The sequence below is a fragment of the Bombina bombina genome, chromosome 5 (genome assembly GCF_027579735.1).
Source record: "Bombina bombina isolate aBomBom1 chromosome 5, aBomBom1.pri, whole genome shotgun sequence".
Taxonomy (NCBI): Eukaryota; Metazoa; Chordata; class Amphibia; order Anura; family Bombinatoridae; genus Bombina; species Bombina bombina.
This window is the reverse complement of record NC_069503.1, coordinates 608,164,033-608,308,211: the sequence shown is the minus strand read 5'-3', so window position 1 is coordinate 608,308,211 and position 144,179 is coordinate 608,164,033. Positions and strand designations below refer to the sequence as shown.

The 144,179-nt window shown below is 37.7% G+C and overlaps 1 protein-coding gene across 1 annotated transcript; it reads right to left on the bottom strand.

Moving 5' to 3' along the window:
* Positions 1-43,458: 43,458 nt before the first annotated feature.
* On the bottom strand, positions 43,459-112,446 carry LOC128661576 (KH domain-containing, RNA-binding, signal transduction-associated protein 1-like). The gene is made up of 2 exons (XM_053715818.1): positions 111,898-112,446; positions 43,459-43,644 (listed from the first exon to the last, which is right to left on the bottom strand). Exons 1-2 carry the CDS (start codon positions 112,393-112,395, stop codon positions 43,459-43,461), a joined length of 684 nt encoding a protein of 227 aa, XP_053571793.1. The 5' UTR covers positions 112,396-112,446.
* Positions 112,447-144,179: the final 31,733 nt, after the last annotated feature.

Here is a 144,179-nt window from a genome sequence, read left to right as displayed (position 1 = left end):
AGATGAGTCGGTCTTTTTCTCTTTGCCCCTGGATTTTCTTCCTCCTCTGCACCCTCTAATTCCCCGTTTCCCCGTTTTTGTTGTCCCCTCGTTCTCCATTGGAGAATCTCCACTGTTGGTGGAGGGAGTGTATTTTTCTTCTTTTCCGATTTTCTTGGGTTGTTCTCTAAAAAATGAACTGATCTATTGCCCATAGCACTCCCTATTTCCTGGGGTTCTTGGCAGACATTTTCTCTCCAAGGCCCCGTTTGCCTTTCCAAATTTTGTCTGTAGCCATTAATTCTTTCCCTTTGGAAATTGGAATCATAATTGTTATATGGACCCCCAGTGTATCCTCTATTTGGCCTATCATTATACCAATAATTATGGTTCTGATAGGAATTTTGTCTCCAGAATTGCTTCGGAGGTTCCATATCATATCTATTACTAGAATTATAATTATAATATCCATTTCTATTGCCTAGCCTAGAATCAAAATGTCTTTCCGAATAATAGGAGTTATTACGGTGAAAGGGGTTGTTTTGCCTTCTTGAATTATAGTGTTTATTCCCCATTACTTTATTTTTCTCCGAATTCCTAGAAAAATACTGGCCCTGACAGCTATTGTTTTGTTCTCCCTTGTTTATCCCTTTTTGTGTTTTATTGTATGTAGCACTTCCCATAGTCCTCGCACCCTGAGCATTGTCCACTCCTATCTGTTTGCCACTTGAAAGCTTACCAAGATTCAAACTCTCATTGAGTTCTCTATATTGAATATTGGTAGAGAAATTCGGGGACTCTATTTCCAGCTAATTAAAATCTTCCTCCTCTCCCATGGGGGTTTCTGGTGGTTGATCTCCCCAGATTTCATCATCAGTAGTTTCTTCTCTTTCTTTCTTATTTATGTTATAGTCCCTATAGAATTTATTTAGTTTTCTAGCCTCAACAGATTTATCAAATTTATCTATTTTGTTTTTATTTTCCTTGTCTAGCTCACGGTAGTAAGTATCCCCTTTAAAGATATTTAGTTTTTCTCTAAGATCTTTAATTTCCAGTGAGAATGCCTCCACTTTTTTATTTCTAAATCTTATTAATATGTCTATCATTTTATTAGAGCATTCTTCAAGTGCAGTATCCCATTCGGTTAGAAGTTCCACCTCGGAACTGTCTATTATTGATTGTTTCTCTAATTTTAAGCCCTTTGGAATGATATTATATTTTTTGTATCTGGCCAGGTTATTCCCATCATGCCAATTAAGGATCTGTTTTTTACTTAGTTTTTCCAAATCACCTAAGAGTGCCTTAGGATCTATGTGTTGAAGGATCTCCGTTTCAGCTAGTGTGTCTTCAGTAATAGATAGATTTCTCGATCTTAGGCTAGGGTTAAAATAATCACCATATTCTAAATCCATAATGTCTAGTGTTTAGTTCGGCTATAGGGCTTAGAAGAACTTAACGTATATTATACAGTATTATAGCCAATTATATATAGATATGTAAAAATGAATAAAATATTGAAATATTTATAATACCTCTGTTAACAGGTATTGCTAGTATGATAATTTAGGCAGCTGTAAGCCCTTTTGGAAATTAAAAAGCATACAATGTATGATATTCAATTCATAAATAGAGGCATATTCTTAATAAGAAAGTTCGGGTAATTCTGAGTCCCTTTTGGTAATTAAAAAAGCATACAATAGATGGATAATATTAAAAATCAATGGAATAAAATTTATATTTGTATAAAACAAATAGACAAACACCTGCAATGCCGCCACTCACTGGGGAGGGAAAGTATAGAGCAAAGAATGGGTTTGTGATATCAGCGCAAATTAGGTGTAAATCTCAGAAAATTCCTATTACGGAATACTAATAAAACACTATGCAGCCCCAAATTACCTATTAGGATCGTGGGATCCCCAAACCCCACAATCCTAATATAGAGAAAAAAAATTGAGCCAAGACGAAGTAAAATATGGGGGGCGCTCAGTGAGAAGAAAAGTGTATGTTAACAGAAACTGGGTGGTATGAACTCAGCCGAAAATATTATCAATAGTCGCAATATGAACAAATGAAAGTGGGAACAATGTGTCAAGTGGTATAGAAAATGTTCCCACAATTGGTAATAACCAAATGATTGAAGGTCAGAGGGGTCTAATTGTAGTCGCTATAAATTGTTACAATATACAATATTAGACTACGATTCAAATATAGAGCACACAATAATAAACCATAAACAATAAACACTCATAGATAATAAATTGTGCAAAAGACCCCAAGTGACAAAAATACAAATCAAATGCGCTAAGTACAAGTGTTAAACACACAAATAGTGATAAAATGACAGTCCTTAGATGATACTAAGTAGAAGTGGTGAGAGTCCCAAAGCTGTGTGGCACACTTTCCCCTCAGGGGATTCTACTTACTCTCCTTGACCTCAATCAATATGAGGTAAGTGTCGCACAGGGTAAGTAGAATAAGCTCCTTCGTGGTATCAGGTGTCCACCGGCTTGGAAATGTCTCCCGGCACCTCCGCTCACATATATAAATGAGAAGAGAGAGAACAGTAATAGTGCAACCCTGTTGAATAAAAAGTACTGTGCACAATCAAATTTTAAGAATCTTACTCACACAGTACAACCTCAGATGTGTATGAGGTATTTTATTAGCATCAATAAATAGCAATCACTATTACAAACTGTGTTAAAAGCGAGTTCTTTTCAAAGTATCCCCAGTCCAAACTACCGTTATCTGGCATTGGCTGTGAGGTGAAACAAGAAGTCCTAACGCGTTTCGAAGGTCTGGGACATATACGACCTTCTTCTTCAGAGGAATTTACCGACTGTGTAGTTATCCGTCGGATTTATTGTGGAGCTGCGACACGCCCCAGTCTGTTTCAATTGGTTCTCAAAGAATCACATGTCATCCGGTTGCAGGTACAGTATGAAGCTTGTCCTCCATAGTTGTTACTGGCTAAGATGGATAATCTTATTTGTAAGTCCAAAGATTATTGAGGCTTTTTTGGAGAATGCACAATATCTATTAAAAAACGGCCAGATGGTGCTTATCCGTGCTCATAACTGATTCTAAATGAGAATGAATGGAAATACCTCCAAAACGATACTCCGGTGGTGGCATTATTCTACCATTTGCCAAAGGTCCACAAGAGTATACAACAACCACCTGGTAGACCAATTGTATCGGGTATAGGCTCCCTGACAGCTAAACTCTCCGAGTACATAGATTTCTTCCTACAGCCCCTAGTACCCAAATTGAAATCTTTTCTAAGGGATACCCCAGATACCCTGGAAAAACTTAGCAGCCTCGAATGGAAAGATGGTTATTTATGGGCCACTATGGACGTTAGTGCGCTCTACACTAACATCCCACATGACAAGGGGATTCAATCTATTGGTTTTTGGCTAGAAAAAGATAATAGCCTACATATACACCAACAGGCCTTCTTGCTAGAAGCCATCAGATTCACTTTGGAAAAGAATTTCTTCCTCTTTGAAGGGGAGTATTATCTACAAGTCACCGGAACAGCAATGGGGACAAAATTTGCCCCAAGCTACGCTAATCTCTATATGGGCCTCTGGGAAGAGGAAGTCATCTGGCAAAATAATGCCTATTTACCCAATATCGTAGCTTGGGGCAGATATATAGATGATATCATCCTAATTTGGGATGGTAGTTCTACTCTCCTGGAAGAGTTTGTGAACAAACTGAATATAAATAATTTCAACTTATCGTTTACAAGTAAGACAAGTCCACACGAGATTGACTTCCTGGATGTGATTTTATTTCAGGAGAATAATGAGATCCATTCTAAACTTTTCAAAAAAGACACAGACAGCAATGGATATCTCCATGCAAAAAGTGGTCATGAAAGGAAATGGATCCAGAACATCCCAATGGGACAATTTCAGAGGCTGAAAAGGAACTGCTCAAAAACACAGGATTATGACGAGGAGGCAAAGAATCTCAGTAGAAGATTCAAAGCGAGGGGATACAACTCGTACAATCTTTCAGAAACAATAAATAAAGTCAAGACCATGGACCGAAAACAACTACTCAATACAGGACAACATAACAACCAAAAACAAAGGAAAGGGAGTGTGAATTCTGGACAGGTAAATTTTGTGACCACATATAATGAAGGCGCATTGGAAATAAAAAATATAATTAAAAAACATTGGCATGTCCTGAAAAAAGACAACCTTCTCAATCCAATTACCTCGAAAGAACCAAGGATAATATATAGAAGGAATCAAAATCTGAAAAGTATCTTGGCCCCAAGCCAACTAAAATCTAGAGACAATACTAAAACCAATTGGCTAAATAAAGAGACAATTGGCTTTTTTAAATGCAACAGGAAAAACTGCATAGCCTGCTCTCACCATTTTTCATTAAATAAACCAACCAAGGAGTTCATATCTACAGTGACTAATAAACATTACAAAATTGAGAGCCTGTGTAACTGTCGAACAGAATACGTCGTGTATCTATTGCAATGTGGGTGTGGCCTACAGTATGTAGGGAGGACCACAAGACCTTTTAAGAAGAGGTTATTAGAACACATTAATAACATTGAATCTGGAGAGAAGAAACACAACCTATCAGCCCACTATAGAGAAAAACATGACCAAATCCCTACCTGCTTAAAAGGGACAATAATCGAGTGTGTACAAAATGACAAAAGAGGGGGGGATAGGGAATTAAAACTTAGAAAAAGGGAGACATACTGGATCTATACTCTAGGTTCATTGAACCCGAAAGGTCTCAATAAAGACATAGACCTGGCAGCTTTCCTTACATGATAAAGGGATGGACACATGTATATACACACAATGAGTGTACTAAATGTAAGTAAATATGTATTCATACAGCAAAAGTCCCCAAAAAAAGAGAAAATCAACAGTGGATATACACAATCACCTTTTGTACTCTCCAAATTATCAAATCCCCTAAGATTGTACAATGCCAAAATATGAGACCACAACTATGGCATCCTGGTATTTGGAAACATTCTCCCCTCCTTTCATGCTTGCCATTGAAGGTATAGTTTCACTCTCATTTATTTTAATATTTTAAAATTTAAAACTTAATTTTTAGAGATAATTCTAGTCAGGGTATCCTCCATTATAAAATCATGTATTCCTAAAGTATATATATTTAAAAAAAAAATTTCAAGTCTTAATTAGGGGTTTTAATAAATTATTTTATAGGGTATATTGGTTTTTAAAATCTAAAGAGCTAGCTCCTAATAGAAAGGGACTCTCTACCAGTGGAAACACTACAATACTTATATTCATGCCTGCAGATATAGGTTAGTTTTTATTACAACTAATGTGATCTGGGCAGGAAGATAAATAGCGGTATATCGCGTTCATATCCCTGGAATAATACCACTCTGAACATAAGTTTTGAGCAAATAGCATAACTGTTCTCTATTTTAAACAAATCTCCTTAAATAAATTTCTTTAACTTTTGTTAATAGGATCTCCACTTTTAAGATGCAATTCTAAGATGCAGTTTTAAAATGTAATTCTATATGATGTGTGTTCTATATGTTGCGTGTTTTGTGTTTTGTATTTATTTATTTATTAACAAATAGAGTTCTTTTTAACTATGTAACGTAAATCAGTTATGAGCACGGATAAGCACCATCTGGCCGCTTTTTAATAGATATTGTGCATTCTCCAAAAAAGCCTCAATAATCTTTGGACTTACAAATAAGATTATCCATCTTAGCCAGTAACAACTATGGAGGACAAGCTTCATACTGTACCTGCAACCGGATGACATGTGATTCTTTGAGAACCAATTGAAACAGACTGGGGCGTGTCGCAGCTCCACAATAAATCCGACGGATAACTACACAGTCGGTAAATTCCTCTGAAGAAGAAGGTCGTATATGTCCCAGACCTTCGAAACGCGTTAGGACTTCTTGTTTCACCTCACAGCCAATGCCAGATAACGGTAGTTTGGACTGGGGATACTTTGAAAAGAACTCGCTTTTAACACAGTTTGTAATAGTGATTGCTATTTATTGATGCTAATAAAATACCTCATACACATCTGAGGTTGTACTGTGTGAGTAAGATTCTTAAAATTTGATTGTGCACAGTACTTTTTATTCAACAGGGTTGCACTATTACTGTTCTCTCTCTTCTCATTTATATATGTGAGCGGAGGTGCCGGGAGACATTTCCAAGCCGGTGGACACCTGATACCACGAAGGAGCTTATTCTACTTACCCTGTGCGACACTTACCTCATATTGATTGAGGTCAAGGAGAGTAAGTAGAATCCCCTGAGGGGAAAGTGTGCCACACAGCTTTGGGACTCTCACCACTTCTACTTAGTATCATCTAAGGACTGTCATTTTATCACTATTTGTGTGTTTAACACTTGTACTTAGCGCATTTGATTTGTATTTTTGTCACTTGGGGTCTTTTGCACAATTTATTATCTATGAGTGTTTATTGTTTATGGTTTATTATTGTGTGCTCTATATTTGAATCGTAGTCTAATATTGTATATTGTAACAATTTATAGCGACTACAATTAGACCCCTCTGACCTTCAATCATTTGGTTATTACCAATTGTGGGAACATTTTCTATACCACTTGACACATTGTTCCCACTTTCATTTGTTCATATTGCGACTATTGATAATATTTTCGGCTGAGTTCATACCACCCAGTTTCTGTTAACATACACTTTTCTTCTCACTGAGCGCCCCCCATATTTTACTTCGTCTTGGCTCAATATATATATATATATATATATATATATATATATATATATATATATATATATATATATATTTGCTAATATATACTGTATGTCCCTGGGTTAGAGTCCTTTACATTTTTGCCCTTGCTGTTTTGTGCTCGTTGGCTTTTTATGGCACGCTTAGTTTGGGTTTTCACGCAACACGGTTTCACATGTTGGGTTAACACTTGTTGGGTTAACACTTGTCGGGTTCCTTTTAGTCTTACTATAGTTCTTTTGTGCTTCAGCTGGTTTAAACACGTCAGGTTAGCACACATTCCTCATCAGCTATACGCATGTCAGGTTTTGATGCTCTGAATTCCTTATAACTGTTCTTTTTTTCTCGCTCGTTAATTCATTCTGATGAGTGTTATTTGCCCTTTGGCTGTAATGTTAACCTATTCTGCTTTGTTTTGCAGTTTGGCTTAGCTCATTGTATTTGTAAGTTTATTTAAAACAACTACTTAGGAGGGGGTAAGTGATTTACATTCCACAAGGAATTATAGATTTACATTCCACAAGGGGGTTATAGTGTTTATTGCATTGCATTGTCATATGCTATAACGGAACAGCCTGATTCTGTCTCTAAATCTACCCAAGTCCACCTTCCTTTAATTATTAGGTGTACTTATTGTAAAAAATCTGAGGTGCCTTCTCCAGCCAATAAATTTGACTGATGATTAGCATTATTAACGCAATCAGACCAACCTAGTGCTGTTTCTTTTGGTATTAATGCACCTTCTGTTTCTTCATTACAGGAGAATATTTATAATATTTCACCTACTGTGAATTTTTTTTTATCAAGGCTGCAGTTTCAGAGGCGCTGGCTGTTCTCCCCCCTTAAACAAGCGTAAAATGTCAGTGCAGATTTTACCTTCTACAAGTTATATGTGCTCTGAAACCAGGTATACTGTTATGTCTTCAGATGGAGAAGTTTGCTCTGGTGATGAGGAACCTTCAACTGATGTTGAACCTGATATTTCTTCTTTTTTGTTTAAAGTTGAACATATTCATTCTCCATTAAAGGGGGTCTTAATCACTTTAGGGGTCAAAGATTCTAAGGTTTCTGATGATAAGCCTTGTAGTTAGTTAAATTAATTTTTAAGACTGTTGTTCATCTCCCTGTTGTTCATTTACCCTATTCCTGATGCTATCTCTGAAATGATTTCTAGGGAATGGTATAAGCCAGGTAATTCCTTTACTCCTTCTGCAAAGTTTAAAAAGTTATATCCTTTACCTGCTGCTAATATTAATTTGTGGGAAACAGTTCCTACGGTGGATGGGGCCATTTCTACTTTGGCTAAATATACCACTATGCATTTGGAAGGCAGTTCTTCTTTTAAAGAGCCTTTAGATAGAAAATTAAAGTATTTTCATAGAAGGGCCTTTTTACAAGCAGGATATTTGCTCATGCCAGCTATTTCTATTGCTGATGTGGCTGCTGCTTCAACTTACTGGTTGTCTTGTTTTTCATAACAGTATTCTGATGACTCTTTTATTTGTGATGCTGTATTTGATATTATGAAGATTATTATCAAAAGCATGTATTTAGCAGTCTTTGGCAGGAGAGGCTGATGTCTTAAATCCTGGCTTTCTAATATGGTGTCTAAATCTAGATTATTGTCTCTTCCCATTAGGGGAAAATAAGTTGTTGGGTTCTAATTTAGATTCTATATCTACTGTTACTGGAGGTAAAGGGACTTTTCTTCCAAAGGAAAAAAAGTCTAGAGGGAAATCTAAAGCTTCTAATCTCAAGAAAAAGGAACAAAAAATTGACTCCTCTGGCTGAGTCTGGAGACCTAGTGCCAACTGGAACACGTCAAAACAGGGTAAGAAATCTATAGTATAAAGTAAAAGGTCGTAACATCTTGGATTCTATGGGGTTTATTTATTAATGTGCGAGCGGACATGATACGATGTAGCATATAATGTACGCTGCACATCGATAAATGCCGACAATATACTCTGTCGGCATTTATCATTATACCAGCAGTTCTTGTGAACTGCTGGTGCAATGCCGCCCCTGCAGATTTGCGGCCAATCAGCAACTATCAGGGGGTGTCAATCAGCCTGATCATATTCGAATGGGTTGATTTCTGTCCGCGGCCTGAAGGCTCTCCGGAAACAAGGGGCATCAAGCCCCTATATGTCAGTAAAGGAATAAAAGATTGATGAATTTCACCTAGGAGTGCCAACTATGGACTATATTTCTGCTGGTCTGTGCACCCCTGAATACTACTGATATAGCAAGCACCTTTATATTCATTGTTTATTATTGGTCTTAAGCTTTGATTTCATCTAACACTGTGGAGCCATTGTGATATTGCTACAATACAAGCCTATTGTGACGCTGTAGCATGTTCAGATTGCTCCTTTTTGGTCTAATTACCGCATCACATGAATTACACACTTTTGTGTATGTATAATTTGGCTTCTTAAGCATTGACAGGTTATATACCTAACAGGGACTGTTGTCTAAACAGCATTATTCACAAGTATGAGCCAGTTTAATTCTGCTTTGAGCACGTATTTCTGGGACTTATTCATCTTTTGTAAGAAATCTATCAGTACTATCAAATCTGCATAAGGGTGCGGCCCCCGATACAGAAGTTCTGGTAGGGTGCAGATTTAGGCCTAGATTTGGAGTTCGGCGGTAAAAGGGCTGCTAACGCTCCGCGGGCTTTTTTCTGGCCGCACCATAAATTTAACTCTGGTATCGAGAGTTTAATCAAATGCTGCGTTAGGCTCCAAAAAAGGAGCGTAGAGCATTTTTACCGCAAATGCAACTCTCGATACCAGAGTTGCTTACGGACGCGGCCGGCCTCAAAAACGTGCTCGTGCACGATTCCCCCATAGGAAACAATAGGGCTGTTTGAGCTGAAAAAAAACCTAACACCTGCAAAAAAGCAGCGTTCAGCTCCTAACGCAGCCCCATTGTTTCCTATGGGGAAACACTTCCTACGTCTGCACCTAACACTCTAACATGTACCCCGAGTCTAAACACCCCTAACCTTACACTTATTAACCCCTAATCTGCCGCCCCCGCTATCGCTGACCCCTGCATATTTTTTTAAACCCCTAATCTGCCGCTCCGTAAACCGCCGCAACCTACGTTATCCCTATGTACCCCTAATCTGCTGCCCTAACATCGCCGACCCCTATATTATATTTATTAACCCCTAATCTGCCCCCCTCAACGTCGCCGACACCTGCCTACACTTATTAACCCCTAATCTGCCGAGCGGACCTGAGCGCTACTAAAATAAAGTTATTAACCCCTAATCCGCCTCACTAACCCTATCATAAATAGTATTAACCCCTAATCTGCCCTCCCTAACATCGCCGACACCTAACTTCAATTATTAACCCCTAATCTGCCGACCGGAGCTCACCACTATTCTAATAAATGTATTAACCCCTAAAGCTAAGTCTAACCCTAACACTAACACCCCCCTAAGTTAAATATAATTTTTATCTAACGAAATAAATTAACTCTTATTAAATAAATGATTCCTATTTAAAGCTAAATACTTACCTGTAAAATACATCCTAAATAGCTACAATATAAATTATAATTATATTATAGCTATTTTAGGATTAATATTTATTTTACAGGTAACTTTGTAATTATTTTAACCAGGTACAATAGCTATTAAATAGTTAAGAACTATTTAATAGTTACCTAGTTAAAATAATAACAAAATTACCTGTAAAATAAGTCCTAACCTAAGATATAATTAAACCTAACACTACCCTATCAATAAAATAATTAAATAAACTACCTACAATTACCTACAATTAACCTAACACTACACTATCAATAAATTAATTAAATACAATTCCTACAAATAAATACAATTAAATAAACTAGCTAAAGTACAAAAAATAAAAAAGATCTAAGTTACAGAAAATAAAAAAATATTTACAAACATAATAAAAATATTACAACAATTTTAAACTAATTACACCTACTCTAAGCCCCCTAATAAAATAACAAAGCCCCCCAAAATAAAAAATTCCCTACCCTATTCTAAATTAAAAAAGTTACAAGCTCTTTTACCTTACCAGCCCTGAACAGGGCCCTTTGTGGGGCATGCCCCAAGAATTTCAGCTCTTTTGCCTGTAAAAGAATAAATACAATACCCCCCCCCAACATTACAACCCACCACCCACATACCCCTAATCTAACCCAAACCCCCCTTAAATAAACCTAACACTAAGCCCCTGAAGATCTTCCTACCTTGTCTTCACCATACCAGGTTCACCGATCCGTCCTGAAGAGCTCCTCCGATGTCCTGATCCAAGCCCAAGCAGGGGCTGAAGAGGTCCATGATCCGGTCAAAGTCTTCATCCAAGCGGGGCAGAAGAGGATCTTCCATCCGATTGAAGTCATCATCCAGGCGGCATCTTCTATGGTCTTCCATCCGGAGCGAAGCGGCAGGATCCTGAAGACCTCCAGCGCGGAACATCCATCCGGACCGACGACTGAACGACGAATGACTGTTCCTTTAAGGGACGTCATCCAAGATGGCGTCCCTCGAATTCCGATTGGCTGATAGGATTCTATCAGCCAATCGGTATTAAGGTATGAATTTTCTGAATCAGCCAATCAGAATCAAGTTCAATCCGATTGGCTGATCCAATCAGCCAATCAGATTGAGCTCGCATTCTATTGGCTGTTCCGATCAGCCAATAGAATGCGAGCTCAATCTGATTGGCTGATTGGATCAGCCAATCGGATTGAACTTGATTCTGATTGGCTGATTCCATCAGCCAATCAGAAAATTCATACCTTAATTCCGATTGGCTGATAGAATCCTATCAGCCAATCGGAATTCGAGGGACGCCATCTTGGATGACGTCCCTTAAAGGAACAGTCATTCGTCGTTCAGTCGTCGGTCCAGATGGATGTTCCGCGCTGGAGGTCTTCAGGATCCTGCCGCTTCGCTCCGGATGGAAGACCATAGAAGATGCCGCCTGGATGATGACTTCAATCGGATGGAAGTTCCTCTTCTGCCCCGCTTGGATGAAGACTTTGACCGGATCATGGACCTCTTCAGCCCCCGCTTGGGCTTGGATCAGGACATCGGAGGAGCTCTTCAGGACGGATCGGTGAACCTGGTATGGTGAAGACAAGGTAGGAAGATCTTCAGGGGCTTAGTGTTAGGTTTATTTAAGGGGGGTTTGGGTTAGATTAGGGGTATGTGGGTGGTGGGTTGTAATGTTGGGGGGGGGTATTGTATTTATTCTTTTACAGGCAAAAGAGCTGAAATTCTTGGGGCATGCCCCGCAAAGGGCCCTGTTCAGGGCTGGTAAGGTAAAAGAGCTTGTAACTTTTTTAATTTAGAATAGGGTAGGGAATTTTTTATTTTGGGGGGCTTTGTTATTTTATTAGGGGGCTTAGAGTAGGTGTAATTAGTTTAAAATTGTTGTAATATTTTTATTATGTTTGTAAATATTTTTTTATTTTCTGTAACTTAGATCTTTTTTATTTTTTGTACTTTAGCTAGTTTATTTAATTGTATTTATTTGTAGGAATTGTATTTAATTAATTTATTGATAGTGTAGTGTTAGGTTAATTGTAGGTAATTGTAGGTAGTTTATTTAATTATTTTATTGATAGGGTAGTGTTAGGTTTAATTATATCTTAGGTTAGGACTTATTTTACAGGTAATTTTGTTATTATTTTAACTAGGTAACTATTAAATAGTTCTTAACTATTTAATAGCTATTGTACCTGGTTAAAATAATTACAAAGTTACCTGTAAAATAAATATTAATCCTAAAATAGCTATAATATAATTATAATTTATATTGTAGCTATTTAGGATGTATTTTACAGGTAAGTATTTAGCTTTAAATAGGAATCATTTATTTAATAAGAGTTAATTTATTTCGTTAGATAAAAATTATATTTAACTTAGGGGGGTGTTAGTGTTAGGGTTAGACTTAGCTTTAGGGGTTAATACATTTATTAGAATAGCGGTGAGCTCCGGTCGGCAGATTAGGGGTTAATAATTGAAGTTAGGTGTCGGCGATGTTAGGGAGGGCAGATTAGGGGTTAATACTATTTATGATAGGGTTAGTGAGGCGGATTAGGGGTTAATAACTTTATTATAGTAGCGCTCAGGTCCGCTCGGCAGATTAGGGGTTAATAAGTGTAGGCAGGTGTCGGCGACGTTGAGGGGGGCAGATTAGGGGTTAATAAATATAATATAGGGGTCGGCGATGTTAGGGGTAGCAGATTAGGGGTACATAGGGATAACGTAGGTGGCGGCGATTTGCGGTCGGAAGATTAGGGGTTAATTATTTTAAGTAGCTTGCGGCGACGTTGTGGGGGGCAAGTTAGGGGTTAAGAAATATAATATAGGGGTCGGCGGGGTTAGGGGCAGCAGATTAGGGGTACATAAGTATAACGTAGGTGGCGGTCGGCAGATTAGGGGTTAAAAATTTAAATAGAGTGGCGGCGATGTGGGGGGACCTCGGTTTAGGGGTACATAGGTAGTTTATGGGTGTTAGTGTACTTTAGGGTACAGTAGTTAAGAGCTTTATAAACCGGCGTTAGCCAGAAAGCTCTTAACTCCTGCTATTTTCAGGCGGCTGGAATTTTGTCGTTAGAGCTCTAACGCTCACTTCAGAAACGACTCTAAATACCAGCGTTAGAAAGATCCCATTGAAAAGATAGGCTACGCAAATGGCGTAGGGGGATCTGCGGTATGGAAAAGTCGCGGCTGAAAAGTGAGCGTTAGACCCTTTAATCACTGACTCCAAATACCAGCGGGCGGCCAAAACCAGCGTTAGGAGCCTCTAACGCTGGTTTTGACGGCTACCGCCGAACTCCAAATCTAGGCCTAAGTTTTTTTCAGGAGGCTTGGTTTCAGTCTGTTCCAGATCCCTGGGTTCTGAATATAGTTTCTCAGGGATATCAAATAGGATGCAGAACAAGGCATCGCAGAGGAAGATTTTTTGCTGTCCAATGTTCATAGGAATCCTGTAAAAGTCTGTCTCAGATCTGGAAGCTATGGGAGTGATTGCTACAGTTGCTTTGCAGGGGATGGGATTTTATTAAAATCTCTTCATTGTTCCAGAGAAGGAAGATACTTTCAAAAGTTCTGGGTCTGAAAGCTCTGAACAAGTTTGTAAGGATTCCATCTTTCAAAATGAAAACTATTGAGACTATTCTGCCTTTTATTCAGCAAGGTTAATTTTATGTCCACAATAGATTTAAAGGATGCTTTCCTTCAGGTTCCAATTCACAGAAAACATTTCCAGTTTTTGAGGTTTGCCTTTCTGAACAAGCATTTTCAATTTGTTGCTCTATACATACTATATTCATTACACAAAGGTAACCTTTTTGGTGATTTCAAAAAGATTTAGTCTCCATGAGTCTTTCTCTAACAGAGAAGAGAAGGTTAAAATTAGTGTCAGTTTGTCTGAACCTTCAGTCTCTCCCTTTCCCCTCAGTTGCTCTTTGTATGGAAATTCTAAGTCTGATGATTGCAGCTACAGATGCAATTCCATTTGCTCATTTTCACATGAGACCTCTAAAACTTTGTATGCTTTGTCAGTGGTACATAGATTATATTGTTACAAAAGATATTTTTGGATCCAAGTACAAGCTAATCTCAAACTTGGTGGCCGGTTCATCAGTTTATTATTCAGGGCCTACTTTTGTCCTACCTAGACTGTGATCACTGCAGATACATGGTTCTCAGGTTGGGGAGTTGTTTGGGGGGTCCTTGAGAGCACAGGGAGTTTGGGATAATTGGGAGGCGAGGTTATCTATAAATATTCTAGGGCTTTTCCAGCTTGGCCTCTGTTGAAAAGAGAAGCTTATCTCCATTTTCAGGCAGACAATGTCACAGCAGTGTCTTTTGTCAACCATCAGGGGAGACTCACAGTTCCATAGCCATGAAGGAGATGTCTCAAATTCTCTCATGGGCAGAAATCGATTCTTGTCTAGTTTCTGCGATTCATATTCCAGGGGTGAAGTGGGAAGCAGACTTTCTCAGTCCTCAACCTCTACATCCAGGGTAGTGGTCTCTTCACCAGGATGTAGTCAATCAGATTGTGAATCTTTGGGGTCTTCCAGAGATAGAGCTAATGGCCTATCATTTGAACAACAAGCTTCCCAGGTACTTTGCGAGGTCCAGGGATCCTCAAGCAGAGTTAGTGGATGCCCTAGTAATTCATTATATATCTGTATATAGGTATATAAATATACACCAAAATACCATCAGACATATGTAGAAAATACCATCAGATATATGTACAAATATTTATTTATGAATAAATAGAACATATTCTTCTATGTAAAGTACATAGAAGTACATTGAAAAATATGAAATATTCATATTTTCATGTCGGGTTAACGCACTTGAAAGTATGTGATCGAGTTTGCGCCTGAGTAGGGTCTTTTTTCCACTTGCTTTGCTCCATTGATACCTATGGGGGAATAAGCTATCGCTTGTCGGTAGCTCTTGTGCGTAAATAGTTTACTTTTAACTTTTAATACAAGCTCTGCACATGTAAAATGCTTACTTCTAGTGGAGTTAGCGCTTGAACGGAGGTGTTAAATAACGTTCCACTTAATAGGCTTTTAAGATACAATCACATACTATATCATGTGAGCACATAGCATTGTTTCAAGAGCATGATAGTAGTTTGTTTTAATTTAATTTGAAAACTCACTTGTCATGACTTGCATTATTTATGCACTGATTAAAATATCAATGTAGTATATATACTTATATATTTAATTAAAAGGTTTTTTTAATTATCCATCTATGTCCATGCATTACACCATGCACAGAAAGCCATTGTATGTGCATTCATGATGGACGTCATCCCCACTACAGGTTAGATTACAAGTGGTGTGTTAAAGTTAGCATGAACGCAATATAAGAATATCATGGGCACATCAATTTGTGCACGTATTGCAAGTTAAAAGTAAACACGTTTGCTTGAGCGCAATTGAATTTAACGTGCGTCAGGTTAGCACGACTGAAGGTCTTGCGTAAAGGGTTAGAGGTAAAATAAAAGTTGCAACAAACATTACATAAAAACATTAAAATAAACTGTTACACTCCTATAAACACTGTCTGATAAATTGTATTCATATAAATATTAATACAAAATTATTATAAGGGTCCAAAGGCATATGGTATATGACCAGGTATCTGACTGCAAAGGGCTATAATATATGTATCTAAAAATGTGTTTTACTGTGTATTTACGGTGAATATTTCACATTCCAATGTTTTTCACAAAGAGGGAAATTTTATTTTGATTTTAAATAAATGTTTATATATATATATATATATATACATACAGTATATATAAATATATATATACATACTGTATATCTATCTGTCTATATATATATATATATATATATATATATATATATATATATATATATGTGTACAAATGTATTTATAGACATAAATGCATATATATATATATATATATATATATATTGTACATACTGTGTATAAATATATATATATATATATATATATATATATATATATATATATATATATATATATATATATATATATATATATATATATATATATATATATTACTGTGCAAAAGTCTTTGGCTGCCATTAGAATTTTTGTTTTAGCAATGGTATAATGACCATATATAATTGTTTTTTAGTCTCTTTATTAGAATACAACCAGAAAATACAGGAAATTTGTATGCATTATTAAAAACAGAAAAAAACAGATAAAACAGCTTCTATAGGCTAAAGTGTCAAGTTTTTAGTGAAACCTCCCCTTACACTTGAGCAATAGCAGGAACCTGGCTCTTGTAAACCTAAATGGAATGGAACTCAAATTAATGTCATTGCAAACACCTGTATTTGTCCTACTATTTCATGTCAAAATGACTGCTGTGAAAAAGGTCTATTACACCAGGTTTGTGCAAGACATGCTTGAGCATTACATATACATGTGGTATGAGTTTAATTCATTGGAAACTTGCTAATAAGAACAACTTTCAATCACATCATTCCTTTCAAAATGCCAAAGATCACAGAATTTGAATGACATAAAATCATCATATGTTTGCATTAGCAAGGCCACTCTCAGAGGGAAATCATCAAACAAACTGGACACTCAAGATGTGGTATTCAAGCTGTTATAAAGAACTTTGAAGAATCAGGAGAGGCCAAGGACAAAAAGGACTGGAAGGCCAAGAAAACTTTCAAAATCTGATGAGAAGTTTCTCAGAGTTTCTTCTTTGAGAGACCGGAAGAAGTCCAGCAAGGACCTGGCTCAGGATCTGACAGTGTCATAGGGATGCCAAGTTGACCCTTCTATATTCCGAAGAAACTTAATCAGGAATGTTCTTTATGGAACAGTAGCAGCCAAGAAACCACTTTTTCGGAAGGGGGACAGGGAGAAAAGTCTAAGATATGCTAAATTTCACAAATAGTGATGTCGCGAATAGTTCGCCAGCGAATAGTTCCCGGCGAACATAGCATGTTCGCGTTCGCCGCGGACGGCGAACGTATGCGATGTTCGGCCCGCCCCCTATTTCTCATCATTGAGTAAACTTTGACCCTGTACCTCACAGTCAGAAGACACATTCCAGCCAATCAGCAGCAGACCCTTCCTCCCAGACCCTCCCACCTCCTGGACAGCATCCATTTTAGATTCATTCGGAAGCTGCATTCTTAGTGAGAGGAGGGACAGTGTAGCTGCTGCTGATTTAATAGGGAAATCGATAGCTAGGCTAGTGTATTCAGTGTCCACTACAGTCCTGAAGGAATCATCTGATCTCTGCTGTAAGGACAGCACCCCAAAAAGCCCTTTTTAGGGCTAGAACATCAGTTTGCTTTTTTTTTCCTGTGTAATCTAATTGCAGTTGCCTGCCTGCCAGCGTGTGTCAGGCTTACAGCGTATACTGTGCTCACTTGCCCAGTGCCACCACTCATATCTGGTGTAACAGTAGTGTACATTTAAAAAAACAACAACACTTTTTTGACTGTGAAATAATAGCAGACAGCTGCCAGTACCCAAGATGGCCGCCAATAAGGCAGATGGGGAGGGTTAGAGAGCTGTTTGGGGGGGGGATCAGGGAGGTTGGGGGCTAAGGGGGGATGCTACACCACAGAATATGTAAATATGCTTAAAAAAATTAAAAAAAAATTAAAAACCTTTTATTTTAGTACTGGCAGACTTTCTGCCAGTACTTAAGATGGCAGGGACAATTGTGGTGTGGGGGAGGGAAGGGAGCTGTTTGGGAGGGATCAGGGGGTCTGATGTGTCAGGTGGGAGGCTGATCTCTACACTAAAGCTAAAATTAACCCTGCAAGCTCCCTACAAACTACCTAATTAACCCCTTCACTGCTAGCCATAATACATGTGTGATGCGCAGCAGCATTTAGCGGACTTCTAATAACCAGAAAGCAACGCCAAAGTCATATATGTCTGCTATTTCTGAACAAAGGGGATCCCAGGCATTTACAATCATTTGTGCCATAATTGCACAAGCTGTTTGTAAATAATTTCTGTGAGAAACCTAAAATTGCGAAAAAAAAAAAAAAATTAAAATTTGATTGCATTTGGCGGTGAAATGGTGGCATGAAATATACCAAAATGGGCCTAGATCAATATTTTGGGTTGTCTACTACACTACACTTAAGCTAAAATTAACTCTACAAGCTCCCTACATGCTCCCTAATTAACCCCTTCACTGCTGGGCATAAAATACGTGTGGTGCGCAGTGGCATTTAGCAGTTTTCTAATTACCAAAAAGCAACGCCAAAGCCATATAAGTCTGCTATTTCTGAACAAAGGGGATCCCAGAGAAGCTTTTACAACCATTTATGCCATAATTGCATAAGTTGTTTTTAAATAATTTCTGTGAGAAACCTAAAGTTTGTGAAAAAGTGAACAATTTATTTTATTTGATCGCATTTGGCGGTGAAATGGTGGCATTAAATATACCAAAATGGGCCTAGATCAATACTTTGGGTTGTCTACTACACTACAATTAAGCTAAAATTAACTCTACAAGCTGCCTACATGCTCCCTCATTAACCCCTTCACTGCTGGGCATAAAACACGTGTGGTGCGCAGTGGCATTTAGCAGCCTTCTAATTACCAAAAAGCAACGCCAAAGCCATATAAGTCTGCTATTTTTGAACAAAGGGGATCCCAGAGAAGCATTTACAACCATTTATGCCATAATTGCATAAGTTGTTTGTAAATAATTTCTGTGAGAAACCTAAAGTTTGTGAAAAAGTGAACCATTTTTTTTTATTTGATCGCATTTGTCGGTGAAACGGTGGCATAAAATATACCAAAATGGGCCTAGATCAATACTTTGGGTTGTCTACTACACTACACTTAAGCTAAAATTAACTCTACAAGCTGCCTACATGCTCCCTAATTAACCCCTTCACTGCAGGGCATAAAACACGTGTGGTGCACAGTGGTATTTAGCAGCCTTCTAATTACCAAAAAGCAACGCCAAAGCCATATAAGTCTGCTATTTCTGAACAAAGGGGATCCCAGAGAAGCATTTACAACCATTTATGCCATAATTGCATAAGTTGCATAAGTTGTTTGTAAATAATTTCTGTAAGAAACCTAAAGTTTGTGAAAAAGTGAACAATATTTTTTTTTATTTGATAACATTTGGCGGTGAAATGGTGGCATTAAATATACCAAAATGGGCCTAGATCAATACTTTGGGTTGTCTACTACACTACACTTAAGCTAAAATTAACTCTACAAGCTCCCTACATGCTCCCTAATTAACCCCTTCACTGCTGGGCATAAAACACGTGTGGTGCGCAGTGGCATTTAGCAGCCTTCTAATTACCAAAAAGCAACGCCAAAGCCATATAAGTCTGCTATAATGGCATGTCTGGCACACAGTGTAGGGGCAAGGGTCCATCTGACCACTGATACCTGGTCTGCAAAGCATGGTCAGGGCAGGTATATCACCTACACTGCACACTGTGAAGCGGGCGTAACCCTGATCGATACAACATCATACCTGATGTTTTAAAGCACGTTATTCCAAACAATTTAGAAATGTTAGGTGATTTATGCCCTTTATGGATTAAAACCAGACTCTGCATCAACTATGTAATTTTCCATGGGAGTTTTGCCATGGATCCCCCTCCGGCATGCCACAGTCCAGGTGTTAGTCCCCTTGAAACAACTTTTCCATCACTATTGTGGCCACAAAGAGTCCCTGTGGGTTTTAAAATTCGCCTGCCTATTGAAGTCTATGGCGGTTCACCCGGTTCGCAGGTTCGCAAACATTTACGGAAGTTCGAACCCAAATTTTTATGTTCGCGACATCACTACTCACATACGGCTAGATTTAGAGTTTTGTCGGTAAGGACCCGCGTAGCTAACGCCGGCTTTTTTCTGGCCGCACCATAAAAATAACTCTGGTATTGAGAGTCCACATAAAGGCTGCGTTAGGCTCCAAAAAAGGAGCGTAGAGCATTTTTAACGCAGCTTCAACTCTCGATACCAGAGTTGCTTACGCAAGCGGCCAGCCTCAAAAACGTGCTCGTGCACGATTCCCCCATAGAAAACAATGGGGCTGTTTGAGCTGAAAAAAAACCTAACACCTGCAAAAAAGCTGCGTTCAGCTCTTAACGCAGCCCCATTGTTTGCTATGCGGAAACACCTCCTAAGTCTGCACCTAACACCCTAACATGTACCCCGAGTCTAAACACCCCTAACCTTACACTTATTAACCCCTAATCTGCCGCCCCCGCTATCGCTGACACCTGCATTTTATTTTTAACCCCTAATCTGCCACTCCGTAAACCGCCGCTACTTACATTATCCCTATGTACCCCTAATCTGCTGCCCCTAACACCGCCGACCCCTATATTATATTTATTAACCCCTAATCTGCCGCCCACAATGTCGCCCCCACCTGCCTACACTTATTAACCCCTAATCTGCCGAGCGGACCGCACCGCTACTATAATAAAGTTATTAACCACTAATCCGCCTCACTAACCCTATAATAAATAGTATTAACCCCTAATCTGCCCTCCCTAACATCGCCGACACCTAACTTCAATTATTAACCCCTAATCTGATGACCGGAGCTCACCGCTATTCTAATAAATGTATTAACCCCTAAAGCTAAGTCTAACCCTAACACTAACACCCCCCTAAGTTAAATATAATTTTAATCTAACGAAATTAATTAAAATTATATTGTAGCTATTTTAGGATTTATATTTTTTTTTTTTTTTTTTTTAATAAGTTTTTATTGAGGAATAAAAGATGTGAACATATCATATAAAGAAAACATTACAGTAGTCATTTGATGTACAGAAATAATGATAATCCTCATTTTCATTTTTCAGCCCCTAAAAATACCAGTACAGGCCGCTCTTGGGCCTTATCTATTATCTTAATGAGAGACCTAGGGGTTATATTGAAAATTAAATAAAAAGTAAAAGAGAAAAAAAAAAGAGAAAGGATGGCAAAAAGATAAAACAGACACACAAAGAGTTAAACATTAAGGAAAAAAGGCATGGACTGAACCTCCAGATATCAATCTAGAAAAGGATAAGGGGAGCACAGTCAATAATTTGTATTTTACAGAGTGATAACATGGCACTAAGAAAGTCAAGCAAATATTGCCCCCCATAATCCAGCTCCAGCAGTCAAGAATGTTGATAGCACATAATTACTTAGTTACAACAACCAAGATTACATTGTATTTAAGACACATTTGTTCCACAAGAGAGATTTATGAGAATTGCTATCAATATGGTTATCCATATTATCCATATTGTCCAATGTGATTAGTACCAAAACCCACTTCACTTTATAAAGAGTAACATATGTCCTCCTTTGCCCGTAACCTCGGCCGCAGGCCACAGAGCAATTGTATGCTATGATTTATTGTGGGTGCATGCAGTGTTGTCCCGAAGAGTGCTCTTATTGCCTAATCTGGTCCCCCAGGGGCCCCCCACATACCCCCAGCAAACACAGACAAACTTGTGAAGTACCATCAGGACAATAGATTACTGTCAATAACACTGTGTCAAATAGCTAAATGAATGCATATCTTGATACGTTCTTGTGGAATCCTATAAAGTTTCACAGTAGTTGGTTACCTTATGCAGAAAACATAGCCCTATTAAAAAGCAAACATCTGAACTCTAAATAACAATACAACTGGCTTAAATGTTGATATATTTCAAGCTGGAGTTCTGGAACATAGGGAGCCCCAGGTTTTTATTTACCCATTTGGGATTACCCCAAGAGGATCGCATAAGTCTCTGAGCAGATCATTAGCAGAGTGGCTCCGTAAGTAAGAGAAAGTGCTGTACATAGTCTCAGGCTCAATCACTAATCGAAGAATGTCCTGCTTAATGTAGGATGCCTCTGGGAATAGATAGTGTAGATCACGAATGTCAAGTGTAGCCGCCATTATAAACTGCAGGTGCTGATCTGCCGCGGCTTTCTGGGGGCCCCCCCAGTAACCCCCTCCATCTGCCGCTAATAGATTATGACCCTTCATCCACTCTAACTTGATATTTCTTCCAGCCATATCAATAGTCTCAAATTTTAATGTATTCTTCTGCTCCGGTGGTGTTGCGTGTGAGCCATTTACTGTCTTCCCTATCGGCATGACCTGTCGCGATTTTCGTAATGGGGTGCACTCTGAGGGCTCCTCTTGTTTGTCGGCTATGCCTAAGGAGAATGCTTCAGAGTTACCCTCAGCTGCTGAAGTGAAGCGCTCCATTAAAGTATCAAACGGAGCGTTATCCATTAGCTGCTGGCACAGTTGTTCAAATTTGCGCCAATGTGCCTGAAAGTTATCTTGTGCTTCTATCTCTCCCGTGGTGGCCATCTTGCCCACGCGGTGATAAATCCCGTTTGTTGATCAGCTGTAGGTTCTGGAGAGGATGCTGTGCAGATCCAGAGAAAAGTAGTTTCAGATAACTCAGTGTGCTTTTGCAAAGAGAAAAAGAAAATCAGTAAGGCAGACACCTGCTGCCAGCACTGTGTACCCGGAGGAGCCGGGGGAGGTCGTTACCTATGAAAAGGCCGCCGCCTTAGGTTTTAAACGTCCGAACTACAGCTCCAGTATCATGAAAACAGCAAACAAGTTATATAATATAGCCCCTGTAGCTTCAGTGACCTTTATATGTTGAAGTATATAAGTGGTTTTGCTGTTAAATACTCCAAATTGGGCGGATTATAGAGAATTCCTTTAGAGCTAATAGTAGAAGCGTCCTATTAGGCACGCTGCTCGGACACGCCCCCGGATTTATATTTATTTTACAGGCAACTTTGTAATTATTTTAACCAGGTACAATAGCTATTAAATAGTTAAGAACTATTTAATAGCTACCTAGTTAAAATAATTACAAAATTACCTGTAAAATAAATCCTAACCTAAGTTACAATTAAACCTAACACTATACTATCATTAAATTAATTAAATAAAATATCTACAATTACCTACAATTAAACCTAACACTAAACTATCAATAAATTAATTAAATACAAATAACTACAATGAAATAAACTAACTAAAGTACAAAAAATAAAAAAGAACTAAGTTACAAAAAATAAAAAAATATTTACAAACATAAGAAAAATATTACAACAATTTTAAACTAATTACACTTACTCTAAGCCCCCTAATAAAATAACAAAGACCCCCAAAATAAAAAATGCCCTACCCTATTCTAAATTACTAAAGTTCAAAGCTCTTCTACCTTACCAGCCCTGAACAGGGCCCTTTGCGGGGCATGCCCCAAGAAGTTCAGCTCTTTTGCCTGTAAAAAAAACATACAATACCCCCCCCCAACATTACAACCCACCACCCACATACCCCTACTCTAACCCAAACCCCCCTTAAATAAACCTAACACTAAGCCCCTGAAGATCATCCTACCTTGTCTTCACCTCACCAGGTATCACCGATCCGTCCTGGCTCCAAAATCTTCATCCAACCCAAGCGGGGGCTGGCGATCCATCATCCGGTGGCTGAAGAGGTCCAGAAGAGGCTCCAAAGTCTTCATCCTATCCGGGAAGAAGAGTAGATCCGGACCGGCAACCATCATCTTCCAAGCGGCATCTTCTATCTTCATCCGATGAGGACCGGCTCCATCCTGAAGACCTCAGACGCGGACCCATTTCATCCGGCGACTTCCAACTGAAGAATGAAGGTTCCTTTAAGGGACGTCATCCAAGATGGCGTCCCTCGAATTCCGATTGGCTGATAGGATTCTATCAGCCAATCGGAATTAAGGTAGGAATATTCTATTCCATCAGCCAATCAGAATCAAGTTCAATCCGATTGGCTGATCCAATCAGCCAATCAGATTGAGCTCGCATTCTATTGACTGATCGGAACAGCTAATAGAATGCAAGCTCAATCTGATTGGCTGATTGGATCAGCCAATCGGATTGAACTTGATTCTGATTGACTGATTCCATCAGCCAATCAGAATATTCCTACCTTAATTCCGATTGGCTGATAGAATCCTATCAGCCAATCGGAATTTGAGGGACGCCATCTTGGATGACGTCCCTTAAAGGAACCTTCATTCTTCAGTTGGACGTCGCCGGATGAAGATGGGTCCGCGTCGGAGGTCTTCAGGATGGAGCCGGTCCTCATCGGATGAAGATAGAAGATGCCGCTTGGAAGATGATGGTTGCCGGTCCGGATTTACTCTTCTTCCCGGATAGGATGAAGACTTTGGAGCCTCTTCTGGACCTCTTCAGCCACCGGTTGACGGATCGCCAGCCCCCGCTTGGGTTGGATGAAGATTTTGGAGCCAGGACGGATCAGTGATACCTGGTGAGGTGAAGACAAGGTAGGATGATCTTCAGGGGCTTAGTGTTAGGTTTATTTAAGGGGGGTTTGGGTTAGATTAGGGGTATGTGGGTGGTGGGTTGTAATGTTGGGGGGGGTATTGTATGTTTTTTTTACAGGCAAAAGAGCTGAACTTCTTGGGGCATGCCCCGCAAAGGGCCCTGTTCAGGGCTGGTAAGGTAAAAGAGCTTTGAACTTTAGTAATTTAGAATAGGGTAAGGCATTTTGTTATTTTGGGGGTCTTTGTTATTTTATTAGGGGGCTTAGAGTAAGTGTAATTAGTTTAAAATTGTTGTAATATTTTTCTTATGTTTGTAAATATTTTTTTTATTTTTTGTAACTTAGTTCTTCTTTATTTTTTGTACTTTAGTTAGTTTATTTCATTGTAGTTATTTGTACATATTGTATTTAATTAATTTATTGATAGTGTAGTGTAAGGTTTAATTGTAGGTAATTGTAGGTATTTTATTTAATTAATTTAATGATAGTATAGTGTTAGGTTTAATTGTAACTTAGGTTAGGATTTATTTTACAGGTAATTTTGTAATTATTTTAACTAGGTAACTATTAAATAGTTCTTAACTATTTAATAGCTATTGTACCTGGTTAAAATAATTACAAAGTTGCCTGTAAAATAAATATTAATCCTAAAATAGCTACAATGTAATTATAATTTATATTGTAGCTATATTAGGATTTATTTTACAGGTAAGTATTTAGCTTTAAATAGGAATAATTTATTTAATAAGAGTTAATTAATTTCGTTAGATTAAAATTATATTTAACTTGGGGGGTGTTAGTGTTAGGGTTAGACTTAGCTTTAGGGGTTAATCCATTTATTAGAATAGCGGTGAGCTCTGGTCGGCAGATTAGGGGTTAATAATTGAAGTTAGGTGTCGGCGATGTTAGGGAGGGCAGATTAGGGGTTAATACTATTTATTATAGGGTTAGTGAGGCGGATTAGGGGTTAATAACTTTATTATAGTAGCGGTGCGGTCCACTCGGCAGATTAGGGGTTAATAAGTGTAGGCAGGTGGAGGCGACGTTGTGGGGGGCAGATTAGGGGTTAATACATATAATATAGGGGTCGGCGGTGTTAGGGGCAGCAGATTAGGGGTACATAGCTATAATGTAGGTGGCGGCGCTTTGCGGTCGGCAGATTAGGGGTTAATTATTGTAGGTAGCTGGCGGTGACGTTGTGGGGGGCAGGTTAGGGGTTAATAAATATAATACAGGGGTCGGCGGTGTTAGGGGCAGCAGATTAGGGGTACATAGGGATAACTTAGCTGGCGGCGCTTTGCGGTCGGCAGATTAGGGGTTAAAAAAAAAATCAAGTGGCGGCGATGTGGGGGGACCTCGGTTTAGGGGTACATAGGTAGTTTATGGGTGTTAGTGTACTTTAGAGTACAGTAGTTAAGAGCTTTATGAACCGGCGTTAGCCCAGAAAGCTCTTAACTACTGACTTTTTTCTGCGGCTGGAGTTTTGTCGTTAGATTTCTAACGCTCACTTCAGACACGACTCTAAATACCGGAGTTAGAAAGATCCCATTGAAAAGATAGGATACACAATTGACGTAAGGGGATCTGTGGTATGGAAAAGTCGCGGCTGAAAAGTGAGCGTTAGACCCTTTTTTGAGTGACTCCAAATACCGGAGTTAGCCTAAAACCAGCGTTAGGAGCCTCTAACGCTGGTTTTCACGGCTACCGCCAAACTCCAAATCTAGGCCAAAGATTGGAATGAAGATCAGTGGAAAATAGTATTATGGAGTAACAAATCCAAGTTTGACATTTTTGGGTCCAATCGACGACAATATCGAGCGAGATGGAAGAATGAGTGTTTGCGGCGTTCAGTGAAACATGGTGGAGAGTGTGCCCTGGTTTGGGGCTGAAAAGTACAGACAGGTTTTAATTCATCATGCCATTACTTCTGGAAAGCGCCTGATTGGGAATGGTTTTATTTTTCAGCAAGAACATTGCTAATGCAGTGAAATCATATTTGGAGAGAAAAACAGAGTCCAGACCTGAATATTGTAGAGGAAGTATGGGATCACCTGGATAGAGAAATAAATAAAAGACAACCTAAATCTAAATAAGTACTCTGGGAAGTGCTGAAAGAAGCCTGGTAGATTACTTCAAAATAGAATCCCCAAAATAGTTCAAGATGTGCTTAGTGCCAAGGGAGGTCACACTAAATACTGAATTTTGCCTGAAGAAGCCATTTTGTTCTGAAAATTGTGTTTTTTTTATATTTTGTGTACATATTTCCAGTATTTTCTGTTGTATCTTAATAAAGAAACCAAAAAATTAAAATGGATGGTCATTAAAACTTTGCTAAAACAAGGAATCTAATAGTGGCCTAAGACTTTTACACAGTACTGTGTGTGTATATATATATATATATATATATATATATATATATATATATATATACAGTATATAGATAGATAGATAGATAGATAGATAGATATAGATATAAATATAGATAGATATAGATATAAATATAGATAGATATAGATATAAATATATATATATATATATATATATATATATAGATAGATAGATAGATAGATAGATAGATAGATAGATATTTATTTATATATAAAATAAAAATGACAACTTTTTCTATGTGAAGAACATTGGAATGTAAAATATGCATAACACGCTTTGGGTTTCGCTCTTTAGGTTTCGCACTTTAGCTCTAATGCAGTGTTGGGTTAGCGCACAGGAAGAATTAGTTATCTTATGGTGCATTATTGAAATATTAAATACTGTAAAAAATAATAATAATTTTTAATTAATGCAAATATATATATATATATATATATATATATTTAATGTATATTTTTAGGATTGTTTAGTAAATCTATAACATTATTAATATTTTTCAATATTTTATTATTGTATTTATTAAATATAAAATATTGAAAATTTTTAATAACTAAAGTAAATAATTATTATAGATGTACTAAACAACTCTACATAATCCATATAATATATATATATATACAGTATATACAGTAAATTTCAATTCTGCCAGGGTGCTATAGAAAGTTCAAATATCCAAGTTATAACACAAGCACTCACTGGATTTGATACAAGTGAAATAAAAAGTGTTTTATTCCATATAAACTTGTATATATGGAATAAAACACTTTTTATTTCACATGTATCAAGTCCAGTGAGAGCTTGTGTTATAACTTGGATATATATATATATATATATATATATATATATATATATATATATATATATATATATATATATATATATATATATATATATATATATATATATATATATATATATTAAAAAAAAAAAAACAGGTATTGGTGCACATCCAAACACATATATTTTTTCACATATTTTTCACATATTTTTAAATGCTTCAAAAAATTGCCTGCTTAATATTTTTTTAATTTTTTTAAATAAAGTTGGGATCTTAGTCACACAATATGGCCATATTCTGCTCAGCCAGTCACCACTTACAAGGTGTCCCAAAATAGACTGGTCCCAACACTATAAAGTTTAGCCTTACTGGGCTGAATCATTTGATTCTAATATACCAAAATATAATTCCAACACTGCAGTACTATGCTTTAAATCAAGACTGCACAGAATGAGACTCCCTGGCTTTATATATATAACTCAATTACATCATCTGGAACACACCTGAGCAGGGTGGTGTGCTCAATTGGTGAGGGAAGTTTGTCTCAATAGGGAAGGATGTCCCATGGAAAGAGAGTAAGAAATCTCATAGTGTGATACTGTTTGTCTCAAAACTTATTTTATTGTAAAATTACAGAAATAAACTCACACATTTAGACCTCAATCAAATATGAGGTAAGTGACAGGCAGTGTAAAATCCAAACAAAACTTGCAGCAATATATTCCAATGCAAAAGTATGTTGAGGAATTTATTTAAAAAGCTCTAAAACAATTTTAAGTTAAAAAATATTAAAATATGAAAATAAAAATGCATGGCAACTTCAAAGTGCAATCAGCGGTATAATAAGATCATAATAGCCCACTTGTTATATTCCTTATATATATATAATTTTACAGTATTCATAATTTGTATTAATATTTTTTACAGTATTTCATATTTAAATAACGTGCCTTAATATAACTTATTCTTTATGTGCGCTAACCCGACCCCACGTTAAGACCTACATTGCGAAGCCCGAAGTGCGTTGCGTTTTACATTCAAATGTTCTTCACATAAAAATATTTTAATTTTTGTTATTAAATATATATATATTTCTATATATATCTGATAATGTTAATTTAAAATATATTTTACCTTTATCTCTATAAAAATAGAGATACAGGTATAGATATATACAAATATCTATAAAATTATGTATTTAAAATAAAAATAACATGTTCCTGTATGTGAAAAAAATAGGATGTGAAATATTAATAACTTCTGTCGGGTTAGCCTGTGAGCGATAAGTGTTAGACTTTTTTTTTCTACACTCTCCTTTGAAGTATAAATAATACACATATACTTAGGAGCGCTCAAAAGCTAAAGGTTTATAGTGGTAATTGTAAAAAAGCTGCTTTAAATTAATATTCTTAGACAGACAAGTAACATAAAATTGATGATAAGTTCATTAAGAATAAAAAGCCAAGTATAGAGCTGCTTCAAATTAATATTCTAAGACAGATAAGTGACATCAAATATATTTAATCTGGTATATTAGCAATAAAAATCAGGCATAGGCAACACAGTACAAATTAAAAATGAATCAGATACTAGTTACTATGTAACTCATATACAGCAATAGCAACAATTTATATACTAAAATATCGGACGTCTCCAATTGTGTGGAAAAGAAGTGTGAGGAGAAAGTGTGGATTAGAAAATTATAAATTGCCACCACTTAAAATCAAAAAAATATATATGTTTGCAAACAAATAAAGGAATGTCGCCTGGGCGATTAAATATAGGCAGTTCAAGCGTTCCAAGTTAGAACAAACGTCTGAGGCAAAGCTGTATATTCCAAATCACAATATCGTGAGTATTATATACAATCCTGATGCAGATCATATACCCCAATACCTGACTCAGAAAGGTAACAGTCCGGGAGCCGCAGCTAAGTTTGTTAGCTGTTAGACATCCGTGTGTCGTGCGCCTTGTTTAACGTTGAATCAACGTCACAGGTCTCATTGGCTGCTCCGGTCCGATTGGACAATCTCACATTCAAACACTTTGGGCAATTTAGCCTGTCAGGTGTCGGAGGTGGTATCCTGCTCTTAGTGCAACAGCACGCTGGATATTCACAATGTTAACGATGAAACGACGCAGATGAAACTTAACTTTATCTTTGGCACTAAACAGTGCAGTTGTTTTGAAAATGTAACAGACCTTTGTATATATTACACCTGGAAGTTTAGGTGGTGTTGAAGCCTAGATAAATCTAGGGTAAAAGTCCCAATTTGAACTCTGCTGTCCACAGAGAGATTTTGCAGAATTGCAAAGATTTAAAATAGTAAAAGTTATTCTGACTGCATAAATAAAAACATCAACGCATTTCTCCCTACATGAGGGCTTTTTCAAGACTCTCCTCTCCTTTGAAGACTATGTGGAGAAATACTGCTCTCGGGATATTCGAGGTCTTTAAGTTAGTACGTGTCAGGTTTCGCTTCTTCATAAAACTTTACGTTCAACTTGTAATAGGCGCGCTAACCCGCGTATGCAAAAAGATTACTTCTGGCGGTTAATGCTCAAGCGAAAGCACTTAATGTCTTTAGTGCAAATGATGACCCTATATTGTCATCTGCAAGGGGGGTGCTATCTGACACCATTGTGGACCCTATATACGTTTTAATAGCAAGGTGATTGCCGTGGTTATAGTAATCACCTGGCATGAATAAATGTTCATTTATTTAAGTAGATGGGAGCCCCTATGTGCTATATGTGTGTATATATATATATATATATACATATATATATATATACAGTATATATATATATATATATATATATATATATATATATATATATATATACACACATATATATAGATCCAAAAAACTATTGCACTCCCAGGACTTGCTCAAAAACCATTTAATTTAATGGAACTTTTTGGAGAGATCCTCTCCTTCATCAGCATGTCAAACATATACAAAAAACACTCTTATATATTGAAATCAAACATGTTCAGTGTAACATTCAGTTGCGTTCCACTAAGATGTAAAAACGGAAGCTGTCATTACATCACTTCCGGTGCAGAAAATAAGGTCAACATTACCTATTACATTAAGTGAATCTAAACAATTTTAGTAAATATAATACATATAAACACATCCACAAAATTGCCCTGACGTCTCTATACCATTGTGTAGATATGAGTAAACTATAAACTATAAACATGTGATCCCCACAGCTGCTTAGTGCATTCATTATTATTTATGTACAGCATAGTCTTGATATGCAGCAATCATGTGTGCACTTACATTATCTTTACTAGCCTGTGTTTCCTACTCTAAGTGCTGTGCCTAATAGATCGTAATTTAATACACAGCGAGCATCAATCTCTGCCACGTAGATGCTTGAATCCAATAAGCTATACGCATACCTAGCGTCATGACAGAGGCGGAGACATACGTGCCAGCCTAGTGTATAGGCCGTTGTCATAGATACGGGGCTGTCTTAAACTATACTACCCCATAGTGTGCGCTGTACCCCAGAGTCTAATGTGTAATACCTATGACCTATGTTAGTTATATATAACCTTAGTGTGGTTCATGTAAATCCACTTGTAGCTCTCATGTTGGGTTAGATTTGCGGATATTCCCACTAATTATATTATATTATATACAGGCAGTCCCCAGGTTACAAACGAGATAAGTTCTGTAGGTTTGTTCTTAATTTGAATTTGTATGTAAATTGGAGCAGGCACTTTTTTTAGGTGAAACTCTAGCCAAACATTTTTTTTAGTTTTGGATAGCATAGGTAAAAGTTTGTTTTGCTATCTGTGACCCCTGTTCAGAAAATTTCACATCACTTTCTGTCCTTGGGACAATTGGATTTTGAGAATTTTGGGTTGTTATCCTGGAAAGAAGGATTGGCGATAAAGCTCTATTTTCTCTGTTTGTAAGTACGAGTTGTATTTAAGTCAGATGTCTTTAACCCAGTGACTGCCTGTATATATAAATATATATATAAATATATGTACAGGGAGTGCAGAATTATTAGGCAAGTTGTATTTTTGAGGATTAATTTTATTATTGAACAACAACCATGTTCTCAATGAACCCAAAAAACTCATTAATATCAAAGCTGAATAGTTTTGGAAGTAGTTTTTAGTTTGTTTTTAGTTATAGCTATTTTAGGGGGATATCTGTGTGTGCAGCTGACTATTACTGTGCATAATTATTAGGCAACTTAACAAAAAACAAATATATACCCATTTCAATTATTTATTTTTACCAGTGAAACCAATATAACATCTCAACATTCACAAATATACATTTCTGACATTGAAAAACAAAACAAAAACAAATCAGTGACCAATATAGCCACCTTTCTTTGCAAGGACACTCAAAAGCCTGCCATCCATGTATTCTGTCAGTGTTTTGATCTGTTCACCATCAACATTGCGTGCAGCAACAACCACAGCCTCCCAGACACTGTTCAGAGAGGTGTACTGTTTTCCCTCCTTGTAAATCTCACATTTGATGATGGACCACAGGTTCTCAATGGGGTTCAGATCAGGTGAACAAGGAGGCCATGTCATTAGATTTTCTTCTTTTATACCCTTTCTTGCCAGCCACGCTGTGGAGTACTTGGATGCGTGTGATGGAGCATTGTCCTGCATGAAAATCATGTTTTTCTTGAAGGATGCAGACTTCTTCCTGTACCACTGCTTGAAGAAGGTGTCTTCTAGAAACTGGCAGTAGGACTGGGAGTTGACCTTGACTCCATCCTCAACCCGAAAAGGCCCCACAAGCTCATCTTTAATGATACCAGCCCAAACCAGTACTCCACCTCCACCTTGCTGGCGTCTGAGTTGGACTGGAGCTCTCTGCCCTTTACCAATCCAGCCACGGGCCCATCCATCTGGCCCATCAAGACTCACTCTCATTTCATCAGTCCATTAAACCTTAGAAAAATCAGTCTTGAGATATTTCTTGGCCCAGTCTTGACGTTTCAGCTTGTGTGTCTTGTTCAGTGGTGGTCGTCTTTCAGCCTTTCTTACCTTGGCCATGTCTCTGAGTATTGCACACCTTGTGCTTTTGGGCACTCCAGTGATGTTGCAGCTCTGAAATATGGCCAAACTGGTGGCAAGTGGCATCTTGGCAGCTGCACGCTTGACTTTTCTCAGTTCATGGGCAGTTATTTTGCGCCTTGGTTTTTCCACACGCTTCTTGCGACCCTGTTGACTATTTTGAATGAAATGCTTGATTGTTCGATGATCACGCTTCAGAAGCTTTGCAATTTTAAGAGTGATGCATCCCTCTGCAAGATATCTCACTATTTTTGACTTTTCTGAGCCTGTCAAGTCCTTCTTTTGATCCATTTTGCCAAAGGAAAGGAAGTGGCCTAATAATTATGCACACCTGATATAGGGTGTTGATGTCATTAGACCACACCCCTTCTCATTACAGAGATGCACATCACCTAATATGCTTAATTGGTAGTAGGCTTTCGAGCCTATACAGCTTGGAGTAAGACAACATGCATAAAGAGGATGATGTGGTCAAAATACTAATTTGCCTAATAATTCTGCACTCAGTGTATATATATATATATATATATATATATATATATTTTGCGCCTTGGTTTTTCCACACGCTTCTTGCGACCCTGTTGACTATTTTGAATGAAATGCTTGATTGTTCGATGATCACGCTGCAGAAGCTTTGCAATTTTAAGAGTGATGCATATATATATAAACTATAGCTAAATGTACTCATTTATTTGAATATAACCCCACATACAAACACATTTTTGTACAACCTTGTTTCTTAAAATTTTAATGAAAATATAATTTGTTTTAAAAACAATTTGATATAGAGTTCTTATGTGTCATGAGATATACATAAATTAATGGTATATTTTGAATCTGTTGGGCCTCACCAGCTCCTACTGAGCATGTGCAAGAATTCACAGAATATACATATATGCATTTGTGATTGGCTGATGGGTGTCACATGATACATGAGAAGTGGAAAAAGATATAACTTTGAAATTTGTCTGAAAGAAATTTACTACTCACTTGAAGTTCAGACTAAGGGGTAGATTTACCATTGTGCGGACGGACATGATCCACTGTAGCGATCATGTCTGCCACACATCGATAAATGCCGACAGCATACGCTGTCTGCATTTATCATTGCACAAGCAGTCATGGTGAACTGCTTCTTAACTCCTGTTGTCAGCGAGCATGAAGGCTCGCACGGAAACAGCTGCATTAAGCAGACTACGGGGCTTAATAAATTGTCCCCCAAGGGCTATAGCATTTTATTTTTATCATGCATTTGTTGCTTATGCAAATCTACTGTATTTACTGGTCCTTTAAATGTGAGCAATATCTAAAAACTCCAAAACAGCTCAGCTCAAGGGTGGAAATAGCTCAGCGGTTAAGGGGTTAATCATATGTAATAGCAATTTGTTTTGCCTATCAATATAACAATCATATTCTACAAAACACATGGAGCCATGCATGAAGATTAATGTATTTTTTACATTTCAACACATATAAATAATCTACAAACCCTTTGTTAGGAGTGAAAAGATATTATTTTTTTTATTTTTTTGTCTTCTGGGGGCAGGGGACTTTCCTTTATTTTGTTTTCCTTTTTGACCTAAAATTAATTCCACAGGTCTGGCATTAAATAATCCTGATTTATGCAATGTCAGGATTCATTTGGGAGTGAACATATTAGTGTTTTTTTCCCCACAAGTCACTAATAGATTTTTGCCTTGAGACCAGTGTTTGAGGTGCTTGAAATGTTGTTTGATATTTGAATGTCTTTATATTGATGTTTCAGTGTTAGCTGGGGTCAATGTCTCTCAGACAAGTCAATTGTGAAGGTAGATCATTGAGCCTATGGTCTATCACATTTGTCCTTAGGTGATAACATACTGCAAAACAAGAGAGAGTGAAAGAGAGAAGATCTGAGATAGGGGAAGTTAGAGGTGAGAGAGAGCAAAAGATGGAACAAAAGAGGGGGACAAATGTGAATAAGTTATTACAGAAGAGGACTCACTCTTACACAGATCTGAATCAACAGTGAAATGCAAGTAACAGTCACTGCCATGAAGACAATGGCCAAAGGCACAAAAACAATATCAATGTTTTGAACAAGTTTTAAAGGTTATTGGAACATTTATTATTATTATTATTATTATACTTTATTTATGAAGCGCCATCATATTCCGCAGCGCTGTCCATGGATACAGTTCATTAAAATAAAACAATAATATAAAACTTCTAAGACACAGGACAAAATTTACAAACACATACAGGAGGAATTGAGGGCCCTATTCCCGTGGGAACTTACAATCTAGAAATTTTATTTAATACATTATTTCTAGAATTAAATCATGTAAAAAAAACTATTGCAATGAGGCCCTAGGATTGAGTAAATAATATATTAACAACTCTAGATATGAATGAGATATTTCAAATCTAAATTTTCAGATTTTAATTTACAGGAAAGAAGTTGAGGTACTTAATGTAAGTATATTCAAAGTTTTTTTGTTTTTTTAGTATATGTTATTAAACATTTTATCTGGCACTTTCGTTGAGATGTATGTGTACCTTAAAGGGATATTTTAAGCAACTTTCTAATTTACTTCTATTACCAATTTTTCCTTGTTCTCTTGGTATCTTTATTTGAAAAAGCAGGAATCTAAGCTTAGGAGTCTGCCCATTTTTGGTTCAGCATTTGGGTAGAAAAACAGGAAATTACCTACTGTACCTCAACTCTTAGCATATTTGCATCTCTCTGCATTCCAACAACCTTTGGCCCTTGATCAACTGCTGCTAGGAATGTATTTCCTAAACATAAATTAACTGATCTTTTTTGTGTGTGCAAACAATAGGTTATAATATCTATTTCTAAATCAGAGTAGTTCATGGTTGTTCAATTTTAGTACAGATGAGCTAATAGCTTTCCATAATGCTTTCCATGTTTTACTTGTTCCTATTATTTGTAAAGTACTTCCTGAGCAACCTGGATTTGACTTTAATAGATATCATACAATGCCTTTCCTATTTTGTAGCCAGAAATGTACTTTTATGCAAGCAAAATTTCAGCTCAGGATTATATATATATATACACACACACACACATACATTTACATATTGTGAATGTTTATTGTATATATATATATATATATATATATATATATATATATATATATATATATATATATATATATATATACTGTAGATATATATTATATATGTATATTTTATGCATTTGTATGTTTGTATGTATATTGTAATATGTGTATATACTCAAATTGCATAGTTATGGAATAAATACAATTGTAGCATGAGAACGATGGATAGATTGATGAAAGACAGATGGATGGCTAGATAGATAATAGATTGACGGAGCAAGAGATGATAGATAGATAGATAGAGCAAGATATAATAAGTAGATAGATAGATTGACGCAGCGATAGATAGATAGATAGATAGATAGATATAGATAGATAGATAGATAGATAGATGATAGATAGATAGATAGATAGATAGAAAGATAGATCAAGAGATGAAAAGTAGATAGTTAATAGATAGATGATACACAGACAAACAAAAATATTTTTGCAAACATGCTTGTAGTGACAATTTTCAAGCTAAAATACAGTAGAAAATCTAATTGCCAATAAATATTTGTTCATTTATATACAGTATATGACTTGGAAACATTTAAGAAGGTAAATGGGCGCAATAATTTTTTTTTTTTTATCAACTACTATTATCCATTCTGTCTGCCTTCTGTAGCTGTAGTTAATTATGTATTTCATCATAATATTTTTCTTTTAAAAAAATTGTTATAACATATTTTTATGGCCTTACAAACTTTCGTTTACTTTTTCATTTATTTCGTATCCTTTCCCATACTTCCCATTCATTTCATGTTAAATATTTCTGTTGCTGGGCCATTTTTTTTTTGTAATAATAGCTTTGGCAGTCACTCCATAACCAAAATTATTTCTTTTCCGATTGCCTGTCAGTTGGGACAACCTCCTTGGAATGTGTAGTGCAACTTCCCTTGCCTCCTCTCAACACTGTAAGCCTCTACGGACTTCCAATCTCCCCTTCCTATTCCCCCACCCAATCAATTGCTTTCCAGTTTTCCATTTGGCAGCCCCAGTAAAAAATGTTATAATTCTCACACCCTTCTCCCCCCCAGCCGTCAGCTGAAAAAACAACCACACTATACAACCCATTTCCCACTGATGTCCTCTGCTAAATCCAACAACTTCTACTTACCAAGTATCACTAAGACTAGAGTCATATTCAGCTACTATCAACAATCACTCACTGTATAAACACATAGGATACAGCATGTCTTATTTTAATCACTTATTTTAGTTATCACTGCGTAAATTCTCAGCTTTTATAGGTATTTCTCTACGTTCAGTTCATTAAATGTAATCCGTGCATTTGTGTAGTTTAAAAGATGAGACTTAATCTACATGACAGATATATGTTAAACGACAACAGTTTATAGTTAAAATGGAAAAAGAAGAATTTTACGTGGCAAAAAAGTAATATGAACATTTCAGTAAAACAGCTGTTGGACTTTTATTTGCTGGATTCTTTTCTTTGTTTTTTTAATGTCATAAAATTTTTTATGAACTTTGACTAACATGAAGATAGTAAGCACAGGAAAAAAATATGAAGCAAAAATTAACAGTCAAACAGTATTAATAATAATTACAATTTTTTTCAAGCATTATTTTCCTCAAGATACAGTCATTTATTAACAATTTTTAAATTAAAGGGACAAAAGCCATTTGTTTTTCATTTATACATCTGAAATGAGTCACTTCATTGCAAAAGATTTGTACGAAAAACAAATATTTACAACCATTTACAATTCTTATTTTGTTAGAAAAATATGCATTGCTTTGCAAGTGAGGAAACACCTCTTGAAATGCCACTTGAATGTTAACTTGTTGCACACATCAGCCAATCACAGTGCAACATGCAGAAGTGTCAGTGTTCTGCTCTCAATAGAATGCACTCCAGCCTCTGGGATAGAGGGTAGGAAACACTTCAGTTTTCAAAATTAAAATTACAGTGAAATTAGGCAAAATAAATATTGACAATTCATTGCAACATTGTTTCTTTTTAGATCTGCATAATTCAACATTTTCTGGAGAATTACCTTTTGTGTTTATGTTCCTTTAACTACTGTTTTTCACCTGAATTCTTGAATTACTAGAGTAGTGAAGGAGGCCAAATACTATATGACCACTTGCATATCTTCCTTTCAATATTCTCTTATAATGTACATTAATTTGCTGATATAAACAGCTTCCTATTGAAAGCATTTTTTCATCATTCTTTTTTCCTTATTAGTTCTGATGAATATTTTCCTGATAACTATTCTCATCAGACATATTGGCCTTGATTACAAGGGGAGTGCAACAATATTAGCACTACTGAGTGCTAACACTGCTTAAGTTAAATCAATGGCGCTTCTATTCTTGTGGTCATATTACAAATTGAAAGTAAAAAGTAACGCTAATATCTGGGGGTCAGATAGTGTTGCTTACTCCCTTTCCCCATAGACTTCGATGGGGCGCTCTACATAACTCTTGCTAGCTTACCCAAAAGTACATTAGGCTAAATGCGCTAAATGCATTAAGAAATACTACAAATAGCATTGCTTTTAAATATATATATATATATATATATATATATATATATATATATATGTATATATATATATATATATATATATATATATATATATATATATATATATATATATATCCATGCAAGGAAAGGGTGGTCTAGCACAAACCAAAGTATATGACAAAGCCACCAATGACAAGTGAAAATTTTATATATATATATATATATATATATATATATATAAATTAAAAAAATAAGGAGGAATATATAATAAAATCAGTACTTCCTACTAGAGTTCAGGACAAGTTAGATATCTCAATCAGGTACAAGCCACACCTCTGTAGTATGTGCAGAGTAAGAGAGGTATGAGAACATATAAGAGTAAAAACAACATGCAGTGTGATAATAAGAAATTAAAATATAAATGAAATATAATAAATAATGTGTGTACACTATTTGTATACAGTAAGTGTCAAAATGTTCCAGCCAACATCCAGCGCATAAAGGTATCTGGAGAAAGGTACACAGGAACCAGTTGAATGAACACACAGTCCAGATCGTAATAGTAATAAGGGCGGAGTTCTGGGGAAATTGTCAGAGTACACACATCCCGTAATCCTCCCCCAGCTGGTAATTCTTACTTACTAGAAATATCCTCAATTATATGAGGTAAGTAGAGGCCCACAGGATAGCAAGGAAATCCGCATATGAGTCGGCGTCAGCAAAGAACCCCCATGTGAAGAAGGATACTGGATCCGGGTTGGAGTTGTCTGAAGACTGTCTGGTAGTCCTATCCCCAAGTGGATGCCGCTTGATGTGTTTGGAGTGTCCTCACTGTTGTGATCTGCTCAGGTTAAAATACACTAGACCACCCCTTCCTTGCTTTGACATATTGGCATTGATTGGTATAATATTCTATTATTGTATAAATTTATATGGATACTGTACATTTATTCTTTCATCAGAGTTGTTTGTAGTGTTTTGTAGCTAAAGATCAAATGCTACAATGGATAGATATCAATTAGAAGTAATAGGCACAATAGGTGGATACATTGTGTGTGTGTATATACAGTATATAAGACAAGTATCCAACTTTCCCATGGCAAGTATATGCATTGTCTTTTTGGTATAATCATATATACATTTACTGGTAGCGTGCTATATAATATATTAGCCATATTAAATGTAATCTTATCTGATGAGATTATCCCTTTAACACACCAGTCAGATATTATGGAAGTCCTATTGTTTATAGGAGCAGAACTATCACATGGGATGCTCTCCCAACCTTCTTATAGACGGTATGTGTATCAAGTGGGTAGCCTCTGATGAAGTAGGGAGTTCCCCTACGAAACGCATAAAACCACGCCCACCGTTTACATGCCACAGCGATCAGCTGTTATCCCGGCCGGCTGTATTATTGACCAGCTGTTTCTAGCTAGTGGTGGCAATTTTCAAAATTGGTTGCAGGAACTTGTTGAACACTTTGGGACATTGTTCTCACACAGTGAGCCCAGCTGAACTCTATATATAACACTATATATATAATATGTGTGGGTTTCTAACTGAAAGATGGCCTACAATAAAGCCTAAATATGAGTAGCATCTAAAGCTGCAAAAAAGAAGCAAAAATAGTGCTCAGCAAAAAGGTGGACATGACTCAGCAGTGAAAGGGTTAAAGGGACATAAAACCCAATTTTTCTCTCTCTCGTGATTCAGATAGAACATACAATTTTAAACAACTTTCCAATTTACTTCTGTTATCCAATATTCTTTGTTTTCTTGTTATCCTTTGTTGAAAAGCAGTAAAGTAAGCTTATGAGTGTGCACGTGTCTGCAGCTCTATATGGCAGCAGTTTTGCAACCATGTTATTCATTAGCAAGAGCACTAGATGGCAGCACTATTTCCTGTCATGTAATGCAAATTTGATAATAGACGTAAATTGGAAACTTTTTTTAAAAATTGTATTCTCTATCTGAATAATGAAAGACATTTTTGGGGTTTAATGTCCCTTTAAGTTAAAATATTTAATATAACTTTTATTACACATTACACTTGTTTGCATTCTCTTCCTTTTTCAGCATTGTGAAGTGAAATCTTCTTAAACTCTAGAATATACTTCTTGAAAATGATCATCCTAGCTAAGAATCCTGTTGTGAGAACACTGTAACTTTACCACAGGAACTTGTGGTTAATTTACATTTTAAATGAGAGTGGGTTTCAACAATAGCAAAGTAAGCATAACTATAATTTAAGGCAGATCCAACTGAACAACAATAGCAAGCTAATTATACTTGCTATTATTGTAGGACCATACAGTCATCATCTTGTGTAACTGCTTCCCTAGTATGTTATTTTATTACCTTAAAAAAACTTTATTGTGTCTGTTTTTCACTTGATGAGAAAGCGCATCTCCATTGTTCGCTTAGGCCTTGTGTTTTTCCTGCTCTCATTTATATCTGCTAATTATGACCATGTGACTGCTATTTACCATAAATTGGCTACTACTAACTAGTCAGGGTGTAGCTTGTAGTTCTATAAGCATGGAGTTTCTAAGTGTATTGAGTTATACAAGGAGATAGACAAAAAAGTGGACAACATTTTAAACAGGTGCTTTAATATTCCTAATCTCTCTCAATTTCCCCTGTCAGTAACACATGCTGCACTTTCTCCTATCTAACTTTACCTTTTACTCACTTCTACTTAAAGTCAAAGCTCCTTTTTCACAACCAACACTCAGACTATTCATATCCCTTCTTCTATTCTACCCTCTCCTCTCTACAACATAGATCAACTCTTTTACTATCCCACATCATTCAGCCAACCATGCTTCACTGATATTAATATTAGACGCTCGCATAAGACACACTATCATCTCCTTTCTCTGGCCATACTTCTACTTGCAGCTGGGGATGTCTTGCTAACCCAGGTCCACCCTCTGCACACTACAAAAAACTGACACTTCCAAAATCTTGCCCATGTAATCTTCTCAACCTCATTAGATGCACATCTGTTAATATCCAGCAATTCTCTTGTGTCCTTTGGAATGCACACGCTACATGCAAAAAGCTCAATTCTATTCATGACCTATTAATTTCATGATCTTGTAACCAATTAATCCTCACAGAACCTTGGCTTTCCTCCCCTACACAACTGATGAAGTCTCTCTGTCCTATGGCAGCCGACACTTCAGTCACATTACCAGGCCAGGAGACAGGCAAGGAGGGGGAATAGGCATTATTTTGTCTCCATACTGTACCATCCACTGTATTCCTTCACCCCTCCCTTTCATTCTCATCTTTTTAAGTTTTTGCTATAAGTCCCTTTTCCCCTGCAGTTCTCCATGTTGATATTATCTATAGGTCTCCTAGTCCAGTATCAGAATTTCTACACCACTTTGAAGCCTGTTTCCCACTATTGTAAAATCCTTTCTAAAATCTTAGCTGACTTCAACATATCCATTGACAATTCTAACATGCCTGCTGCTTCTAAACTTTTATCTCTTATCACTTTTTTTGTCCCAGTGGACATCTCCAACCAACTGTGGAGGCAACTCAATTGACCTGGTCTTCACCAGTATCTGTGCCATTTCCAAGTTTTCTAACTTCCCCTTTCCTCTTTCTGACCACCATTCACAAGCCACCAAAAACTGCTACCTTACCTTATATGTCTTGGATCTCACAGACTTTTCTGTTCAACTGCAACCTATACTACCAACATTTCATCCCTCTTTCGCCCAGACCTTGTGGGCTTACAGTATAATTCTGCACTAAAATCAACCCTTGACAAAGCTGCACCCTCCACTGTTTGCCATGCCTCATGCACTCATCAACAACCATAGCAAACCAAACAGACCCGCTATCTTCAGTGATGTTCATGGACTGCTGAACATCAGTGGAGAAAATCCTGCATCGGTCATACAACTCTGCCCTCAGCCTGTCCAAACATTTCTATTTCTCTTCCCTTGTGTCAACTCCCACGCCTAACTAATAGATTCACTGATCATATTATTGCTGATCGCTTCAAAAATAAAATTGACACACTCATCAAACCCAGCCCTCCTACCCACCCCTTCTATTAACAAAACTTACTTTTTTCCTGTAACAGAGGAAGACCCTATTCCTTCATAACTTCTTCCCTCTGTCTCTGATACTCTAACCTCTGCCCCAACTAATCTCTTTAAACAGTCTCTTGCCACTGCCACATTTCCTGATGTGTCAATCACACCAATCCTAAAAAAGACCTCGCTCGACCCTTTCACCCCTTCTAACTATTGACCGGTCTCCTTACTTCCATTTGCCTCCAAATTATTGTAACAACTAGTCTATAATTGCCTAACTCAATTTCTCTCAACTTACTCCTTACTTGATCCCCACAATCTGGTTTTCGACCTAAACACTCAGCAAAAATTATCTGCTATCAGCTAAAGCAAAGGGACGCTACTCCTTAACTAATTCTTCTGGATCTATCTGCTGCTTTCAACACAATTGACCATCCTCTACTCTTAAAAATCCTACATTCTTTTGGTTTGCTTCCTATCTCTCAAACTGTTCATTTACAGTTTCTTTTCACAGTATATCTTCTCTCAGTAAGTGTACCGAACGGGTCGTGGGTGTGTCTTGGGTCCATTGCTTTTTTTCTCTCTATACATCCTCCTTTGGGTTCCAGTACCAGTTATATGCTGGTGATACCCAAATCTATCTTTCCTCTTCTTATATTTTTCCCTCGTCACATAACCAGATTACTAACTGTATCTCTGCAATTTCTCTTGGATGACCTTGCACTTCCTTCAACATCTTCCTTCAACACATACCCTGAACAACTCGAGAGGCCGGTCTGCTGGGTGACTGTTATAGATCCCAGACTGTGTCATTTGCACCAATTGAGGTGCTCCAATACATGTGAGTTCAACTATATAATAAAATCTACATAAATTTGGAAACTACAATATTGGGCCATGTGGCGCATCTGTCTCTGTTTGATATTTTAGATTCCTTCAACATCTGTTTAAAACTGAGCTGGTTATTATTCCACCTCATAAGACATCCAACACCTGACATTTCTCTTACAGTTGGAGAACCTATTATCAACACCTCGCCCCAGGTCTTCTATCTTGGGGTCACATTTGACACTGAACTCACATTCACTGCACAAGTGCTCGCCAAATCGTGCCGTGCACACCTGCATAATATCTCCAGAATCCAACATATCCTTATGCAAGAAAGTACAAAAATATTAATACATTCCCTCATTTTATCACACATTGACTACTGCAATCTACTTCTAAATGGCCTTCCTAAACACTAACGCTCACCTTCCAATCTATTATGAATGATTAAGCTAGACTCATCCACTTAAGTCGCTGATCTACATCAGCTGCTCTGCTCTGCCATTCTCAACTCTGGCTCCCTATATATTCTAGAATACAATGCAAAGTATTAACCCTAACCTATAAAGCACTCAACAGCCTCACTCCCAACTATATTTCCTCTAAATACTCCCCAACCTCTGACCTATTTCTCTTCACTTCTATTATCTCTACATGCCTCTCTTGCCTCCAGGAATTCTTAAATCTGCTCCTGTCCTCTGGAATTCTCTACCCTGCTCCACCAGACTGTCTCCAACCTTGTATAGCTTCAGACACTTTTTGAAAACCCACCTTTTAAGAGAGGCTTACCATCTCTCCTTTGTTTTTCATGCTACCCAAACTCAACTGTGAACTAGACATGTGCATTAGTTTTCGGAAGAATCAAAGAAAATAACGAAAATAGCATTTTCATTATTTTCTTTGCATTACCGTGTGTGTTGATTAAAAATGGTTGATGGTTTATGCAATAGGTGTTGCAGACACTTCAAGAGTAAAACCACATTGAGCTAATTCAACTGACAAGTATGCGTGGTATGGAAAATTAGTGAGTAATTAATTATGTATATACTATTCCTAAAGCCCGTGTACACAAACCATTTTTTGCAGTACAGCGGTCCCATCCCTTGCTCTCTCTCTCCCCCCTCTCTTTTGCTCTCTCTCTCCCCCTCTCTTTTGCTCTCTTTCCCCCCTATATTTTGCTCTGTCTCTCTCTCTCCCCCTCTCTTTTGCTCTCTCTCTCCCCCCCTCTCTTTTGCTCTCTCTCTCCCCCCACTCTTTTGCTCTCTCTCCCCTCTCTCTTTTTCTCTCTCCCCCTCACTTTTGCTCTCTCTCCCCCTCACTTTTGCTCTCTCTCCCCCTCACTTTTGCTCTCTCTCCCCCTCTCTTTTGCTCTCTCTCTCTCTCTCTCTCTCTCCCCCTCTCTTTTGCTCTCTCTCTCCCCCCTGTCTTTTGCTCTTTTTTCTCTCCCCCATCTCTTTTGCTCTCTCTACCCCCTCTCTTTTTCTCTCCCCCCTTTTGCTCTCTCTCTCTCCCCTCTCTTTTGCTCTCTCTCTCTCCTCCCCTCTCTTTTGCTCTTTTACTCCCCCTCTCTTTTTCTCTCTCTCTTACCTCTCTCTTTTGCTCTATTTCTCTCTCCCCCTCTCTTTTGCTCTCTCTCTTCCCCCTCTCTTTTGCTCTCGCCCCCTCTCTTTTGCTCTCTCTCTCCCCTCTCTCTTTTGCTCTCCCCCCTCACTTTAGTTCTCTCTCTCCCCCCTTTTTTTTTTGCTCTCTCTCTCTCTCTCCCCATCTCTTTAGCTCTCTCTCTCTCTCTCTCTCTCTCTCTCCCTCTCTCTCTCTTTTGCTCTCTCTCTCCCCTCTCTTTTGCTCTCTCTCTCACTGGGAAACACTGGAAGGCCAGGTATGTTTGTCCTTGTGCAGTCTCTACTTTCATATTATGTGTACTGTGTACTATGTGTTGTTGTAGTTTTTCTTTTTTTAATTATTTATAAAATTACAGAGTAATTAATATTTATATAAAACCCCTAATTTTTATTTCATGATTCATTTAGAACATACATTTTTACCAACTTTCCAATTTACTTCTATTATAAACTTTGCTTCATTCTTTTGGTATCATTTATTGAAGGAGCAGCAGTTCACTACTGGGAGCTAGCTGCACACACTAGCAATCCACTGACAAGAGGCATGTATGTACAGCCACCAATCAGCAGCTAGCTCACAGCTTCTGAGCCTATCTAGATATGCTTTTCAACACAGGATACCAAGAGAACTAAGCCAATTTAATAATAGACGTAAATTGGAAAGCTGTTTAAAATGACACGCTGCTCTAGCTAAATCATGAAAGAAACATTTTGGGATTCATGTCCCTTTAACAAAAAAATGACTATCCTCGTGGAAAAGTCCATTAGAAACGCAACCAAATCATACATTTCTAAGCAACTTTTCATTTTATTTCTATTGTCAATTTTGCTTTATTATCATGTCATCCTTTGTTGAAGGTGCAGCAATGCACTACTTGGCTAGCTGAACACATTGATAAGCCGATGAGAAGAGGCATATATGTCCAGCCATCAATAATTTCCTAGCTCACTTCCTGCTTCTAAGGCTAAGCCTACCTGTAGGTATGCTTTTCAACAAAGGATACAAAGAAAAAAGAAGCAAATTAGATAAAATAAGTACATTGGAATTTTTTAAAAGTGCTTGCTCTATCTGAAGCATGAATAAAAATCCTTGTTTCATTCTTTGAGAATAGACACTTTCACTTCAGTATAGAAAGTATACTCGTCTGTACCTAAAGTAAACTTTTTAGTTTTACCAAAAATGCAGCGTACAAAAATTAGATTTATAAATGATAACATAAAGTTTAAAGGGATAGGAAAGTCAAAATTAAACATGCAAGAATCAGATAGAGCATGCAATTTTAAGACACTTTTAAGATCACTACTATTTTTAATTGTGCTTTTTTTTCTCTTGGTATCCATTGTTGAAAATGCACTACACTATTGGGAGCTAGCTGGTGATTGGTGCCTGCACACATTTGTCTCTTGTGATTGGATATTTGGCTAACTAGATGTGTTCGGCTAGCTGCCAGTAGCGCAAAGCTGTTCCTTCAGCAAAGGATAACAAGACAATGAAGCATATTTGATAATAAAAATACATTTGAAAGTTGTTTAAAATGGTATATAGTTACTGTAATTTTAAATAAATAGTCAAGTCAAAATTAAACTTTCACGATTCAGATAGAGCATGCAATTTTAAGCAACTTTCTAATTTACTCCTATTATCAGTTTTTCTTTGTTATCTTGCTATCTTTATTTGATTGTAAGCTTAGGAGCTGTACCATTTTTGGTTCAGCACCTGAGTAGTGCCTGCTGATTGGTGGCTACATTAAGACACCAATCAGAAAGTGCTACCCAGGTTCTGAACCAAAAATGGGCTGGCTTCTATGCTTACATTCTTGCTTTTTCAAACAAAGATGACAAGAGAATGAAGAAAAATTGATAATAGCATGTTCTTTCTGAATCATGGAAGTTTAATTTTGAGTTGACTATTCCTTTAACCCCTTCACCCAAAAGAAAGTATTTATACGTCTTCGCTGCAGCATATGGAGCCAGAGCGCGATCGTTGCTCCACCTTCGGGGCAGATGCCTGATCATTACACTGTGTGTGTCACCGTCTGCAACGATCTTCTGTTGGTGCTGGTGGGAGGTGGGTGCCGGGTAGGCGGCCCAGCACAGAAAGCGGGAGGAAGTGGGAGGGCCCTACGCTACAATTTTTTTTAAAGGGACAGGGAGGGGTGGGGCAGCTACACTACAGAAAGGGAATCTGGGGGTGTGGGGGACCCTAACTAAAGATTGCAGGTTTTAAAAAATAAAAAATAAAAGGCAGTTTATAGGTACTGGCAGACAGCTGCCAGTACCTAAGATGGCGGGTAATAGTTAGATGGGGGAGGTTTAGAGAGCTGTTTGGGGGGATCAGGAAGATAGGGGGGTAAGGGTAGATCTTACACTGCAGTATATATATATATAAAAAAATATTTAATATAAAAAAAAGCCTTATATTTTCATACTGGCAGACTGTCTGCCAGTACCTAAGATGGGGGTTACCAGTGAAGGGTCGGGGAGGGAAGAGAGCTGTTTGGGAGGGATCAGGGGGTGGGAAGTCTCAGGTGGGAGGCTAATCTCTATACTAAAGCTAAAATGAACCTTTTAAGCTACCTACTTAACCCCTTCACTGCCGGAAATAATAGAAGTGTGGTGCACAGCTGCAATTAAAGGCCTTCTAATTACCAAAAAGCAATGGCAAAGCCATATATGTCTGCTATTTCTGAACAAAGGGGATCCCAGAGAAACTTTTACAAACATTTGTGCCATGATTGCACATAAATTATGTAAATAATTTCTGTGAGAAACCTAAAGTTTGTGTAAAAAGTACCACTTTTGTTTATTTGATTGCATTTGGCAGTGAAATGGAGGCATGAAATATAGCAAAATAGGCCCAGATCAATACCTTGGGTTGTCTTCTTAAAAATATATATAGTTCTGACAGGTAAAAAAAAAACAAGACTCTATTTCTGTTTAAAAAAAATTTCTGGTATAATGGGCAAGTTTTTGGCTGAAAGTCCCGGTAGCGAAAGGGTTAAATCATTTTTTTTAGTTTTAACTAAAATGCAGTGCACAACAATTAGATGTATAATTAAATAAAATAATTTTTAAAAATTACATAAAATGACAAAACTAAAGCTAATATAGCTGATTACAGCTTCAAAATAGCAAAAATCTGCACTGTAGCTCAAAATGAAAATTTTAGGATAAATGAAAAATTTAAACAAAAATCATTTGAAATGAATACGATTATAAACAAAAATAAGGTAAAACGATCATTTTATGTTTAACAAAAGAAATCTTTTGCCATGCACATGTCTGTCGTGAACTGCCTTGATGCTCTGCTGCTACTACAATCCATATAAAAGGCTACCGAATTCCTTATGTCACTGCACCCTCAAACTGTAGACTACTGTAAGCTGTGAGCTGGACCCTCCTGATTCTGTACTTGATTTGTTTGGTCTGTTATGTTTTAGTATCTTATCACAAATGCTTGTCATTGTATACCTCTATCTTTGTACCCAGCGCTTCTGAATATTTGCGGCTCTATACAAATAAATGATAATAATAATAATAATAATATCGTGTTTAATAATGTATCTTTTATTTACCAAACTATTTAACTTAAACATTTAACACCTGATGAAAACCTACTTTTTCTTATTAATAAAAAAATAAAATAATCACTGCTGTCTATTTTATCTGTTCCTCTTACCCCAAACTGTTGAAGGAGATTGTTTTGAAGTACAGCATTGATCCAGTGCTTTATTCTCCTATGTAAGCTGCCATATTGTAACGTACGTTTCAGTAGCACAGTAGTCACATGCTCATGATGCAGTCACGTGACAAACACACAGCTACATTACATATACTTAGAGGATCACATCTGTTTGCAGATTGTGAGCTGCAGATTTATTAGTCAGAGTATAAATGTATTTCCCCATTTATGTATATACACATATTATGCAGCAGAACTTAAATAAAATACTTATTAAGTACTGTTTTTATGTTTCTATCTCCCCCCACAGTTTTATACTTGAAACTGCCCACAAGTTTTATGTTGTAAGAAAAGCTGATTGCAGTGCTGGGCTGCCGGCACCATTATCAGTGTAAATAAATAATTTGTACCTCCATGAGGGGGAGAGGGAGGGGTAGGTTGTGACGTTGCATACTCTCTGTGCAGAAGATTTCTGCTTTTCAAGACCTCTCCTCCTGTCTGTGTATATAAATCGAGAAATCCAAGGCAAGTGGCAGCAGTTTCAGAGTTTAATATTCAAGCACAGTACGAAATAGCAGCAATGATTTGGGAGTATTTTTCTTATTCTTGCATAAGGGAAATACTCCTGAAACATTGCTGCTATTTTGTACTGTGCTTGAATATTGAACTCAAAAACTGCTGCCACTTGACTTGGATTTCTTTATCGATACTTAAGAAATTTGAATGGGTCTCCTTGTGGCGTGCACAGACCGTTGAGTGCTGGACTGACTGCTTGTTCTTTGATTGTATATGTAAATCACTAAGATGTACAAGCTTAGTGATCGTTTAGCAATGATCGTCTCTGCATTGGATCAGATCGCACTGCTATATAATGCAGATGATCATAGCCAATCGGCCGCTAGCAGAGGGTGTCAATCAACCCGATCATTTAGGATTGGGCGGATTGCAGACTGCAGCTTCAGAGGCAGCAGACCAGTTATGGAGCAGCGTTCTTAAGACAGCTGCTTCAAATCTGCTGTTTCCGGCGAGCCTGAAGGCTCGCATGGAATCAGGGGCCATTCAGCCCTTGATAAATTGGTCCCTTAGTCTGGAAAACAACTGAATTACTTATCATAGTTAAAAGTTTAATAATATTTACTTTATTTTTAATTTTAAAATGTACTAATTTCACTGAAATTTGCTTGAACTTTAAAAAATGTGGTCTTGAAAGAGGACAACAAAGAGGCAGAGACTGAGACTCTGATGATTGAAACATCCAAGATGTTTTGATATATTAGAAAGTGTCCATCGCAGAAACGAGAGAGGCATTTTATTATATTGGGTGGGGATGTAGGCATCATCACCTACATTAAATATGTGATGTAAGTGATCCTTTTTATACATATCACACATGTACAGTGCCTATTTTGTGCATTCAGTACACAACCAAATAAACTAACAGAAGCTTAAACAAATTAAAAGAATGAAGAAATAATGTATTAATTAAAAGCTTTGATACATTTGTATCTTCATTATTTTTTTAATTCAAAAAGACCAACCCAATACAATTGCTACAATATTAACCCCTAAAGCAACATAACTTAAGCTACTACACTATAAAACCCCTTAAATGCCAAAACCACTATTAACCCCTTAAACTCCCTAACCCTCACAGCAACCTAAGCCCATTACACTATTAACCTCTTAAATGCCATAACCCCCACCACAAGCTTAACCTAAAACAACATATCACAAACAAATCACAAGAAATAAACAACCAAAGCAAACAAAATCTCAAAGTAAACAAAAATTATACAAGATTACACAATAACAAACAAGCAAAGCAAACAACAGCCACAAAGTAAACAAATATTAAAACAAAATCCAACAACAAGAAACAACAACAAATAACAAACAGTAGACGAAAACATCAACAACAGTTATTTATCATTCACCATCTGAGGTCTTCTTTTTTCATCAGATGTAACCCACAAAAATAATGAAAAAAAACCTTGAAAAAAAAATAAATCAAAAAGCCATGGAAAAAATAAAATAAAAAAAAGTAATTCAGAAAACATGAAAGGGTCCTCTTCTTTTCTTCGTCAGATATAATCCACAATGATCCAAGAGAAAAAACACCCCAAAAAGCCAAAAAAAACAAGGGTCTTCTTCTTTTCTTCATCAGATATAATCCATAAGGCGGCGGTGGATCCTCTGGTCCTCGGGGGCGGCTCCTCCATGACGACTCCTGTGGTCCTCCTCATTGACAGCGGCAGCTTCTGTGGTCCTACTTGGCAGCAGGTCCTCCATGGCGACAGTGGTGGGAGCTTTCCCTTGGCTGTGGCAGCAGCTCCTCTTCTTTTTGAATAAGCCCTTCATGCTGTCCAGCAGCACACTATTTTTTTTCTCTCATTTTCTCCCTTTTATAGATCTCAGATAAGTAGCGATGTGGCTGACCTTTTGAACTGTGATCCCTATTCATTCCTATGAGAGACACATTGACACTTGTTGGAAGAGAGAGGTTCAGCCCTCTTTTTTGCAGATTGCGAGACTGACGAGGCCAAACAGACAATTTCTTGTGGGTCTGCTGATGTATTGATCATCAGGACCTGAGGGATATTGATGAGAGGTAGATAAACTATAAACAAACAATTGAGCTATATTGGCTTAACAGTAATCAAGAAGAACATTCCCATGTTTGTACTAAAAAGTATATAGACTTTGTGTTGACTGTTTTGTACCAGTGTTGTTATGGATAGTAGTTTCCATTTATCAAGCAGCAGATCACATTGAACACGCTTGTGCAAAGTGATTGAATGGGGGCTGCGCTGCTCAAGCTCTTGTTTGTTCCACAATAAATGCAGACAGAGGATGCAACTTGTCCATTGCCTGCTGTCCTCTGGGACCCTTGGTAAATAGAGCCAAGTGAATGCTTGATAGATATTGGTACTGAAATACAGCTATTGTACATTTGCATTCAAAACATTTCAGATTAATTAAAGCTTCCATGATTCTGGTAACTTTCAAAATACCACTATGTTATATTAATGGTCCATATGCAATTCCTGTTAGCTTCAAAATCAGAATAGGCAGCTTTAACATAAACCACTATATAATGACAAGGCTTTCTATAGTCTTGCAAAAAAATTACAAATTCCTTGGTTTCCAAGGTCCAAACTACCCTGTACACAAAATAATAAGGTGTGTGTGTAAATATGTGTGTGTGTAAATGTGTGTGTGTACGTGTGTGTAAATGTGTGTTTGTATGTGTAAATGTGTGTTTGTAAGTGTGTATGTATGTGTAAATGTGTGTGTGTGTGTGTGTGTGTGTGTGTGTGTGTGTGTGTAAATGTGTATGTGTGTAAACGTGTGTGTGTGTAAGTGTGTGTAAATGTGTGTGTGTAAGTGTGTGTAAATGTGTGTTTGTATGTGTTAATGTGTGTTTGTAAGTGTGTATGTATGTGTAAATGTGTGTGTGTGTGTGTAAATGTGTATGTGTGTAAACGTGTGTGTGTAAGTGTGTGTAAATGTGTGTGTGTAAGTGTGTGTAAATGTGTGTTTGTATGTGTAAATGTGTGTTTGGAAGTGTGTATGTATGTGTAAATGTGTGTGTGTGTGTGTGTGTAAATGTGTGTATGTGTGTAAACGTGTGTGTGTAAGTGTGTGTAAATGTGTGTGTGTAAGTGTGTGTAAATGTGTGTTTGTATGTGTTAATGTGTGTTTGTAAGTGTGTATGTATGTGTAAATGTGTGTGTGTGTGTGTGTGTAAATGTGTATGTGTGTAAACGTGTGTGTGTAAGTGTGTGTAAATGTGTGTGTGTAAGTGTGTGTAAATGTGTGTTTGTATGTGTAAATGTGTGTTTGTAAGTGTGTATGTATGTGTAAATGTGTGTGTATGTAAATGTGTGTAAACGTGTGTGTGTAAGTGTGTGTAAATGTGTGTGTGTAAGTGTGTGTAAATGTGTGTTTGTATGTGTTAATGTGTGTTTGTAAGTGTGTATGTATGTGTAAATGTGTGTGTGTGTGTGTAAATATGTGTATGTGTGTAAGTGTGTGTAAATGTGTGTGTGTGTGTGTAAATGTGTGTATGTGTGTAGGTGTGTGCAAATGTGTGTTTGTATGTGTGGTGTGTGTATGTGTGTGTATGTGTAAATGTGTGTGTGTAAATGTGTGTATGTGTAAATGTGTGTGTGTGGGGGGTAAATTATAATTTTTAATTAATTTAATTGAAAAAATGAACAAATAGTAAACAATTTAAGTAAAAAAATAACAGTTGAGAAAAGTAAATGTAGAGCCTGATAAACCAGTAGTATAGGGCAGATCCTATATAACCCATATTTGCAATCTATTTAGAAATGGGTGAAACATAGTTTTAAATAGATAATGGTTTGGAAAACATACCTTAATGAATTGCAGGATATAGTTGAAATTGCATTCCATGGAATGCCATACACAAACTCTATAAAGCATTTCGAGGGCTTTAGGGGAAAAATAAGAAATGCATTTGTGGTTTTTTTCCAAGAAAATTAAAGGCTTTACAAGTAGCTTTGAAAAACAAGAAAATATGCTTCCGATCGAGAAGATTTATAAAGGTTTTTGTGCATTTTTTTCTTTCATCAGACGTGAACAAGGGGCTTTTGTAAACTTGTAAGGTATTTAAGAAATAAGCATCATGAAATAAATTACAGCTGTTGGAATCAAAAGACATTACGATATTTGAAAATAACTCATTTGTTATGGTAAAAAAATTTTTCCTTCACATAGTTTTATAAAAATATGTTACAAAATGAACCTACTGAAGTCAAAAGACTTGACTCGACGTTAACACTAAATAATGAAAAACACCAATCAGTTGTGATGCACAAAATATTCTTTGTATATATTTTATCTAATATAGCTGTTGGCAAAATTAAATGACAATAAATGTGAAAATAGAATCTCAATATATAAAATTGAATGTAAATATATATCTGATGGCTAGCATATTCATTATGCGCTATAGCACTGTGATGATGAGGCATCCAAATATAACAATCAGGTCAAATTTATTAAACTTTAAAGATTGTTTATTTTTTTATTTTTTTATTTCAATATTAATTACTGTATTTCTCTGTGATCTATGATTCCTAATTGCCCTCTTGTGTACTTAACATCATTTAAAATCAATTAAATATTTTTATATTTGGTGCTAATAGTGGGTTTTGAAATGGATTGAAATTACTTTTAATTTCAAAGCCCTGCAAGGTAGTATTGGCAGTCACCTCTATATTAGTAACAACCTCCTTAATGTTAACATTTCTGTAAGCTGAAAAAGAGTCCTGCTCTCAGATCAAAAGCATACAAGTATTAATGAGCTTACTATGGGCTAGATTACAAATGGAGCACAAATTTATTGTGCATCCGTAAACTAGGGAAGAGTCTTGTGGAGCGAGGCAGAGAGTTCCACAAAATGGGGGCCAGTCTGGAATAGTCTCCATTGAAGTCTATGGGGAGAAGAATTTAACGCATTCGTGATATCCAAAGTCCTGAAATTAGTGCACATCCAGTTTCACTCAGTTAGCATGAGCGAAAAAAATCAGATCAAAAGCATACAAGTATTAATGAGCTTACTATGGGCTAGATTACAAATGGAGCACAAATTTATTGTGCATCCGTAAACTAGGGAAGAGTCTTGTGGAGCGAGGCAGAGAGTTCCACAAAATGGGGGCCAGTCTGGAATAGTCTCCATTGAAGTCTATGGGGAGAAGAATTTAACGCATTCGTGATATCCAAAGTCCTGAAATTAGTGCACATCCAGTTTCACTCAGTTAGCATGAGCGAAAAAAATCTGATAGCACACCACTAGCCCTGAATGTCTCAATAAATGTGCAATAGGGTTCCAATATAAGAAAATGTAAAAAAAAAAAATGAGATACTTATAAAAAAACAAGGGCCCCATTTGTCAACGGACAAGTATGATGAATGAGTTACGGGTAATTTAACTCCACTGAAGGTGCCAGCAAATTTAAGAAGCAGCAGTCTTACAATTGCAGTTATCATTGCCCTCTACGGTTCAGGGAAGAGTCTTTGACTATTGTACTTTGCATTTATACTCAAGCAATAAAAAAGAATGCATTGTTTGATACAGAAATTGTTTATGTTCAAATTACTGATCATTCTGCTTTTTTATAGGCACTGATATTAGTCAAAATTAATATGAATCTGCTAAAACTAAGTTTCAGTAGAATAATATTGACCTTAGAAATATTTACTAGAGATGGAATCAATAACATGAATGTTGATTTTTATGGAAACTTGCTTTAAATTTTTCAAAAAAATACTCAAATTTGACATATTTTGCCTATATTTATATGTGTACAATTTTTTTTATTTCAAAATGTGTGCAATTTTTTTTAAAAAAATGGTATGTTATAATGTTAAACAATATATCTAAACTATTGTTTTTCAAACCTGTCATAAGGCCTCCCTGACAGGCCAGATTTTGAGAATATCTGAATTAGAGCACAGGTGAAATATTTAGCTGATTGGTAAATCTGGCTTGTTAGGAAAGCTTGAGGACAGGTTTGAAAGTGAAGTGGCAAAAACATTTAATTTTTTTATTTGTATTTTTTTTTTTAGCCTTAGGCTGTATGCAGAGTGGCAGGTGCCCACTCTGTGAAGCCTATAGGAAGGCAATAACTGCCTGACAGTTTGAAAACTTAAAAAATAAAAATGGTACAGGAACTGGTAATGTCCTTTAATGCTGAACGTTTGAGGGGTACAATACAATCCTTACAATCCTAAGTTTAGAAGCTATGCAGGCAAGTATTACACTGTCTAATTTGCCATTTTTAAAACCTTCTAGAAAATAAATACCTTTACTATTATATAAAAATTCAATTCAATATTATTTAAAATGGGGCAGTTTTTATATGTAAGAAACAGTAGCCAGTCAAATAGACACTGTGGCCTAGATTTAGAGTTTGGCGTTAGCCGTGAAAACCAGCGTTAGAGGCTCCTAACGCTGGTTTTAGGCTACCTCCGGTATTTGGAGTCACTCAAAAAAGGGTCTAACGCTCACTTTTCAGCCGCGACTTTTCCATACCGCAGATCCCCTTACGTAAATTGCGTATCCTATCTTTTCAATGGGATTTTTCTAACTCCGGCATTTAGAGTCGTGTCTGAAGTGAGCGTTAGACATCTAACGACAAAACTCCAGCCGCAGGAAAAAAGTCAGTAGTTAAGTGCTTTCTGGGCTAACGCCGGTTTATAAAGCTCTTAACTACTGTACTCTAAAGTACACTAACACCCATAAACTACCTATGTACCCCTAAACCGAGGTCCCCCCACATCGCCGCCACTCGATTAAATTTTTTTAACCCCTAATCTGCCAACCGCCACCTACGTTATCCTTATGTACCCCTAATCTGCTGCCCCTAACACCGCCGACCCCTGTATTATATTTATTAACCCCTAACCTGCCCCCCACAACGTCGCCGCCAGCTACCTACACCTATTAACCCCTAATCTGCCGACCGCAAAGCGCCGCCACCTACATTATAGCTATGTACCCCTAATCTGCTGCCCCTAACACCGCCGACCCCTATATTATATTTATTAACCCCTAATCTGCCCCCCACAATGTCGCCTCCACCTGCCTACACTTATTAACCCCTAATCTTCCGAGCGGACCGCACCGCTATTATTATAAAGTTATTAACCCCTAATCCGCCTCACTAACCCTATAATAAATAGTATTAACCCCTAATCTGCCCTCCCTAACATCGCCGACACCTAACTTCAAACATTAACCCCTAATCTGCCGACTGGAGCTCACCGCTATTCTAATAAATGTATTAACCCCTAAAGCTAAGTCTAACCCTAACACTAACACCCCCCTAAATTAAATATAATTTAAATCTAACGAAATAAATTAACTCTTATTAAATAAATTATTCCTATTTAAAGCTAAATACTTACCTGTAAAATAAACCCTAATATAGCTACAATATAAATTATAATTATATTATAGCTATTTTAGGATTAATATTTATTTTACAGGTAACTTTGTATTTATTTTAACCAGGTACAATAGCTATTAAATAGTTAAGAACTATTTAATAGCTAAAATAGTTAAAATAATTACAAAATTACCTGTAAAATAAATCCTAACCTAAGTTACAATTAAACCTAACACTACACTATCAATAAATTAATTAAATAAACTACCTACAATTACCTACAATTAACCTAACACTACACTATCAATAAATTAATTAAATACAATTCCTACAAATAAATACAATTAAATAAACTAGCTAAAGTACAAAAAATAAAAAAGAACTAAGTTACAAAAAATAAAAAAATATTTACAAACATAAGAAAAATATTACAACAATTTTAAACTAATTACACCTACTCTAAGCCCCCTAATAAAATAACAAAGCCCCCCAAAATAAAAAAATGCCCTACCCTATTCTAAATTACTAAAGTTCAAAGCTCTTTTACCTTACCAGCCCTGAACAGGGCCCTTTGCGGGGCATGCCCCAAGAAGTTCAGCTCTTTTGCCTGTAAAAAAAAACATACAATACCCAAGACCCCCAACATTACAACCCACCACCCAAATACCCCTAATCTAACCCAAACCCCCCTTAAATAAACCTAACACTAAGCCCCTGAAGATCTTCCTACCTTGTCTTCACCTCACCGGGTTCACCGATCTGTCCAGAAGAGCTCCTCCGATGTCCTGATCCAAGCCCAAGCGGGGGGCTGAAGAGGTCCATGATCCGGCTGAAGTCTTCATCCAAGCGGGGCAAGAAGAGGTCCTCCATCCGGTAGAAGTCTTCATCCAAGCGGGGCAGAAGAGGTCTTCCATCCGATTGAAGTCTTCATCCAAGCGGCATCCATCCGGAGCGGAGCGGCAGCATCCTGAAGACCTCCGAACATCCATCCTGGCCGACGACTGAACGACGAATGACGGTTCCTTTAAATGACGTCATCCAAGATGGCGTCCCTCGAATTCCGATTGGCTGATAGGATTCTATCAGCCAATCGGAATTAAGGTAGGAATATTCTGATTGGCTGATGGAATCAGCCAATCAGAATCAAGTTCAATCCGATTGGCTGATCCAATCAGCCAATCAGATTGAGCTCGCATTCTATTGGCTGATCGGAACTTCTTGGGGCATGCCCCGCAAAGGGCCCTGTTCAGGGCTGGTAAGGTAAAAGAGCTTTGAACTTTAGTAATTTAGAATAGGGTAGGGCATTTTTTTTTATTTTGGGGGGCTTTGTTATTTTATTAGGGGGCTTAGAGTAGGTGTAATTAGTTTAAAATTGTTGTAATATTTTTCTTATGTTTGTAAATATTTTTTTATTTTTTGTAACTTAGTTTTTTTTTATTTTTTGTACTTTAGCTAGTTTATTTAATTGTATTTATTTGTAGATATTGTATTTAATTAATGTATTGATAGTGTAGTGTTAGGTTAATTGTAGGTAATTGTAGGTAGTTTATTTAATTAATTTATTGATAGTGTAGTGTTAGGTTTAATTGTAACTTAGGTTAGGATTTATTTTACAGGTAATTTTGTAATTATTTTAACTATTTTAGCTATTAAATAGTTCTTAACTATTTAATAGCTATTGTACCTGGTTAAAATAAATACAAAGTTACCTGTAAAATAAATATAAATCCTAAAATAGCTATAATATAATTATAATTTATATTGTAGCTATATTAGGGTTTATTTTATAGGTAAGTATTTAGCTTTAAATAGGAATAATTTATTTAATAAGAGTTAATTTATTTCGTTAGATTTAAATTATATATAATTTAGGGGGGTGTTAGTGTTAGGGTTAGACTTAGCTTTAGGGGTTAATACATTTATTAGAATAGCGGTGAGCTCCAGTCGGCAGATTAGGGGTTAATGTTTGAAGTTAGGTGTCGGCGATGTTAGGGAGGGCAGATTAGGGGTTAATACTATTTATTATAGGGTTAGTGAGGCGGATTAGGGGTTAATAACTTTATAATAATAGCGGTGCGGTCCGCTCGGCAGATTAGGGGTTAATAAGTGTAGTCTGGTGGCGGCGACGTTGTGGGGGGCAGATTAGGGGTTAATAAATATAATATAGGGGTCGGCGATGTTAGGGCAGCAGATTAGGGGTACATAGGGATAATGTAAGTAGCGGCGGTTTACGGAGCGGCAGATTAGGGGTTAATAATAATATGCAGGTGTCAGCGATAGCGGGGGCGGCAGATTAGGGGTTAATAAGTGTAAGGTTAGGGGTGTTTAGACTCGGGGTACATGTTAGAGTGTTAGGTGCAGACGTAGGAAGTGTTTCCGCATAGCAAACAATGGGGCTGCGTTAGGAGCTGAACGTGGCTTTTTTGCAGGTGTTAGGTTTTTTTTCAGCTCAAACAGCCCCATTGTTTTCTATGGGGGAATCGTGCACGACCACGTTTTTGAGGCTGGCCGCTTGCGTAAGCAACTCTGGTATCGAGAGTTGAAGCTGCGTTAAATATGCTCTACGCTCCTTTTTTGGAGCCTAACGCAGCCTTTATGTGGACTCTCAATACCAGAGTTATTTTTATGGTGCGGCCAGAAAAAAGCCGGCGTTAGCTACGCGGGTCCTTACCGACAAAACTCTAAATCTAGCCGTGTGCAACTAAAGAACCTTACATTATTGGAATCAATAAAATATTAGAATTAAAAGAAAGTATAAAATAAACCATGTAATTAGCTTTTTGCCACAGTATTAGATAGTGTAGGATTAGATTAGATATTAGATTAGATATGTAAAGGGACACTAAACCCAAAAATTTTCTTTCATGATTTAGATAGAGGATACAATTTAAAAAAAACATTCCAATTTACTTCTATTATCTATTTTGCTTCATTGTTTAGTTATTCTATGAAGAAGAAATAACAATGCACATGGGTGAGCTAATCACACAACGCATCTATGTGCAGCCACCAATCAACAGCTACTGAGCCTATCTAGATATGATCTTTAGCAAAGGATATCAAGAGAATGAAGCAAATCAGATAATATAAGAAAATTAGAAAATTGTTTAAAATTGCATGCTCTTTTTAAACCATAAAAGAAAAACAATTGGGTTTCATGTCCCTTTAAGTAAACCAGGGACCTGCATGTTTCTATCTATTACAGTTCTTAATATTACCCAACTTAATAGTACACATTTTATCGATATTTGAGGATTAAAGACTGAGATGACCCTATCTATCTATCTATTCATCTGTCTTTCATCCATTTATCAATCACTCTTTAGGGCCAATTTAACAATGTGCGGGCGGACAACGATAAATGTCGGCATTTAACATTGCACAAACATTTCTAGTTAAATGCTGGTGCAATGCCGCCCCCTACACATTCGAGGACAATCAGCCACTAGCAGGGGGTGTCAATCAACCAGATCGTATCCGATCAGGCGAATTGCTGTCCGCCGCCTCAGAGGTGGTGGACGAGTGAAGGCTCATGCAGAAACAGGTGCCTTAATAAATCGGCCCCTTAGTATGCCTGCTACAAATGTATTTGTTCTACAATTTAGAAATTTGAGTTGTTCTGGAAATGTTAGTTTATATAATTAATTGCCACTGCAAAACTCACAGCCCTGAGTCCTCACCCGCACTCACAGGCAGCAGTACAGCTGGTCTAATGTTAACTGCCTTTGTTTCTGGAAGTTGTACAGCTGCCTGGGAGTGCTGGTGAGTACCCAGGTCTGTGAGTGACATGGAATGTGTACCCAGTCCAGTTTGAGAGAACAGTCCATTTCCATGTTTTGTATGTGTGTAGGGGAATTACAAAAGCCTGTGTAACCCTTGTTTGTATCCCAGTTAGACTGAAAGCATGCATTGTGTGGCTGTAGTGGCTGGCTTAAACTATTTGGCCAAATGCTGTTACTAACTTTTCCATTTTGCTTTTAATCTGTGTGCTTAGAAGAGAGTGCCAGACTTTCTATGGAGTGTAAATATATTAGCTCTATTGAGCGCTGTTACAATTACAAGTTAAAAGTTAAAATGGCTACATTCGTACAAAAGCCTTAGATGCACTAACAGCTGGAGGTCGGATTGCGCAGCTGCGCTAACTCCCTCACCTTATAGACTTCTAAGGTAGATACTACAAAACCCTGTTCTGGCTTTTCCTCAAGAACTAACCCTAAGGTGCACTAAGCTAAAGTGTGCTAAAGCTGAAGGTGCGTTAATAAATAGTCAAAACACATTTTGTTCTTCACAATGTGATATATATATATATATATATATATATATATATAGAGAGAGAGAGAGAGAGAGAGAGAGAGAGAGAGAGAGAGAGAGAGACATTTTAAATAAATAAATACATATACTGTGTATATATATATATATATATATATATATATATATAATATACTGTATATATATATATCTATATATATCTATATATATATATATATATATATATATATATATATATATATACTGTATATATGCAGTTTATATTCAAAATAAATATATATCTATATTTCTGTATCCAATAGTCCTAATATATTTACGATAATTCCACATTGTGTGCTATTCTGAGTGTGGGGTCTGCGTTAACCATAGCATACCCTGCTGTGAACTGAAAACAATATAATATTTGCATTTACTTGTTTTTTATTTATTTAGCCCAGGGGTATAGATTGTATCATTGTTAGGATCCCCATTCATCAAGACCCCACATGGTTGCCACACATGCATACTTGAATTTTATTGGTTATTATTCTTTCCCGGTAAGTTCCCCTTGAACCAGTATTATTACAAGTTAATTTAACATGATTAATTAAGTTATTCATGCGTGGCTAAAATTCACCTAGATTACGAATTTTGCGTTATGATTGAAAAAGCAGCGTTATGGCCCATAACGCTTCATTTTCCCTAGCGCTGCTATTACGAGTCTTGTCGGTATAGGTGTACCGCACACCTTTTAGGCTGTTACGCAACGTCAGTACCGCACTTTAAAAAAAGTCATTTTTCAATAGCGCCGGTATCACGAGTTTGCCTGGGAGACCAAAAAGTGAGCGGTACACTCTATAACCACAAGATTCGTAACACCATATAAAGTCAGCAGTTATGAGTTTTACGCTACAAAGCTGTAACATAAAACTCATAACTAAAGTGTTACAAAGTACACTAACACCCATAAACTACCTATTAACCCCTAAAACGAGGTCCTCCCGCATCGCAAACATTATAATAAATTTATTAACCCCTAATCTGCCACTCCGGACATCTCCGCCACTATTAAAATGTATTAACCCCTATTCCTCCACTATAATAAAGTTATTAACCCCTAAACCTCCACCCTCCCGCATTCAAAACGCTATTTAAATATTATTAACCCCTAATCTGCCGTCCGCCCACACCGTCGCTATAATAAACCTATTAATCCCTAAACCACAAGCCCCCCAAAACGAGATATACTAAAATAAACTATTAACCCCTAAACCGAAAGCCCCAACATTTAAATATACTATAATAAACCTAATAACCCCTGAACCGCAAGCCCCCTACAACAAAATATACTAAAATAAACTATTAACCCCTAAACCTAACGACCCCCTAACTTTATATTAAAATTACAATTTCCCTATCTTCAATTAAATTAAAACTTACCTGTCAAATTAAATAAATTAATTTTAAACTAACAATTAAACTATTATAATTTTTAAACTAAAATTAAACTAACTACCGATTAAATTAAACTAAACTACACATTAAAAAAATCCTAACAAAAAGTATCTAATTACAAAAAAATATAACTAAATTACAACAACAAACAAACACTAAATTAAGAAAAATAAGAAACAAATTATCAAAAATAAAAAAGAATTACACCTTATCTAATAGCCCTATCAAAATAAAAAGCCACCCCCTCAAAATAAAAAAAAAAAACCCTCGCCTACAATAAAGTACCAATGGCCCTTAAAAGGGCCTTTTGTGGGGCATTGCCCCAAAGATATCAGCTCTTTTACCTGTAAAAAAAAAAATGCAAACACCCCCCAACAGTAAAACCCACCACCCCACAACCAACCCCCCCAAATAAAATAACTATCTAAAAAACCTAAGCTAACCATTGCCCTGAAAAGGGCATTTGCATGGGCATTGCCCTTAAAAGGGCATTTAGCTCTTTTACATGCCCAGACCCTAAACTAAAAATAAAACCCACCCAAAAAAACCTTAAAAAAACCTAACACTAACCCCCCGATGATCCACTTTCAGTTCTTGAAGTCCTGCTTGAAGGATCCATCCAGCCGGCGAAGTCATCATCCATGCGGCAAGAAGTATTGATCCAGACGGCCTCTTCGATCTTCATCCAGCCTGCAAAGTTCTCATACATGCGGCAAGAAGTCTTCATCCAGATAGCATCTTATATCTTCATCCATCCGACACCTTTAATTTATACACCTTTAGTTAAATACCTTGTTAATATAACTTCATTTATTTATGACATTATATATGTTCATATATATCCACATATATACACATATATACACATGAATCTGGGGGTATTTGTCTATTATACTATCGTAAATTGGGATTTTGAGTACACCCTAATAATAAACTAGTTCTTTAGGAGCTATCTATATAACCTGCAAACAACCATTAGGATTTTAAGTACACCTTAATACTAAACTAGTTCTTTAGGAACTTTTGTAAGATATATTATCACATTTAATCAATTAACTATCGGCTAATCAGTCAATAGGATTGAGCTTGCATTCTATTGGCTGAGTGGAAAAGCCAATAGAATGCAAGCTCAATCCTATTGGCTGATTGGATCAGCCAATAGGATTGAAACTCAATCCTATTGGCTGATTGCATCAGCCAATAGGATTTTTTACCCTTTAATTCCGATTGGCTGATAGAAATCTATCAGCCAATCGGAATTCAAGGGACGCCATCTTGGATGACGTCCCTTAAAGGAACCTCCATTCTGGAAGAGCCGTCGATTGAAGAGGATGCTCCGCGCTGGATGTCTTGAAGATGTAGCCGCTCCACGCCGGATGGATGAAGATAAAAGATGCCGTCTGGATGAAGACTTCTGCCAGCTTGGATGAAAACTTCGGCCCGCTTGGATGAAGACTTCTGCCGGCTTTGATGAGGACTTCTGCCTCTTTGTGGAGGATGGATGTCCGGTCTTCAAAAACTGTAAGTGGATCTTCGGGGATTAGTGTTAAGTTTTTTTAAGGGTTTATTGGGTGGGTTTTATTTTTAGCTTAGGGTTTGGGCGGAAAAAGAGCTAAATTTTTATTTTGGGGTTGGGCTTTTTTATTTTGATAGGGCTATTAGATTAGGTGTAATTAGTTTAAATATTTTAGCATTTCTTTTTTATTTTGTGTAATTTAGTTAATTGTATTTAATTAATGTAATTTATTTAATTGTAGTGTAAGGTTAGGTGTTAGTGTAACTCAGGTTAGGTTTTATTTTCCAGGTAAATTTATTTTAACTAGGTAGTTAGTAAATAGTTAATAACTATTTACTAACTATTCTACCTAGTTAAAATAAATACAAACTTGCCTGTGAAATAAAAATAAAACCTAAGATAGATACAATGTAACTATTAGTTATATTGTAGCTAGCTTAGCGTTTACTTTATAGGTAAGTATTTAGTTTTAAATAGGAATTATTTAGTTAATGATAGTAATTTTTATTTAGATTTATTTTAATTATATTAAAGTTAGTGGGTGTTAGGGTTAGGGTTAGACTTAGGGTTAGGTTTAGGGGTTTCTAACTTTAGTATAGTGGCGGCGACGTTGGGAGTGGCAGATTAGGGGTTATTAAATTTATGTAGGTGGCAGCGATGTTAGGGGCAGCTGATTAGGGGTTAATAAGTGTAGGTAGGTGTCGGTGGTGTCGGGGGTGGTAGATTAGGGGTTAATAAGTATAATGTAGGTGGCGGAGGTGTAGGGGCGGCAGATTAGGGGTTAAAAGTGTAATGTAGGTGTCATCGATGTCGGGGGCGGCAGATTAGGGGTTAATATGTGTAATGTAGGTGTCAGCGATGTCGGGGGCAGCAGATTAGGGGTGTTTAGACTCGGGGTTTATGTTAGGGTGTTAGGTGTAAACATAAATTTTGTTTCCTCATAGGAATCAATGGGGCTGCGTTACGGAGCTTTACGCTCCTTTATTGCAGGTGTTAGACTTTTTTTTAGCCGGCTCTCCCCATTAATGTCTATGGGGAAATCGTGCACAAGCACATAAAACCAGCTCAAAGTAGCGCTGGTATTTGTGTGCGGTATGGAACTCAATTTTGCTAAACGCTCACATATTGCCTGCTAACGCTGGGTTTATGAAAACCTGTAATAGCAGGTGAGCGGTGGAAATAACTTGCAAGTTAGTACCAAGCCGCTCTTACTGCAAAACTCGTAATCTAGCCATATGTTTATAATTTAATCCCTGTATGTTTTTATTCATATCTATAAAATATTTAAAAACCACAAGGAGATCTGAGCTCTTTGCCCTTCCAGGTCAGGTTTGTTTATGTATATGTTTGCTTCTATATGCGAGAGATGGAGATATGCATATTTCTATATACGTATAAAGTAATCTAATATGATATGAGACTCTAACGCCTAGATTTAGATTTGCGTTAGAAGGGGTGCGTTAGCTACACGTGTTTTTTTTCCCCCGCACCTTTTAAACAACGCTGGTATTTAGAGTTCTCTGAAGGGCTGCGTTAGGCTCCAAAAAGGGAGCATACAGGCATATTTACCGCCACTGCAACTCTCAACACCAGCGTTGCTTACGGACGCGGCCAGCTTCAAAAACGTGCTCGTGCACGATTTCCCCATAGGAAACAATGGGGCAGTTTGAGCGGAAAAAAAACCTAACACCTGCAAAAAAGCAGCGTTCAGCTCCTAACGCAGCCCCATTGTTTCCTATGGGGAAACACTTCCTAAGTCTGCACCTAACACCCTAACATGAACCCCGAGTCTAAACACCCCTAACCTTACACTTAACCCCTAATCTGCCACCCCCGCTATCGCTGACCCCTGCATTTTCTTATTAACCCCTAATCTGCCGCTCCGTACACCGCCGCAACCTACATTATCCCTATGTACCCCTAATCTGCTGCCCCTAACACCGCCAACCCTTATATTATATTTATTAACCCCTAATCTGCCCCCCTCAACATCGCCGCTACCTTATCTACACTTATTAACTCCTAATCTGCCGACTGGACCTCGCCGCCACTATAATAAATGTATTAACCCCTAAGCTGCCGCACTCCTGCCTCAAAAACCCTATAATAAATAGTATTAACCCACAATCTGCCCTCCCTAACATCGCCGACCCCTAACTTCAAGTATTAACCCCTAATCTGCCGACCGGACCTCGCTGCTACTCTAATAAATGTATTAACCCCTAAAGCTAAGTCTAACCCTAACACTAACACCCCCCTAAGTTAAATTTAATTTAAATATAACTAAATAAATTAACTCTTATTAAATAAACTAATCCTATTTAAAGCTTAATACTTACCTGTAAAATAAACACCAATATAGCTACAATATAAATAATAATTATATTGTAGCTATTTTAGGATTTATATTTATTTTACAGGCAACATTGTATTTATTTTAACTAGGTACAATAGCTATTAAATAGTTAATAACTATTTAATAGCTATCTAGTTAAAATAAGTACAAAATTACCTGTAAAATAAATCCTAACCTAAGTTACAATTAAACCTAACACTACACTATCAATAAATTAATTAAATAAACTACCTACAATTACCTACAATTATCTACAATTAAATCAACTAAACAAAATTACAAAAAAAAACAAACACTATATTACAAAAAAAACAACACTGAATTACAAAAAAATAAAAAAAGATTACAAGAATTTTAAACTAATTACACCTACTCTAAGCCCCCTAAAAAAATAACAAAGCTCCCCAAAATAAAAAAATGCCCTACCCTAATCTTAAATAAAAAGTTTACAGCTCTTTTACCTTACCAGCCCTTAAAAGGGCCTTTTGTGGGGCATGCCCCAAAGAAAACAGCTCTTTTGCCTGTAAAAAAACATACAATACCCCCCCACATTACAACCCACCACCCACATACCCCTAATGTAACCCAAAGCCCCCTTAAAAAACCTAACACTAAGCCCCTGAAGATCTTCCTACCATGTCTTCACCATGCCGGGTATCACCGATCCGTCCAGAAGAGGCTCCGAAGTCTTCATCCTATCCGGCAAGAAGAGGAGATCCGGACCGGCAAACATCTTCATTCAAGCGGCATCTTCTATCTTCATCCATCCGACGAGGAGCGGCTCCATCTTCAAGACCTCCGGCGAGGAACATCCTCTTCTCCCGACGACTAGACGACGAATGAAGGTTCCTTTAAGGGACGTCATCCAAGATGGCGTCCCTCGAATTCCGATTGGCTGATAGGATTCTATCAGCCAATCGGAATTAAGGTAGGAAAAATCTGATTGGCTTATTGAATCAGGCAATCAGATTGAAGTTCAATCCAATTGGCTGATCCAATCAGCCAATCAGATTGGGCTCGCATTCTATTGGCTGTTACGATCAGCCAATAGAATGCAAGCTCAATCTGATTGGCTGATTGGATCAGCCAATTGGATTGAATTTGAATCTGATTGGCTGATTCAATCAGCCAATCAGATTTTTCCTACCTTAATTCCGATTGGCTGATAGAATCCTATCAGCCAATCGGAATTCGAGGGACGCCATCTTGGATGATGTCTCGTAAAGGAACCTTCATTCGTCGTCTAGTTGTCGGGAGAAGAGGATGTTCCGCGCCGGAGGTCTTGAAGATGGAGCCGCTCCTCGTCGGATGGATGAAGATAGAAGATGCCGCTTGGATGAAGATGTTTGCCGGTCCGGATCTCCTCTTCTTGCTGGATAGGATGAAGACTTCGGAGCCTCTTCTGGACGGATAGGTGATACCCGGCGTGGTGAAGACAAGGTAGGCAGATCTTTAGGGGCTTAGTGTTAGGCTTTTTAAGGGGGGTTTGGGTTAGATTAGGGGTATGTGGGTGGTGGGTTGTAATGTTGGGGGGTATTGTATGTTTTTTACAGGCAAAAGAGCTGTTTTCTTTAGGGCATGCCCCGCAAAAGGCCCTTTTAAGGGCTGGTAAAGGTAAAAGAGCTGTAAACTTTTTATTTTAGATTAGGGTAGGGCATTTTTTTATTTTGGGGGGCTTTGATATTTTTTAGGGGGATTAGAGTAGGTGTAATTAGTTTAAAATTCTTGTAATCTTTTTTTATTTTTGTAATTTAGTGTTTGTTTTTTTTGTAATTTAGTGTTTGTTATTTTTGTAATTTAGTTTAGCTGATTTAATTTTAGATAATTGTAGGTAATTGTAGGTAGTTTATTTAATTAATTTATTGATAGTGTAGTGTTAGGTTTAATTGTAATTTAGGTTAGGATTTATTTTACAGGTAATTTTGTACTTATTTTAACTAGGTAGCTATTAAATAGTTATTAACTATTTAATAGCTATTGTACCTAGTTAAAATAAATACAAAGTTGCCTGTAAAATAAATATAAATCCTAAAATAGCTACAAAATAATTATTATTTATATTGTAGCTATATTGGGGTTTATTTTACAGGTAAGTATTTAGCTTTAAATAGGATTAATTTATTTAATAAGAGTTAATTTATTTTGTTAGATAAAAATTATATTTAACTTAGGGGGGTGTTAGTGTTAGGGTTAGACTTAGCTTTTAGGGGTTAATACATTTATTATAGTAGCGGTGAGGTCCAGTCAGCAGATTAGGGGTTAATAAGTGTAGGTAGGTAGCGGCGATGTTGGGGGGGCAGATTAGGGGTTTATAAATATTATGTAGGTGTCGGCGATGTTAGGGGCAGCAGATTAGGGGTACATAGGGATAATGTAGGTGGCAGCGGTGTGGGGACGGCAGATTATAGGTTAAAAAATTTTAATAGAGTGGCGGCGATGTGGGGGGGCCTCGGTTTAGGGGTACATAAGTAGTTTATGGGTGTTAGTGTACTTTAGAGCACAGTAGTTAGGAGCTTTATGAACCGGCGTTAGCCCATAAAGCTCTTAACTCCTGACTTTTTTCTGCGGCTGGAGTCTTGTCGTTAGAGTTCTAACGCTCACTTCAGCCAAGACTCTAAATACCAGCGTTAGAAAGATCCCATTGAAAAGATAGGATACGCAATTGACGTAAGGGGATCTGCGGTATGGAAAAGTCGCGGCTGGAAAGTGAGCGTTAGACCCTTACCTACAAGACTCTAAATACCAGCTGCCGGCCAAAACCAGTGTTAAGGCCCCCTAACGCTGGTTTTGACGGCTAACGCAGAACTCTAAATCTAGGTGTAAGAGAGTAATAAGAATCAAAAATACGATTTTCATATAGCCGATGTTTGAAGCCTGTTCATATACTGTATATGTATATATGTATGTATGAAGCCTCTTTCTATATATTTTATATTAGTTTATGAAGCTGGTATATATATATATATATATTGATTTGCATGAGGCCTCTCTCTCTCTCTCTCTCTCTCTCTCTCTTTCTCTCTCTCTATATATATATATATATATATATATATATATATATATGCATATTTATGAAGTGGATATAATTTTGTGAAGCGGATATTTATATATATATACTGTCTATATATATTTGTGTGAAGACGATATATATCTTTCATGAAGCCTTTTTTTATGAAGCCAATTCCTATTCTTAATTTTATTCCAAGTCATGAGGCTCTTATAATATTATTATATTATGCATGTAAATACTCACTTTCTACAACCATATGAATTGTACTATCTCATATGTAACTTGTCAAAAGATGAAGAACTAATTATGTTCAGGATTAAGGAGCCTTTAATAAAGAGAAATACCACCTTAAATATCCACCACCTTAAATTCAGCTTATTATATATTGACCAATCAAATCAGAAGAGCGGGTACTTATGCACCAAACACTACAGCTGGTTATTGTCTTGAAAAAGTCTGAGTTGCGGGTGAAACGCATTGAAATTGGTATCCAGCTGGAGCTGTACTACTATTCTGTAATCTTCTATTTACATAGTTCACAAAGTTTGGTCAATCTCGTAAGAACTTTTACCATCTTCCTACAGCTTACGCACTATAAGTGTACGTGAAAAAACCCTGCGTACGTCATGTACTAAAGTGCAGGTAATATTGCAGAAAATAACAGAGACCAAATAACCCAAGTGCAAGACTATCACATGACGTGCACACACGTGACCGCGCATCATGAGCAGAACGCCGGAACACTACCTGAGAGAAGGACGCTGAAATCTCTTTGGAGGCTGATTTTATTATACAGCCCAGGTAAACCCTTACATAGTATCCTAGGAACTTGAGGGTGAGTACCATCTACTCTCCATGTATCACTGACATACAAAGAAACTGGACAAAGGTAATCTGATTCTTAACCTCTTACTATGAACCATATTGCAATTAATACTGTGACACTTAAAACATAAGTACCCAATGAACTGTGGATAAGTGATAAATGACATTTGAATATTTGATATTTATGGAACTACACACTGTATAAACTTTCTTGGATCCACTTTATGGAACTACACACTGTATAAACTTTTTTTACGCCTTATACCTCCGACGCTAATAGGTGCTCTGGGAGACGTCCCTATATATTCATACTTAATCTAATTTTTGCATTTTTTAACTTGGCTTCTGTAATTTAGGTTTCATATATAGTCTGATCGGCAGAGTTTTTTAAAACGTTTTTAGAAAACAGTTTTCTGTATGTGTACCTGTTGTTACACTTTTTAGCACTTATACCTGATTTAGAGTGACTTTAATTGTTTGTGTATAATTCTTGCAGACATTATTGCATTTGCTATACCAGTGATATATCTCATGTACTATTCCACTTAGTATTGTGTACATATTTTATTTGTTATATTAGAGAGATCTTGTAGTTGCAATTCTGCTTTAGAACACGTACTCTCACTCCACCATTTGGTGATTATACATTGTATATATACATATTTATTTATTACATTAAAAAATGAATTCATAGAGATATAATTGTCTGCCTAGAGTAAACCATTGTGTTCTTTTAATATAAATAAACTGTAATAATTTTATCATAAGTTGTCTTAAGCTGACTTACAATTTAATTAATCACCATATACACTGGCCCATTATTACTCCACTCTTAGCGCCTTCCTATTTTTTCTCTTTTTTTGTGTCTATACGGTTGGTGTCTCACGTGGAAGGTGACACCCAGAAGAGGCAGTGAGTTTTATTGTCCAGCGCTACACTTCTATCTTTACCCAACTAACCCCCGACGATCCACTTACAGATCTTGAAGTCCCGCTTGAAGGATCCATCCAGCCGGCGAAGTCATCATCCATGTGGAAAGAAGTCTTCATCCAGGTGGCCTCTTCGATCTTCATCCAGCCGGCGAAGTTCTCATCCAGGTGGCAAGAAGTCTTCATCCAGATAGCATCTTCTATCTTCATCCATCCGGCGCGGAGCAATCCTAAAGACATCCGGCGCGGAGCATCCTCTTCATACAGTCGCCGCCATAAACTGGAACTTCAATGCAAGTGACGCAATCCAATATGGCATCCCTTGAGATTGAGCTCTCATCCTATTGGCTGTTCCAAACAGACAATAGGCTTGAGCTCTCATCCTATTGGCTGATTGGAAGAGCCAATAGGATGAGAGCTCAATCCTATTGGCTGATTGGATCAGCCAATAGGATTTTAGCAGCTCCAATTCCTATTGGCTGATTGAAATCTTTCAGCCAATAGGAATGCAAGGGATGCCATCTTGGATTGCTTCACTTGCATTGAAGTTCCAGTTTACGGCGGCAACCGTATGAAGAGGATGACCGGATGTCTTCAGGATGGACCCGCTCCGCAACATATGGATGAAGATAGAAGATGCCATCTGGATGAAGACTTAGCCAGCTGGATGGATCCTTCAAGCTGGACTTCAAGAACTGTAAGTGGATTGTCGGGGGTTAGTGTTTTTTAAGGTTTTTTTGGGTGGGTTTTATTTTTAGTTTAGGGCCTGGGCATGTAAAAGAGCTAAATTCCCTTTTAAGGGCAATGCCCATACAAATGCCCTTTTCAGGGCAATGGTTAGGTTAGGTTTTTTTAGATAGTTATTTTATTTTGGGGGGCTGGCTGTGGGGGTGGTGGGTTTTACTGTTGGGGGGGTGTTTGTATCCCTTTTTGTTCCTCTTGTATTGAGAGAACATTACATTACAAGGATAGACATTTTTATTCTGAGCCTTCATTGTCTAGGGCGGATGTTGTTCAGGAGTCTCCTGTTCAGGCTAATCCGCAGCTTTCTCCTCATACATCCCAATCTTCTGCAGTCCCCTGTGTTTCGTCTCAGGTTGGTTTTTCCTTGCGGGATATGGCTACCCATATATCCTCAGCAGTATCTGAGGCTTTGTCTGATTTTCCTATGTTACAGGGGAAGCGCAAGAGGAAGTATAAGGTTTTTTATTCTGTTGCAATTGTGTCTAGTGTTTCTTCTCATAAGTCTGAGGAGGAAGATAGTTCAGTAGCATCTGAGGGTGAGATCTTGGATTCTGATAGTGTAAATCCTTCTTCTTAACCTAAAGTTGTTTCCTTTAGGTTTAAACTGGAGCACCTTCGTTTGTTACTCAAGGAGGTTTTGGCTACCTTGAAAGACTCTGAGGTGTCAGTCATGGTTATTCCTAAGAAATTTAGTAAACAATACATTTTTTTATGTCCCTTCCTCGGTGGAAGTTTTTCCTATACCAGATCGTGTTTCAGATATTATTGCACGAGAATGGGAGAAGCCTGGGATTCCTTTTTCCCCTTCTCCAATTTTTAGGAAGATGTTTCCTATTGCGGATTCTATTAAGGAATCTTGGCAGATGGTTCCTAAGGTGGAGGGATCAGTTTCCACTCTGACCAAGAGGACCACTATTCCTATTGAGGACAGCTGTTCCTTTAAAGATCCTATGGATAAGAAGTTGGAAGCTTTGCTTAAAAAGATTTATGTTCACCAGGGGTATCAATGGCAACCGGCTGCATGTATTGCTATGGTTACTAGTGCGGCAGCATATTGGTTTGATGCATTGTCTGATTCTATTCAGCAAGATACTCCTCTTGAAGAAATTCAAGATAGAATCAAGGCTTTGAAGTTGGCTCATTCCTTTATTGCAGATTCTTCTCTACAGATCATCAAGTTGGGAGCTAAAATTTCTAGTTTTGCCATTTTAGCTCACAGAGCTTTATGGTTAAAATCCTGGTCTGCAGATGTGTCCTCTAATTCTAAGCTTTTGTCTATTCCTTACAAGGGTAAGACCTTGTTTGGGCCAGGTTTGGCTGAGATTATTTCTGATATTATGGGAGGGAAGGGGCATTCTCTTCCTCAGGATAAAAGAAATAAACAGAAGGGTTGGCAAAGAAATTTTCGTTCCTTTCGTAACTTCTCTGGTAAATCTTCCTCTTCATCCTCCAAGCAGTAACAGTCCAAGCCATCTTGGAAGTCAAATCAGTCTTGGAATAAAGGGAAGCAGTCCAGGAAGCCTGTTGCTGACTCAAAATCAGCATGAAGGGTCTGCCCCCGATCTGGGAATGGATCTTGTGGGGGGCAGACTCTCTTTCTTCGCTCAAGCTTGGGTTCGAGATGTTCAGGATCCCTGGGTGGTAGATATCGTGTCCCAGGGTTACAAACCGGAGTTCAAGAATTTTCCTTCCAGAGGCAGGTTTCTTCTCTCCAGGTTATCTGTAAACCAGATAAAAGAAGATACGTTCTTATGTTGTGTTCAGAATCTTTCCAACATGGGAGTGATAGTTCCTGTTCCGGTTCAGGAACAGGGTCTGGGTTTTTATTCCAGTCTTCGTCGTTCCCAAAAAGGAGGAAACTTTCAGATCTATTTTAGATCTCAAGAGTGCAAACAAGTTTCTCAGGGTTCCGTCTTTCAAGATGGAAACTATTCGTTCCATTCTTCCTTTGGTTCAGGAAGGTCAGTTCATGACCACAGTGGATCTAAAGGATGTGTATCTGCATATTCCCATTCACAGGGATTATCACAGTTTCCTAAGATTTGCATTTCTAGACAAACATTTTCTCAGTTTGTTGCTCTTCCTTTTGGTCTGGCAACAGCTCCCAGAATGTTTTCCAAGTTCCTGGGAGCATTGTTTGCGGTGCTTCGATTGAAGGGTGTTGCAGTGGCTCCTTATCTGGACGACATTCTAGTTCAGGCTCCATCTTTTCAACTAGCAAACTCCCACACGGAGTTGTTGTAGTCTTTTCTGCGCTCCCACGGTTGGAAGGTGAATTTAGGAAAAAGTTCCTTAATTCCGGCTACAAGAGTGGTATTTTTGGGGACCATTATAGATTCTCTAGAGATGAACATTTTTCTGACAGAAGCAAGAAAGTCAAAGATTTTCAATACGTGTCTTGCTCTTCAGTCCGTTCCTCGGCCATCAGTGGCTCAGTGCATGGAGGTTATTGTTCTGATGGTTTCAGTTATGGATATCATTCAGTTTGCTCGGTTCCATCTCAGACCTCTGCAGTTTTGCTTGCTCAGGCAGTGGAAAGGAGATTATGTAGATCTATCTCCAAAGATTGTTCTAGATCAGATGTTCAGAGATTCTATTCCATGGTGGTTATCTCTGGATCTTCTCTCTCAGGGAATTTGCTTTCGCAGACCTACCTGGGTGAATGTAACCATGGATGCCAGTTTTCTGGGCTGGGGTGCTGTCTGGGGTTCATTAAGCGCTCAGGGTCTATGGACTCGGGAGGAGTTGGTTCTTCCAATAAATGGTTTGGAACTCAGCTAGCTTCAACCCAGTTTATCAGGTTTCAGTCAGCCAACATAACGTCAGTGGCTTACATCAACCATCAGGGAGGAACTCAGAGTTCCTTGGCCATAACAGAGGTAGCCAAGATTATTCAGTAGGCGGAGATTCACAACTGATGTCTATCTGCTATCCATATTCCATGGGTGGACAATTGGGAAGCAGATTGTCTGAGCAGACATAGTTTTCATCTGGGGGAGTGGGAACTTCATCCAGAGGTATTTTCCAGCTTGATTCTCAGTTGGGGGCAGCCAGAGTTGGATCTCATGGCATCTCGTCAGAATGCCAAGCTCCCGAGGTATGGGTCGAGGTCAAAGGATCCTCAGGCTGTTCTGATAGATGCTCTGGCAGTTCCTTGGACTTTCAGTCTGGCATATGTGTTCCCTCCGTTTGCTCTTCTTCCTTGGGTCATTGCTCGGGTCAAACAAGAGAGGGCATCAGTGATTCTCATTGGTGCGGTGTGGCCTTGTAGAATCTGGTTTGCAGATCTGGTGGAGATCCTTTCCACCTTGGCGTCTTCCATTAAGGATGGACCTGCTTCTGCAGGGTCCCTTCCTTCATCCAAATCTCGTTTCTCTGAAGCTGACTGCTTGGAGATGGAATGCTTGATTCTTTCTAAGCGTGGTTTTTCTGAATCAGTCATTGAGACTATGATTCAGGCTCGTAAGCCTGTGACTAGGAAGAAGATTTGGTGTAAATATTTGTATTGGTGTGAATCCAAAGGCTACTCGTGAAGTAGAGCTAGGATTCATAGGATTTTGTCTTTTCTCCAGGAGGGTTTGGAGAAAGGTTTAGGGTAAGGGTAAGAAAGCTAAGGCTACTTCTATTTCTTGTTGGTTGAGGAGTGTTATACGCTTATGAGCCTGCTGGTCAGCAGCCTCCTGAAAGAATCACGGCTCATTCCACGAGGGCTGTTTCATCTTTTTGGGCTTTCAAAAATGGAGCTTCTGTAGATCAGCTTTGCAAGGCTGCGACTTGGTCATCTTTGCATACTTTTTCTAAATTTTACAAAATTAATACTTTTGATTCAGCAGAGGCTTCTTTTAGGAGAAAAGTTCTTCAAGCAGTGGTGCCTTCTAGATTTAGATTAACTGTTTTGTCCCTCCCTTATCATCCATGTCCTCTAGCTTGGGTATTGGTTCCCAACAGTAATAAAGATGATCCGTAGACTCACCGTGTCATTAGAAACAAAACATAATTTATTCTTACCTGATAAAATTCTTTCTTTATTGACACGGTGAGTCCACGGCCTGCCCTGTTTTTCAGACAGTTTGCTTTTCTATAAACTTCAGGCACCTCTGCACCTTTGATTACTTCCTTTCCCCTTTCCTTTTGGTCGAATGACTGGGGATTGTAGGTAGGGGAGTGGTATTTATCAGCTTTTGCTGTAGTGCTCTTTGCCTCATCCTGCTGGTCAGGAGAGATATTCCCAACAGTAATTAAGATGATCCGTGGACTCACCATGTCAAGAAAGAAAGAAATTTATCAGGTAAGAATAAATTATGTTTTCTATAATGCCCCAAAATTCAGAAATTCTGTAGCACTGTTTAAGTTTGAATTTTTCCATTTGCTTTTGTGCAGGTTTGTAGTAACCCCAGAATAATACATCGTTACCGAATTCAATTGTAAGAAAAAAAATTCTGGTTATATTGTAATAAGAATTGGAACATATTAGAGAAACTTTTTAAATATATTTAATTACTTATTTTGCCTCCTTTTACTGAAATTTAAGTCTGAAAGTTAAGGGCGCGATCACATATACGGTGCAGGTTTCGGCGCAAGCAAGGAAACCTGCGCCGCCTGTATTTTCACCTCGCACATCGGGGTATTACATATACGGCGCCGGCAGTTCATAAAGTGCCATAAGTCGGATAAACTAGCGATGTCCAGAAATGAGCGTAACTACAAATTTCTGGTGTTGCTAGTGACTTACGGCACTTTAGAAACTGCTGGCGCCTAAGAAAAGTAAAGAAAATAACAAATCTCCCGTAAAAGTCTAACCTGCCTCCCAAAAATAAGCCAGACACGTAAAACCCCTATATCCGCAATCCCCCCTCTCATTACTAATATTAAATGTATTAACCCCTAGACCGACAACCCCCCACAACGCAATATGCCTATTTAAACTATTAACCCCTTTATCCACCATCAAACCCAAACCGCAAGTAATAACTAAATTATTAACCCCTAAACCGCCATAGCCCACAACGCAATTTACCTAATCAAGTATTAACCCCTAAAGCGCCATAGCCCACATAGCCTATTAGATGTATTAACCCCTAATCTGCCGCCACCAACGTCGCCACCACTATAATAAAGTTATTAACCCCTAAAACTAAGTCTAACCCTAACCCTAACACCCCCCTAACTTAAATATTATTTAAATAAATCTAAATAATATTACTATTATTAACTAAATTATTCCTATTTAAAACTAAATACTCACCTATAAAATAAACCCTAAGATAGCTACAATATAATTAATAATTACATTGTAGCTATTTTAGGATTTATTTTTATTTTACAGGCAACTTTGTATTTATTTTAACTAGGTGCAATAGCTATTAAATAGTTAATAACTATTTAATAGCTAACCAGTTAAAATAAGTACAAATTTACCTGTAAAATAAATCCTAACCTAAGTTACAATTACACCTAACACTACAGTATCATTAAATAAATTAAATTAATTAACTACAATTACCTAAAATTAAATACAATTAAATTATATAAACTATAGTACAAAAACCCCCCACTAAATTACAGAAAATAAAAAAAATTACAAGAAGTTTAAACTAATTACACCTAATCTAAGCCCCCTAATAAAATAAAAAAGCCCCCCAAAATAATAAAATTCCCTACCCTATACTAAATTACAAATAGCCCTTACAAGGGCTTTTTGCGGGGCATTGCCCCAAAGTAATCAGCTCTTTTACCTGTAAAAAAATAAATACAACCGCCCCCAACATTAAAACCCACCACCCACACACCCAATCTTACTCTAAAACCCACACAATCCCTCCTTAAAAAAACCTAACACTAACCCCTTGAAGACCACCCTACCTTGAGCCGTCTTCACCCAGCCGGGCAGAAGTCTTCATCCGATCCGGGCAGAAGAGGTCCTCCAGCTGGGCAGAAGTCTTTATCCAAGCAGCATCTTCTATCTTCTTCCATCCGACGAGGAGCGGCTCCATCTTGAAGACATCCGACGCAGAGCATCCTTCCTGGCCGACAACTAACCGACGAATGAAGGTTCCTTTAAATGACGTCATCCAAGATGGCGCTCCTTCAATTCCAATTGGCTGATAGAATTCTATCAGCCAATCGGAATAAAGGTAGGAAAAATCCTATTGGCTGATGCAATCAGCCAATAGGATTGAGCTCGCATTCTATTGGCTGATTGGAACAGCCAATAGAATGCGAGGTCAATCCGATAGGCTGATTGGATCAGCCAATCGGATTGAACTTCAATCCGATTGGCTGATTGCATCAGCCAATAGGATTTTTCCTACCTTAATTCCGATTGGCCGATAGAATTCTATCAGCCAATCGGAATTGAAGGGACGCCATCTTGGATGATGTAATTAGTTTAAACTTCATGTAATTTTTTTTTATTTTCTGTAATTTTGTGTTTGTTTGTTTTTTGTACTATAGTTTATTTTATTTAATTGTATTTAATTTTAGGTAATTGTAGTTAATTAATTTAATTTATTTAATGATAGTGTAGTGTTAGGGGTAATTGTAACTTAAGTTAGGATTTATTTTACAGGTAAATTTGTAGTTATTTTAACTAGGTAGCTATTAAATAGTTATTAACTATTTAATAGCTATTGTACTTAGTTAAAATAAATACAAACTTGCCTGTAAAATAAAAATAAATCCTAAACTAGCTATAATGTAATTATTAATTATATTGTAGCTATCTTAGGGTTTATTTTATAGGTAAGTATTTAGTTTTAAATAGGAATAATTTAGTTAATAGTAAATTGATTTAGATTTATTTAAATAATTTTTAAGTTAGGGGGGTTTTAGGGTTAGACTTAGGGGTTAATAACTATTATAGTGGCGGCGACGTTGGCAGCGGCAGATTAGGGGTTAATACATTTAATAGGCTATGTGGGCTATGCCGGTTTAGGGGTTAATAATTTAGTTATTACTTGCGGTGTGGGCTATGGCGGTTTAGGGGTTAATAGAGTTTATTAGTTATTGCGGTGGGGGATTGCGGTTGACAGGTAGATAGACATTGCGCATGCGTTAGGTGTTAGTTTATTTTTGCAGGTATTTTATGGAGTTACGGTGCTCCCATACTCAGCGCAAGGCCTGCTATGGCTGCCTTTTATGGCGAGGTAAAAATGGAGTAAGATTTCTCCCTTTTCTCCATGTAACGCCTTGCGCTGGATATTGGATACCGATTTACGACGCGGCCCCATGTTAGTCTATGGGAGTAAAAATTGCGAGCGACGGGTGAAATATACGCACGTAACTTGTATGCTACGCCGTATATGTAATACCAAAATCGCATAAAATCTGGCGTCGCCGGCTTTTGCGGGCGACGCTCTATATGTAATGGAGGCCTAAGTGTTTTCCAAGTCTGACAACAGGAAGGGCACATTATAGGCCTTACAAACCTAAACCTGTCACATATCTGTCTCTTATTGGTTTCAGCAGAGTTGATCAGATAAACAACTGCAAAAAATGTGTTTGCTGAAATGACAGTGGCTAGGTCTGGATTCTTCAGTTACAAGTTTTGAATGCCCCCTGCAAATAAGACAAATGGTGGGTGCAGTTTGGTTATTGAAAACAATTGCAGTAAACAAGATGTTATTGCATTCAGACTGCTGCTTCTTAACTCACTACGCCATTGTTTCTCAACCACAGTCTTAAAGTACCCCAAACAGCCAGGTTTTCATTAAAGCTGAACCAGTGCACAAGTGAATTATTCAACTGATGAGTGGCTACCTATGATTAAGTACCGCAGGGTACGAAACATGTAAGGTTTCCTCCTCCTCCACCTTTTGTTTGTTTACAACATGAGTGTTGTTATTTTAAAGCATCTTTGAATAAAGAATGACTTTTTAACTTTTATCCTGGAGTGCCGCCTGTCCTTCTCTATATACTAAAAACCTGTAGTAGAACAATTCCAGTAAGAGAGCTGGACAGGATACTAACCAGAAAAGCATTCTACCCTCATACGTAAAAGTGGTTTTCAAACTAATGTAGTGAAAAGGGTGAATAGTTACAAATTCTTATCCTGAAATGATATCATGGATAGTAACTCCCACCTAAAGAGGATTTGTGGTAAATCTTACGTTTATAATCTGCTGTGGGCTAACATCCCTGCAAAATGGGGCCAAACCTATTGGGGGCCACTATTCAGTCAAAGTGTGTACTCATATATTGTATACCTCACTGAGTAATATATGGATACTAAAATAAATTGTACCCATATGTACTCTGTGATATAGTATTGCAACAGTAGTAGTATGGCTAGGTATTAATACCTTGTAAGTTACATGTAGTTTGCACTTATGTATACAAATTGCTTATTAGTGTGCCCGTGCTCCACAGATTAGAGGTATATCTCCACCGTCATTTGTACAGCCCAATATTCAAAATGGAGCAAATGAAACCACAGGAGTTACCGTGTATTCAAACGTTAAGTTACAGTATAACCAACGACTCGCCACTAACTTTGTATCGGTTGCTATTGGTTAATTATTAAATTACATATTGTATACTTTTGTTATAGGATTTTAAGCAACCTCCAAAGGAGTGTAATACTTAGTGAGGAGGCTTATACAGATTACTTTTTAGTGTGCCCATGGGTCACAGTTAGAATATTCATTGCTCCACAGATTAGATTAGAGGTATAGCTCCACAGTCATATGTACAGCCCAATATCTAAAATGGAGCGTATGTATATAAATGAAACCAGTGTAATACTTAGCGAGGAGGCTTATACAGATTACTTGTTAGTGTGCCCATGGGTCACAGAATATTCATTGCTTCACAGATTAGATTAGAGGTATATCTCCACAATCATATGTACAGCCCAATATCTAAAATGGAGCGTATGTATATAAATGAAACCACAGGAGTTACCGTGTATTCAAATGTTAAGTTACAGTGTAACCAATGACTCGCAACTATGTATCGGTTTCTATTAATTAATTAAAAAGTTACATATTGTATACTTTTATTATAAGATTTTCAGCAACCTACAAAGGAGTGTACTACTTGGCGAGGAGGCTTTTACTTGCTGCAACTGTTTTTATTGTCTGTAACTCTTTTTAAATAAAACTAATAAAGTTGATATATTTCAAAACCTATATACACTAAGCCCATCCTGTCTAGCTCTCTTGCTGAAGTTGTTCTTGTATATGTTTCTCTCAGATACTCAGCACCTATACATAATTACATAGTATACCTATATATTAGATTATATTCCATACATTTAAATATTGTGTTCCCTCAAAGTAACAAGAGTGGTGCCATTGCTCATCTCTCAAATAATAAAAACCTGGCCAGTTGGGGGTACATTGAGAAACACTACATCATGCCAACTGTAAAGTGGTGTTTCTCAATATGCCCGGGGAAATTAACCACCCCTGCTCATGTGCTGGAATCTCCATCCCTGTCTGGCACTTGGTAAATGCACCCCTATAAATGATAGGAATTGTACCATAGTATATTTTATCTTTTACACTAGAAAGTACCTTTAATATTCGGCTCATGACAACAGAAGCTCAGTGGTTTCTTTATGTTTATTGCTCCAAGTTTTCTTCATCAGGAATAATTAGAAATCCCTTGTATTTCTGTCAGTATGGTCTATGGCTTTATTCACACCAGCACTCATTTTTTATTTTTGCAAACAATTTCAGCACCATCATCATTACACTTTGAAACATGAACACATTTCACAAATAAGTATTTATTAGTCTATTAAAAAATGCAATTGTTTTCCAAAAATAAATTAATAATTAAAAGCCTGTTAAAGTAAAAGCAGAAGATAAACTTAAAACCATTGTAATGAAAGAAATTTGTTAGAGGAAGTAAGAGTTTTCTTTCTGACTTAGAACAATACTCATATAAAAATAGTAATAACAGTGTGGTACATTAAAGAGAAATGAAAGGTGAAGCTAAACTATCATGATACAGATGTAGGGGCCGATTTATCAATGTGCGGGCGGACATGATCTGTGTGAAACCCTCCTGGAGAAAAGACAAAATCGGCCGCTAGCAGGGGTGTCAATCATCCCGATCATATCAGAATGATTATTGTCCACCGCCTCAGAGGTGGCGGACGAATTAAGGAGCCGCGGTCTGATGACTAAAGGCTTGCGCAGGAATAAGCAGCATTGACTGCTTGATAAATCGGCCCCATAGTGTATAATTTAAAACAAACAAAAAATATTCAACTTTACTATTTTTTTATCAAATGTGTTTCTTTTTTTTTTTTTTTGCTTGTTAAAACTTAGCTTATATCGATGAGAGCATACTGAGGTAGGCTAAGGAGCATGCACGTTTCTTGATTATTATGGGGTTGACTCTAATCTCGTCAATCTTATTTATTGGCTGTTTGGGGGCTCCTGATCACAATGATAATACTATTTCCATATTAGAAAAATATTAGAATAGTAACCCATATGATATATGGACAGCATCAATGTCAGTGGTCACGATCCACACAACTGCAAATTATCTACTAAATATCAACAAAAAAATGGACAGTGCCTACAAATTCTACAGCAATAACGATTCCCACTTCAGATCTCCTCATACTTGGACCCCAGAAATCAATATGGCATTCTCCATGCCAACAACAGCAGCGATAAAATCATGCCAAATAAAAATCAATATAAAACAAAATGACCATCGATCAAATGTAAAAAACTTGAAGAACATAATGTCAGGAGAGGGCCAGGAAAATGATGATAAGTAGCCTGGTCAGCTGGTGAGAGTGGCTGGGCAACTTGGAGAGCAATTTTTGTCATGCTTTGATTAGATTTTTGGTGATCGACAGCCATTATCATTCATTAACTGTGCCATTGTGAGGAAATGGAGATTGAATGTTTAGAAAGTTATGAAACTGGGTTTGATTGATTAAGTGCTCATGTTTTGAGTAATATATGTTATATTAGCAACAATGGTTGCAACAATATTTCCAAAATTCATGTTAGATCTTAGTATGCTGAACATAGCTAAGTTTAGACAAAGGATACTGGGAGAGTATAATTTGATAATAGAAGTAAATTGAAAATATTTTTAAAATTGAACTCTGAATTGTAAATATTATTATAATTTTTTCTGTCTTTTTATTTTTTTTGTCTTTTTAATTTTAACATGCTGTATTTAACTGCGTCATCATACAAATTGCTGCCTGCAAGTGCATGACGACCCATTCTTGTGATTACGGGGAATCGCTGATCACAGCATTGGATTGGCAATTCCCTGCACTGCATGCCTGAGAATTGGTAGTACAGTTGACCAGAACTACATGGGAGTACCGGTGATGCCACCACAAACGTGAGTGGTGACTTCACAGAGGCGGCGGGACCACAATGTGACAGGCAGGTAAGGGAACTGGATGGGGTTAGCTGGTCAAACCCCTTGATCTCAGATCCTTTAATAGCCACAGACTTTCAAAACCCCTCATCTGAAAGAGAATCACTGTTCTTTCAAGTGGTCTTGGAAAACTACAAGCATCTAGATCTTTGTAAAAAAGTAAAAAGCATAACACATGGAGTTCTACTAGGAAATGGGAATTTGTAAACTCAATTAAAAAAAAAATGTCTAGAGACCTCTAGTAAAATTTTTATTATAGTAGACAGGTCTCTAGCTTTAAAAAATATATGAAATGTGTCTGTATAACCAGGTGATCACCATGGTAACTGTTATCATTTTGCAAAAAAAAGTGCTTTTATATTTGTGCTACAAAAGGGGCCTCTCTAGTTTATATTATACTCTCAAAAGCCTGCATGGGACCCTATTTCACATGTGGCTGCCCTTGATCACTATTTAGTAAGGTGATCACAGTAACATCAGCGGTCACCTGGCCATTTTAATATTATTTACATAAAAACTTAACAAAATTATACTTTTTTTATTTTTTGCTGCAGCTATCTCACATGCAATACAATATAAATATATTAAATGTATATTCTGAATCTGCTGGGCCTGCTGAAAAAAAGCAATATATAATTTGTGTGGGTCACTCAGCAAAATTTTACTTACAATAGTGTTTAAATAAAAGTAGCAAAAAAAACTCAAAATTGGCTTAGCACTGGGATGTGATAAAAGCTCAGCAGCGAAAGGGTTAAGGAACCGTTTGATAATAAGTTTCAAGCTTTTAAATCTTACGTGCATGGCTAAAACCAAAAATAAGTCTAATAGACAGAAAGTTAAGCTATAGTAGATGAAAAGGAATAATTTATAAATGCTAGTGGTGACACTTTAATGTCAACTGTCATGAAATACAACCTGCTAGCTCAACGCTCCCACGCTATTTGCAAGCAAAGCTTTTCCTACTTTCAGCATTCTTATATTAACCAATATGTGTTTCTCAATAAACACCATATTTACTTAGAGAATCAAATCAGTTTTTGTTCATATGTTTGCTTCTACAATACAATGGAAATTCTTCACAGCTTGTGCATTCTTTCCAAATGATGAGACTTATGGTGATCAAACAAAGCAAATGGCATAAAAATGAAGCGCTACTAAGAACATCAAAATTTGTTTTTCAAGTTCCACATGCAATTCAGAGCTGCATTTAATTATCCAAAGAAAAAGAAAAGAAAAAAGAGAAGCTAACAAATTACATTTTATTTGCCTTAAGAATCAAATCTCACCCCACAAAATACACAGCAGATGATAGGCTGAATAAGTAGGAAATATATTTGAAGGGACAGTATTCTAATAACAGAAGATGCTTGATACATTAAAGAACATAAATCACATGAGCTCAGTATATATGATTTAAGCTAATATAGATTTCTATTAGACATTTTTTACACTTGACTCCATACCATATTATTAATAGTGATGTCGCGAACCTAAAAATTTGGGTTCGCAAACGGAGAACTCGAACTTCCACAAAAGTTTGCGAACCGGCGAACCGTGCGAACCGCCATAGACTTCAATAGGCAGGCGAATTTTAAAACCCACAGGGACTCTTTCTGGCCACAATAGTGATGGAAAAGTTGTTTCAAGGGCCCTAACACCTGGACTGTGGCATGCCGGAGGGGGATCCATGGCAAAACTCCCATGGAAAATGACATAGTTTATGCAGAGTCTGGTTTTAAACCATAAAGGGCATAAATCACCTAACATTCCTAAATTGTTTGGAATAATGTGCTTTAAAACATCAGGTATGATGTTGTATCGATCAGGTAGTGTAAGGGTTACGCCCGCTTCACAGTGAGCAGTGTAGGTGATATACCTGCCCTGACCATGCTTTGCAGACCAGGTATCAGTGGTCAGATGGACCCTTGCCCCGACACTGTGTGCCAGACATGCCATTATAGCAGACTTATATGGCTTTGGCATTGCTTTTTGGTAATTAGAAGGCTGCTAAATGCCACTGCGTACCACACGTGTTTTATGCCCAGCAGTGAAGGGGTTAATTAGGGAGCATGTAGGCAACTTGTAGAGTTAATTTTAGCTTAAGTGTAGTGTAGTAGACAACCCAAAGTATTGATCTAGGCCCATTTTGGTATATTTCATGCCACCATTTCACCGCCAAATGCGATCAAATTTAAAAAAAAAATTAATTTTTCGCAATTTTAGGTTTCTCACTGAAATTATTTACAAACAGCTTGTGCAATTATGGCACAAATGGTTGTAAATGCTTCTCTGGGATCCCCTTTGTTCAGAAATAGCAGACATATATGACTTTGGCATTGCTTTCTGGTAATTAGAAGGCCGCTAAATGCTTCTGCGCATCACACGTGTATTATGGCTAGCAGTGAAGGGGTTAATTAGGTAGTTTGTAGGGAGCTTGCAGGGTTAATTTTAGCTTTAGTGTAGAGATCAGCCTCCCACCTGACACATCAGACCCCCTGATCCCTCCCAAACAGCTCCCTTCCCTCCCCCACCCCACAATTGTCCCCGCCATCTTAAGTACTGGCAGAAAGTCTGCCAGTACTAAAATAAAAGGTTTTTAAATGTTTTTAAATTTTTATAGCATATTTACATATGCTGTGGTGTAGCATCCGCCCTTAACCCCCAACCTCCCTGATCCCCCCCAAAACAGCTCTGTAACCCTCCCCATCTGCCTTATTGGTGGCCATCTTGGGTACTGGCAGCTGTCTGCTATTATTTCACAGTCAAAAAAGTATTTTTTTTTAAATGTACACTACTGTTACACCAGATATGAGTGGTGGCACTGGGCAAGTGGGCACAGTATACGCTGTGAGACTGACACACACGCTGGGAGGCAGGCAACTGCAATTAGATTACACAGGAAAAAAAAAAAAAAAGCAGACTGATGTTCTAGCCCTAAAAATGGCTTTTTGGGGTGCTGTCCTTACAGCAGAGATCAGATGAGTCCTTCAGGACTGTAGTGGACACTGAATACACTAGCCTAGCTATTGATTTCCCTATTAAATCAGCAGCAGCTACACTGTCCCTCCTCTAACTAAGAATGCATCTTCCAAATTAATCTAAAATGGATGCTGTCCAGGAGGTGGGAGAGTCTGGGAGGGAGAGTCTGCTGCTGGTTGGCTGTAATGTGTATTCTGACTGTGAGGTACAGGGTCAAAGTTTACTCAATGATGACGAATATGGGGCGGATCGAACATCGCATATGTTCACCCGCCGAGGCGAACGCGAACATGCTATGTTCGCCGGGAACTATTTGCCGGCGACCAATTCGCGACATCACTAATTATTAATGTGCCCCTCTTGCTGTCAGAGAAGTGTAGAGCAGACGTGTTAAAATCCATTGCTTGAGGTCACGAAGACGCCAGAATGTCAGAATCTATTTAAAGGGCTCTGCTCAATCTCTGATAAGGTGCCATGTTTGAATGCTAGTGCAAATGGTACTCACATCATATAACTTTTACTAGAAGCATTATTGTTGATTGAAGTATATTGCAAAAATACTTCTATTTAAAATGTAAATGCACCCATGCACAATTCAATTTCAACCTTTCTATCACTTTAATCTCAGTGCATGCTTGCCCCACACCATCCAAGAAAGACTGTAATGTAGGGTCCGGTTGGAGCAATCAGAATTACTGAGGCGAATTCATGCTTGATCCTGGCAATCATACTTGGCAATAGAACAAGAGAAGGAAAAATGTAAGCCAGACGAAACAACAAAGAGCATCCTCAAACTCCACCTGAGGTTCCCTGGACTATAGCAAAGTATCTGGGTAGCTTGCTGTTTAATCAAGAAGCCATCAGATCTATTTCAGGAAGGGATCTTCTTTGGAAAATTGATTCTCCAGCCATACTTTTGAAGAAATTACAAAAGTTTGTTGGTATAAGATATTGCTAAATGTAAAAATTGAGCCTGTACCAAGGTAGCATCCCGGTTAGGAACCACCAAAACATCCTTAGCTCTTATAATAGATAAGAGAGTCCCCAGAACTTTTGTAAAAATCTTGAGAGTGGTAGCCAGACCAAATGGAAGATCAACAAATTGAAAATGCTTGTCCAGGTATGCAAATTTTAGAAAACAATAATGATCCCTTTAAATAGGGATATAAAGATAAGCAACCTTCAAATCTATTGTGGTCATAAACTTCCCTTGCTGAACAAGAGGACGAAAAGGCTGTATAGATTCCATCTTGAAAGAAGGAAACCTGAGAAACTTGTTTAAAGTATTTAAATACAGAGCAGGCCTGTAAGTTTCCTTTTTAATGGAAACAATAAAAAGGTTGGAATTAAACCCCTGATGCTGTTCTGGCCTTGGAACTGGGGCTATTACACCCATAGACTCTAGAGCGATGACTTACCGAAGGAAAGCTCTTCCCTTCACAGGATTCTTTGGAACATGAGAAGAAGAAACCTTCCCCTGGGAGGCTTCAATTTGAAACCATTTCTGTATCCCTGGGAAACTATATTTAGAACCCATGGATCCGGAACAGACTGAAACCAAGCCCCCTGAAAAAGCTGTATCTTTCCCCTACCAGAATATCTGGATTGGGGGCCACACCTTCATTCTGAATGGTTTCATAGACTGCTTAGACTTGTTCTGATTAGGATTTGGCTTCCAAAAAAACCTGGAAGAACCCTGTTTTTGAGAGGAAGAGGCCTTTGGAATTAAAATTATTAGAAGCCCTGGCTTTACCCTGAGTAAGAAAAGTTCCCTTACCTCCAGACACAGTAGAAATAAAAGCATCTAAACCAGGCCCAAATTAAACTTTTCCCTGAAAAGGAAGGGAAAAAAGCCTAGACTTAAAAAACAAATCAGCTGACCAGGATTTCAACCATAAGGCTCTCCTGGTCAGTACTGCTAATGCCATATTTTTGGCATTGATTTTAATAAGGTCAACAACAGCATCACAAATTAAAGCATTTCTTGTCTTAAGGAGTTTAAACTGATTCAAAAACTCTTCACCAGCATTCTCCTTTGAAAACTGTTCAGAAAAACCTTCACAGTAGAATAGAGGCTGCAGCAACACAAGCAATACTAATTGCAGATCTAAAAAGAAAACCTGCTTGCTGAAAAAGCCTTTCTATCAAAAGATTCTAACTTTCTATCCATATGGTCTTTAAAAGAGATACTATCCTCGCAGTGGGAAAGAAGCATAAAGATCAAGCAGTGGTGGATAAAAATTAAAGATTTATTTGATTGGATGAAGGTTCCGGTGGGTGGAGCTAGCAATGGCTACTGCTAGTGAGTCTCTCAATGAAGGGCGCCTTTTTTGAACAACCAATGACCACGACCACTGAAACACAGGATGCCTGGAAGTTAACTTCCGCCGATAGCAAGAGTGTTTAAAGTTGGAACCACCATTTTCCGACTTTCTAGGCCAAGTTGCCCGGGCCACCTACCCAAGCTAATCCCAAAAAAAGACTTGTGTCGAGCAGTAACTATCAAGGGACAGTTAGAATGCTAATGTAGCACCATTCAAGTTATCTACCTTTGAGGTAAGACTACATGGGATGCTGTGCTTGTAAGACCTCTAGGTGACATTGCTGGTTGACAGCCACTAGAGGAAGGCTAAGGCCGAGTAGTGATATGAGCTGTAAAACAGGTGACCCTGGAAACCACCGGAACGGCGTATCAAGCTAGTTAAGCATTTTGATCTTAGTGGAGCCGCCCAATAATAAAGATGTTTTCTGCAAATCACGAGTCCAATGATCAGATTGAAGTAAGTTGAATTGTTTACGGTTCAGCAGATTTGAACAGCTGCAGATGAAAGGCAGAAGTGAAGCCCAGCGGCTCAATGCAGAGAACAGTATTGTGAAGGTTCCTTCTGGCACATAATCTACATTGAAGGTAGCTATACACACAGGCTGGCAGGTAGACTGGATTGATACATCAGTAATCCAACTAAATGCAAGTATGAAGGCCTGATGCAGATGCTAAGGCTAGGCAATGACATAAAGAAATATAAAGTACAGTGTCTTTAGGCTGACTGTCCATTAAAAAAGTTTGGATTTTACTAATGTATCATCTAAGGTTGACTTGAAAATCTCATTGTCTTTATAGATTACTTCCATGACATGACATGACTATAACAGGGAGGCTGTGATTTACAAAAGAATATAAGGCAGTAAGCTGCTCTGAAGAATAAGCCATTTTGCCTAATAACATATAGGATGGCTGTAAATGTGTAGCAGCCTTAAAAAGGGGAACAGGAAACAAAAAGATAAGAGAAATAAGAAAAAGGGGGAGGGGAAGAGAAGGAAAAGAGATAAGGAGTGAAAGGAAAAATATTTTTTACATGCATCCATTGAAAAGAATATTCGTTCTCTCTGATTAGTTTTTTTTCCATTATCTCTTTCCCCTTTGTTGGAGAAGAGGCCAAAGGCTTTATGAGATTCTGAACTTTTCTCTGGAGACTTTAATGAGCTGAAATACTGATTTTCTTGGTGCCTTTGTTTAATTTAAAGAAGTGAAGCGATTACTTTTCAATTATCTGAATAAAGATTGAGAAATATTGGTACCATTGAACGAGTTGTGTTTTCTGCTTTAGGTTCTAATGTTTTGAATGATACTATACTATTGTGATTCCAAACTATTGGATGATACATTTGTTTAACATAAAGTAGTATTGTGAGCTTTTAAACAGTTAGGAAATACCCCTTTAAAGATTCCTGTCTGGATTGGTGTAGATAAAGGGGCAAAGCCTTAATCGTTCCATTGGGGGAACAGTCTAGTCCAAAATAAAGTTTCATGATTCAGATAGAGGCCCCTATCTAAGAAAGTCTGGCAGACCTCGCTGAATATGGCGAGCAATACGCTCGGCGTATTCAGCATTGCACCAGCAGCTCACAAGAGCTGCTGGTGCAATAACGCCCCCTGCAGACTCGCGGCCAATGGACCGCCAGCAGGGGGGTGTCAATCAACCCGATCGTACTCGATCGGGTTGATTTCTGGCGATGTCTGTCCGCCTGCTCAAAGCAGGCGGACAGGTTATGGAGCAGCGGTCTTTGTGACCGCTGCTTCAGAACTGCTGTTTCTGGCGAGCCTGCAGGCTCGCCAGAAACACAGGGCATCAAGCTCCATTTGGAGCTTGATAGATAGGCCCCAGAGAATGTAATTTTAAACAATTTTCATATTTACTTTTATCACCAATTGTGCTTTGTTCTCTTGGTATTCTTTGTTGAAAGCTAAACCTAGGAGGTTCATATGCAAATTTCTAAGCCCTTGAAGCCGCCTCTTCTCTCAGGGCATTTTGACAGTTTTTCACCATTAGAGGGTGTTAGTTCACATGTGTCATATAGATAACACTGTTCACGTGGAGTTCAGGTGAGCTAAAAATGGATGTCTGTCAAAAGAACTGAAATAAGGAGGCAGTTTGCAGAGGGTTAGATACAAGGTAAAAAGACACAGAGGTAAAAAGTGTATTTATATAACCGTGTTGGTTGTGCAAAACTAGGGAATGGGTAATAAAGGGATTATCTATCTTTTTAAACAATAACAATTCTGGTGTAGACTGTCCCTTTAATGGTATCTAACATAGAAGACCAAATTAATACTTTGGATCACAACATTACATTCCATGGAAACAACTTGGCAGCCCTGCAGGCAATGATAGAGGATCTATGGGGCAAGACATAACAATATTAAAGTGGTAGGTTTACCAGAAGCAATGGAATTTAGAGATCTTCTGTCCTTTGCTGCAGTGCAGCTACCTCAAGTTTTGGGACTAGCAGTCAATACTCCGTTACCAGTTGAGAGAGCCCCCTGAATTGGTCCACTTAGAAAAAATACAGAAAGTACCAATAAAGGCAGAACAGTAATGAGTAGGTATTTAAACTTTCAAAATAGGCTCCCAGCCTGACGGCTATACAGACATCTTCTACAAATCATTCTCGAAGCACATAACTCCAATGTTACACCGTGTTTAAACTCTAGCAGGCCGAGAGGGAATGTTCCCTGCAGAGTTTTTGCAAGCCACTATTATCCCTTTACCAAAACCGGGCAAATCCCCTCACTCATGTGCTAATTTCAGGCCAATATCACTCATAAACCTCAACGTTAAATTGTTTGCAAAAATGTTGATTACCCGCCTCAATGGCATTATACCACACTTAGTTAACCTAGAAGTAGGGTTTACACTGGGCCGTCAAGGCACAGATAATACCAGAAGTCTTCTGAACATCTTCATGGAAACTCACAGTCTTGTGTAACCCTTTCCCTAGATGCTGAGAAGGCGTTCGACTGGGTTAGTTGGTCTTACATGACAGAAGTCCTCTATAATTTAGTTTTTTATCAAGATTTTGTTAATAAGGTCCTAACTCTATGCTTACAGTCATCAGCAGTTGTCAGGAGTTTAGGCTTCAGTTCCTTCCCCTTCCAAATAATCAATGGCACCCGTCAGGTGTGCCCCCTCTCCCCCTACTTTTTGCCTTGGTGATGGAACCTCTGCCAGAGGGAATCTCACTTCATGATTCCGTGCATAAAGTAGTATTGTTCATCGACGACCTTACAGTTTGTCTTTCTAACCCACACTCTTCTATACCAGCGTTGTACTCTCTTTTAGACTAATTCAGCCTTATCAGCTTTTACAAGCTTAACCTCACAAAACTGACGCCTATGCTGTTAATATCCAGCAGACCACTATTAGAGACTTACAACTCCAATACCCATTCACCTGGTCCACAACCCACTCACTGCTAACTTTCACCCTCTTCTTAATAAATTTAGAGAAAGCATGTCCAAATAGCACTCTCCCGGTCTCTCGTGGTGGGGACGGATCACATCTATTAAAATGAATTTATTACCTAAACTTACATACTTGTTTCAATGCTTGCCCCTTCCAGTACCGAGAGAACTAATAGACCAGTTCCAATCTATGTGTAATGCATTTGTATGGAAACACAAAAGACCATGAGTAGCTATGAAGGTCATGCACAACCCGGTCCTAGCCAGTGGTGCAGCAATGCCTAACATTGCAGCATATCATGATGCCTCCAAGTTAGCACATATTATGGCATGGGCATATCCCATATCCTGTCAACACAAGTATATGGTTGATCCTAGAGAAAGCTTCTATAAATATTAACATACCTCTTAAGGAACTAATATGGATACTTAAACACTCTAGGACACACAACCTAACAGAGAATGTCAAAATTTGGCACCTACCTGGTGTCTCACCACACCCATACCCGATACACTCTATTAGAGGACTCTTAGTTGCACTCCAGGACACACTCTACCTTATTGAATGAGATAAATGTGAAAACTGTAAATTACTTTTTCTTCCAAGATTCCATTTATACTCTTCCACAATTCCAGATCACATTTTCAGCAACCCCCCTACTACAATTCTAAATTTCACAGATTAAAAAGTTTTCTACATTCTTGGGGATTTCTGCATCAGCCTACTCAGCAACTAATAAACTGGGATAAGAGATGACTGTCAGGAAGGCATGGATAAAGGCCGTCAATGTAACTAAACAAGCAATCCACAATATAACAACCTATGAGCTTTACTTCAAAATTCAAACCTTATTTAGGCATCTATATCTTCATTGCCGTTAAATTAGTCATTGCCAGAAACTGGTGTAAACCCCAATGCCCTAAATGGGCCTAAGTGACTAAAACAATGGAACACTTAGAATCCATGAAAAGCAGTTTATTTGCAGACACGTTGGATTGACCTTCACTGCCTATGCTGGGAGACATAGGGGCCTATTTATCAAAGGTCAGGTCCGCAAGACCTCGCTGAATGCGGAGAGCAATACGCTCTCCGCATTTAACATTGCACCAGCAGCTCACTGCAGGGAGGTGTCAATCAACCTGATCGTACTCGATCGGGTTGCATTCCGGCGATTCCTGTCTGCCTCATCCGAACAGGGTTATGAAGCAGCGGCCCACAAGCTCCATTCAGAGCTTGATAAATGGGCCCCATGGAGACAATGTGGTGGAGGGGCACCCTCGAACAGCCAGGGACACTGTTCATCTCATGTATAAGCATAAGCCCACGAGCTTAAAGAAACAAGTGACAGTCTTTAAGCCCCTTTTTTTTCTTCTCCTCTTTCTTTCTTCACCAAAACCTTTTCACAGATTTTTCATACCCTCCCATATATTTTTTTTTTTACAAGGATTCATCTTCTTAAATCCATACAAATTTACCACAAACTTCCTCTGTGTTAAAACAACGCTACAATACACCAAACTATTGCTCGATAATCAGATCAGCCTCCTTCACTGCTTGCAGGTTGGACTTAATTTATTTTAGTAATATTATATCACCCTGCTAAATATCTACCCCTAACTGGGGTAGGCATGGGGATACAGTATGTAATCCCCATGCAAAGGCATGGGGATTACATACTGAATCGCAAAACAATACATGTTTTTCTAATATAACAGCTATGGTTAGCCTTCTCTACTAAAGTTAAATTAATTTGGTGTAGTTGTAGAGTATCGATTGAACTTTATGTAATGAGGGTCCATCATGTGGTTGACAGCAATGATGCTGTAGAAGAAAAATGCAAATTATTAGGACAGTGTATTCAAAGAACAAATTATCACAGTTTATTTGGAGAATTAGGTGTAGACAGCTCTGAAATATATTATTTCTTCTACATCTTAACTCATTTCAGGAAATTGTTGAAGAAGTTTTATTCATCTCTTTGATATTAGGAACTAAACCTGAGTGTATTTCTCACATAAATAATAAAGTTTAAAGGTTAATAGAAGAAAATATAATTTTACATCTCAGCCAAATGACCCAATTGTTTAAAAAATTTGAGTTCCATGGGATTGCCTTTGAAGTGTACTATGTCAATTTTACAACTTAAAGGGCAAACTAGGCAACAGAATATAATCGACCACTGCCACCACCATTGAACCAGATCCAATTTGTCTCTTCTGATCATGAATAATAGTCAATTACCTCTATTAATAATTCTTCTTCCATTGAACTGTGCAATTCCCACAATTTCCATTGTCCCTTGAGTGGATTACTTAGTTTATTTTAAAACCCCAGTACACTGTATTGAGTGGTTTCTTTATCAATCTGTTTAAGCACAACAGTGAAGACAGCTACAAGTGATTTATTAAATAATTTATGGCACTAAAATGTGAAAGTGCTTAGGCTAAATGCACCAGCTAATTCTAGAGCTTTACACATCTGGTATTTTCACAGATTTCTTTTACTTATGTTTTACATTGAACAAGAGTTAGGAACAAAGTCTTGTCTTACAATATTTCAGCAGAACATAAAGCAATAAGTGGTAAATAGTATTTAGTCTTTAAAAGATGATAACTATAATGTTGCACTGTTTATAAGGACAGGGCTCAATTTTTCTACTATAAAATTAAAGTTGCATTCCAGTTGTTGAGATACAGAGTTAGAATTTGTGATATGTGCGGCTACAGGTCACATAAAAGTGCAAAACAGAAAATGCTTTAATGTGTTAGAGCAATTTTTATTTGCACTATTCCTTTCATTTAACTAAGTGTTTAACCCCTGAAAAGTTTTTACACATGTAGTTACACTCAGCTACAGTGCAGCAATGTACTACTAGGACCTAGCTGAATGAATCTGGTGAGCCAATGACAAGGGGCATATGTGTGTAGCCACCAATCACCAGATAGCTCCCAGTAGTCCATTACTACTCCTGAACGTACCTAGGTATGCTCTTCAAGAAAGGATACCAAGAGAACAATGCAAATTTGTTTATAAAAGTAAACTGCAAAGTCTCTTAAAATGGCATGCTCTAAGGGTTATTTTTTTTAAAGAAAACAAATTACTTTATTGCACCTGTTCCATTGTCTTTAAATGACATTAAAGGTACATGAAAGTAAAAAAATCAGCTTTCATGATTCTGAGCAGGGGTTTTCATACCTGTCCCCAGGCCTTCCTAACAGGCCAGATTTTTTTAATAAAAAGTAAATAGTGTATTGTTCACATTTTATGACCCCATTAAATAATCTGGGTTTGAATATAGTTTCCAGGCAGGACCCCTGTCCACCCATGGATGCCTCCAGGGATCCAGCATCTGGTGGTGGAAGTTCAGAACCCTCTTGGACAATCCTGCCCTCTGCTGTCACAGAACCTTTTGCCAGAGAGCAGTGATTGTCAATCCACCTGGTCTGCTTAGTCTGGGGTTATTGTAATCAACTACCACTGAGGTGGAAAAGAGGTTATGAAGCAGCAGTCTTACAATTGCTGCTTTTTAATTCATGGTTGCAGGTTCACATGAGCAGCCACAATGGGCCCCAACTGCTAAATTATGAAACTTGCACAGATTAAATTATGATTGTTTACATGTTTATAGACCCAAGACAAATAGGATTACTTTAGAGACCATCCTGGAGTCATTTGATGATCATCAAACTACTTTATAAATCATTTGCACCTCATCAGGCTTGTAAATTCATCCACTAAAATAAAAAAAATCTGGATGATGATTTCAGAATGATTAGCAGATTACCTTACTGATTATTTCACAAGCATGAACAGAAAGTGAATGACTCAAGAGTCATCTCATTTAAATATTTTGGCCTGTGGGCATACTTCAGGATGGCTTCTGATGACTAGTCTGGAGTCATCAATTACTTCACAGTGACTCCATGAATATATATTTTTTTGACTAGGGGAGGTTTAAACTTGTTAGAAATCAATTTAATCTAAAAGATATTAAATTATTAATTACACAAATCATGTTTCATATCAAATTACACATATTATTGATTAAATAAAAAAAATCAGATATATCAGGCAATCATTACCAACACTGAATAATGTACCTGTCATATTTTACTTTTATTATAGTTGCATACTTTTTACTTTTCTTCTCTTTAAAATGAGTTCAAAACCTCTTCTTAATAGGTTTTTGTTTGTTTTTTATGTGTTTACTTGCTCAAAAGCAAAAATAAATAATGAAAACCCAAAAATGTTGTATCATAACTCTAAGCTGCTTTCCAATATATCCTGGGTATTTGTAAAAAAGACTGGAACCCAACTCTGTGTTACAAAAGTAAAATAAGCATTTACCATCTCATCAAAAAATAATCTTTATGGGTCTTTAAAGGGACATTAAACACTTCAAGATGTTAATATAAAAGGCTAGATTACAAGTGGAGCAGTAGTTTACGCTGCCGCTCGTGAGTTAACTCCGCTAGACTTTGTTTTTTTGTGCGGGTCGGGCAGCGCACGTATTACAGAAATATATAGGAATATCTATTTATAAATATTTAGAAGATATTCCCCTATGTGAAGAACATTGGAATGTGAAATATTTACAGTACATTCACAGTTGAACACTTTATTAAATATGAATATTGCATAAATATGATTCTACATGTTTTCAGCGACTTGACTGCAAAGGGCTCTAATGCACTTATATATGTCTATATATGTATTTATGTGTTTATATGTGTATATATGTCTGTAAATACATATATACACATATAAATATAAATATATATATATATACAGTATATATATATTTATTAGATAGTGTTATTATGAGTGTAACTTTATTTTTAAATCTATTTTTGATGTTTTGTGCAATTTCTTTGTCTTGCGTAACAGTTAACAGGAGCTCTGAAGTCACACTATCCCGAAGTGCGTTAAATTCAATTGTGCTTGGGCCAACAAGCTTAATTTCAACTTGTGATACATGCGCTACTTCCAATGCAGACAAAGAGCTGTGATAAACCCCTTTACGCCTGAGCGCAACTGTTAGCATGCCACTCGTAATTTAGCCCAAAACAACTTTACAATATACTGTACTTTCATTATTTATTTTGTTCACTTTTCCTGTAATATAAATCTAAATATTGTTGGCTTCCCAAATTCCTGTTAAAAGTGGAAGTGCAGACACAGCTGTATTCCGCACACATTCATTGGTTGCACACTCTAGTAAGCCATTTATAACTGCCCTTAATTGGCCTTGTCAGAAAAAGAAACCTAAGTTACAATATAGCGGCATCCACTACTTTATAGATATTAGAATGTTACCCTTATTTTTTCAATATTTAAAAACCAATATAATTTTAAAAAATACATGTACAGTATATATTATTCTCTGGCTAATATTTGCTTTTAATACATCATTCTATCAATTATCACGGGTGTTTGCACGCGTCAGGTTTACCCCTCATACAAGTTGAAAGCGTTTTTTAAGAGAGGGACTTGTATTCTGGAAAATACATTTTATTAGGGGTCTCTAGACATACATTTCTTTTTTTCATTGTGCATATAATGTACTATTACCAACCAAATCCTTGTGTGTTTCTTTTTCTTTACTTTTAAATAATCTGGTTTGTAGTACTGCTCCAAGACCACAATTCTCTTTCAAATGAGGGGTCTTGGAGCTTTGAAGCTGCTATGGAAGTTAAGACTGATGAGTTAGAAAAACCTCCCCCATTCGGCTCCCCTGCAGCTACCATTGAATCCTGGCTCAAAGGCCATGAAGCCTGGGAGTGCTGTCCACTAGGCCACCAATGATCCCCGGCCTGTAGTGCGGGCGATTCCTGAAAACAGCGTTTGATTGGCGATCCACCTGCATGATGAAAAGGACTCATCATACGCCTACAGGTTGCTTTGAATGAGTTAAACTGCTGGGCACTACTGCAGTAGAATGGCTACAACTTACCATGATATTTTCCTGATGAGTCTGCAACGCTCTTCACAACTATTCTCTTATGTTAACCCCTCAATTGTGGTGGTTTGTGAATTTCTGCATCTTCACACTGGACGCTACCATCTTGGAACAGAAATGGTGCACATTCAAAGATCAGTGACATTGTGGTCTTTTTGATAAGCTGTGTCATGCACTGCAGTGTAGCTTGCACAATATAGAGCAGATGGTATACATTTTTTACATGGTTTATTATCTATGAGAGATTTTTTTTATGTCTCTCTCAAACTATATAAAAAGCTGAAAAACTGTAACTCTTGGGGTTTCGATTGTGTGAGCTAATCCAAAGTGCAAGGTACATCTGTCAAAAAGCTGGCAACATTACTGATCTGTGAAAGTGCAGTACTTCTGTCACATGATGCAGCAATATGTGGGCTCCAAAATGGCGGTGCCCAGTATAAAAATGCAGACCTTTATCATGTGACTTCTGTAATGAGTTAAAAAAAAATGGAAGGTATAGGAGGAAAACCAAAAGCATGGTAAGCTACTGTTGTATGGTATGCTACTGTTGTCATACCCAGCAGTTTCATTTCCTTTTAACTAACTCTTTTATACATCCACTGAAGGAGAAAGTTATTGAAGGAAAACATCTTACTCTAGTGAACAAATATGTAAATATATTGTCATTCTGAGAAAGTGACCTCACCTTAAAATGAGTTGATGTAAGGAGACAGGGCAATGAGCCATGAGTATCATCTATGGAGTTCAGTGCAGCTGAGATAATGTTATCTTGGTGATTGAGCATGTTTATTTATTTTGTGCTCTTGAAAGTATGTATTTCAATATTCTATGTTCTATAATACATTTCTGTACTAACAGAGTCTACAAACATGTTTATTTAGGTACTTATTTTATAGATTAAGGTGGTATCCGAACATCCTATGTGTTATAGTGTGATTTAAATTTAAATGGTAGGCTGATTTTTTTTATTTTTTTTGGCGGGGGGGGGGGGGTTGATAAGTATAGTAATGTGTCAATCTATTGAGAGAGGAGAGCCATACATAAGCCCTACTTTCTTGGACAGGGCCTGATTGGCCTACCAGGATACCGGGAGATTTCCTGGTGGGCTGCAGCAGCTAGGGCTGGAAAGCTACAATTTAAAGGTGTGATTAATGGTTGCAATTGGGTTGTAGGGTTGCTATATAACATCAATTTGACATTTTTATTTAATACAAAGTAATTTAATTCTGAAAATATTGGGTAAGGAGTGTTCCAGCAATCCCCTTTGAGAAAAATGGGGCATGTGCATTCTACCCACTCAACAGAAAATAGGGCTGGTCGTCATATTTCCAGGGCTGCTTTTTATTCCCAGTCCAGCCCTGTTCTTGGAGATCAAATAACGAAAAAGGTTGATTAAGGTAGAGTAATAACTTGCTCAAGGTGTAGAAGCCACCTAGATTAAGAGGGCTTTAAAGTCAATTTTATTCTCCCCATTAAATGTTTAATTATAGAAAATAAAACTGCATTGTACAGTCATTATTTATATTGTTTGCATTTGCTGTGAAATACATTTGAAAATTGTACTTGTTCTACATCCTCCCAAAGAGGTAAGAGTGCCTCTCTTATAGTTTTAAGTATGGTGAAATTCACCTGACCCTGCAACATTTTACAGAGGATTATATCTAAATTGGTCTTGATTTACAAAACCTTGTTGGTTATATTAGGAAAGTGACAATGTTAAATGACGTTTTGAAAACATTTAGGGCCAGATTACGAGTGGAGTTCAAACATTTATGCACAAGCAATATCGGGTTTTCGCGATCGTTTGTGCGCAGGTTAAATTGCGCTTGTATTAAGAGTTGAAAATAAACACGTTCGCTTGTGTACAATCGCGATTTACGCGAGAATGATTACCGTGATTTCAGAGCTCTGGTTAACTGTTTAGCTAAATATAAAAGTTGCACAAAACACATCAAAAATACATTACAAAGTATAGTTACACTTCTAAAACACTATCTTATAAAAATTATTAAATAACAATATTGCCCACAAAATTTATAAGTGCTCAAAGATATGAGGGTGAAAAAAAGGCGTAAAATGTCTAAATTTATATATATGTGTGTCTATACATGTTACATGTATTTATTTGTGTATATATATATATATATATATATATATATATATATATATATATTTACAGACATATATAAACACATAAATACATATGTACACATATATAGACACATATACGTGCATTAGAGCAATTTGCAGTTAAATAGATGAAAACCTTATGCAATATTCATATTTAAAGGAATAGTCTAGTCAAAATCAAACTTTCATGATTCAGATTGAGCATGCAATTTTAACCCCTTAACGACTGAGGACGTGCAGGGTACGTCCTCAGAAAAAAGGCAGTTAATGCCTGAGAACGTACCCTGCACGTCCTCAGTGTGGAAAGCAGCTGGAAGCGATCCTGCTCGCTTCCAGCTGCTTTCCGGTTATTGCAGTGATGCCTCGATATGGAGGCATCCTGCAATAACCTTTTTAAGTAATCCGGTGCAGAGAGAGCTACTCTGTGGCCCTCTCTGCACCGGAGATCGGTTGCTCCCTGTGTTGGTGGGTGGGAGCCGGACCGGGAGGCGGGTGGCGGCCATCGATGGCCCTGTGGATGTGAAGGGGGCGGGATCGTGGGCGGGGGTGGCTGGGGGCGCGCACGGGCGCGCGCGTGCACGGGAGGGTGGGGGCGGGCGCGTGCACGGGGAGGGAGCGGGTGGGAACCGCTACACTGCAGAAAATGTGCAAATAAAAAAGATACAAAAATTGAAAATTAAAATAATCAGCAAGGTGGTGGGGGTTTGTCTGGGGGGGGGGGGGGGAAGCTACACTACAGAAAAAAAAAACAAAGAAAAAAAAAGCACTTTTTATTGTAAACTGGGTACTGGCAGACAGCTGCCAGTACCCAAGATGGCCCCCAATAAGGCAGAGGGGAGGGTTAGAGAGCGGTTTTGGGGGGGATCAGGGTGGTTGGGGGCTAAGGGGGGGATCCTACACAGTAGCATATGTAAATATGCTAAAAAAAAATTATTTTTTTTTTTAAAAGCCTTTTATTTTAGTACTGGCAGACTTTCTGCCAGTACTTAAGATGGCGGGGACAATTGTGGGGTGGGGGAGGGAAGGGAGCTGTTTGGGAGGGATCAGGGGGTGGGATGTGTCAGATGGGAGGCTGATCTCTACACTAAAGCTAAAATTAACCCTGCAAGCTCACTACAAACTCCCTAATTAACCCTTTCACTGCTAGCCATAATACACGTGTGAGGCGCAACAGGATTTAGTGGCCTTCTAATTACCAGAAAGCAACGCCAAAGTCATATATGTCTGCTATTTCTGAACAAAGGGGATCCCAAACAAGCATTTACAACCATTTGTGCCATAATTGCACAAGCTGTTTGTAAATGATTTCAGTGAGAAACCTAAAATTGTGAAAAATTTTACGTTTTTTTTAATTTGATCGCATTTGGCGGTGAAATGGTGGCATGAAATATACCAAAATGTGCCTAGATCAATACTTGGGGTTGTCTACTACACTACACTAAAGCTAAAATTAACCCTACAAGCTCCCTAAAAGCTCCCTAATTAACCCCTTAACTGCTGGGCATGATACACTTGTGGTGCGCAGTGGCATTTAGCGGCCTTCTAATTACCAAAAAGCAACGCCAAAGCCATATATGTGTGCTATTTCTGAACAAAGGGGATCCCAGAGAAGAATTTACAACCATTTATGCCATAATTGCACAAGTTGTTTGTAAATAATTTCAGTGAGAAACCTAAAGTTTGTGAAAAAATTTGTGAAAAAGTGAACAATTTTTTGTATTTGATCGCATTTGGCGGTGAAATGGTGGTATAAAATATACCAAAATTGGCCTAGATCAATACTTTGGGATGTCTACTAAAAAAAAATATATAAATGTCAAGGGATATTCAGGTATTCCTGAAAGATATCAGTGTTCTAATGTAACTAGCGCTAATTTTGGAAAAAAATGGTTTGGAAATAGCAAAGTGCTACTTGTATTTATGGCCCTATAACTTGCAAAAAAAGCAAAGAACATGTAAACATTGGGTATTTCTAAACTCAGGACAAAATTTAGAAACTATTTAGCATGGGTGTTTTTTGGTGGTTTTAGATATGTAACAGATTTTGGGGGTCAAAGTTAGAAAAAGTGTGTTTTTTTCCATTTTTCCCTCATATTTTATCATTTTTTTTAAAGTAAATTATAAGATATGATAAAAATAATGGTATCTTTAGAAAGTCCATTTAATGGCGAGAAAAACGGTATATAATATGTGTGGGTACAGTAAATGAGTAAGAAGAAAATTACAGCTAAACACAAACACCGCAAAAATGTAAAAATAGCCTTGGTCCCAAACGGACAGAAAATGGAAAAGTGCTCTGGTCACTAAGGGGTTAAGCAACTTTCTAATTTACTCATATTATAAATTTTCATCATTCTCCTGGTATCTTTATTTGAAAAAGCAATAATGTAAGCATAGGAGCCGGCCCATTTTTGGTTCAGAACCTAGGTAGCGCTTTCATATTGATGTCTAAATGTAGCCACCAATCAGCAAGGGCTAACAGGTGCTGAACCAAAAATGGGTCAACTCCGCAGCTGACATTCAAATAAAGATACCAAGAGAACAAAGAAAATTTGATAATAGGAGTAAATTAGAGAATGCAGTTTCTATCTGAATCATGGAAGTTTAATTTTGATTAGACTATTCCTTTAATAAAGTGTTATACTGTGTATTTACTGTAAATATTTTACATTCCAATGTTCAATTTTTACAGTAAATACACAGTATAACACTTTATTAAAGGAATAGTCTAATCAAAATTAAACTTCCATGATTCAGATAGAAACTGCATTCTCTAATTTACTCCTATTGTCAAATTTTCTTTGTTCTCTTGGTATCTTTATTTGAATGTCAGCTGCGGAGTTGACCCATTTTTGGTTCAGCACCAATCAGCAAGGGCTAACAGGTACTGAACCAAAAATGGGTCAACTCCGCAGCTGACACTCAAATAAAGATACCAAGAGAACAAAGAAAATTTGATAATAGGAGTAAATTAGAGAATGCAGTTTCTATCTGAATCATGGAAGTTTAATTTTGATTAGACTATTCCTTTAATAAAGTGTTATACTGTGTATTTACTGTAAACATTTTACATTCCAATGTTCTGCACATAGTAGAATATATTCTAAGTATTGCTAAAGAGATTTCTTTCTTAAGACACAGTGATTCAACGGATCATCAATTACTGTTGGGAATATCACTCCTGGCCAGCAAGAGGAGGCAAAGAGCACCACAGCAAAGCTGTTAAGTATCACTTACCTTCCCACAACCCCCAGTCAATCTCTTTGCCTTCAGTGCAAGGAGGAGGTGAAGTAATAGGTGCCTGTGTAAGATTCTTCTTTTTTTTTATTTATATTTATTTCACAGAGAAAGATACAGGCTACTTTATACATAACAAAAAGTGGTGTCTTAACATCTGATGCTTTCTTACTCATATATGTACAAATATACATTAACAGAGATATTCCTTATTCAGTTAACATAAATAATACCTTTGGATTTCATTCATGCCTTTATATATAATAAAAGTATGTATTTTACCCCTGTTTCTGTTCATTCATAATCTTATTTCTGTTGCCCTCTCTCTGCATTTTCTGGGAGGAAGGGGTAGGAAAAAAATCATCCCCTCTCTCCAACCTTAAATGCTCACGTGCTATCATCCAGGCATATCCATTCTCCTCGAAGCCTATCCTCCATTATTAATTCTTAATGGACAAAGGGTTTTAGAATTTATTTCTGTACATTATGATCCAATGCCTTAATATAAATCTGCCACTTATTAAGGAATCCCTTTAGCCTATTTAATTAATCTAATTGAAATATTGTTCGATCCAGAGTTGTCTCAATTTTTCTTTTTTTAATTGCGGGATTGTTGGAGCATTCTTAGTATTCCATTGTTCTAATATACATTTACTAGCTAAAAGAATAACCACTACAACCATTTTATGCCCATCAAAATATCTATTATCCCATTGAAATAAGCATATCTGCCGTACTCCCAAGTGAATGTCTATCTTAAGCTTTTGCTTAATCCAATACTGTACTTTACACCAGAAGTATTTAATCTTCGGGCAAGTATAAAAATGATGAATAAAATCTGCATTTTTCCCTTTGACACATTACATTTATTAATACAGTCCAAGTTCCATTTTGCCATTCTATGCAGTATTATATAATCTCGGTGTAGCAGCCTCAGCTGCGATTCCCTAAGAGGAATAGAGAGAGTTGCCTTTTTAACTAACTTTTAACTGTCTCCAATTTGTATAAGTGTTAGACTCCCCGCAACATCAAAGCTCCATTTCTCTACTAATGCCTCCATTCCTTCCCTAATATTTCTATAATTCAGAACTTTATAAAAGCCTGATATAACAAAAGATCCCTTTTCGAACTCAATTTGTGATAAATTAAAAACCGATATATCCCAAAATAAGGCGTCTCTTTTTATTAAGTTCGTAATATAATGCCGCACTTACAAATAGGCATAGAAATGAGTTCTAGGTAGCTCAAACTTGATTTGTAAATCTTGAAAAGTCCATACTGTTGTATTTAAAGGATCTAAACAATCTCCAATGGTTTTGAGTCCCTTCCTTTTCCAAAATTGGAAAGGGCTTTTGTCCAAACCGGGTGGGAATTCAATGTTCCCCATCAGTGGGATATGTCTAGAAAATGGGTATGTATGCTTCAAATATTTATGCACTAATTTCCAAGCTATTAAAGCATCTTTATATAGAATATGGGATTGAATATTTACTGGCAAATCTCTACTTTGACTATATGGTAAGAAGGAGAGGCCAATTTCCCATAGAACTGCTTGTTCTAATGCTTCCTCATAAAAGTGTTCTGAACTTAGCTGCCAATCTAGAACATTCACAAGGTAGCCCAGTTATAAAGCCTAAAATCAGGTAAGCCTAAACCTCCACTTAAAAATGGAGCATATAACTTTTTAAGAGTGATTCTTACTTTTTTCCTTTTCCAAAGAAATTTCCGAACTGCTGTATTTAAGTTTTGCAACTCTCTTTAAGTAAGAAGGACTGGAAGCATCAACAAAGGATATAGTAATTTGGGCAAAATTACCATTTTACTAAGATCAACTTTCCCGGCTAACAATAAAGGAAGATGGTGCCAACTTTCTAATAAAGCTGTTATTTCTACACATTGCTTAGAGATATTTAGCTTGTATATCGTGTATGGGTTATTAGATAAATGAATACCCAAATACATTAAAGCTTGATCTACTACTTTGAATGGGAATTTGTGCTTATCCTTATTATTATTATTTTTATTTAACCAAAGAATCTCAGACTTAGCCATGTTCAACTTATATCCTGCTACTTTTCCAAAAGTCTCTAATACTTGCAAAATTATCGGTACATATCTCACTGGGTCTTCTACAAACAATAACATATCGTCTGCATATAGAGCTAATTGTACTCTTATTCCCCCAATGCCTATTTCCTGGATAAGACATCCTTAATTTGATCACCAAAGGTTCTAAACTTAAGTTAAAGAGGAGTGGTGACAAGGGACACCCTTGTCTTGTTCCCCTCTGCAATTTAACCCCTGCTGAAAAGATCCCATTTATCAAAATGTAGGTTATTGGCGTCAAATATATACTCCGAACTAAAGATAAAAATGGCCCCTTGAAACCAAAACGTTCCAAAGTAAAAAACAAATGCTCCCATTCTATCCTGTCGAAGGCCTTCTCTGTATCCAAAGACAGCAGGAAGGCCTCCAGCAGGACTCTTGTATCCTCCAGGGTAGGATCCACCCAAAAATAAGAAATTGCATGCAATACTCTCCTTAAGTTCTTCACTGACGTTCTTCCAAACACGAACCCTGCCTGCTCTGGATTAATAAAATCTATAAGAATTATTTTTAATCTTTCTGCCAATATTTTGATTAATATTTTGTAATCAGCATTGAGCAACAAAATTGGTCTATAAGATTGTGGCTGATCTTCCTACCTTTTGGGCTTTAGAATTAAAGAAATATAAGCGCTTTTAAAAAACTATGAGGGTATCTTACTTTCTTGAAAATAGTCATTAAAAAGTCTACTCAACAACGGGGTTATCTGTACACTTAATATTTTATATAGCTCTATAGGTAATCCATCTGGACCCGACGCTTTTCCAATTGCTAATGAGGAAATTGTTTTATCAATTTCTTGTATTGTAATAGGAGCATTAAGATTTTCTAGCTGCTCATCTGAAATCTTAGGAAGTTTAATATTTTCCCAGAACTTTTCCATCAAAGGAAGTGTACCTGTATCTCGTTTAGTATATAGTTCCAAAAAATATCGACCGAAAACATTCACAATATCCTCCAGGGTTTTGTATATAATGCCTTTATATTTAATTGTAGCTATATGTTTACGCGCTGATCTCGCCTTAATTACAGTAGCCAAAAACTTGCCAGATCTATTTCCCCATCTATATCTACTATTGTTTTTTAATTGTGCCTGATTGTTCTGCTAAATGAGCATCTAGTTCTTCTTTGCACAACCAATATATCTCGCGTGTCGTTACTGATGGTTTATTACAATAGTCATGATATAGTCTAGCTAATTTCTCTTGCAGTTTTTGCAATTTCAATCGGGCATTCCTACACAGATTTGAATCAAAAGAGATTATATTACCTGCTACCACCTCCTTGGCAGTTTCCCAAAATAACTCTGGATTGTCTAGATTTTCTTGATTATCTGTTACATAATCATTCCATGACTGTATCACATCATTTTGAAAGTTTTTGAGGGATATAAATAATAAGGAAATCTAAATGTATTCCTATTTTTACATGTTTCTTTGTCTTGAACAGAAAATTCTACCGGAGCATGATCAGAGACTATTATTTTATGTATTTTAGTTCCAGTAATCCTAGGAATAAGTGCATTTGAGATTAAAAATAGGTCTATTCTTGATAGAGTAGGCATAGCTTTCAAAGCACACATATAATCCTTACCATCTGGGTTACGTAATCTCCAAATGTCCGTTAATTGTAAGAGCTCTTTTAATTGTTTGAGAATGTTTCTTTCAAATTTACCTAGAGGTCTATTTTGAGAGTAATGCTTCCCCTGATTTAATCTTAACCTGTCACATATAGGATCAGGGGCTAAATGAAAGTCTGCTCCCATGATCAAATTCTTATCTTGAAATGGAAGCAGCTCCTGGATCAATTTAGTCCAGAACCTATTAGATTTTTCATTTGGAGCATAAATGTTGCAGAGAGTCTCATCCCACCTCCTATATTGACTTGAGCTATCACATATCTTCCTTCTGGATCTGTAATATAATTAATAATGTCGACTTCATGGCGTATGCCAACCAAAATTGCCACCCCCCTTTTTGCCCTAGAATAAGAGGAAAAAACTACTGTCCCAACCCAATCTCTATGTAATTTTACATGTTCCTGATCAGATAAATGCGTCTCTTGTAGGAACGCTATGTCTGTTTTTAACCTTCTTAAATGCGTGATAATCGTATATCTTTTATTAGGAGTATGGAAACCTCCTACATTCCATGACGTGATTTTAAGTGCCATAAACTAATTTTGGCCGCATTTTAAATACTACTGTAAGATTCTTCTATCAAGATTGTTTTTATTTTGTAGCCAGGGCAGGAATGCTCTGATCTTCCATCACAATCTGGGTATAGCTGTACTCCATGTTAGTCTATTCAGCAGGGCTGTGGTAGCTTTAAAGCAGTTAGGAACTTGTGGGGTGGGCCTCACTGCATTTTCTTAACAGATTGCTGCCCTATTTTAGAATGCCAGAGTAGGCTTACTCTGTCCATTTCTTTTATCCTAGGTCTCTGTGAGGAGTGGCTTCCTCTCATACCAGAGGGACTGTCTCCATGCCGGACAGTCAGGAATGCAGGTAAGTGCCATTTTTTATTCTATGAACCCTTATGGCAATTTAATAATACACATCTGCATTTTTGGGGTTAATCCTGAGGATCAGGGTTGTTTTATGGCAGGGCCAGGGTACTGTGTGGCGGTAGTGTAAGGGAAAATAAGAAAACATTTATATTTTTTATTTGGTGGCTCAGATTGAACTGCTTACTTATGCAGTCATTTTTCTGCAGAGGCTTTTAATAACGGCTTATCCTGCAGCTGGATGTTTCCTAGCCGTTGTCCCGGATGGGACGCCATTATGGGGGCGTGTCTTCCACTCGCTATACGCCGTTTCATTTTGGCGCTGTTTTTGTTGAGGAGTAAGTTGCCCTGTCTGTTTGGAACTTCCGCATCTGTCACATCTTGTTTCTGCTGCGGATCAAAGGACACAGTTTTAGTCCGTGTCGGAAGGAGCAGGTAGGCACCTCAGAATAAAGTTGAGGTGTAGAGGTGCTGGGGAGTCAATAAACAGGGTACTGGTAATTACGTTATATCATTTTTGAATTAAGACATTCATCCTTAAAATAATAAAAATCGTTTTTTTAGGTTTGTTTTTTAAGGTGACAGTAACATATTTTTTTAACCCCTTAATGACCACAGCACTTTTCATTTTTTTGTCCGTTTGGGACCAAGGCTATTTTTACATTTTTGTGGTGTTTGAGTTTAGCTGTAATTTTTCTCTTACTCATTTACTTTACCCACACATATTATATACCATTTTTCTCGCCATTAAATGGACTTTATAAAGATACCATTATTTTTATCATATCTTATCTTTATCTATATCATAATGGAAAACAACACACCTTTTCTAACTTTGACCCCCAAAATCTGTTACACATCTACAACCACCAAAAAACACCCATGTTAAATAGTTTCTAAATTTTGTTCTGAGTTTAGAAATACCCAATGTTTACATGTTCTTTGCTTTTTTGCAAGTTATAGGGCAATAAATACAAGTAGCACTTTGCTATTTCCAAACCACTTTTTCTTAAAATTAGCAATAGTTACATTGGAACACTGATATCTGTCAGGAATCCCTAAATATCCTTGACATGTATATATTTTGTTTTAGAAGACATCCCAAAATATTGATCTAGGCCCATTTTGGTATATTTCATGCCACCATTTCACCGCCAAATGCGATCAAATACAAAAAATCGTTCACTTTTTCACAATTTTTTTCCACAAACCTTCGGTTTCTCACTGAAATTATTTACAAACAGCTTGTGCAATTATGAAATAAATGGTTGTAAATTTTTCTCTGGGATCCCCTTTGTTCAGAAATAGCAGATATGTATGGCTCTGGCATTGCTTTTAGGTAATTAGAAGGCCGCTAAATGCCACTGCGCACCACAAGTGTATTATGCCCAGTAGTGAAGGGGTTAATTACGGAGCATGTAGGGAGCTTTTAGGGATAATTTTAGCTTTAGTGTAGTGTAGTTAACAACCCACAGTATTGATCTAGGCCCATTTTGGCATATTTCATGCCACCATTTCACCGCAAAATGCGATCAAATAAAAAAAATTGTTCACTTTTTCACGGTTTTCGGTTTCTCACTGAAATCATTTACAAACAGCTTGTGCAATTATTTCACAAATGGTTGTAAATGCTTCTCTTGGATCCCCTTTGCTCAGAAATAGCAGACATATATGGCTTTGGCTTTACTTTTTGGTAATTAGAAGGCCGCTAAATGCCGCTGAGCATCACACATGTATTATGCCCAGCAGTGCAGGGGTCAATTAGGGAGCTTGTATGGAGCTTGTAGGGTTAATTTTAGCTTTAGTGTAGTGTAGTAGACAACCCAAATATTTCATGCCACCATTTCACCGCCAAATGCGATCAAATAAAAGAAAATTGTTCCCTTTTTCACAAACTTTTTCACAAACTTTAGGTTTCTCACTGAAATTATTTACAAATTGTGCAATAATGGCACAAATGGTTGTAAATGCTTCTATGGGATCCCCTTTGTTCAGAAATAGCAGACATATATGACTTTTGCTTTGCTTTTTGGTAATTCGAAGGCCGCTAAATACCGCTGCGCATCACATGTGTATTATGGCTAGCAGTGAAGGGGTTAATTATGTAGCTTGTAGAGAGCTTGCAGGGTTAATTTTAGCTTTAGTGTAGAGATCAGCCTCCCACCTGAAACATCAGACCCCCTGATCCCTCCCAATCAGCTCTCTTCCCTCCCCCACCCCACAATTGTTTCCGCCATCTTAAGTACTGGCAGAAAGTCTGCCAGTACTAAAATAAAAGGTATATTTGGTTGATTTTTTATATTATATTTACATATGCTGCTGTGTAGGATTCCCCCTTAGCCCCCAACCTCACTGATCCCCCACCAAACAGCTCTCTAACCCTCCCCCTCTACCTTAATGGGTGCCATCTTGATACTGGCAGCTGTCTGCCAGTACCCAGTTTAGAAAAAAATTGTGTTTTTAAAAAAAAAAAAAAAAATCTCACTTTCTGTAGTGTAGCTCCCCCCACCCCAAGACCAACCCCCTACCCCTCCAAGATCCCTTAGATTATTTTTAAATAGCCCCTTTCTGACTTTCTCCCACGTATATTATCTTTTTTTTCTGTAGTGTAGCGGTTCCCACCCGCTCCCGCCCTGTGCATGCACCCGCCCGCCATCCCCCGTGCACGCGCGCGTGTGTCCGTGTGTGCCTCTGTCGGTCCAGCCCATGATCCCACCTCCCTCCACATCATACGGCCCATCGATGGCCGCCCATCCGCCTCCCACTCACCAACGATACTGGCCATTGATGTCCGGTGGAGAGAGGGCCACAGAGTGGCTCTCTCTGCATCGTATGGCCATGCAGGCTTATTGTAGGATGCCTCCATATCGAGGCATCACTGCAATAACCGGAAAGCAGCTGGAAGCGAGCAGGATCGCTTCCAGCTGCTTTCTAGACCGAGGACATGCAGGGTATGTCCTCAGGCATTAACTGTCTTTTTTTAGAGGACGTACCCTGCACGTCCTCGGTCATTAAGGGGTTAATATCATTATTTTGTCAAAGAAAGTTTTGTATAATTCTTGTGCAAAATGGACCTAGAGTCTAATCCTTCTAGTTTGTGCAAGCTTTGTTTGGGGGCCCAAGTAAAGCCTCTTTGACCTTTTTGCAGTTCTTGTACAGAGAGAACTCTGTTATATAAGGACAAACTTTTTTATTCTGAGCCACCATTCCCTCAGGATGAGTCCATCCAGATGTTGTCACAGCCTCTCCCTAATTTGCCCCAATCTGCAGCGACATCACATGCAGTGCCCTGCGGTTCCTCAAATCTCCAGATGGAGTATTTTTAAAGGCTGAGATTGCTGCCCAGGTATCTTCGGTGGTATCTGAGGCACTAGTAGCCATTCCCATGCTGCAGGAGAAGCGTGAGAGGAACATTACAGAATCAGACAAGGTATCAGATCCTGTTCAGGCAGACCGGGCTCCTTCGCGTAAATCGGAGGAGGAGGATACTTCGATAGCCTCTGAGGGCAAAATCTCAGATTTGGATAGTGTAATTCCTTCATCTGATGCTGAAGTGGTTTCCTTCAGATTCAAGCTTGAGCACCTCTATGTCTTATTAAAGGAGGTTTTAGCTACCTTGGACAACTCCGATCCTCCTATTGTTGTCAACCCTAAAAAGTCTAGCAAATTAAATAGATACTTTGATGTCCCCTCGTCTGGGGAGGTATTTCCAGTGCCAGAGCGTGCCACTGAGATTATTACCCGGGAATAGGAGAGACCAGGAATCCCCTTCTCCCCCTCCCCTGTCTTTAGGAAAATGTTCCCGGTAGCTGACTCCTTCAAGGAGTCTTGGCAGACGGTTCCTAAGGTGGAAGGGGCGATTTCAACTTTGGCTAAGAGAACTACCTTCCCTATTGAGGATAGTTGGTCTTTCAAGGATCCTATGGATAAAAAGCTGGAGGCCTTTTTTTTTTTTTTGTCCATAAGATTTAATAACATAAAGCATATATTAATTACAAAGTCAAAAGCTTCTTTTTAAACAGCATACAAGTTTACAGCTAATTACGTTTAACTAGCTCTAAATAAAAAAAAAATATTTTATTGCGGCTTAGTTCAAGACAGTAAGACTACAACTAACATTAAAAGGATTTTTGTTATAAAGTTCGTTTTGGAGCAGTCACTTTGAAAGCTACATTTATACTCAACTTTTTATATGAAAAGAATTTTATTTATTTTTTTAAACAATGAAAATAAAATGGTTTGAATATACACATGTCATGTCCGGGACTAGGAATTTCTTTACTTCCTCCATTGCATGTGCCATGCGTGTGTAGGCCTCACAGGGAGGGCCAAAAACCTCAATAAATACATGAAGGTCCATATTAAGGTGTCTGTATTTTGGATCTGCTCCTTTTCGCAGCTCTTCTTCCTTTGCTTTGTCTCTCATAGAGCCTTTGCCAAGTACAGAGATTTTGGCTCCTGTTTCTTCTTGAAGCCTTTTGATTGTGTGCCCCTGTGGTCCCAGGATTTTCCCAACGAAGTTGAACTTGGGATACAGCTTAACAGGTATCAGAATGCGTTCCTTAAGCTTCATGTTTTTGTGGGAGAACAAGTCTAGGTATGTATCTTCTTCATCCTTTTTGCCATCGTCTCCCTTTTTTAGCTTCTCTATTTCATTAGCCAGGAGGGTCATTGCATGTGTAAATGATGGGTCCAGGCTGTCTTTCTCAGCCATCAGCTCAGGGAGGTACTTGCTGTCGGTTTCCATGATGTTGTCTTGTTGATGTCTAATTCAGAACCGCACCACTGACCCGTAGACTTGTTCTCTTGTGCCAGCTGGAGGCCTTTTTAAAGAAAATATATACTCATCAGGGGTTACAATGGCAACCGGCGGTGTGCATTGCTACAGTAACCAGTGCGGCAGCCTATTGGTTTGATGCTTTGTCTGAGTCTTTGCAAGCTGAAACTCCCTTGGAGGAGATTCAAGATAGGATTAAGGCTCTCAAGTTAGCCAACTCCTTTATAACGGACGCTTCCTTGAAAGTCATTAAATTGGGAGCTAATCTGGTTTTGCAATTTTAGCGCATAGGGCACTATCGCTTAAGTCTTGGTCTGCAGATGTTTCTTCTAAATCTAAGCTTTTGGCTATACCCTACAAGGGAAACACCTTGATCTGTGCAGCTCTGGCAGAGATTATCTCTGATATCACGGGTGGTAAAGGATATTTTCTGCCTCAAGACAGAAAGAATAAATCAAAGAGACGTCAGAATAATTTTCGTTCCTTTCGTAACTTCAAAGTTAAGTTTTCCCTTGCCTCTACCAAGCAGGAACTATCCAAGCCCTCTTGGAAGCCTGGTCAGTCTTGGAAGTGGAAGCAATCAAAGAAACCCGCAGCTGATTCCAAGTCAGCATGAAGGGTTTGCAACAATCTGGGATCGGATCAAGTGGGGGGCAGACTTTTTGAGCTCACACAAGCTTGAGAACAAGATATTCCAGGCCCGTGGGCAGTGGACATAGTTTCCCAGGGGTACAAGTTAGAGTTCAAGACCTTTCCTCCCAGGGGCAGGTTTCACCTTTCAAGATTATCTGTAGACCAAATAAAAAGAGAGGCATTCTTGAAATGTGTTCAAGACCTTTTCCTCTTGGGAGTGATAGTGCCTGTTCCAAGTCAGAAACAGGGTCTCGGGTTTTACTCAAACCTGTTTGTGGTTCCCAAAAAAGAGGGAACTTTCAGGCCCATTCTAGATCTAAAATTACTAAACAAATTTCTCAGAGTGCCATCCTTCAAGATGGAGACTATCCGCTCCATTCTGCCCCTAATACAAAAGGGTGAATTCATGACAACCATAGACCTGAATGATGTGTTCCTGCACGTTCCCATTCACAGGGACCATCACAAAAATCTGAGGTTTGCCTATCTAGACAAACATTTCCAATTTGTAGCGCTGCCATTTGAACTCGCCACACTTTCCACTGCAGCTGCCACATACTATCCAATCCCCTGTCTAGAGATTCCAGAAGTGTCTTATAAACATAATATTTGCAAATAGGTGGTGTGCAAGACAGATGGACTACAAACATATGCTTAAAGAGAAAAAAGGGGGAGAGAACCGAAAGTAAAGAAATAGGTTAATGTAGGTTATATATATATATATATATATATATATATATATATATATATATATATATGTTATACTGTAACAACTTTGCCTGTAAAGGGCACAAAGACGAGTTACTGAAATATCCATATAGATAGATATTCTTAACATTAGCATATACTTAGAAATTATTTGTTATGTAAGCATAAGGAAAACACTACTCTTAAAGGGACAGTCTACACAAAAATTGTTATTGTTTAAAAAAGATAGATAATGCCTTTATTACCCATTACAAATAAAAATGTTTATTTGTAAAGTGTCCAAAATCTGAAAATTATTTGTAAAGTGTCCAAAATGTTAAAAATCCCCTTAGGGAACCTTATACCAAAGTCCACCTTCTCTTCTACCTGAGGTTCTTGCTTCTAATCCCACCCCTACCTTGCAATTGGTCAGAAAATCTTAAGACTTTCAGTTACTATAAAATTGTATCTATATAATGATGACTCATTAGAAATCTTAGATAGTATTGAATATATCCTCAAACATAATTTTCTTTGCATTTAATGAAATTTTTTTCTACAACTGTGTGGTACAACGATGGGAACCAGGTTTGCTCCCAGCTATGCAAACTTGTTTATGGGTCTCTGGGAATACATTTTCCTAGACTCAGTAGATCTGAGGGCAAACATGGTTCTCTATAAGAGATATATTGATGATATTTTAATTATTTGGAAAGGTAGTAAGGAAGATTTAGACAGGTTTATATCTAGAATGAATAATATTGAAATCATTTTTTAAGTTTACCTATACAAGTAGTACCAAAAATATACAATTTTTAAATTTGGACATTAGAATTGAGAACAATAAAATTTTAACCAGAACATATTTTAAACCTGTGGATGCAAATAACTATATTCACGCATCCAGTTGTCATCTTGAAAAGTGGAAGGAAAACATCCCAGAAAGCCAATTTACGAGAATCCAAAAAAATTGCAATAATGATGAGGACTATATGATATAATCAAATATTCTGGCTAAGAAATTTGAAAAGAGAGGGTATAATTGAGATATGATAGAAACTGAAAATGTAGCAAATTTGAATAGACCTAGGGAACATATGTTCCAGAATCAGAGAAAAAATAATGAAGTTAACAAAACGAATGAATTATTTCTTGCCTTTATCACTCAATTTAACTGCAATAAGGGGTTAATAGAGAAATTATGAAAAAATATTGGCCTGTTCTAAAAAAAGATGACATTTTAGGACCCACTCTACCAGACTCTACCGGACTATCCAAAAATAGTATATAAAAAAATTGAGAAATCTAAAGAATATGCTAGTACCCACTGATTTGAAGAAGAAACAGAATATTCAAAATCAAAAAGACCTATGGGAAAAGACTTAAAAGGGTTCTTTCCAAGTCTCCCATGCAAATCCTGCAAGCATTCAGAGAAAAGGAAAGTTTTTAATTCCTCTTCCACAGGTAGACAGCATAACATTAATTATTTATATATTGGAATGTAAATGTGGGGCTTAATATGTGGGTGAGTTGGAGGGGTCAGCACGAGACCTTATCCGCGAACATATTTGGTCCATCAAGAATATGAATGAAGAGAGAAATAAAGACCTCCCAGTACCCGGACATTTCAAACAGTGCAATAATGGTAACTTATAATACTTTAAGTACACTATTATTGACAAATATATATACATACACATAGAATAATGCCCTTCTGATACCCTCTAATAGCATTTATATAGACATAGTTTTACAAGTTCTCTTTATACCTTATATTTTTAATATTTTTTATATCTTATGTTCCTAACTGTTGTTTTTTCAGTTAATTAAATGTATCTTTGGTGTATGCTCTTCTTATATATTGATCAATTGTTGATGTTTTTAGATACCGATATGAAATGGAATCTGCTTTTAGTTTTTTGTTCTTGTTTTTGTTTTATTTTAATTCTATCAATTTTATTTTTTATCATTTTTATTCATTATGCATACTCCTTTTATTTTTTGCAATATTTGTTCTGAGGCATTGTAAAAAGTGGTATATTTTATGTTATATTTATAAGCCCAAATGGTATATAGAATGAGAATTTTTTTTAAATAAAACAAAATATATTTTATAAATATTTTTTTATAATTATTACTTAATATATTTTTTATCTAAGATCAAATATATTTTTAGCCAAGATTATAGTTTCTTTTTACTTATCCATAATGAACTGGCTTAAACTCTAAGGCCTAGATTTAGAGTTTGGCGGTAGCCGTGAAAACCAGCGTTAGAGGCTCCTAACGCTGGTTTTAGGCTACCGCCGGTATTTGGAGTCAGTCAGGAAAGGGTCTAACGCTCACTTTTCAGCCGCAACTTTTCCATACCGCAGATCCCCTTACGTCAATTGCGTATCCTATCTTTTCAATGGGATCTTTCTAACTCCGGTATTTAGAGTCGTGGCTGAAGTGAGCGTTAGAAATCTAACGACAAAACTCCAGCGGCAGAAAAAAGTCAGTAGTTAAGAGCTTTCTGGGCTAACGCCGGTTTATAAAGCTCTTAACTACTGTGCTATAAAGTACACTAACACCCATAAACTACCTATGTACCCCTAAACCGAGGTCCCCCCACATCGCCGCCACTCGATTGAATTTTTTTAACCCCTAATCTGCCGACCGCCACCTACGTTATACTTATGTACCCCTAATCTGCTGCCCCTAACACCATCGACCCCTATATTATATTTATTACCCCCTAACCTGCCCCCCACAACGTCGCCGCCAGCTACCTACAATAATTAAATCCCTAATCTGCCGACCGCCACCTACGTTATACTTATGTACCCCTAATCTGCTGCCCCTAATACCGCCGACCCCTATATTATATTTATTAACCCCTAATCTGCCCCCCTCAACGTCGCCTCCACCTGCCTACACTTATTAACCCCTAATATGCCGAGCGGACCGCACCGCTATTATAATAAAGTTATTAACCCCTAATCCGCCTCACTAACCCTTTAATAAATAGTATTAACCCCTAATCTGCCCTCCCTAACATCGCCGACACCTAACTTCAAACATTAACCCCTAGGGGCCCATTTATCAAAGGGCTTGCGGACCTGATCCGACACTGCGGATCAGGTCCGCAAGACCTCGCTAAATGCGGAGAGCAATACGCTCTCCACATTTAACATTGCACCAGCAGCTCACAAGAGCTGCTGGTGCAACGCCGCCCCCTGCTGACTCGCGGCCAATCGGCCGCCAGCAGGGAGCTGTCAATCAACCCGATCGTATTCGATCGGGTTGATTTCCGGCGGTTCCTGTCCGCCTGCTCAGAGCAGGCGGACAGGGTTATGAAGCAGCGGTCTTTAGACCGCTGCTTCATAACTTGTGTTTCTGGCGAGTCTGAAGACTCGCCAGAAACACGGCCCTTCAAGCTCCATACGGAGCTTGATAAATGGGCCTGCTAATCTGCCGACTGGAGCTCACCGCTATTCTAATAAATGTATTAACCCCTAAAGCTAAGTCTAACCCTAACACTAACACCCCCCTAAGTTAAATATAATTCAAATCTAACAAAATAAATTAACTCTTTTTAAATAAATTATTCCTATTTAAAGCTAAATACTTACCTGTAAAATAAACCCTAATATAGCTACAATATAAATTATAATTATATTATAGCTATTTTAGGATTTATATTTATTTTACAGGTAACTTTGTATTTATTTTAACCAGGTACAATAGCTATTAAATAGTTAAGAACTATTTAATAGCTAAAATAGTTAAAATAATTACAAAATTACCTGTAAAATAAATCCTAACCTAAGTTACAATTAAACCTAACACTAGACTATCAATAAATTAATTAAATACAATACCTACAATTATCTACAATTAAACCTAACACTACACTATCAATAAATTAATTAAATACAATATCTACAAATAAATACAATTAAATAAACTAACTAAAGTACAAAAAATAAAAAAGAACTAAGTTACAAAAAATAAAAAATTTTTTTTTACAAACATTAGAAAAATATTACAACAATTTTAAACTAATTACACCTACTCTAAGCCCCCTAATAAAATAACAAAGCCCCCCAAAATAAAAAAATGCCCTACCCTATTCTAAATTACAAAAGTTCAAAGCTCTTTTACCTTACCAGCCCTGAACATTGCGGGGCATGCCCCAAGAAATTCAGCTCTTTTGCCTGTAAAAAACCACATACAATACTCCCCCCCCCCCAACATTACAACCCACCACCCACATACTCCTAATCTAACCCAAACCCCCCTTAAATAAACCTAACACTAAGCCCCTGAAGATCTTCCTACCTTATCTTCACCTCACCGGGTATCACTGATGCGTCCTGGCTCCAAAATCTTCATCCAAGCCCAAGCGGGGGCTAGACATCCATCATCCGACGGCTGAAGAAGTCCAGAAGAGGGTCCAAAGTCTTCATCCTATCCGGGAAGAAGAGTAGAACCGGACCGGCAACCATCTTCTTCCAAGCTGCATCTTCTATCTTCATCCGATGAGGACCGGCTCCATCGTGAAGACCTCCAGCGCGGACTCATCTTCTTGCGACGACGTCCAACTGAAGAATGACGGTTCCTTTAAGGGACGTCATCCAAGATGGCGTCCCTCGAATTCCGATTGGCTGATAGGATTCTATCAGCCAATCGGAATTAAGGTAGGAAAATTCTGATTGGCTGATGGAATCAGCCAATCAGAATGCAAGCTCAATCTGATTGGCTGATTGGTCGGATGATGGATGTCTAGCCCCCGCTTGGTTTGGATGAAGATATAGGAGCGAGGATGGATCGGTGTGATACCCGGTGAGGTGAAGACAAGGTAGGAAGATCTTCAGGGGCTTAGTGTTAGGTTTATTTAAGGGGGGTTTGGGTTAGATTAAGGGTATGTGGGTGGTGGGTTGTAATGTTGGGGGGGTATTGTATGTTTGTTTTACAGGCAAAAGAGCTGAATTCTTTGGGGCATGCCCCGCAAAGGGCCCTGTTCAGGGCTGGTAAGGTAAGAGAGCTTTGAACTTTAGTAATTTAGAATAGGGTAGGGCATTTTTTTATTTTGGGGGTCTTTGTTATTTTATTAGGGGGCTTAGAGTAGGTGTAATTAGTTTAAAATTGTTGTAATATTTTTCTGATGTTTGTAAATATTTTTTTATTTTTTGTAACTTAGTTCTTTTTTATTTTTTGTACTTTAGTTAGTTTATTTCATTGTATTTAGTTGTAGGTATTGTATTTAATTAATTTATTGATAGTGTAGTGTTAGGTTTAATTGTAGGTAATTGTAGGTATTTTATTTAATTTATTTATTGATAGTGTAGTGTTAGGTTTAATTGTAACTTAGGTTAGGATTTATTTTACAGGTAATTTTGTAATTATTTTAACTATTTTAGCTATTGTACCTGGTTAAAATAAATACAAAGTTACCTGTAAAATAAATATAAATCCTAAAATAGCTATAATATAAATATAATTTATATTGTAGCTATATTAGGATTTATTTTACAGGTAAGTATTTAGCTTTAAATAGGAATAATTTATTTAATAAGAGTTACTTAATTTTGTTAGATTTAAATTATATTTAACTTAGGGGGTGTTAGTGTTAGGGTTAGACTTAGCTTTAGGGGTTAATACATTTATTAGAATAGTGGTGAGCTCCAGTCGGCAGATTAGGGGTTAATGTTTGAAGTTAGGTGTCGGCGATGTTAGGGAGGGCAGATTAGGGGTTAATACTATTTATTATAGAGTTAGTGAGGCGGATTAGCGGTTAATAAATTTATTATAATAGCGGTGCGGTCCGCTCGGCAGATTAGGGGTTAATAAGTGTAGGCAGGTGGAGGCGACGTTGTGGGGGGCAGATTAGGGGTTAATAAATATAATATAGGGGTCGGCGGTGTTAGGGGCAGCAGATTAGGGGTACATAGGGATAATGTAAGTAGCGGCTGTTTACGGAGCGGCAGATTAGGGGTTAAAAATAATATGCAGGGGTCAGCGATAGCGGGGGCGGCAGAATAGGGGTTAATAAGTGTAAGGTTAGGGGTGTTTAGACTCAGGGTTCATGTTAGGGTGTTAGGTGCAGACGTAGGAAGTGTTTCCCCATAGACAACAATGGGGCTGCATTAGGAGCTGAACGCGGCTTTTTTGCAGGTGTTAGGTTTTTTTTCAGCTCAAACAGCCCCATTGTTTCCTATGGGGGAAAATCGTGCACGAGCACGTTTTTGAAGCTGGCCGCGTCCGTAAGCAACTCTGGTATCGAGAGTTGAAGTTGCGTTAAATATGCTCTACGCTCCTTTTTTGGAGCTCTCAATACCAGAGTTATTTAAAAGGTGCGGCCAGAAAAAAGCCAGCGTTAGCTACGCGGGTCGTTACCGACAAAACTCTAAATCTAGCCGTAAATGAATTACGAGTTTGAAATAGGTAAATTGAACATATAATATGCCATTTTACTCGTTGCTCCGCTAAAAAAGAAGCCGGCCTCTGTTTGTGAATTAGAAGCTTGAGAAAGGAGAAATCTGAAACACGTTACTTCTTTTGGTCAAAAACGGTCACCGTAGTCTGAAGGTTCAGACATTACACCATACCTAGTCCTGTTCCATTCTGCTATCTAGCGAATGCTGATGGGTTTTTGGCTCCAAACATCTAGACCCTGTTTTTTCATTTGATCCGGAGTGTAACTGTTTGTCACAATCCTAACTGTAAGTTTGGATATACTTAATTCATTAAATAGATTTTATATACTTCTAAAAGTTTTCTGTCTGTATTTACAGCACGTTCTATACCCATGTTATGGAAATTGGAGAACAACTCAACAGTGCACAATAAGAACTTTATGTGTATGGACTTATTATCTCTGGCTAAAATATCCTTGCAGTACTAGTATCTCATTATTTGTTTGAGAGATACTCTTGTTTTTATCTTTTCATCTTGTGTTATCTGTTTATTTTATATCTCAAATTTTTTTTAATGAATTTTATGTCCTACTTTTATTCTTTTTGTGCTTAAAGCAGTAATCTAATTAAATTGTACCTATATACTTTTAAATTACCCTTCTCTCACATATCCACCATAAATGTTATAGCTCTGATATCATTAGTTTGATTTCAGAAGCGCAATTAGTTCTTTTAACTAAGTTTGGACTTAACCCAGAGGAAACTGTTTATTTTCTGAGCCTGCTCCTTCCTTTTTGAATTTTGCTGAACATTTTCTACACAATAAATTTGCAAGCTTGAAACCAAGGAGATTAAGTATTAAATACAAGATCTTGAAGGACATTGACCATCCTTTTGAAAGATTCTGTTGATGGACCTTTCTGACCAGTAGGAGGGAAGGTGGACTTTGGTTTAAGATTTCACAAGGAGATTTTCAAACTTTAGGACTCTATCTCACCTGAACCGTGAACATCCTCTTGGATCCAAGTTACTCTTTTGGACCTTACACTCCTATTTTGGACACTTTACAAATAAATGTTTTTCTTTATTATATATTTTCTCTTTGGATATATCATACATTATTGGACTAATCCTCTTACTTTGGACACTATATTTTCTACTTATATATATATTTTTTATTTTATTTTAATTTTTTTCGTCTTTCTATACCCAATACATTCATACTTGTTTGGGTCTATTTTATCCACTTCATTTTTCTAGTGGATTTGGGTCATTGACACCACTAAGTGTATACTTTTGTTTTTTATTTTTATATCACTGTGTAATTGTTTTTAGTCTACTCTGTGTTTTTATTATAATAAATTTGTATGAATTTGTATAACCTGCACACTTAAGCCTTTTGGCGCTCCTTACTTTCCTACTCTATTTACCTTTAACGATCGGGTTAGGTGGTCGTTTATACTTAAGTGAGCTTGTGTGCTTTCCCTTTTGGCGCTGTATGCTATATCTCTTGTTTACCATTTCTTATTCCATGTTATATTGGCAACAGCTGCAATACATATTCATGTGTAAATTGGTGTAATTTGATGTAATGTTACTAAAATATTTGATAAATTAACAAATGTTTTTACAGATGGGTAAACAAACTCATCGCTTAAGAAAGTTGGTCAAATTGTTGGCCTGTTGAAGGCAAAAAACATGTTGCAGTTCAAGATTGCTGAAAGTCTAGGTGTATCACGTCGTTCTGTAAAGAATATTAAGAAATAAAAAATGGATTGTGGGGATGGTTTTCGAGCATTGTTTCTGTCCCTCTTAAGCTAATCTTCACTGAACAGTTCACTTTGATACCTTGATGCCTGCATCTTGAATGTGTTTAGTCAAGACTCTGACATGTAGTTTCCTATTTTGAGTGCAGATAACTAGAATTATTCTGTCAGTTCTTGGTGTAGTAACACAATGCCGACCGCAAGCGCCCTTCTGTTTTGGGTTCAAATCATCCCCACAATCCATTTTTTCCTAAATATTCTTCACAGAACCTGCGCTATTCTTAGTGGGGGCCTGCGATATTGATAGTGCATCTGGCACTATCAATAGGGCCCCACTTGTAATCTTGGCCATAGTTAAAGCCACCTTCAGAGAAGTAATGCATTACTGGAACAAGTTGAATATATCCAGTGAGCCATTGGCGAGAGGCATATGTGCAGTTACATCTCAGCAGCACATTAAAGCTAGTCCACCTAGATATCATTTTAAACAAGGATGCCAAAAGAACAAAGTTAATATTTCTGTTTTCATGTCTCTGATGTTTGTTTCAGCATTTTTGCAGAAAATAAACAAAGTATGTAAAGGAACCACTTACCTTCACCAGGATTAACATGAATGACAAAGTATAACTGTACCCTCATATATTCCTTTCTATATTATAACCAACCATTTTTCACATAAGTTAAAATTACAAAACTACTTCAGACAATCTTATAATAGTTACCTTTGTTGTTAATGTGAATCTATCTACAAATATTACATCATCACACATTGTTCTGATATATACAATATTTATAATATGCATCAGCGATATTTTTTAATATTCTTGTTCTATCCATATTTTCATATGTACATCTTTAAGTGCTATTTTAGTTCTTGTGCTCCCTCTAGTGTTCTGTTCAACGTCTGACCTTTTGAGGTCACTTCCTGCCTCCATTTTAGTTTATTCTGTGTGTGAAAAGTTTGCTAGAACTGTCTGCTATAGCTTTGTAGAGGCAAATTCTTTTTACCAGGCATCACTTCTGGAACCTAAAAATTATTTCTCCTGCAACAATAAAGCATGAAGGATTCACAAATCTCTGCTGTGATACTTGAGTTAAGCTACTGCTTGATTCTACTAACTGTAAGTAAGATTGCATGTTCTAAACTTCCCAGTAAGAATAATTATTTTCTTCTTTGTCTACATAATAGCCATTTATACTACTAACTCTGGTTTGATACTGGTATTATTATTATTTTTTAATTTTTATTTGAGGTTTAAAAGATTAAAAGATAAAAATATTGGAAACAGACAACATAAGATACATTATTGTAGGTTGGTAATATGCATTCCATAGAAAGGTACAAAGAAAAGAACATAATATGTAGATAGTATACCAACTTTCCTATATATCTCCGAAATGATAAATGAGGTCACTTTCGGACCTCCAGTCTATATGAAGAAGTTATTGGAGATAAGTACCAACTAAGGAGACCACTTTTGGATCTCAACTGATTAACCATACGGCTAGATTTAGAGTTGGGCGGTAGCCGTCAAAACCAGCGTTAGAGGCTCCTAACGCTGGCTTTTACCGCCCTCTGGTATTTGGAGTCAGTCAGGAAAGGGTCTAACGCTCACTTTGCAGCCACGACTTTTCCATACCGCAGATCCCCCTACGCCATTTGCGTAGCCTATCTTTTCAATGGGATCTTCCTAACACCGGTATTTAGAGTCTTGGCTGAAGTGAGCGTTAGAAATCTAACGACAAAACTCCAGCTGCAGAAAAAAGTCAGTAGTTAAGAGCTTTCTGGGCTAACGCCGGTTTATAAAGCTCTCAACTACTGTGCTCTAAAGTACACTAACACCCATAAACTACCTATGTACCCCTAAACCGAGGTCCCCCCACATCGCTGCCACTCTATTAAAAAATTTTAACCCCTAATCTGCCGACCGCACACTTAGGATTTATATTTATTTTACAGGTAACTTTGTATTTATTTTAACCAGGTACAATAGCTATTAAATAGTTAAGAACTATTTAATAGCTAAAATAGTTAAAATAATTACAAAATTACCTTTAAAATAAATCCTAACCTAAGTTACAATTAAACCTAACACTAGACTATCAATAAATTAATTAAATACAATACCTACAATTATCTACAATTAAACCTAACACTACACTATCAATAAATTAATTAAATACAATATCTACAAATAAATACAATTAAATAAACTAACTAAAGTACAAAAAATAAAAAAGAACTAAGTTACAAAAAATAAAAATTTTATTTTACAAACATTAGAAAAATATTACAACAATTTTAAACTAATTACACCTACTCTAAGCCCCCTAATAAAATAACAAAGCCCCCCAAAATAAAAAAATGCCCTACCCTATTCTAAATTACAAAAGTTCAAAGCTCTTTTACCTTACCAGCCCTGAACAGGGCCCTTTGCGGGGCATGCCCCAAGAAATTCAGCTCTTTTGCCTGTAAAAAAACACATACAATACTCCCCCCCAACATTACAACCCACCACCCACATACCCCTAATCTAACCCAAACCCCCCTTAAATAAACCTAACACTAAGCCCCTGAAGATCTTCCTACCTTATCTTCACCTCACCGGGTATCACTGATGCGTCCTGGCTCCAAAATCTTCATCCAAGCCCAAGCGGGGGCTAGACATCCATCATCCGACGGCTGAAGAAATCCAGAAGAGGGTCCAAAGTCTTCATTCTCTCCGGGAAGAAGAGTAGATCCGGACCGGCAACCATCTTCTTCCAAGCGGCACCTTCTATCTTCATCCGATGAGGACCGGCTCCATCGTGAAGACCTCCAGCGCGGACCCATCTTCTTGTGACGACTTCCAACTGAAGAATGACGGTTCCTTTAAGGGACGTCATCCAAGATGGCGTCCCGATTGGCTGATAGGATTCTATCAGCCAATCGGAATTAAGGTAGGAAAATTCTGATTGGCTGATGGAATCAGCCAATCAGAATCAAGTTCAATCCGATTGGCTGATCCGATCAGCCAAGCAGATTGAGCTTGCATTCTATTGGCTGTTCCGATCAGCCAATAGAATGCAAGCTCAATCTGATTGGCTGATTGGTCGGATGATGGATGTCTAGCCCCCGCTTGGTTTGGATGAAGATATCGGAGCGAGGACGGATCGGTGTGATACCCGGTGAGGTGAAGACAAGGTAGGAAGATCTTCAGGGGCTTAGTGTTTATTTAAGGGGGGTTTGGGTTAGATTAGGGGTATGTGGGTGGTGGGTTGTAATGTTGGGGGGGGTATTGTATGTTTGTTTTACAGGCAAAAGAGCTGAATTCTTTGGGGCATGCCCCGCAAAGGGCCCTGTTCAGGGCTGGTATATGTAGATAGTATACCAACTTTCCTATATATCTCCGAAATGATAAATGAGGTCACTTTCGGACCTCCAGTCTATATGAAGAAGTTATTGGAGATAAGTACCAACTAAGGAGACCACTTTTGGATCTCAACTGATTAACCATACGGCTAGATTTAGAGTTGGGCGGTAGCCGTCAAAACCAGCGTTAGAGGCTCCTAACACTGGTTTTTACCGCCCTCTGGTATTTGGAGTCAGTCAGGAAAGGGTCTAACGCTCACTTTGCAGCCGTGACTTTTCCATACCGCAGATCCCCCTACGCCATTTGCGTAGCCTATCTTTTCAATGGGATCTTCCTAACACCGGTATTTAGAGTCTTGGCTGAAGTGAGCGTTAGAAATCTAACGACAAAACTCCAGCCGCAGAAAAAAGTCAGTAGTTAAGAGCTTTCTGGGCTAACGCCGGTTTATAAAGCTCTCAACTACTGTGCTCTAAAGTACACTAACACCCATAAACTACCTATGTACCCCTAAACCGAGGTCCCCCCACATCGCTGCCACTCTATTAAAAAATTTTAACCCCTAATCTGCCGACCGCACACCGCTGCCACCTACGTTATCCCTATAAACCCCTAATCTGCTGCACCTAACACGCCGACCCCTATATTATATTTATTAAACCCTAATTTGCCGCCCCCAACGTCGCTGCCACCTACCTACACTTATTAACCCCTAATCTGCCGACCGAACCGCACCGCTAACTATAATAAAGTTATTAACCCCTAATCCGCCTCACTCCCGCCTCAATAACCTTATAATAAATAGTGTTAACCCCTAATCTGCCCTCCCTAACATCGCCGACACCTAACTTCAAACATTAACCCCTAATCTGCCGACCGGAGCTCACCGCTATTCTAATAAATGTATTAACCCCTAAAGCTAAGTCTAACCCTAACTCTAACACCCCCCTAAATTAAATATAATTTTTATCTAACAAAATAAATTAACTCTTATTAAATAAATTATTCCTATTTAAAACTAAATACTTACCTGTAAAATAAACCCTAATATAGCTACAATATAAATTATAATTATATTGTAGCTATTTTAGGATTAATATTTATTTTACAGGCAACTTTGTAATTATTTTAACCAGGTACAATAGCTATTAAATAGTTAAAATAATTACAAAATTACCTGTAAAATAAATCCTAACCTAAGTTACAATATCAATAAATAAATTAAATAAACTACCTACAATTATCTACAATTAAACCTAACACTACACTATCAATAAATTAATTAAATACAATACCTACAAATAACTACAATTAAATAAACTAACTAAAGTACAAAAAATAAAAAAGAACTAAGTTACAAAAAATAAAAAAATATTTACAAACATTCGAAATATATTACAACAATTTTAAACTAATTACACCTACTCTAAGCCCCCTAATAAAATAACAAAGACCCCCAAAATAAAAAAAATGCCCTACCCTATTCTGAATTAAAAAAGTTCAAAGCTCTTTTACCTTACTAGCCCTGAAAAGGGCCATTTGCGGGGCATGCCCCAAATAATTCAGCTCTTTTGCCTGTAAAAAAAAACATACAATACCCCCCCAACATTACAACCCACCACCCACATACCCCTAATCTAACCCAAACCCCCCTTAAATAAACCTAACACTAAGCCCCTGAAGATCTTCCTACCTTATCTTCACCATGCCAGGTTCACCGATCAATCCTCGGAAGTCTTGATCCAAGCCTCCGAAGTTTTGATCCAAGCACAAGCGGGGGCTGAAGAGTGACGTCCATCCTCCGGCTGAAGTCTTGATCCAAGCGGGCAGAAGAGGACATCCGGACTGGCAAACATCTTCTTCCAAGCTGCATCTTCTATGTTCTTCAATCCGATGATGACCGGCTGATCTTCAAGACCTCCAGCGCGGATCCATCCATCTTCACTGACGACTTCCCGACGAATGACGGTTCCTTTAAGGGACGTCATCCAAGATGGCGTCCCTCAAATTCCGATTGGCTGATAGGATTCTATCAGCCAATCGGAATTAAGGTAGGAAAATTCTGATTGGCTGATGGAATCAGCCAATCAGATTCAAGTTCAATCCGATTGGCTGATCCAATCAGCCAATCAGAGTGAGATCGCATTCTATTGGCTGTTCCGATCAGCCAATAGAATGCGATCTCAATCTGATTGGCTGATTGGATCGGCCAATCGGATTGAACTTGAATCTGATTGGCTGATTCCATCAGCCAATCAGAATTTTCCTACCTTAATTCCGATTGGCTGATTAGGGGTTAATAAATATAATATAGGGGTCGGCGGGGTTAGGGGCAGCAGATTAGGGGTACATAGGTATAATGTAGGTTGCGGCGGTATACGGAGCGGCAGATTAGGGGTTAAAAAAATATGCAGGTGTCAGCGATAGCAGGGGTGGCAGATTAGGGGTTAATAAGTGTAAGGTTAGGGGTGTTTAGACTCGGGGTACATGTTAGAGTGTTTGGTGCAGACGTAGGAAGTGTTTCCCCATAGTAAACAATGGGGCTGCGTTAGGAGCTGAACGCTGCTTTTTTGCAGGTGTTAGGTTTTTTTTCAACTCAAATGGCCCTATTGTTTTCTATGGGGGAATCGTGCACAAGCACGTTTTTTAAGCTGGCCGCGTCCGTAAGCAACGCTGGTATTTAGAGTTGCAGTGGCGGTAAATATGCTATACGCTCCCTTTTTTGGAGCCTAACGCAGCCCTTCTGTGAACTCTAAATACCAGCGGTATTTAAAAGGTGCGGGGGAAAAAAAGCTAACGCACCCCTTTGGCCGCAGAACTCTAAATCTAGCCGTTAGTTTCTGTTTTTACTTGAGTATAAGAATAATGAAAACAGCGATGAGATAACCTTCTACTTGGAAAAAATATGTAAGCAACTTGTAAAAACAACTGGTTATTACTATTTTATATAATGTTACAGGGAACCATTTTGTTAATTTTTAAAGACTACCTAATTGCAGAGGGCGCTATATACCGTGGGAGTGATTCCTATAGAATAAGTGTTATTCCATGAAGGGCAAGTAAAATTATCCCCCCAATAAGTAGGTATATAGGTGTGTATAGTGAGACATGTCCACAGTAGCTCAAAATCTGTACATTCAAGTACTAGGAGGTTGGGTCAATAAAGGACTATGTGCATATGTTAATCTATGGCAGTATGGTATTACTCTAAACTGTGCTCCTGTATTTAGCTATAATTATAAATATATGTCAGCTCTCTTGGGATACCACGGTGATTAACAGCTCTATCTACCTCTTTCGGGATCTGACTATAATCTCTCCTATAAAGTCCTCAGAACTATAGCAGTTGGAAGTGGGGTAAACGCTATGAGGCAAGATAGGAGCGGCCAACATAAATGATATATCATAGATAAATGAAGCTTACTAAGCCAACATGTCAATGGTAGATATAGCCCTTATTTTTACTTTTAATTTTTAACTATCATTGGCATTATGTAGCCTGCTGGGTGCAGGCATCGTAGAGGGGGATAATAAATAATAAAATAATATTAGCCTTAAATGGAGTTAGCTTAATAACTAAACAAATAAAGTAAACATATGAACATAACAATTGGGCTTTGACATATAGTGGGTATATGAATTATAGCCTATTCTACTATAGGCGTATATTTAGCCAAGTATGATTACATTTATTCACAGTCCTCAAAACTATAACAGAATATTAGTGGGGTAAATAATGTTCAAATCTTGATTATGACTCAGATAAACAATCTTCATGAAATCGATTAATCTGTCTCAATGCCTCGTGGTACTGGGGGCACATTAAGTAGAGAACAGCATTTCCCCTTAATTTCTAGGGTGGATGTGAGTGTTCGCTGAGATATAATAGCTGCCCTTAGGACCAGTGTGGTTTTATTCTGGATGATAGGCAGTCCCGGTTCTCAGAACATAATTACCCCACACTGTGTCAATCAGCTCTTGGTGTACTAAGTTCTGTAGAAGGAGGATGCACTTGGAGCCCTGAATAAGAGGAGTACACATTCCGTGAGTGTATTACTCCTGCGTAGGATAAGTCCGGTGTACACACTGGATGTCTCACCCACCTCTGCTTTTCCTGCCGGTCCGTTGTTAATGTTCCTCCTGCAGGTAGGATACTTGGTAGGATCATTGGCATGGGTGTGGGCACAGAGTGTAATTCTTGCAGTGGTAAGGTGTCTGTGACTGGAGCAGGGTCTCCATTCGTGGTCTCTGTAGGTGTAAGGCCATAAAGCTCCTGGAGCGGTATGGGGATGGGTCTGCTTGTATCTCCAGCACCTTCACGAACACTCTGCAGCACTGGCCCAGCTGTAGATCACTCATCCCCTGCTGCAAAGTCCACAATAGCTGACTCTGGCCTGATCTGAATGTTGGGAGGCATGGGGAGTGAACACTGGAGCTCAGTGTCAGCCTCTCCACCGTTCACCGCAGAGTCAAGCCTAGGTAGGATGGGTGTCAGAGCACAGCAGCTGACATTTGTGCCCAGCACAGCTGCATATAAAAAGTCAGTATATAAAAAGTCAATTTTTTGGGGGAAAAAAGAATGTCTATAATTTACATCCTTTATTTAGACCATTAGATTTAGATTAGGGTTTTCAAGTTGTATCAAGTCCTGTCTGCTTTAACTCCCTCCTTATTTTTTTATCCCCTCCTCTAAAAATAAAAACATTTTAAAACATAGGCCACATTAAACTGATGTTAAAAGCTTAGTAAACACTAGACAGTAGCCATGTTCAGACCAAAGAATAGCCAAAGAATAATGTCCTGTTTTTTTAATGTATATTAGTTATTTAAATATATAACATATAGGTGTAAATAAAGTGTTAAGGCTCCAGTTTCAGAGCTCTAGCAATGCCGACTCACATGAGCAAGCCTACAACACTAGTTAAGAAGTAGCCGTCTTAAGTCTACCACTTCTTAACCTCTCAGGTCCCAACTTTTCTTTAAAAAAAGGGTTGCCAACTTTTCTTTAAAAAAAAATACCGGCCATAGGTGAGGGCGGAGTCACAAAAGGGTGGAGCCAAAAAAGAGTTGCCAGAGATCTGCACAGCTTTACCACACAATGGGTTATCCAGTCGGTTAACCCATTGTATGCCAGCAACCAATATAGAGCATATCATTGAAACTCCATTAACCCATGTCATGCCATGAACATGCAGTAAATCACTTTATACAGTGTTTCAGTTAACCCATATCATTCCAGGGAGCTAACCAGAACATAACACAGGAGTTACTCCTATAGAAACTAAACAGGTTAATTCACACCATGGGGGCCACATGTTCCTGGCCATAAGTTACTCATCACATATCTTATGTCTATTCTATACACTTGAGGGCAATGCATAACAATTCATATCATACAGATAAATGATACAGTCAGAAATCATTATGCAACTGCATTCTGGAGAAATGGGATTTATAAGCGCTTCAGCAAACAACTATCTAAAGTTTAAAGAGCTAGAGCTACAAAATAGCTCATTATATAAATATATCACAAATATATAAATACAATTGTTATGATAAATATTACATATGAGTAGGTTGTTTAAATGGATACATACAACTATTACATAGCTAGTACATGATGAAGGCTAAGATAACAAAATATAATATTCTGTGACAGGAAAGTAGCCAGTAGGTCTCATATACAGTAATACACCTTGTGTACATACCCACTCATGTGAATGTAAATAAAGGCTTAAGAGCAGTCACAGTGTACATACAGTGTGACAGTACTACTACCGTACGTAAATAACCTTGTCAAATGAAACACCCCACTGATGAGTGCAGCCCAGTCTCAGACATGTTCAGTATCTTACACAGCTGCACTAACATGCTGCCAGGTTATCACATAAACAACTCCTATGTGACAGCTACGGAAAGTAGACATAGGCAAAGAACAACATCAAGGTACTTAATGGAAACGTTGAATCGGAGACCGACCTGGAGACTGTGTTGTGCGCGCGCCCAATCCTAATACCCCATATCCCCACCCCGCCCCCTCCCTGTATGCGACTGAAGGAACTGAAGTTGTGAGCCGAGCTGCCATATTAGTAAAGGCATGCAGCGTCTGTAACCTAGCGCCCTAATGCAACTTAATGGGAACTGAAGTCATGAGCGTCCATATTAGTAAAGGAATGCAACATCTGTAACCTAATCTCCCGCACACAATTGGCTGAGACTTTTCTCCATCTAATGATGTATAGTGAGTATGACAGTGCAGCTACCGTAAGCAGGTTGGTTTACATGGATATAGTAGACTCTGGAGGAAGCCAGGCATTAGACTTTACAAAACCGGCATTTGCATTGCCGGTATTTTACCAATGCCGGCACCGGCTCCTAATCGCTGATTACCAGATGTGCCAGTAAAATACCGGCTGGGTGGCAACCAAAGGTCCAACCAAAATGCCTGACAAGCCCTGTTCTTGTGTAATTTGTTACACAAAAGCAGGGGGTGCGACTGCACAAACATTTGCTTATGCAATTATAACTGCAAGTAGATGATGCTGCCCGCTCGGCTCAATGTCAGGCAGACAGATTATTGGCAGGGAACTTTGTGTGTATGGCATTTAGACAAATGTGGGCCTTAGTTTCTATTAATTATTGGTCACCACTATGTTATAAGTATAGTCTAGTTCACCTAGATTTAAATGCCTTTCATCTTAACTCCTCTGCTTAAGCCAATAAGGGACATATTTATATAATTCACTTATTAGCTTGAATAAACAATTATTTTGTAGAATGGAGTAGGGTTAGTCTTTTTATGTCTGGAGTCTACGCATCCAATTCTCATGGAACCTGGAAAACCAATAAGGATTGTGAATGGGTGAAATAGCTATCAACATTGAGTCCATCCAATATTGTAATTGGTTCTGTTGTGGTTATTTACAGAATTATTTCTGCAATTTTATGATTATCTGAATTTTGCCTCTTTTTTCTTATTCCATATTTTATTAATAGTATAAATTAATTTAAAAATAAAATGAATACATTTTAAATAGACATATACTAAACAGAATATTAACAGAAAAGTGTAAAGAAAATATTGAGTACAACACTAAAGATTAATAAACACAATTAGTTTATAGCAAACAGAGCTGAATTTAAAATAGGCCCTATAAATGTGTTAACTGAATTACAATATTAAGGTTGTGCTATTTTAGTTCATAAATATACATTTTCTGAATGGTTCACAAACATTATATCAAGGAATGTCTCAACTGGATGATACAACAGACATTAAGACTATTTTTAAAGCAAAGATCTACTGAGATGGCTCATAGGGGCTACATTATAGTATTTATACAAATTGTCAGAGATCATAGGTCTCAATTAAATGAAAAATCTGCTACCTGGGCAAGGCTCCAGTACAAGCAAACACAACATTTCACGTCCTAACTAATACCTGAATTGGCCGTCTGTCAAGATTTAGAGGAAATTAGTTGACAATAATCAGTATGTAATGACCCCATGTTGTAAAGTTTCTTACTGTAGTGTTTGCTTCTGTATACTTTAAACAAGTTCATATTTTCAAGCAGCTGATCACACAATATTAAACTTTACGTGGAACAATAGTACCATATTTGGCACTGTTTAATGTCACATGTCAGTAACTGTGCCAGCATTCCTGAACTTTAACATTACTTTCCTCCCCAAGTATTTTAGAAATGAATCTAAATATATCCCCAAGAGTCTCACTACTGTCATATGGGTCAAACATTAACCACATTTGGTAATTTGGATGAATTAAAAACAAATATGATTGCTACTGAAACAACTAAAAATTTTTCATGTGTGTATATTTATATGCTGTATGTGTGTGTATATATATATATATATATATATATATATATATATATATTATATATAATGTCAATTGTGTTTATTTACTGTTTCTTTTTAAAGTTATGCTGCTTTAAAGAAAATGTAATTATCTGTTATGTAGCATTTTTTTAATATAAAAGTAGAACTACCTATGCATATTAAATAGTAAAAATGTAAGCTCATGACAGATTTTAAGTTTTTAATTAAATGTGAAAAGGTAGTAAAATTCTTTATCTCAGCTCTCTCTTAATGGAAATTTGAAACTTTAATTAATTATGTCAAAGGAATTTGCTGCTTGAGCTATATATATATATATATATATATATATATATATATATATATATATATATATATATATTAATAATAATAATCAATGTTTACTTCAGTGATATAAAGTACAAAAGGCTTGCCCAGAGTAATTATTGTGGACCACAGCCAACAGACCAGATTTTATCCAGTCCATCAATACCTTTGTTAACTTTAGCAAGCCCTTTTATTTAATTTAAAGGAACATTACAAGTGTGTGTGTGTGTGTGTATTTTGAGAGTACTCATATGCAGTCCTAATACTTTCATAGAGTAAGTGTATTATGTAGATGATAGCCATTTTAAATGAGAAGGACATGAGACACATCATTGAAAACAGATTTTTTTCCCCAAAGGGCCTTCATCTCATTTATCAAGAACATACTTCTGACATTGGACACTCTTAGTGCCTCTAACTGAGTGCACTTCCTAATTGCATATGATTACACTCTACACCCCCACACAGGGACACTTAAAGAGATGCCATCTAAGGTCCTTCTTAATTCTGTTACTAGCCAATGATGAATGTGTGTGTATAAAATACATGATATTGTCTTCATCACACTAATTACAAAGCAAAGGGGGGGGGGGGGATTGTGCAACTTATTGTAAATATCAACTTTGTTCTAATTCTCCGTGACACCCTCAGCCAGTTTTATGATGTGCTATTGATTCAGACACCTTACTGAGAATGATTTACTTAGAATATTTAAGGATTTTGCTGCCTCTGTCACACATTTCATTTAAGTCATCAGTTATTAAAAAAAGGTGCTAAACTCACCTGACTGTGCCGCTACAGCTTGCTAAGCTCCGGTTGCCCATGACTCAGCGCTCTCTTTCAATGGGATGACTTTTGCACCTCTAAACCAATAGCCGTGCGTGTCAGCTGAAATTGTTCTGCATGCTAGCAGGCTATTGGTTTAGAGATCCAAACTTCACTTAATTTGTAGAAGAGTGCTGTGCCGTGTTCAGCTGGAGCCGCTGAGGTTAGCAAGCTGCAGGGGCACAGTCAGGGTGAGTTTAGCATCCTTTTTTAAATAACTGATCACTTAAACTCCACTTTATTTTTAGTGATGGTAAATCCTAGCATTTGTTAAATACTCAGATTTACCATCACTTTAACATTTGCTAAGGCATCCATCTTGTAGCACTATCAGATCTTTTTTATAGTGTAATGCATTATTTGCAAAAACTTCTGAAAATGAATTAAAGGACTGTATAAAAAAAAAGGGACAGTAAAGTGAAAATTAAACTTAAATTATTTGGAAAGAGCAGGACATTTTGCTTAGTTACAGAGTAAGCCTAGGTGAGCTCAGGAGCGTGCACGTGTCTTAAGCCGTCTTGTTTATAGCAATGTTTTACATAGCTACAAACACTGCTGCCATAGACTGCTATTGACATGTGCACATGTGCGTAATTGCACTTAAAGGCTAAGTCAGCTAATAGAAGCACGGGAGCGTGCTGTAAGTAAATTACATAGGGCGCATGGCGAGGCTCCTATTAGCTGGAAGAGCTGCCAGTCAAATACCACACTAAGAAAATCTATGACAGAGGCTGTATTAATTAGTAAGAAGGGAGGGTTGTACACTTGCAGATATGTGTCTATGCTGGAAAGGTAACAGTTCACATAGAGAGTTGAGATATCTCACAAAATATACCAAGAAATGTTGGTCCCGGGACTTCAGTCCAAATAACCCCCACTCACCGCTCAGTTAGTAGGCTGGTTATCTTCACCCACCCGGGGGTGAGCCGTCCGTCTGTGTAGAGAACTTCAATAGCCACCCATGCTAAGCGCCGAAACATTTAAGCCCATAGGTGTCTCGCCTGTCTTACACCTGTTTTCTTGACTGTTGCCCCAACTTGCAACTTTTAATTATTTGTCGAAATAAAGAACTTTTTATTTTATTCTTTGGGCATCCGTTCCTCCCTTTGTTTTCATAGAGGCTGTATTAAAGCAGGTAATAGAGCCTCACAATAATGGTGTTTTATAGAAGTTGTATTCGATTTTGAAGAAAATAAGCACCTTGATATCCTTATAATTACCAGAGCTTTCAATTTATCTAAAGTTAGTGAGATAAATTTACCATAACTTTAAACTATAAATAAACCTAACATTACTATTTAAAAAAAAAATTACAATATTAAAAAATCTTTACACTACGAAAAAATAAAAAAACCTAACTTTACAAAAAAAAACACTAAAATTACAAAAAATTAAAAAAAAACTAACATTACCAAAAAAAAACACTAAAATTATGAAAAATAAAAAACACTAAGATTACTAAAAACAATAAATGAAATTATCCAAAATAATAAAAATTAAACCAAATCTAATACCTCTATAAAAACAAAAAAGCCTCCCTAAGCTAACAATAAGCTACCAAAAGTCCTTAAAATGGCCTTTTGTAGGGCATTGCCCTAAAGCAATCAGCTCTTTTACCTAAAAAATTACAAAGTCCCCCCTAACAGTAAACTCCCCACCCAACCAACCCCCCAAAATAAAAAAAACTATGTCTAAAAAAACCCAGCTCTTTTGCGCCCATAAAAAAGCCCTAATCTAAAAACAAAACCCACCCAAAAAAAAAAAAAAAAAAACACTAACCGCAGAAAATGTACTCACCGTTCCTGAGATCCGGAAGTCTAGGTGGAGCAAAGTCTTCATTCAGGTGGCGAAGATCTTCTTCCAGGGCGGTACATCTTCTTTTTGTAGAAAAATGTGAAGAGAGGTGAAGAGACCTACTCTTCAAGAGAACACACATATAGCACTCTAGGTTTTAAATTATCATACAGCTAAACAGCTGGTGGTGATAGACTGATTTGAACAGCCAATAGGATTTAAGCAGCTCTCATCCTATTGGCTGATTTGAATATTTCAGCCAATTGGAATGCAATGGTACCCCGATATAAAAGGGGTACCATGCATTCATGCTTGAGTGAGCGGCGGACAAACAAATAAAGAGGATACACGTCACCGAAGACCACCGCTGCTGAAGGGGCCCAGCGCTCCAGATGAGGACCAGCGATCCGGATCTGTGCATCGTCGAAGAGCGCTCCGCACCTTCAGGAAGAAGATAGAAGCTGGTGCCGCCCTGGAAGAAGATCTTCGCTGCCTGGATAAAGACTTTGCTCCGCCTGGACTTCCAGACTTCAGGAACGGTGAGTACATTTTCTAGGGTTAGTGTTAGGTTTTGTTTTTGTTTTTTAGATTAGGTGTTTTTTATATGGGTGCAAAAGAGCTGATTGCCCTTACAAATGCTCCTTTAGGAGCAATAGGTAGCTTATGTTTTTTTAGATTAAGGTTTTTTTTATTTTGGAGGGTTGGTTCGGTGGGGGGGTTTACTGTTAGGGGGGACTTAGTAATTTTTTAGGTAAAAGAGCTGATTGCTTTAGGGCAAGGCCTTACAAAAGGCCCTTTTAAGGGCTATTGGTAGTTTATTGTTAGCTTAGGGGGTATTTTTATTTTGGGGTGGCTTTTTTGTTTTTATAGAGGTATTAGATTAGGTTTAATTTTTGTTATTTTGGATAATTTCGTTTATTATTTTTTGTAATCTTAGTGTTTTTTATTTTTCGTAATTTTAGTGTTTGGTTTTTTTTTTTGCTAATGTTAGGTTTCTTAAATTTTCGTAATTTTAGTGGGGGTTATTATTATTATTACTATCGGTTATTTGTAGAGCGCCAACAGATTCCACAGCCCTGGGTTTTTTTTGGAATGTTATATTTTTTTATTTTTTCATAGTGTTATGACTTTTTAATATTGTAATTTAGGTTTTTTATTTTTTACTCATTTTATTTTTTTAAATAGTAATGTTATGTTAATTTATAGTTTAATATTAGTTTTTTTATTTTTTACAGGTAAGTTTTATTTTATTTTAAGGTAGTTATATTGTAAGTTTAATTTAAAGTTAGGGGGTGTTAGGTTTAGGGGTTAATAGTCTAGTGTGTTGCGATGTGGGAGGCCGGTGGTTAAGGGGTTAATAGGTTTATTATAGTAGTTGCAATGTGGGGTGCCAGTGGTTTAGGGGTTAATAGGTTTATTATAGTAGTTGTGATGTGGGGGGCCGGCGGTTTAGGGGTTAATAGGTTTATTTAGGTGTTAGTGATATGGAGGCGGCAGTTTAGGGGTTAATAATTTTATTTAGTGTTGGCAAATTAACTTTATTTAGGTGTTAGCGATGTGGGTGGGTGGCAGATAAGGGGTTAATATCTTTATTTAGTGTCAGCAAATTTGGGGGGCGGCAAATAAGGGATATTTTATGTAAGGGTGTTATGTTTTTACATAACATTTGTCCCCACAGACATCAATGGGGATTGCGTTATAATGATCGCCTTTCCTCAATCACAGGTGTTAGTTTTTTTCTAACACTTTCTTTCCATTGATGTCTGAGGGAAAATGTGCACAAGCACGTAAAGTCAGGCTTTGGCTTTTGTGTGGTATGAAGCTTAAAGGGACAGTCTACACAAGAATTTTTATTGTTTTAAAAGATAGATAATCCCTTTATTACCCATTTCCCAGTTTTGCATAACCAACACAGTTATAATAATATACTTTTAACCTCTGTGATTATCTTGTATCTAAGCCTCTGCAAACTTCCCCTTTTTTCAGTTCTTTTGACAGACTTGCAGTCTAGCCAATCAGTGTCTGCTCCCAGATAACTTCTCGTGCACACGCACAGTGTTATCTATATAAAATACGTGAACTAACACCCTCTAGTGGTGAAAAACTGTTAAAATGCAATCTGAAAGAGGTGGGCTTCAAGGTCTAAGAAATTAGCATATGAACCTCCTAGGTTAAGCTTTCAACTAAGAATACCAAAAGAACAAAGCAAAATTGGTGATAAAAGTAAATTGGAAAATTGTTTAAAATTACATGCTCTATCTGAATCATGAAAGTTTATTTTGGCCTAGACTGTCCCTTTAACGCACCATATCGCACAACAAAATAAGTTTTTTGTGAAACTTGTAATGGCAGCGCTATGGAGAGTGTGATACCGCTCATTTATTTGCATTATTTACGCACCAGGTTCAGCGCACAACTTGTAAATCTTGGTGATAGTAAATTCTTAAAATTTTAAAAACAAATCAAGGTCCTTATTTAGAGGAGCCAATCTGGGCTTTAATCCACAGACAAAAAGGCTAGCCTTGTTAGTATAAAATGTATTTCTTTTGAGTTTGTTATCTGAAAAGGCAAGTAAGGAACCTATTTGTAGCAGAGTTAGCCTTGATAAGTCAGTAAAGTGCATTTCAACTGGTTTCGAGCTAACAAGTATGAATGAAAGTGGCGCAAGATAGCTGCATACGTTGCCCAATGCTTTACATGGCTGCCTACTTTGCCTAATATACTTCAAGTGGATAAATAGAGTGACAAAATGTGAGATTAAGACAAACCCATTACTTTAATTGGGAACACCTTTCACAGGGTGAGAAATTATTATAGATGTTAAATTTGGACTGCAAACTATTATTATTTTTGTTATTATTAGGTATTTGTAGAGGACAAACAGATTCTGCAGCGCTATAAACATAGGTGGTATACAAGCTAACATTTATAGAGATCAAATGGGTAGAGGGCCCTGCCAAAAGTTGCACTGTTGTAGTCTGCTCTTATGAAGGTGATCTACAAACAGCTGGGCTCATAGGTTTACAAGCTAAGGGGTTCAAGGGTATAGAAATAGATTTAGGAAAGGTTAGTGTAGATTGTATGCATCCCTGAATAGCAGAGTCTTTAGGGAGCACTTGAAGGAAAACTAGGGGAAAGTCTTGTAGAGCAAGCCAGTGAGTTCCACACGATTGGAGCCAGTCTGGAGAAGTCCTGTAAATGGGAATGTGAGGAGGTAACGAGAAAGGAGGAGAGTAGGAGATTGTGAGCAGAGCAAAGGGGATGGGAGGGAGAATATCTGGAGACAAGGCCTGAGATATAGGAATAGCAATGCAGTTGAGGGCATTGTATGTCAGAGTCAGAATTTTGTGCTTATTCCTGGAGGCAAGAGGAAGCCAGTGAAGGGATTGTCAGAGAGGTGCAGCAGATGAAGAGCTACGTGTAAGGAAGATGAGCCTGGCAGAGACATTCATGATGGATTTAAAGGAGCTAGGTGGCATCTAGGGAGACCAGATAGGATGGAGTGGCAGTAGTCGAAGTAGAAAAGGATGAGAGAGTGGATTAAAATCTTAGTTGTGTCTTGTGTAGGCAGGCTTTAGTCAGCAACTGAATGTGAGGAGTGAAAGAAAGATATGAGTCAAGTGGGACTCCAAGACATCAGGCATGTGGGGTAGGGGTAATGATGGAGTTATCGATAGTTGTAGATAAATGGGGGTGGAGATTTTGGAAGAAGGGGGGACAATTAGGAGCTCAGTTTTGGAGAGATTTAGCTTAAGGTAGTGAGAGGACATCCAGGATGAGATATGACACAGTTAGTGACACAGGAAGGAGATAGGTCTGGTGCAGAGAGTCAGATTTCGGTTTCATCGACATACAAATAATATTTAAACCTGTGGGACTTTATTAAGGAACCTAATGATGATGTGTAGATTGAGAAGAGAAGGGGACCAAGGACAGAGCCTTGCAGAACCCCAACTAAAAGTAGTAACGGGACAGAGAATGCCCCAGAGAAGGCTACACAAAAAGTACAGTTAGGTAGAAAGAGAACCACAAGAGAGCTGTGTCGCAAATGCAGAATGATTGGAGGGTTTAGAGCAAAATAGGGTGTTCAACAGTATCAAAGGCTGCAGACAGATCAAGGAGGATAATCAGAGAGAAGTGGCCTTTGGATTTTGCTGTAAGTAGGTCATTGCTGTCATGGGGCGACAGATTGCAATGGGTCAAGGAGGGAGTTTAGTGTAAGGAATTGGGATTGACGTGCATATACTAGCTTTTCAAGAAGCTTTGAGGCAAGAGGGAGTAGGAAAATAGGGTGGTAGTTGGATGGGGAGGTTGGATCGAGAGAAGGTTTTTAGAGGATAGGTGTGACCAGTGTGTGTTTTATAGATGAGGGAAATATACCGGTGCTGAGGGAGAGGTTGAAGTTGTGTGTGAGTATAGGGGTAAGGGTAGAAGAGAGGGAGTAGCTGTGAGGGGATGGGGTTGAGGGGACAGGTAGTAAGGTGAGAGGACAGTATAAGAGCAGAAACATATTCCTCAGTAACAGAGGCGAAACAGCTACATTTATGGCTAAGTGGGTTTTGGATCATTGTGAGCTTTTGAGGGGGTGGGAGACTAGTAGTATGTTGAGAGCTGATTTTATTTCTGATGGAGTCAATTTTTTTTATTGAAGCTGGCAAAATCTTGAGCTGAGAGAGAAGTTGTATTAGGAGGTGGGGGTGGGCAGAGAAAAGTATTGAAAGTAGAGAACAGATGTTTTGGGTTTAAAGAAAGAGTAGAGATGTAATGTTGCTTCTGAAGATTAAGGGCAGAATAGTAGCAAGAGGGAGTAGGAAAATAGAGCGGTAGTTGGATGGGGAGGTTGGATCGAGAGAAGGTCTTTTGAGGATAGGTGTGACCAATGTGTGTTTTATAGATGAGGGAAATATACCAGTGCTGAGGGAGAGGTTGAAGTTGTGTGTGAGTATAGGGGTAAGGGTAGAAGAGAGGGAGGGGAGTAGCTGTGAGGGGATGGGGTTGATGGGACAGGTAGTAAGATGAGAGGACAGTAAGGGCAGAAACATATTCCTCAGTAACAGAGGCGAAACAGCTACATTTATGGCTAAGTGGGTTTTGGATCATTGTGAGCTTTTGAGGGGGTGGGAGACTACTAGTATGTTAAGAGCTGATTTTATTTCTGATGGAGTCGATTTTTTTTATTGAAGCTGGCAAAATCTTGAGCTGAGAGAGAAGTTATATTAGGAGGTGGGGGTGGGCAGAGAAAAGTATTGAAAGTAGAGAACAGATGTTTTGGGTTTAAAGAAAGAGTAGAGAAGTAATGTTGCTTCTCAAGATTAAGGGCGGAATAGTAGTAGTTCAAGGTGAGCTTGTTGTGAAGAAAGTCAGCAGAACTCCGAGATTTTCTCCAGTATTGCTCAGCAGTACGAAAACATCTGCGTAGGTATCGTGTCAGATGAGTATGCCAGGGCTGAGGATGAGTGTGTGAGTTCCGAGCTATAGTAGGTGGGGCAAGATTGTCAAGGATCAATGTAAGGGTGGAATTAGAGTGGCAGATAGATTGGTCAGGGCAGGAAAAGGAGGGGATGGAAGAGAGGAGAGGTTAAAGAGAGCTAGTGAGCTGTTGCTGATCTAATGACTTAGTTCTTCTGTGAAGTTTAGTGTGAGGGGTAGGAGGAGGGATAGTTGTAGGGAGGGATGTGATGTTACAAGTGAGCAGACTGGGAGTTTATTAAGTTTGAGGTGCATCAATAGCTGAAAATTAAATCAAGTAAGTGACCATCTTTGTGAGTGGGAAAGTCGAGAAATGGAATGGTAGTGGCCAAGCGCTAAGGTAGGTCCTCTAGCTGTACACAAAAGGCTCCCTAACTAGCCCCAGAGAATACAGATAAATAAGGGTAGTGTCTGCAGCGCCAAAGGCTGAGGACTAGACTAGCGGTAATGGTAATAGCCTTCTATTAAAAATGCCTTCTATTAAAAATTGGCTTCTATTAAAAAGCACTAACTATGTATTTATTTGCACTCTAAGGTGCATAAGGAAAGTATAATGGCACAGTAAATAACAATATAATAAAATGAAATGATAATCCAATAAAATACAATACAACTACTCATGGATCCATGAAATAAAATCTTAACATATATTTAAAATGCTGATAATCTTGTGTGGCTTGCTAATGGGTGCAAAGTGCAGTTGAAAATGCAAACTCTTGGAATACTTGGGTGTATACACAAATCACAAGCAAATGTGTATTGGAAAGTGAATGTGGACATGCATAAAATGTAAAAATAATTGTGGAAAATAAACAATGCTTGCTGAAAATATACAATTGAAAAAATCAAAAATAGTGGAAAAAAATGTGAAAGATATGAAAAAATTATGAAAAAATTATGAAAAAATGATTAAAAATGCTGAAAAAAATTGTGAAAATTTTTTTTGAATAGAAATGTGAGTGTCAATCCAAAAGATGAAATGATAATGAGATGACAAAATGAGGTGATGATGACCAGTGGAGGTCGTAGTAAGTGTGACACTAAATCCAATATTTGCAATCCAATGGGTTAAAACAAATGTCAAAAATAAAAGTAAAAGGGGAGAACCTTATTTGTCGATGAAGAAGATCCTCCTGGAAGTCCTGGTTGAGGCTTTGAGGCACAATTAACCACTTCTTATCGTTCTTGAATGTTTCTGTAAAAATTTTTTGACATAGTATAGTAGGTCCAAAAATAAGAATTAAAAGGAGTAATGCTTACCAGTAGGTTGACGCGTTTCGGCCCTTAACTCAGTCCTTTATCAATCTGAAATGCATTCATGTGGATTCCAATTTTGGCTGGAATGTCCCTTTAAATCTGACACAAAACTACTTTAAAACTCTGTTGAGTTTGTTTATCTTTGCTTAGTTAATCGGTGGCAATTACGGCTCGCTGCAAATTAGTACATCCACTGCTCTAAGCAATCACAGAGCTAAATTAGGCAATTTGCAGCAAAATGTTAGTGTAAGCATAATTGTGCTTGGAGCGTTATAAGGGTTATGCTGCCTGTCTGATATGTGAATCTGGTGCTGGGAGTGAGTGTGCAACATTGTTGCCAATGTTGGGGTAGATATTGCTTGAGACTTTTGAGTATTTGATGGTATTAAAGCCAGTTATACCGATCTTCCATCACCTCCCCAAGGTCCATAAGACCTTGGTGGGGGTGAAGGGCAGACCAATTGTCTCAGGTATAGGGTCACTCTTTGAGAAACTCTCAGGTTGGATTGAGTCCCTTCTACAGCCTGTTGTACATCTTTTACCATCCTATATAAAGGACACTACACATCTCATTAGGGCTATGGAAAGGATTAAATGGGAGGAGAACTTTACATGGTTAACGGTGGATGTGGTGGGCCTCTATTCAGCCATTCCTCATGAATATGGCATTGAGGCCGTTGGGTATATGCTGAGACATTTTAGTAATTATCATGAGGAATTGATTAAATTTGTGATAGAGGCCCTCACATTCCTTTTGACACATAATTACTTCCGCTTGGAACACACCTTTTATCTCCAGAGACGTGGGACACCGATGGGGGCAAAATTTGCCCCATCATACGCCAACCTTTTTATGGGTTGGTGGGAGCTGCCCCACGTATTTGGGGTTAATAACCCATTTAGAGATAAGATCAGATCATATAAACGCTTTATAGATGATCTCCTTTTCATCTGGGTAGGCGAGGCTGTTGAAGTGCAGGATTTTTTGACCTACCTTAATTCCAATAGAGTGGGTTTGGAATTCACTGCCCAAGTAGGGACAAATACGATACCTTATTTGGATGTAGAACTTAGGGGGAATATCGCCAGTGGTGAAGTTTCTACTTCCCTATATCGTAAACCAATCACATCTAACTCCTTACTCCATGCTAGGAGTAACCATCCCCGTCACACGGGGTTTGGGGTGGCCAAGGGACAGTTCATGAGAATAAGGCGGAATTGTTCCTTGGAGGAGGATTTTGTGAAAGAAAGTGAAACACTCTAGAGTCTTCTGGCTGAGAGAGGCTATTCACAGAAAACCATTAATAGAGCTCATCTGGAAGTAACTAGAATGGATAGGGGTGAGATATTGAGGGGTAACACCAGACAAAGGAGGAGTTATGACTCAAGTAGACCTACCCTGGTTACTACCT

What these genes read in the sequence shown, in the direction of transcription:
- LOC128661576 (XM_053715818.1), bottom strand. Translation starts at nt 112,395, where the DNA reads ATGGAAACCGACAGCAAGTACCTCCCTGAGCTGATGGCTGAGAAAGAC. An exon ending in TAGTCCCGGACATGACATGT is followed by an intron (nt 43,645 to 111,897) that starts GTATATTCAAAC and finishes TTCTTGCATAAG; the next exon opens with GATATGTTGGATTCTGGAGA.